This window comes from Moschus berezovskii, chromosome 4, assembly GCF_049115385.1.
Source record: "Moschus berezovskii isolate FMDL1 chromosome 4, NW_MosBer_1.0, whole genome shotgun sequence".
Lineage (NCBI taxonomy): Eukaryota > Metazoa > Chordata > Mammalia > Artiodactyla > Moschidae > Moschus > Moschus berezovskii.
The window spans coordinates 112,062,619-112,194,377 of NC_142463.1; the positions used below are offsets into that span (position 1 = coordinate 112,062,619).

The 131,759-nt window shown below is 40.9% G+C and overlaps 1 protein-coding gene across 3 annotated transcripts; it reads left to right on the forward strand.

Annotated features, from left to right (window-relative positions):
• Positions 1-30,463: 30,463 nt before the first annotated feature.
• Positions 30,464-83,349, forward strand: LOC129541327 (CD48 antigen-like). 3 transcript variants are annotated; one of them, XM_055403165.2, is made up of 7 exons: positions 30,464-30,708; positions 31,729-31,894; positions 61,201-61,572; positions 75,512-75,802; positions 78,076-78,186; positions 78,522-78,667; positions 81,101-83,347. In XM_055403165.2, the coding sequence occupies exons 2-7, from the start codon at positions 31,828-31,830 to the stop codon at positions 81,209-81,211; spliced, it is 1,098 nt and encodes a 365-aa protein (XP_055259140.2). In that variant the 5' UTR covers positions 30,464-30,708; positions 31,729-31,827; the 3' UTR covers positions 81,212-83,347. The 3 variants fall into 3 exon arrangements, with proteins under 3 accessions (XP_055259140.2, XP_055259142.2, XP_088692036.1); XM_055403167.2 differs by having other exon boundaries at positions 31,732-31,894; XM_088835910.1 differs by lacking the exon at positions 30,464-30,708 and adding an exon at positions 49,295-49,393 and having other exon boundaries at positions 31,861-31,894; positions 81,101-83,349.
• The last annotated feature ends 48,410 nt before the right edge of the window (positions 83,350-131,759 follow it).

Consider the following 131,759-nt stretch of genomic DNA (forward strand, 5'->3'; position numbering starts at 1 on the left):
AAATTCTCTTTTCCGTAAAAGCACTGAGAAAACCTGTTATTTTTATTTGTTTGTATTTATATTTTTAGTACATAAGGGTAAGGAACCTCTGGGGTTACAATCAGATAAGAAAAAAAAGCATCTAATGAAAGAGACATGATTATAGCTGATACAAAAATAAGAAATGTAGTCTCTTGATACAGCCAAATTATTGCATTAAAAATGCAAATTGAAGTTCTAGGGGTGGAGACAGGGAAGCCATTTAATAGTTTCCTTTCAGTTTATCATGAGGATGAATTTTGAAAAGACAAAAGTGATTTATGAATCTATGGAAACATCACTAGGGAAGAAAAACTAGCAATAAATTTTGTAAGTTTAATTGGAAAAAATCTGACTTGGAAAAAAGTCTTGGTTTCAACTAAGGAAAACCTGTTAACATTAGAGTACTTTTTCAAAACTCTGAAAATTAATCAGTGGCTTGCAGCAACCCAAGAGGAATATATTCAAGAAAAACAGCTTAGTCTCAGTAAGAACAGAGAGCTTTGGGGTGTTTTAACTTGCCTCAGTCCCACCCTTTACTCTGTACCTCCATTGTAGTTTTGAAAAATAACAGCCTGAATTCATGGTGAAACTAGCAGTCTAGCAGCCACTTGAAAGAGCAGAACAGGGCTGGAGCTCTTTTTAAAGGTTCTTATGCAAAGAACTGTCATTATTCGTCTCTTTGGTGGCTCCCTGGGAGACCCCATTTCCAAGGATGTCCGTATTTCACCTAATTCAGTGCTCTGCTTTTATGTGGAGGTGGGTATTTGTTGAAAGTGATACCGAGCAGGGCCCCATGTAGCTTCTGGGCACAAAGCCCTTCTGTGTCTCCTTTTCTTTGATTACAAGAAACGGCCTTCATTCAGCTTCCATGACCTTCTCTGGGAGTCCAGCAGTTATTAATTAGGGAAAGAAAAGGATGTGAGACCAGGAGGAAACAAAAGAGTAAGAGAAACAATAGTGTAGCCTTGAGACAAGGTCCTAGTTCCCCATCTACAGATACACACAAAAATATTGTTTGACATTTTACAAATTTATTTTTAATTGGGAGATAATTGCTTTCCATTGTTGTATCAGTTTTTGCCATACAACAATGTGAATCAGTCATAAGTACACATATGTCCCCACCCTTCTAAACCTCCCTCCCATTTCCACCCCATCCTACTCCTCTAGGTTGTCAGAGAACCAATTGAGCTCCCTGTGTTATACAGAAAATTCCCACTATCTATTTTACATAATAGTTTTTAGCTGTTTTGCAGATACTGAAACCCCCTCAGGATGGGAGAACTTAATGATTAATGATGTTATGCTGCCCACAAGCACGTGGACCCCAATTGGAACCTGAAAGTTGATAATGGACCCCAGTTGGAACCTGGAAGTTGATAAAGGAGACTCCTACTTGCCTCACCACCGATTCATCTGAAGAAAGTCCAAGAGCAGATCACATGCTCTTTGAACCATTACTATGAATCTTCTCACTGTCCTCTCCAAGTTGGGACACATAGATTTTAGAGGCGGGAGTATGCTATATACCACTTTTCCTGGGAAAGAAATAAAGCTATCCTCTTCTACTTCACCCAAAACTCTCTCTGAGATTTGATTCAGCACCAGTGTACAGAAAGACTGAGCTTTCGGCATCATAAACAACTACAGGAAAGTGTTCTAACTTTGTGGCAATGTGCAATGGTGGGTAATAATTGAGGCAAACAATAAGCTCACCAAAATGTTTAAAAGGGAAAAAATGGAGAATTAGATGTCCACAGGAATTTTGAGAGCTCTGACATATTCCCTGGAATCCATTAAAAGAAGTCCCTTGCATGTATAGGCCTAAGCTCTCATTTCTTCCTGATGTTGAGAATCTGCACAAACACGCTTCCCTGGTTGACATGCTGTGTGTACGTTACACACTGATGCTGGAAACAGTAATGCTATCCTGACTGCATGGTGAGATGCTACATTTTTCTGAACTTTGCCCTCTGTATTTTTCCTTAATTTTAATCTGTATTTATCCTTGTAATAAACTGTAATCTTGCGGTTTCCTTGGTGGGTCAGATGGTAAATAATCTGCCTGCAGTGCAGGAGACCTGGGTTTGATCCCTGGGTTGAGAAGATCCCCTGGAGAAGGGAATGGCTACTCACTCCAGTATTCTTGCCTGGAAAATTCCATGGACAGAGGAGGTTGGTGGGGTTGCAAAGAGCTGGACACGACTGAGAGACTAACCTAACACTTGAATATAATAGACTTCAGTGAGTCTGTGAGTCCTGAGTCCTGCTGATGAAAAAAAACCAATCTAAGAAAGAAACAGAATTTTTTTATTTCATAGAAGTATAGTTGATTCACAATGTTATGCCAATTTCTGCTGTACAGAAATGTATATATTCTTTTTCATATTCTTTTCCACTATGGTTTATCACAGGATATTGAATACAGTCCCCTGTGTGGAAAATTTTTTTCAAGCCAAATTGAGAGTTATAACCTGGGAACAGCTTCTCATAAAGCTCCAAGAACTGTCCCACCCATTAGACATCAAAACACAGTTACACGGGCTTCTGAGACAGAGGGCTGTGCGTTAAATGATACCAATAGCTTGCAAAATCCAGATCTTTAAGTACAAAGTGATGGGTCATTGTGACCACTTCTAAGATCAAGAAGCAATGTTTCTTTTAAGGAGTTTTCTTGTTGGCACTAAGAGAATGTTGCTCTTTATGACTGAAAAGGTATTTCTGCCCATGGGAAGGTTTGGTCAATGCACAATGCAGATACAAAATACACAGAAGAAGAGAGAAGGCCAAAGGGTAGAGAATATTTTTCATGTTTAAATTTTTTGTCTTGCCATAAAATATGAAATTTTCACAGTCCTTGTAACAAAGGAGTTCTGTGATCACCACAACTAAAATTAAAAATATTTTTTAAAAAGGAAAAAAAGAGTTCATGAGTCGTTCTAACAAAGCTATCAAAACTTGAGGGTGACTGGACTTGCAGCAGTTAGTGTGAGTGTTCTTAGGCGGACAGTGTCCCCTAACTTTGCAGTGAGCCTGGCTCTCACAGTTGGTGCCAGAAGAGGGACTCCATGCAACAATCTTTGCTCACTGAAACATTTGGTTTGAGAAAAATAAGAATAAGAGACCAAAGATGAGAAATCTTTGATTCCTATATGTCCTCAATTTCACCAGTAGTATGGAATTACAACTGTGTTGCAATCCAGTTATTAGAGGTTGAAGTTGTCAATTAAATTTAGAAATGATGGATCCAACTCCTGAAGAGTTAGTTTATTGAATGTATGAGAAAATTCAAAGTAGCGAGAAAAAAGCTAGATACTCAATCCACTGGTAATTGTTATCTGTAATAGCTAAAATAAAAGTTATAGAGAATGCTAAGGTGGATCCTGGTGCTGGGTCAATGTTGAAGTCCAAACACTTCAAGCCACGACTGCTAGCCTCAGGATTGTGATCTAAAAGAAATTATGCTGAAACAACAGATAATGAACAGAATTAGAGTACTTTACAAGAGAATGAGAAAGTGAATGAGAAGAGTCAAGGGAGTCATCTTAGGAGGGTGGAAATCTTCAAATGGTTTTTAAGATGTGAGATGAATAGAGCAGATTTTAATAGTGTGAAAATGTCAGTGCAGCTCTCTTGGAAGTTAGATGGACCAGTGGAACCCCCGCTGGTCCCACAATAGTTAAGGACCTCCAAAAATCTGCTTTATTCACTCTAGTTTGGAGAAATTTAAAAATCTACAGAACAGTCTTTGGGACTCTGTGGGAGAAGGTGAGGGTGGGATGATTTGGGAGAATGGCATTGAAACATGTATATTATCATATGTGAAACGAATCACCAGTCCAGGTTCGAAGCATGATACAGGATGTTTCGGGCTGGTGCATGGGGATGACCCAGAGGGAGGATATGGGGAGGAGGGAGGTGGGAGGGGGGTTCAAGAAGGGGAACACATGTACATGCGGATTCATGTCAATGTATGGCAAAACCAACCCATATAATATTGTAAAGTAATTAGCCTCCAATAAAAAAATTTTAAAAAAAGACAAAAAAAAAGTAAAAAAATCTACAGAACAGTCTTTGGGACTCTGTGGGAGAGGGTGAGGGTGGGATGATTTGGGAGAATGGCATTGAAACATGTATATTATCATATGTGAAACGAATCACCAGTCCAGGTTCGAAGCATGATACAGGATGTTCCGGGCTGGTGTACAGGGATGACCCAGAGGGAGTAATTAGCCTCCAATAAAAAAATTTTAAAAAAAGTTAAAAAAAACAAATCGAGAGAGCAAAGTTGAGAATGAGAAATTTGACCTCAAAGCACCTGAGGCAATGATCCTACTGTCTATTCAAAAGAAGAACTGACCAGAGGAGAACCATGGGCTTATGCACACGTGTTGGTAACATGATCAGGGAGTAGAGAAATGCTGTTTCTGAAACTCTGACTGGGATTGCCATTAACTGTCACTCCAAAACTGATGGACAACATCCTAATAGGGGCTACAACTCAACTGGGGGATAGAGTAATGTAACAGGTGATGAGGTTATGGTGACAGTTTGGATGAAAATTAGAATGCTTGAATAGCTACAATGAAAAAATGTTTTGACTCCTTTGCTTGGATATATTACGGGGATGAATATCATGTCTGAGTTGGAAACGATTCCCCTTTGAATACTGTAAAATAGAAGAGATATGTCCATATACCATTCAGTCAATGTTGAGAGAGCATGCTAAGTGAGAAACAATAAGATTGCCTGGGTCCACAAATCATTCATTTGAAATGGCATTGACTATCTGGTGGGCTAAAGGAGATTAGTACTTTAATACTCAATTGGTATCTAGCTAGTGACACCTTAAAAAAATGCACAATGTGAAAGCTGTGAGTTAGGTTATATTTGGGGCCAAATGAGGACTATAGGCAGGGAGATAGTATCTCACATAGGTCTGAGAAACTGCTCCAAAGATGGGGGTGGGGGGACAGGTGGGGAAGGGAGAAATCAGTATATATGTGATTTTGGTGAAGGAGGAGTACATTCAATCAAGCACATATTTTTTGCAAAAGATTTCTGCTATCATTAGGTGCAATAATCACCATGAAGGAATTTAGTGCTTTACTAGATATGAGGAAATACAAGAATTAGGCTCATAAAATCAGCTCCTGAAAATATCTAACTATCTGAAGATTTGTTCTGCCAGTTTTTCCCAGAGCACAGAGTGCCTCATTTCTGCTCTCCACTCTGAAATACCTTCAGTAGATATTGAAAGTCATCAGCCACAGCAGCACATGATTTAATTCTTGTAGAGGCAGATGGCAAGTGCTAATTTGTAGCTGACACTGTAGTGCTAACACAGACAGATTTTCTGTACAGTAGCCCTATGTTGGGAGAAGGCAATGGCAAGCCACTCCAGTACTATTGCCTAGAAAATCCCATGGATGGAGGAGCCTGGTAGGCTGCAGTCCGTGGGGTCGCTAAGGGTCGGACACGACTGAGCGACTTCACTTTCACTTTTCACTTTCACACATTGGAGAAGGAAATGGCAACCCACTCCAGTGTTCTTGCCTGGAGAATCCCAGGGATGGGGGAGCCTAGTGGGCTTCCATCTATGGGGTCACACAGAGTCGGACACGACTGAAGTGACTTAGCAGCAGCAGCAGCAGCAGCCCTATGTTGAGGAAAGACGAGGGGCTTAAGGAAAAAGTCAGTGAATAATACAAAAAAGTGACTGCTGGCTGGTAGGGTTTTGGACGAGAAATTTGAGAGGCAACTATTTGGGAGACAACAAGCTTGCTATTGGATGCTAATTAAGATTGCTCTTATGACTAAAAATTGTAAAATTATACTGAAATACTCAAAATGTCTTGAGCAATATCAGAGAAATGTTCTAAAGGAGAGGACAATGCCAAGAAGAGTTTCAAAATAAAATGGAAATGATTTATAGATGAATATGCTACTGGGGAGAGAATGGAGAATTCATAAGTAGGTGTAGTCTTTCCCCCACTGCTTAACTTTGGAAACACCTGGGAATTGCTAAATCCTATGGCCACTTGAAACACTTGGAAAGTGGCTTATGAGCAACTATTGACCAACAGAAATCTGCTTGCTTTATGAATGGCAGTTCCATGATGAATAGATGACATCTTGCTTGGAAAGACAACAGCTTGATTGAAGGAAATAAAAATAAAATGGTTCAAGTTTGATTTTTTATTGATTTAATGGAAGTGGCTAGTGGTCTAGCCATTTAATCAAGTAGAAGTATAATGGAAAACTGTTCCAATATGATATCTATACAGAATGTAGCCCCACAGAAATGACTATGGGAATATAAGGAATGAATTTTGATGCACATCAAAAGAACCCCTTTCTAGTAAGGGTGACTGAAACTGACAAGTATATATCTTGGTTCACTCACTTGAGGTAGCCACCTGGGCCCATGAAATTAGTGAATATGGGGGTACTGAAGCAATGCAGAAGTGACCTGAAACTAGGCATATTCTCTCATACCCTCCAAGTACAAAATGACAATAAGAACGTTTCAATCTACAAACAAGAAGGATATTCCTCAAGAAGTAGGTTCTTATTTATCAGTTTATACCTACCACTATATAGAGATATGCTGTAACACTGGTGTATTAGTCTGCTAAGACTACCATAACAAGATACCACAGAATGTCATTTAAACAATAGGAATTTTGACACAGTATTGGAAGCTGAAAGTCCAAGATCAAAGTGTGGCAGGTTTGGTTTTTCCTGAAACTTCTATTCTTAGTTTTCAGAAGGCCACCTTCTTTCAGTGTCCTCATGTGGTCTTTCTCCTGCACATGCATACATCATTAGTATCCCTGCTTGTTCTTATAAGGATGCCAATCATACTGGATTAGGGCCCCATGTTTATCACCTCATTTAACCTTAAATTACCTCTTTAAAGGCTGTATCTCCAAATATAATCATACTGGGGTGGCTTCAACATATGAATTTTGGGAAGACATAGTTCAGTCCATAACAACTGGCATTTAAGATTATAATATTGATATTGATGGTGAAATATATTGGCAATTTGAGTTAAAGCCTCAGTTCAGTTCAGTTCAGTTCAGTCAGTCTACTCAGGATAATTCAGATGGAAAGTCATGAGGAAGAATTGTATTTATCTAACTATCAGCTAATTTCCATGCTAAAACATTCTGCACAAATCTATCACAAGACATAGTGGTAGATTAAGGGGGAAATGAGTAAATAAATTGGAATAAAAATGTGTTCCATTACTATTTAATCTCACCTACTTGGCAGTCCTAGATTGATCCAACTCACCCCCACCTCTGTACCACATTCAAGCAGCTTGGAAGAATCATCAAACTTCCTTGACAAAGTCATTATAAATTAACACTATCTAGCCTCAACCAATCTTTAACACCACTCAGCAATCAGCTATGTGCTTAGTAGCTATTTAAAGATAATATGAATTAGTAACAGGGAGGCCTGGCGTGCTGTGATTCATGGGGTCGCGGAGAGTCGGACACGACTGAGCGACTGAACTGAACTGAACTGAACTGAACATTTATTGAGTGCTTGCCATGTGCCATGTATTGTCATAATTATTCTACATGCTTTAAATTCATTGAATCCTCAAAAACACACTGTGAGATAGCTATCATTATCCTCATTTCACAGATTAGTAATAGGAGACATAGAAAGACTAAATCATATGATCCAGTCCACACAGCTGGGAAGTATCAGAACCAGGATTCAAATCCAGGTAATTGAGTTCCACAGCCCATCTTTTTTTTTTTTTATCATACTACTAACTTTTTTTCATATCCTTCCAATCTTCCACTCTACCTTGCCACTCTTGAGTAATGAAAGAGCCTCCTATTTATCAGGAAACACAAACAGAAGTCAGAATGTGATGCCTTGGACTTCTGAGGTTGGCCAGGGGTTAAGAATTCACCTACCAATGCAGGGGATACGGGTTCAACCCCTGGTGAAGAAAGATCCCATGTGCCTTGGGGTAACTAATCCCATGTGCCACAACTACTGAGCCCATGCTCTAAAGCTCATGAGCTGCAACTACTAAAGCCCACATGCCCTAGAACCCATGCTCTGCAATAAGAGACGCTACCACAATGAGAAGCCCCCTCACAGCAGCTAGAGAGTAGCCCCTGCTCACCACAACTAGAGAAAGCCCATTTGGAGCAACAAATACAGTGCAGACAAAAATGAACAAATGAATTTTTAAAAAGTGATGCCTTCTGCAACCATGTGTTTGAAACAGCAAAGGATGAAACTTTGTTTTGTTGGCTTAGGATGTGAAAGAGATATACTTGATCTCTCTGTTGAGTGATAGAAGGACCAGCTGAGGTGCTACTTCTCAAAACTTCCACTCAGAAGTTTCAGTTACCATATTTTATACTCTTGTAAATAACTCCCCCCCGTCAAATTTTTGAACACAATAAAATACTTCTTTGGGAAAAAGAGAAAGTGATGCCTTCAAGTACCTGTCACTTAAATTTTAACTGACCCACATTTATTTACACCTGCTCCAGCTTTCTCTTCTGTCCCCACAAATGACATTGAGTTCCTAGAAGCTAAAGTTGATACTTTCACCTATGCTTTAAGCCCCTCCTTGTCCCTTTCCAGGAACTTTACTGTCTAATATACTTCCTCTTTGTGTGGCAAGTTTCACTGATGCCTCTAACTCCTTTCCAGTAGTCCTTAAACATTCTCAGTACACTTCTAAGCACTCCTTTAAATTTGCACCTCCAACTGCTGTCCTATTTCTCCCTCTCCCACATCACAACTACTTCTACAGTTGCTCCAAGGGACTCACTCCTCAGCATCCCTTCATCCTGGCTCCTTTGAGCATCACGAGGTAACCAGCAGCCACTCCAACATTTGACACCGTTGACTCTTCTTTCCTAAAGTCTCTTTTCCTTTGGTTTCCTTGATATCATACACCCTAGGCCTCCTCATACCCCTCTGCCATCCCCCTTAGGCGCCTTTGTTAGCTGCTCTTCCTCTATCTCAATGCTTTCTACAATATCAGTGCTCCCAGTGTTTTTGTCACAGACTCCCTTTAATGCATTTTCATTATCTCCCTAGGATAGATACTCTGTGGGCTCCAGATGTCATTCACATGCTGCTACTGTCCAAGTCTATATCTCCACCCCACACCCCCTGCTTAGCATCAGACCCTACATCCAACTCTCTACTAGGCATCTCCACTAGGGTTCATGTACAACATGGCCAGTGCCCCGTTCATTGTCTTCAATCTCCAAACTATTGTTAGGTTCCTACTCTCAGTCAATGACATATTCCAGAAACCTGGGCCTTTGCCTTGACTTTTTCCTCCCCTACTCCCTAGGGTAGCAAAGAGTTGCACATGACTGAGCGACTGAACTGAACTGAACTCCTTAGGGTAGTTGACCAAGTGCTTATAAGATGTCAATTCCTATGCTAAGCACCTCACATGCAGTAGTTTTATTTTATTGTCATAACCTTCAGAGGTAAGAAAACAATAATTAAATATTCACTGTTTCTAATCTTTATTGCTAAGGAAACTGAAGAAGAGTTCTCCAAGTCATTATACTTTGTCTCAGCTTCTTACCCCACTCCCGTTATTTTGAATGTCTGGAATAGTGCCTTCATCCTCATGCCTCTCTCTGGCTTCAGACCAGAGGACATGCTCTTTGTATGTCTTCTAGAGCTCTCTTGCCACTCTGTTAATATATTCCAACATATTGAGTTCCTTTTTTCTTTTTTTTACAACATAGAGCTTGATGGGAAAGGGATGAATTATTTTTTCCCATAGGAAATGAAAGCAGAAGTTCTTATTACCTCTGTAATCTGGGAATAAATGTGTTTTGCTTCATGGGAAAGGCTGGAGTAATTTTATCTAGTTTACCTGGGCCCATGGATAATATTATAAGGTTACCTTTTATTGTATGATATTTTCTCTCTTCTTTTTTCTATGACCATCATTATCCCCATATAAACAAAGCAGCCTCCTATTTGCCTAAATTACTAATTCAAACAGGACAAAAGCGTATCTCAGGTCTCACTCACTTTAAATTTTCCCAGCTTGGCCAGAAAGCTCAACCTGTAGCAGTTAGACTTCCAGAGGTTAGAGGAAACTAACTTTACTAAAGACCTAGCCTCTGAAAAGAAACATACACACATGCATGCATATATACACACCCACACATACACACAAACACGTGTACAGCCATGCTGTTGTGTGAATTGTAACTAACTCTACTCCAGAAACATGCAGATTGTAGTTTAAAGGAGGATTCTAAGGATCTGAGAACATTTTCTTCCAGATGAGTAGGAGAGCAGGGTTGTCTCTCTGAACTGTGCAGTTACTGATCTGAGCTAAGCTCCTTTCCCTACAGGGTAATGTAACACTGGCTCCTCCTTGTGTCTTCCCCGCGATAGCCTTTGCATTTGAACCACAGCAACAGATCTTCTCTGGTTCTTCAGCCTGGATCATTTACCCTGAAGTTTAGACTTGACAGCCTTTATAATAATGTGAGCCAATTCCTTAAAATAAATCTCTCTATATACAGTCTTTTGATTCTATTTCTCTGGAGAATCCTGACTAATATCAGTTCAGTTCAGTTCAGTCGCTCAGTCGTGTCCAACTCTCCGCGACCCCATGAATCACAGCACGCCAGGCCTCCCTGTCCATCACCAACTCCCGGAGTTCACTCAAACTCATGTCCACAGAGTCGGTGATGCCATCCAGCCATCTCACTCTCTGTCGTCCCCTTCTCCTCCCACCCTCAACCTTTCCCAGCATCAGAGTCTTTTCCAGTGAGTCAACTCGTCACATGAGGTGGCCAAAGTACTGCAGCTTCAGCCTTAGCATCAGTCCTTCCAATGAACACCCAGGATTGATCTCCCTTAGAATGGACTGGTTGGATCTCCTGGTGGTACAAGGGACTCTCAAGAGTCTTCTCCAACACCACAGTTCAAAAGCATCAATTCTTCAGCGATCAGCATGACATCTTTTTCTGTCTTTCTATTTTTCCCTTATCTATGTCAAGCCAGGCAGAGAACTGTGATTACAGAGTGACCAGAGCACTTCAGTCCTGCATCCAGTTGCCTGTTCCTTTAGCTGAGATGTCCTTTGACCTTGCTCTGCCCTCTTCCTGTTCCTCCTCTACCCTGTGTCTATGTTGAAAAGCTTCATGCAATTTTTAATCACCCTGTTATCCATACAGGACTTTGGTTTTCCTGACTGACAATTTTCCTGAGATCCTCTCTTACGATTATCTTTTCTTTCTAGCTTTTCTCTCATTCTCTCAGTGAATATTGTGCTTTTCTTGTTGTCACAGGGATCCACTCACTTCAGTCATTCTGCTCCAGTGGAACTCTGGCCACTGTAAGAAAAAAGAAGTTCCAGAACTGGACCCAACAGGGTGGAGAGATGTGGGGAAGGAACCATGGAGTGATGATTGGACAGTTTGCCTTATCCCTCCAGCCCCTACTGAGGTTCTTGGGACAACAATAACAGTAACAGAAATAATGTTGCTCATCAGAGCTGATTTTCCTTTTATAATGCTTTTAAAATGCTATTTAAAAAAGTAAAATGAATAGGGTATGGGTGAAAGCAGAAAAAGATCTACAAATATGGACAAGTATCTACCCAAAAGTCATGGTCCATAAATAGAAAGACTGTTCATTTGCCACACAGCCAAAAGCAGATGGGAAAGGCTTACAAACACTAGACGTGCAAACTCTGAAAAGGCATTGAACATGTGGTCAGGAAGGGAAACTGAATGGTTCCATGATAGAGAAGAGAAAATCTGATCTGGGTGTATGAGACCTGATGAGTTCCATAAATCTGTCTGTTGACGGCATTCTAATCTACCACATACCCATCCAGGGTGAAATGGGGAGATCCAGGTGACTCTACCACCTCAACTCCCTCTGCCTATCTCAATGTTCCCTTCCAGCTTCCACACTCACTGTCTTCCGTGGTACAGACCAGAATCTGGGTCCTGGATGGCTCTCCTCCAGAACCCATCAAGACTGTAAAACACCTGCTTTCCTTATTTCTTTTCCAAATATTGAACAGATGAAGCTTGTATGAAGGACCTTCTCCTTTTAACTTCCCTTTCGTACCCGATCCCTGATCCTGTCCATAAATGCTAGTTGCGCCTACCAGCATCCTTAGTTTTAGTATTATTTCTCCCTCACTAGACTATAGACAATTTGAGGGCAGAGGTGTTTGCTCTCTGCTCCATCACTTATATAACTATGTCAAGAATTATTTCCTCACAGTTTTTCATTAATTGTTGTTGGAAGATATAAAACATTTGCTCAAAATAATTTGCTCCTTCCCTGATCTCTGGACTGCTTTTGGAGCACACAGATCACTTAAAGTTGAATGTTATTGTCCCTGCAGATGATCTGCTCAGAGCTGCCCACTCAGTTCTGCTGAAGAGAAGCTTCCTGGGTGTCCTATGAATGGACTTGCTCAGTTTGCATCCAGCCACAGGAATTAAGCTGTTTTGCATCTAAGCCGTTCTACTGATCATATCTAATTTTATCTGCCATTGTGCTCATCTACCATAGGGATTCCATCCTGCTGATGTAGTGAGAAGGAAGTAGAAGTTACCATCAGTTCAGTTCAGTTCAGTCGCTCAGTCGTGTCCGACTCTCCGCGACCCCATGAATCACAGCACGCCAGGCCTCCCTGTCCATCACCAACTCCCGGAGTTCACTCAAACTCATGTCCACAGAGTCGGTGATGCCATCCAGCCATCTCATTCTCCGTCGTCCCCTTCTCCTCCCGCCCCCAACCTTTCCCAGCATCAGAGTCTTTTCCAGTGAGTCAACTCGTCGCATGAGGTGGCCAAAGTATTGCAGTTTCAGCTTTAGCATCAGTCCCTCCAATGAACATCCAGGATTGATCTCCTCTAGAATGGACTGGTTGGATCTCCTTGCAGTATAAGGGACTCTCAAGAGTCTTCTCCAACACCACAGTTCAAAAACATCGATTCTTCGGCGGTCAGCCTTCTTCACAGTCCAACTCTCACATCCATACATGACCACGGGAAAAACCATTGCCTTGACTAGACGGACCTTGGTTGGCAAAGTAATGTCTCTGCTTTTTAATATACTATCAAGGTTGGTCATAACTTTCCTTCCAAGGAGCAAGCGTCTTTTAATTTCATGGCTGCAATCAGCATAGATGCCCTTATACAACAGAAAGCAAAAGAAAAATAGATCATAAATCCCATAAAATATGATGATTCTGACAGTTTCCAGGAGTCTAATCATTCAGGGAATATCCACATATCCCCTCAAAGTTAAAAGCAATTTTGTCTTACCTTAATGCCCTGTCATGAGGAAAGAGACACCACAATTTCTAAGTCTTTTTGTATTTGTAGGTAAATGCATCATAACTGGGTATAATATGTTCTAACATTTGTTGAACTTGGGACAAGAGGACAAATGAAGATGCATACAACATATATCTATGTATGATTAAGTGTTAAATAAGATACATTTGATTCTCCCATTTTGAAATATTGTCCTGTGAGCATAATTGAGTGAGAAAATGCTAACAAATTACTCCTGAATCTGTAATCTGGAAGTTAGTGTTCATCCAACAGAACCACAATTCCTAAGAAACTGGAAACTTTCCTGGAAGGGAAAGGAGGCCTGTGACTAACACTGGACTGACATGGGCTTCCTACATGTTTTATCTAATGAAAAAGAGTTTCCTGAAGCCGATTCTTGCAACTAAGGAAACAACCATCAAGTAGGCTGTTAACAGAAATGAGAAACTTTATCAAGAAATGTAGTGCCTGTGACTGAAGGCATTCCACATTATGGCTTTGGAGACATAGAAATGACAGAGATTAAAGGAAGTCTGTAGTACCTAGCATTATAGACCATACCTGGGTTTAAAGCTGCAAATGCCTTTCTCTGCGAAGTCAATGTCTGAAAGGATTTTCACAGATGTTTGGTAATGTTGACAGTCAGAAAGACTTCATATTAGGTTTCTGACCACATATCGCTCAAGAGGAAGAAGAGGCCTCTACATGTGTGTTGACATTAGAGAGATTTACTTAGTAAGGTGATGAAAGTGATGAGGGCATTGCTCGCTAGACTACAGCATTGCAGGAGAATTTATAATGAAATCTTACAGATCAGATAAGGCCTGGACTTCACCAGATGGACGTCCAGATTGTTGTTCTTGATGGAGCAATTTGAGAAGGAAGAAGCGATATTACAAAATATTGGGTTGGATGGGAGGTGAACGACATCAATTCAGCTGGAGACCAATGGAAGTATGTTGAACCTCTAAAGCTAGATTTCTACAAAGCAACCTTCCATGTAGGGGAAGAAAGAGCTCCCATCTCTAACCACAGAAGAGGCCTCAGACCAAATTTGTAAGAAGCATTGACATACACAATATCCACTAATTAATTTATGTGTTTGTGGGATGAAGGCAAGAAGTTATCGTAGGAATGACACATGCCCTTAGTACCTAGAAGCCCTAGTATATATGGTGTTCAGTTCAGTTCAGTTGCTCAGTCGTGTCTGACTCTTTGCGATCCCATGAATCACAGCACACCAGGCCTCTCTGTCCATCACCAAGTCCCGGAGTTCACTCAAACTCATGTCCATCGAGTCAGTGATGCCATCCAGCCATCTCATTCTCTGTCGTCCCCTTCTCCTCCTGCCTCCAATCCCTCCCAGCATAAGAGTCTTTTCTAGTAAGTCAACTCTTCACATTAGTTGGCCAAAGTATTGGAGCTTCATCTTCAGCATCAGTCCTTCCAATAAACACCCAGGACTGATCTCCTTTAGAATGGACTGGTTGGATCTCCTTGCAGTCCAAGGGACTCTCAAGAGTCTTCTCCAACACCACAGTTCAAGATTTACATAATCAAAGTACTGCCTGGATCCTGGGAGGCAAAAAAATCCTACCGACTTGTTTCACCTAAATCATGAGAGGGTATTGTGCTTCAGACTGCACCAGAAGCAAACCCCACCTTGAGAGTCAAGAGATTAAGATCAAGAAATGAGAATATAGGAGGAGGGTCCTAAGATGGCAGAGGAATAGGACGGGGAAACTACTTCCCCCCCCCACAAATTCATCAAAAGAACATTTGAACGCTGAGTAAATTCCACAAAACAACTTCTGAATGCCAGCAGAGGACATCAGGCACCCAGAAAAGCAGCGCATTGTCTTCAAAAGGAGGTAGGAAAAATATAAAAGCTAAAAAAAGAGACAAAAGAGGTAGGGACGGAGATCCATCTCGGGAAGGGAGTTTTAAAAAAGAGAGAAGTTTCCAAACACCAGGAAACACTCTCACCGGCGAGTCTGTTGGCTAGCCTTGGAACCTCAGAGGGCAACATAACTGGGAGGAGGAAAAATAAACAAATAATTAAAACCCACAGATTACATGCCCAATGGTAACTCAAAGGGGACAAGTAGCACAGATGCCTGCATCCGCCACTAACAAGTGGGGGCTGGGCAGGGAGGCACTGGGCTGCATTGCTTAGAGTAAGGACCTGGCCTGAATGCCCTGAGGGCAATCTGAGGGTGCTAACTTGAGATAGCAAAGCAGACTGTGGGATAGCTACCCCACGAAAAGGTGAAAAGTCCTAACTTAAGACTCCGCCAGACCCACTCACAGAACAAAGGACTGAATAGAGCCAGCCAGCTGTGGACCACCCAGCCCATCCCCTGCTGGAGACAGGCAGGCGAGGGCAGCCAGAGCTGGAAGGGGGCAATCACAGCCTCAGAGAGGCATCCTCTACCAAACTGTAAGCAGGCTTCGTTGCTAACCAAGACTTCTTGGGATTCTGGACGGTCGACATCTGCCTAAGAAGGTGACCCGGTTGTACACCCAGAAAACCGAGAGGCAGGGATGGGGGAGGCGATAAGTCACAGCTACCGCCTTAGCCAAATACCTGGTCACCCAAGCTGCTCGGACCGGGGAAGGGCAAAAAACGCAGGCACAACCGAGTCGTCACCTTTGAGGAGTACCCGAGTACCTGAACCTGAGCGGCTTAGACCTGGGAAGTGCATACAACCCAGGGCTGGCCTCAGATAGTGTCTGGCAGAGCAACCTAGAGCCTAAGCAGTGTAGACTGGGAAAGCACACACGCCATGAGCAGGGGCAAACCCAGTGTGGCTGAGACACTGCGAGCACTCCCTACACACGCCAGTGTTATTTGTTTGCAGGGTTCCTCCCTTCCCACAGCATGGCTGAACAAGTGAGCCTAAAAATGTGCCCACCACCGCCCCCTAGTGTCAGGGTGGAAATTAGACACTGAAGAGACCAGCAAACAGAAGAAGCTAAAATAGAGGGAACTGCCCTGCAAGTGACAGGTGCAACAGATTTAAACCCTGTAGTTAGTACCGACTACATAGGAAGGGGCCTATAGATCTTGAGAAGTATAAGCTGGATCAAGGAACTATCTGAAAATGAACTGACTCCACACTGTCCACAACACCACCAGAGAAATTCCTAGATACGTTTTTACTATTATTATTCTTTAAATTAAAAAAAATACTTTAAAGTCCTCTATTTCTCCTTTTATTTTCATTTTTATAATCTACTATTACTTTGTAAAAAAAAAGAGCCTATTTTTTAAAGCAAACTTCATATATATATATTTTATAATTTTTGTGACTTTTTTTTTCTTTTTTCTTTAATATTGTATTTTAAGAATCCAACTCTAGATTTTTAATCTTTGCTTTTTGGTATTTGTTATCAATTTCGTACTTTTAAGAATCCAATCTTCAGTGCATATTTTTACTTGGGAGCGAGATTACTGACTTGACTGCTCTCTCCCCTTTTGACTCTCCTTTTTCTCCACGAGATCATCTTTATCTCCCCCCTCCCCCTTCTCTTCTCTACCCAACTCTGTGAATCTCTGTGTGTTCCAGGCTGTGGAGAACACTTAGAGAACTGATTACTGGCTGGATCTGTCTCTCTCCTTTTAATTCCCCCTCTTCTCCTCCTGGTCACCTCTATCTCCTTCCTCCCTCTTCTCTTCTCCATGTAACTCTGTGTACCTCTCCGGGTGTCTCTCACTGTAGAGAAACTTTTCATCATTAGCCTAGATGTTTCATCATCAGTGCTGTATAGATGGAGAGATCTTGAGGCTACTGTAAGAACAAGAGTGAAAACCAGAGGCAGGAGACTTAAGTCCAAATCCTGAGAAGAACAGAGAACTCCTGAATCCAGGGAATATTAATCGATAGGAGCTCATCAAACGCTTCCATACCTACACTGAAACCAAGCACCACCCAGGGGCCAACAAGTTCCAGAGCAAGACATACCATGCAGATTCTCCAGTGACACAGGAACATAGCCCTGAACTTCAAAATACAGGCTTCCCAAAGTCACTCCAAACCCATTGACATCTCATAACTCATTATTGGACATTTCATTGCACTCCAGAGAGAAGAAATACAGCTCCACCCACCAGAACACCGACACAAGCTTCCATAACCAGGGAACCTTGACAAGCCAGCCGTCCAACCCCACCCATGGTGAGGAAATGCCACAATAAAGAGAACTCCACATACTGCCAGAATATGGAAAGGCCACCCCAAGCACAGCAATATAAACAAGAAGAAAAGGCAGAGAAATACCCAGCATGTAAAGGAACAGGATAAATGCCCACCAAACCAAACAAAAGAGGAAGAGACAGGGAACCTACCTGATAAAGAATTCCAAATAATGGTAGTGAAATGATCCAAAATCTTGAAAACAAAATGGAGTTACAGATAAATAGTCTAGAGACAAGGATTGAGAAGGTGCAAGAAAGGTTTAATAAAGGAACTAGAAGAAATAAAAAAGAGTCAATATATAATGAATAATGCAATAAATGAGATAAAATACACTCTGGAGGGAACCAACAGTAGAATAACAGAGGCAGAAGATAGAACAAGTGAGGTAGAAGATAGAATGTAGAAATAAATGAAACAGAGAAGAAAAAAGAAAAACGAATAAAAAGAAATAAAGACAATCTCAGAGGCCTTGGGGACAATGTTAAATGCCCCAACGTATGAATCATAGGAGTCCCTGAAGAAGACAAAAAGAAAGACCATGAGAAAATACTTGAGGAGATAATAGTTGAAAATTTCCCTAAAATGGGGAAGGAAATAGTCACCCAAGTCCAAGAAACCCAGAAAGTCCCAAACAGGATAAACCCAAGGTTAAGCACCCCAAGACACATATTAATCAAATTAAGAAATATCAAACGCAAAGAACAAATATTAAAAGCAGCAAGGGAAAAACAACAAATAACACACAAGGGGATTCCCATAAGCATAAGAGCTGATCTTTCAATAGAAACTCTTCAGGCCAGGAGGGAATGGCAGGACATACTTAAAGTGATGAATGAAAATAACCTACAGCCCAGATTACTGTACCCAGCAAGGATCTCATTCAAATATGAAGGAGAAATCAAAAGCTTTACAGACAAGCAAAAGCTGAGAGAATTCAGCACCACCAAACCAGCTCTCCAACAAATGCTAAAGGACCTTCTCTAGACAGGAAACAGAAAAAGCGTGTATAAACTCGAGCCCAAAGCAATAAAGTAAATGGCAATGGGATCATACTTATCAATAATCACCTTAAATGTAAATGGGTTGAATGCCCCAACCAAAAGACAAAGACCGGCTGAATGGATACAAAAACAAGACCCCTATATATGTTGTCTACCTGAGACCCACCTCGAAACAAGGGACACATAAAAACTGAAAGTGAACAACTGGAAAAAGATATTCCACGGAAATAGAGGCCAAAAGAAAACAGGAGTAGCAATACTCATATCAGATAAAATAGACTTTAAAACAAAGGCTGTGAAAAGAGACAAAGAAGGACATTACATAGTGATCAAAGGATCAATCCAAGAAGAAGATATAACAATTATAAATATATATGCACCCAACATAGGAGCACCGCAATATGTAAGACAAGTACTAACAAGTATGAAAGGGGAAATTAACAATAACACAATAATAGTGGGAGACTTTAATACCCCACTCACACCTATGGATAGATCAACTAAATAGAAAATTAACAAGGAAACACAAACGTTAAATGATACAATAGACCAGTTAGACCTAATTGATATCTATAGGACATTTCACCCCAAAACAATGAATTTCACCTTTTTCTCAAGTGCACACGGATCCTTCTCCAGGATAGATCACATCCTGGGCCATAAATCTAGCCTTGGTAAATTCAAAAAAATTGAAATCATTCCAAGCACCTTTTCTGACCACTATGCAGTAAGATTATATCTCAGTTACAGGAGAAAAACTTAAAAATCCCAACATATGGACGCTGAACAACACTCTGCTGAATAACGAACTAATCACAGAAGAAATAAAAAAAGAAATCAAAATATGCATATAAACGAATGAAAATGAAAAAACAACAACCCAAAACCTGTGGAACACTGTAAAAGCAGTGCTAAGGGGAAGGTTCATAGCAATACAGGTATACCTCAAGAGGCAAGAAAGAAGTCAACTAAATAACCTAACTCTACACCCAAAGCAACTAGAAAAGGAAGACATTAAGAACCCCAGGGTTAATAGAAGGAAAGAAATCTTAAAGATTAGGGCAGAAATAAGTGCAAAAGAAACAAAAGAGACCATAGCAAAAATCAACAAAGCCAAAAGCTGGTTCTTTGAGAGGATAAATAAAATTGACCAACCATTAGCCAGACTCATCAAGAAACAAAGGGAGAAGAATCAAATCAACAAAATTAGAAATGAAAATGGAGGGATCACAACAGACAACAGAAATACAAAGGATCATAAGAGACTACTATCAGCAATTGTATGCCAATAAAATGGACAACTTGGATGAAATGGACAAATTCTTAGAAAAGTACAACTTTCCAAAACTGAACCAGGAAGAAAAGAAAATCTTAACAGACCCACCACAAGCAAGAAAATTGAAACTGTAATCAGAAATCTTCCAGCAAACAAAAGCCCAGGTCCAGACGGCTTCACAGCTGAATTCCACCAAAAATTTAGAGAAGAGCTAACACCAATCCTACTCAAACTCTTCCAGAAAATTGCAGAGGAAAGTAAACTTCCAAACTCATTCTATGAGGCCACCATCACCCTAATACCAAAACCTGACAAAAATCCCACACACAAAAAAGAAAACTACTAGACAATATCACTGATGAGTATAGATGCAAAAATCCTTAACAAATTTCTAGCAATCAGAGTCCAACAACACATTATAAAGGTCATGCATCATGACCAAGTGGGGTTTATACCAGGGATGCAAGGATTCTTCAATATCCACAAATCAATCAATGTAATACACCACATTAACAAATTGAAAAAAGCCATATGATTATCTCAATAGATGCAGAGAAAGCCTTTGGCAAAATCCAACGTCCATTTATGATAAAAACCCTCCAGAAAGCAGGAATACAAGGAACATACCTCAACATAATAAAAACTATATATGACAAACCCATAGCAAACATTATCCTCAATGGTGAAAAATTGAAAGCATTTCCCCTAAAGTCAGGAAAAAGATAAGTGTGCCCACTCTCACCACTACTATTCAACATAGTTTTGGAAGTGTTGGCCACAGCAATCAGAGCAGAAAAAGAAATAAAAGAAATTCAGATTGGAAAAGAAGAAGTAAAATTCTCACTGTTTGCAGATGACATGATCCTCTACAAAGAAAGCCCTAAAGACTCCACCAGAAAATTACTAGAGCTAATCAATTAATACAGTAAAGTTGCAGGATATAAAATTAACAAACAGAAATCCCCTTCAAGCCTATACACTAACAATGAGAAAACAGAAAGAGAAATTAAGGAAACTATTCCATTCACCATCACAATGAAAGAATAAAATACTTAGGAATAAATCTACCTAAAGAAACAAAAGATTTATATATATATAAAACTATAAAACACTGATGAAATAAATCAAAGAGGACACAAATAGATGGAGAAATATACTATGTTCATGGATTGGAAGAATCAATATAGTGAAAATGAGTATACTACTCAAAGCAATCTATAGATTCAATACAATCCCAATCAAGCTATTAACGGTATTTTCACAGAACTGGAACAAATAATCTCACAATTTGTATGGAAATACAAAAAACCTCGAATAGCCAAAGCAATCCTGAGAAAGCAGAATGAAACTGGAGGAAACAACCTGCCTGACCTCAGGCTCTACTACAAAGCTACAGTCATCAAGACAGTATGGTACTGGCACAAAGACAGAAATATAGAGCAATGGAACAAAATAGAAAGCACAGAGATAAATCCACGCACCTATGGACACCTTATCTTTGACAAAGAAGGTAAGAATATCCAATGGAGAAAAGATAATCTCTTTAACAAGTGGTGCTGGGAAAACTGGTCAACTACTTGCAAAGAACGAAACAAGAACACTTTCTAACACCATACACAAAAATAAACTCAAAATGGATTAAAGATCTAAATGTAAGACCAGAAACTAGAAAACTCTTAGAGGAGAACATAGGCAAAACACTCTCTGACATAAATCACAGCAGGATCCTCCATGACCCACCTCCCAGAATATTGGAAATAAAAGCAAAAATAAACAAATGGCACCTAATTAAACTTAAAAGCTTCTGCACAACGAAGGAAACTATTAGCAAGGTGAAAAGACAGCCTTCATAATGGGAGAAAATCATAGCAAATGAAACAACTGACAAAGAATTAATTTGAAAAATATACAAGCAACTCCTGCAGCTCAATTCCAGAAATATAAGCGACCCAATAAAAAAATGGGCTAAAGAACTAAACAGACATTTCTCCAAAGAAGACATACAGATGGCTAACAAACACATGAAAAAATGCTCAACATCCCTCATAATCAGTGAAATGCAAATCAAAACCACAATGAGATACCATTTCATGCTAGTCAGAATGGTGGCTATCCAAAAGTCTACAAGCAATAAATGCTGGAGAGGGTGTGGAGAGAAGGGAACCCTCTTACACTGTTGGTGGAAATGCAAGCTAGTACAGCCACTATGGAGAACAGTGTGGAGATTCCTTAAAAAACTGGAAATAGAACTTCCATACGACCCAGCAATCACACTGTTGGGCATACACACCGAGGAAACCAGAATTGAAAGAGACACATGTACTCCAATGTTCATTGCAGCACTGTTTATAATAGCCAGGACATGGAAGCAACCTAGATGTCCATCTGCAGACGAATGGATAAGAAAGCTGTGGTACATTTACACAATAGAGTATTACTCAGGCATTAAAAAGAATACATTTGAATCAGTTTAATCAGGTGGATGAAACTGGAGCCTATTTTACAGAGTGAAGTAAGACAGAAAGAAAAACACCAATACAGTATACTAACGCATATATATGGAATTTAGAAAGATGATAACGATAACCCTGTATACGAGATAGCAAAAGAGACACAGCTGTAGAACAGTCTTTCGACTCTGTGGGAGAGGTCAAGGGTGGGATGATTCGGGAGAATGGCATTTAAACATGTATATTATCATATGTGAAATGAATCGCCAGTCCAGGTTCCATGCATGAGACAGGATGCTCGGGGCTGGTGCACTGGGATGACCCAGAGGGATGGGATGGGGAGGGAGGTTGGAGAGAGGTTCAGGATGGGGAACATGTGTACACCCGTGGCAGATTCATGTCAATGTATGGCAAAACCAATACAATATTGTAAAGTAATAAGCCTCCAATTAAAACAAATAAATTTATATTAAAGTAACTCTAGAAGGAATAAAGGGACAGAGCAAAAGCAAAACCAATACCCAGTTGTGGATGTGACTGATGATAGAAGCAAGGTCCGGTGCTATAAAGAGCAATATTGCATAGGAACCTGGAATGTTAGGTCCATGAATCAAGGCAAATTGGAAGTGGTCAAACAGGAGATGGCAAGAGTGAACATAGACATTCTAGGAATCAGTGAATTAAAATGGACTGGAATGGGTGAATTTAACTCAGATGACCATTATACCTACTACTGTGGGCAGGAATCCCTTAGAAGAAATGGAGTAGCCATCATGGTCAACAAAAGAGTCCGAAAAGCAGTACTTGGATGCAATCTTAAAAACGACAGAATGATTTCTGTTTGTTTCCAAGGCAAACCATTCAACATTACAGTAATTCAGGTCTATGCCCCAACCAGTAACACTGAAGAAGCCGAAGTTGAACGGTTCTATGAAGACCTACAAGACCTTTTAGAACTAACACCCAAAAAAGATATCCTTTTCATTATAGGGGACTGGAATGCAAAAGTAGGAATCAGGACACACCTGGAGTAACAGGCAAGTTTGGCCTTGGAGCATGGAATGAAGCAGGGCAAAGGCTAAAAGAGTTTTGTCAAGAGAACACACAGGTCATAGCAAACACCCTCTTCCAACAACACAAGAGAAGACTCTACACATGGACATCACCAGATGGTCAACAACGAAATAGATTGATTATATTCTTTGCAGCCAAAGATGGAGAAGCTGTATACAGGCAGCAAAAACAAGACCGGGAGCTGACTGTGGCTCAGATCATGAACTCCTTCTTGCCAAATTCAGACTTAAATTGAAGAAAGTAGGGAAAACCACTAGACCATTCAGATATGACTTAAATCAAATCCCTTATGATTATACAGTGGAAGTGAGAAACAGATTTAAGGGACTAGATCTGATAGATAGAGTACCTGATGAACTATGGACGGAGGTTCATGGCATTGTACAGGAAACAGGGACCAAGACCATCCCCATGGAAAAGAAATGCAAAAAAGCAAAATGGCTGTCTGAGGAGGACTTACAAATAGCTGTGAAAAGAAGAGAGGCGAAAGGCAAAGGAGAAAAGGAAAGATCTAAGCATCTGAATGCAGAGTTCCAAAGAATAGCAAGGAGAGATAAGAAAACCTTCCTCAGTGATCAGTGCAAAGAAATAGAGGAAAACAACAGAATAGGGAAAACAAGAGATCTTTTCAAGAAAATTAGAGATTCCAAGGGAATATTTCGTGCAAAGATGGGCTCGATAAAGGACAGAAATGGTATGGACCTAACAGAAGCAGAAGATATTAAGAAGAGGTGGCAAGAATACACAGAAGAACTGTACAAAAAAATCTTCACGACCAAGATAGTCACGATAACGTGATCACTGACCTAGAGCCGGACATCTTGGAATGTGAAGTCAAGTGGGCCTTAGAAAGCATCACTATGAACAAAGCTAGTGGAGGTGATGGAATTCCAGTTGAGCTATTTCAAATCTTGAAAGATGATGCTGTGAAAGTGCGGCACTCAATATGCCAGCAAATTTGGAAAACTCAGCAGTGGCCACAGGACTGGAAAAGGTCAGTCTTCATTCCAATCCCAAAGAAAGGCAATGCCAAAGAATGCTCAAACTACCGCACAATTGCACTCATCTCACACGCTAGTAAAGTCATGCTCAAAATTCTCCAAGCCCGGCTTTAGCAATATGTGAACCCTGAACTCCCAGATGTTCAAGCAGGTTTTAGAAAAGGCAGAGGAACCAGAGATCAAATTGCCAACATCCGCTGGACCATGGAGAAAACAAGAGAGTTCCAGAAAAACATCTATTTCTGCTTCATTGACTATGCCAAAGCCTTTGACTGTGTGGATCACAGTAAACTGTGGAGAATTCTGAAAGAGATAGGAATCCCAGGCCACCTGACCTGCCTCTTGAGAAACCTGTATGCAGGTCAGAAAGCAACAGTCAGAACTGGACATGGAACAACAGACTGGTTCCAAATAGGAAAAGGAGTACGTCAAGGCTGTACATTGTCACCTTGCTTATTTAACTTATATGCAGAGTACATCATGAGGAACGCTGGGCTGGAAGAAGCACAAGCTGGAATCAAGATTGCTGGGAGAAATACCAATAATCTCAGATATGCTGATGACACTACCCTTATGGCAGAAAATGAAGAGGAACTCAAAAGCCTCTTGATGAAAGTGAAAGAGGAGAGTGAAAAGGTTGGCTTGAAGCTCAACATTCAGAAAACAAAGATCATGGCATTTGGTCCCATCACTTCATGGGAAATAGATGGAAAAACAGTGGAGACAGTGTCAGACTTTATTTTTTTGGGCTCCAAAATCACTGCAGATGCTGATTGCAGCCATGAAATTAAAAGATGCTTACTCCTTGGAAGGAAAGTTATGACTAGCCTAGATAGCATATTAAAAAGCAGAGACATTACTGTGCCAACCAAGGTCCATCTAGTCAAGGCTATGGTTTTTCCCGTGGTCATGTATGGATGTGAGAGTTGGACTGTGAAGAAAGCTGATCGCCGAAGAATCGATGCTTTTGTACTGTGGTGTTGGAGAAGACTCTTGAGAGTCCCTTGGACTGCAAGGAGATCCAACCAGTCCATTCTAAGGGAGATCAATCCTGGGTGTTCATTGGAAAGACTGATGCTAAAGGTGAAACTCCAATACTTTGGCCACCTCATGCGATGAGTTGACTCACTGGAAAAGACTCTGATGCTGGGAAAGGTTGGGGGCTGGAGGAGAAGGGGACAACCGAGGATGAGATGGCTGGATGGCATCACCGACACTGTGGACATGAGTTTGAGTGAACTCTGGGAGTTGGTGATGGACAGGGAGGCCTGGTGTGCTGTGATTCATGGGGTCACAAAGAGTCGGACACGACTGAGCGACTGAACTGAACTGAACCGAACTGAAAAACAATGAAGAAATGAGGGGAGTCAAAGTGATGAGTAGTTTTAGATCTACCGTTAAAACACTTTGTAGACAAACTACTCTGCTCTTCTTGTAAGAGAAAGCATACCCACCAAAGAACCACTCTCTTCCAGTGAGCAGGAGCATGATACCAGGCTGGTTCCTGACTCTGAACAGGCAGGAAAAGTGGCAGAAGAACTCTAAACCTGAATGCTGTCAGATTTGATCAAACAACAGTTGCATATTTCCCAGTTTGAACCAAACATTCTACTCATGCAGTGGGACTCGTTCCTGGGTTGGATAGAGAAAGCCATATTTGATTAATTCATGCACCCAAGAAAAGGGCCAGAGACATAAAAGACCAAAAAGTTACAGAATTATTGAAAGTGTTTCCACAGAAGGTTTCTTCTCTAGCCATTATAAAAAGCAGGGAGTGTGATATTACACAGGACAGAGGAACCCAGTTCCACAAGTAAATACTGTGATTTATTTTTTCTTTCTCAATTTATAGGAGAAAATTTGCAAGGGCATACAAATATTTTTCTAAGAAGTTGTAATAAGATGGAGAAAATCTTATTCACCAAAATTCCAAGGGTTGAGAAAGGCATCTTGAGGACATGAGACAGGCAATTGGAGTGTAAAGCCTGGTCACCTCACTTTAAGTGAAGAGTCCCTTGTCAGGTGAACTTGACTTTGAAAGGAGATAGACAGTAAGGGGAGTTCCAACAAGACGGTAGAGGCCATGCAGTGTAACTCCTTGTGTGACCACCTCCAGATGTTCAGTGAAGTTATTAGGCCAATAAGATGGTTCGTTCAACTGGATCATCTCAGTGAAATGCACATAGGGAAGATCTGAAATATCTGGAGGGATTGAGCAATGGAGAAAGCCCCAGGAAGGGACTATGAGGGTGTAGAGGTCAAATATTACTGAAGACCAAGGAGGGTTTTTGACCATTCTAGGCTATAAAATGAGTTTCAGAGCTTGTTTAATAAGTTGACAAATGAGTTATGCAAGTGTGCATTCTAAGAGGCACCAGAACAGACAAACTCTGTATCTTTGGGTTATTCAGTGACAAATAACAGGGTGTCATTAATTGGTAGTACATGTGAGGTTTTTATGTTGGGTAGAAAAAAAAAAAAAGGTATCTCCTTATTCAGACTGGATGATTCTGTAACACCATAAGTCAACCAAGCCTTTGGCAGGAACTGAGCTGATTTCTTCCTCTTCTCAGACATTTCTACTGCTATCAGGAGTAACCCCAAATAGAGACCCTCATTGTGAGCCAAGTATGGGAACTGAATCAACAACTTCCCAGAACATCCTAAACAATCACTTCTCTGTCTCTCTTCACCCAGACCTTATGACTCTGATTAACAAGTATCTCCCTTGGCCTTTTCTTCCTCATTGGAATTACACTCGGTCTAGAAAAAAAACTCAATTTCCCTTTCAGATGCTATGTCATAGAATTTATCTTTATTGGCTCAATAAACTTTCTACACATCTCTAGCTCTGAATACTCTTTACAAACCTAGTATTGATTTGGGTAGCTTGGATGAGGGGGTGAAGGGTGACTTAGTTGGAAGAGTATTTTGCTTAGACAAACCCCAATTTGAAAAAGTCAATAAGTTAACTTGTAAAAAGATGCTCAAATTCACCAGTTATTAGGGAAATAAAAAGTGAAAAATATACCAATTTTCATATATCAAATTGACAATCAAGCTAATAATGACCAATATTGCAAGGGTGTGGAAAAATGGGAACTCTCATACACTGCTTGTGGGAATGTAAACATGCACAGCGTTTTGGGGAAGCAATTTGGCAACATATCAGTATTGTAAATGCACATTGCATTTTGATTTTGAAGTTCTACTTCTAGGGAGCAAAGCCATATAAATGCTCAAAGAAGCATGTTTAAGGGTGTTATGGCTGAAACTGCTAGGTGCCTACCTACTCTCTATCCTTTTTGTTTCTAACTATATATTTGGTGGTAGTGATGTGTTTAGCTAAAACTTAACATTTCTCAGACCCCTTAATAATACAGGGCAAGGCAATGAGATACAAGCAGAAGTCATTGGGTGGGACTTGAGAAAAAGTCTCTTACCCTTCCCTTCTTCTCTTTTTTGCAATGTCCAGAACTTGTATATGACGGTTAGGGCTCCAACAGCCATCCTGTGACCTCAAGAATGGAAACCACACATCAAGGAACAGAAAAATATAAGGAGTCTGGGAACTTGGTGCTTCATAGAATTATCATGGCTGCTCTGTGTTGATTCTTACAGGGTTTATCTGAAAACAAGAGAAAAACAAGATTGCAATTTATTTAGGTCATCATGGCTAGATCTCTCTCACTAGCAGCCGAATGTATTTCTGACAGGCAGAAGTTTGCTGTAACACTGCTTTAAAATAGAGGGAATAATGTAAGCAGTAGAAATGCCTCTGGCTCCCACTTTCCTGAGATTTTCTAGATTGAATTACAGTCTTAGTACATGAAAATCCTGACATTGAACTCCCTTTTTTTTCTTAAAACAACTTGATCTTGGCCCCACTTTAGCACATTACTCTCAAACTTCTAGAGAAGAAAACTTGCAATGTAAATATTTTTAAATTTTTGGAAAAAAGAAGACATAAAGTAAACAAGATTCAATAACTATATAAACTGTATGTGTGCTATACTTACTAAGTCTTTTTAGTCATGTCCGACTCTTTGAAACCCTATGGACTGTAGCCTGCCAGGCTCCTCTGTCCATGGGTTTCTCCAGGCAAGAATACTGGAGTAGGTTTCCATACCCTCCTCCAGGGAATCTTTCCAACCCAGGGATCAAACCCACATCTCTTATGTCTTCTGCATTGGCAGGCGGGTTGTTTACTGCTAGTGCCATGTGGGAAACCCATATAAACTGTATCTAAAACCTCAAATTATATCAACCAAAACTGAGAGTTGAGAGAAAGAGAGGAAATATACTCAGTTCTCATTGAACACGGGAAAGGAAATAACATTCTAAGCATAGCATTGATGATAAGAGGAAAAATAGGTTCAAACTCATTTTTATTTATTTATAGAAAACTATTAACAAAATTGAAAATAGGGTGGTTATCATCAAAACCATTAAAAGGTAGGGAAGGTAAAGAAAGAGAGTCTATATGAGTAGTCTACAAACTTTTTATGGCAGGGTTGTGAAAGACAAAAGATTTTAAGCAGGCAATCCCACCATATGTATACTTATTAATTGTGAATTGCATTTTTAAAATCATACACTAGAAGTTAAAATATATTTTAAAATCTCCAAAAACATGAGATATCCATATCCATGAAATAAACAGTATTTTAATAGTTGCAGTTCATGATGGTTCATACAACCTTAGCTTATACTTCAAGACTCAATATGCATTTATAGTAAGGTTTATTATTAATGGTAGTGGAGACATATCCATATTTCATAGGGTATTCTTGAATTTTTGTGGGTATGAATTTTTTACTTCAAAAATTAAAGCAAGGACATTTAGACTATTTACATTATTATTCTATTTTAAAGCAACACTACAAAAAACATCTGTCTCATCATGACCTAAACAACTTTGAATTTTTTCCCCAATATTTTCCCTCCATCTCCAAATGTCTATATTTTACCAATATATACACTATTTCTAATTTGATGCTAAGACGTAAATTTCCTCCTCCAAGTTTCCTTTCTAGATTTATACTTGTAAATTTCCAAACAGGTTATTTGTATTTAAATTTTTGGTGAGTTTCTTGTCCAGCTTAATTCAGTCACCAAGTTTGCTTCATAATGTGCTGACAGGTTAATCAGGTGTAGGAGGGGGTCAGCTGTCTTCTTCTTCTTTCCCTTACATGTGTTTTCTCTAGTTCACACATGTCAGGAGAGCTTCTTACCTTAACCAGTCTGCTGCTCCTGCTAAGTCACTTCAGTCGTGTCTGACTCTTTGCGACCCCATGGACTGCAGCCCACCAGGCTCCCCCGTCCCTGGGATTTTCCAGTCAAGAGTACTAGAGTGGGGTGCCATTGCCTTCTCCGTTAACTACTCTATTCTGGTTAATTCAGTGATGCTCATGCCTCCTCAAGAGCAATCATCTGAAACTGACCCAGCAAATGAGAGTGCCACTCTCGACCTTGGAATTTCTCTTGAGATAATTCACTCACCTGTGACTGACAAACAGACCAAGTCAGGGTGTCAGGGTAATTCTGTTATGTGCTATGGGTGGGTTCTTCTTTCTTATTGTAAATAAAAATATTGATAGAAAATTCTTCTGTTTTATTCTTCTATTTCAGTGGATCATCTCAGGTAACACACTTTGGAGACTACTACTTTATCTAAAAAGTTAATCTTTTTTTCTCATTATGTTTTAAAATGCACAAACACACCCGGGGGGACTATAGAAGAGGGCTTATGATCAATTAAAAAAATGGACAGAGGAACTGAATAGACACTTTATAAAGAAGACATACAAATGGCCAACAGGTACATGAAAGACATTCAGCATCCCTAATCATCAGGGTAATGCAATCAAAATTACAAGAAACCATTTCACATCTGTTAGAATGGCTATTGTCAAAAAAGACAAAAGACAGTAAGTATTGGTGAGGCTATGGAGAAAAGGAAATCCTTGTCTACTGTTGTTGTTGTTTAGTTGCTAAATTGTGTCTGACTCATTTGCAACCACATATATATACTGCCAGGCTCCTCTGTCTATGGGATTCCTCAGGCAAGAATCGGAGAAGGCAATGGCAAGCCACTCCAGTACTCTTGCCTAGAAAATCCCATTGATGGAGGAGCCTGGTAGGCTGCAGTCCGTGGGGGCGCTAAGGGTCGGACACGACTGAACGACTTCACTTTCACTTTTCACTTTCACGCATTGGAGAAGGAAATGGCAACCCACTCCAGTGTTCTTGCTTGGAGAATCCCAGGGACGGGGGAGGCTGGTGGGCTGCCGTCTATGGGGTCGCAGAGTCGGACACGACTGAAGTGACTTAGTAGCAGCAGCAGGTAAGAATACTGGAGTGGGCTGCCATTTCCTTCTCTAGGGGGTCTTTCTGACCCAAGGATCAAATCTGAGTTTTCTGCATTGCAGGTGGATTTTTTTTTACCACTGAGCCACCAGGGAAGTTCTAGTCACTGTCAGTGGGGATGTAAATTGGTACAGCCTTTATGTAAATAAAATAGTATAGAACTTCCTCAAAAAATTTAAAATAGAACTGCTTTATGATCCAGCAATTCCACTTCTGGGTATATATCTGAAGGAAATGAAATCAGGATCTCAAAGACATATTTGCCCCTTCCTCCAACTCCATGTTCATTTCAGTCAAGACATGGAAACACCTAAATGCCCATTGGTGGATGAACAGATAAAGAAAATATTCTGCCGTAAAAAGAAGGAAGTTTTGCCTTTGTGAGAACTTGGCAGACCTTGAGGGCCGTAAGATAGGGGAAATAAATCAGACAGAGAAAGGCAAGTACTGTATGATCTCACTTATATGTAGGATCTGAAAAAGCTGAACTCATAGAAATAGAGAGTAGAATGGTCATTGTCTGGGCTGGCAGATGGGGAGATGTTGGTCAAAAAGTACAAACTTTAGATAATTAGGATGAATAAACTCTGGGGATCTATTGCATGGCAAGGTGACTGTAATTAACAATACTGCATTATATACTTGAAACTTGTCAAAAGAATAAATCAATCTTAAATGTTATCATCACACACACACGGTCATTACGTGAGGGGTGAGAGATGTTAACTATCCTTATTGTGGTAATTATTTTGCAATCATACATGTATCTCATGATCATGTTGTGTACTTTTAAACTTACATGTACTACATGTCAATAATATCATGATAACCTGGAAAAATAGAATGTTTATGATGGTTAGATTGATGAGGTGTGATAACAAGTGATTCTTTATTCTTCTGTACAATTTTCTATATTTTCCAAATTTTAAATAATCAACAGGGATAATTTTTATCAGGAAAAAAAACCCTCTAAATTTTACTTTCTGCTTTGACTCAGCAGGCAAGGAGAGACTCTAGTGCCGAGAGGATCAGAGAGGAGAGGGGCGGGGAGCAAGCAGAGGAGGAGCCAGAGGTCTAACACAGTCACCAGGCAGTCATGGACTCCTTATGCAGCAGCTGGCTCCCCACCCAGACACTGATTCTCCCAATCAGCCTCATTTTTGGTGAGTAACAGGACAGGTTTTGGGCTGCTCCTGGGACAGGGTGGTGAGAGGCTGAATCAGGTGTGAGGAAGACTGGTGGGCAGCTGGGGTTTGCCTGGTATCAACATCCTGTTTCTCAAGCTTCTTTGAGGGTTGAAGGGGAGGAAAGAGTGATGAGGGCCTTTCTAGAATGTCTGCAAGTTCCTCAGGATGGGAAAATCACCATCAAACCCTTACTTCAAAAGGCAGTTATTAGTCCTGCTTTGTGGGGCTGCTGCTGCTGAAATGATTAGAGCAGTGTCTCATTTTTCAGATTCTGGTTTGGCAAAACTATCTCCACAAACTCAGTCCCTTCTCTCCAGCCCCTACCACCCCCCACCCCCCAGACTTCTTCCTTCTTCTCCTTACAGCCTGAGGGAGACATGTGGGGTGAGTGAGGGACTGAGACAAGCTCCCATTGTCCCATATTCAGGGATAAATGAGCTGTGGGGACATCTGCAGAGGTGGGGGGGTAGTGGGGTCGGGGGGAGGTGGGGTAAGTGGGATCCTGACCTCTCATATGATGACCATTATGTGTGGTTACAGTTGTTTGCAACACTGCGGAGGCTGGGATAAGGCTGCAGATGCTGTCTTGTGTGTGGGTTGTGAGTTGGACCCCTGACTTTGTACCCCAACCTTTTTATGGTGCAAAGTAAGGCTGAACTCTGCAGTCAGACCCATTGGGTCACAAATTCTGGTCCTGCCCCATATTGGCCATAAAATCTTCAGCCAATGTATATACCCTGGGACAAGTGGGCTTTACCTGTCTGAGCGTCAACTTCCTTACTTGTGAAATGGATTGAATAACACCTAACTTCATGTGTCATTTGGGAAATTAAATGAAACGGAGCACATTCTGACCACTGTCTGATCTAAGGACACAGAATACTCATGTACATCACACTTTTCTATCTTGATGAAAGATTTGCAAAGAGACATTTAAAAGAAAATGTATTGTTTCACTGTTTCATAATTGATGGTTTTATCATAATCCAACTGTTTAAAAAGAGAAAAGATTTTCCTTTTGGAATCAAGGGGATTGTGGTAACGAAGAGACTGCACACTTTCCTAAACTCCTCACCCACCTCCACCTCCAGGACCATGTTTTGTCTCAGACTGCAGAGAGGCTGCATGGCTCTCACTATCCTAACCCTCCCCAACTCCCATTCACCACAGAGAACTCTGACCTCTTAATTCAGGGATAGGAGAACCTCTGCTTTTTAAAAGAAATTACTCTCCTCTCCCTATTTCTGACCCTTTCTTCCCTCCCCAACCTCTAGGAAAATGATCCCATTTACATTTTCCAGCAAGGGAACAGCTGCTTCATTAATGCCTTCCACCATCTGAATTCTTTTTCCTTTTTCTAGTCAGCAAATGCTAAAATTACCTCATTAAGGTCATGGGGTTTGTGTGACCAGTGAGCAGTTTGTTACTGCTGCTGCTTCTAAGTGGCTTCAGTCGTGTCCGACTCTGTGCAACACCATAGACAGTAGCCCACCAGGCTCCCCCGTCCAGGGGATTCTCCAGGCAAGAACACTGGAGTGGGTTGCCATTTCCTTCTCCAATGCATGAAAGTGAGTGAGCAGTTTAGGTTGCCCTGATTATTATTATTATTATTTGAGATGTAGTTACATCTAGGCTGGCCCCTCTGTGTTTCCAGAGCTCTTCCACTGTTCTGCCATTACAGCACCTCTCAATGTTCTCAGCTGTGTAGGTGGGATAGCAAGGGTTGCACAGGAAGCCATTTGCCCATCTACTCTTTGTCTGAGCACTTTTAGTTGCCAAACAACCACTGAGGGCTGGAAAGTGCAGCTGTTTTTGCCTTGCCCAAATAGGCATCAGGCGAATTATAAGTAGACTGAGACCAACGGTAACAAGGCTGTGTGTATGTAAGTCCCACTTGAGAGGGGAGGGCAGGGAGCTGGGTGGGTCCCAGGGGCTCTAGCCACAGTGTCCTTTACATTCCTTAAACAGTGACAAAATAAGAACTCTTTCCTGTAAATGCATCCTGGATTAAAGCTGATTCAGGCAGTACCCATTTCATACTTTTAAGAATTGATGTTGATTGAATTAGTGAGTTCTTGTCCTTCATTAAAAATTATAATTTCAAGACATTTAAAGGATATGACATCATATCATCATATTTAATTTCAGTTCCTTGAAAATTTGCAAAAGAAAGTTTCATGGGTGTATTTTTTCATGTGTCCTTAAGGCAGGGCACACAGGATGTTTTGGTATACATGAGATATGGAAATGACCTTATTTACATTGTTCTTACCAGCCTTTTACTCAATGTTGGACTTGGTCCTTTTCTGTATGTTCTAATGGATTCCAGAAGCTGCACTAGAAAAAGAACTGGAAATCAGGAATTGGAATCTAGGGATAGTGGCACCAACTTTTCTCTAGTCATTTTTCTCAGTTTTCTTGTAAATTGTAACTTTATCTCCCTGATCATGTAAAGAATATTTTCTGTAGTCTGAGAGAAATAACTTAATAAATTTCTTTAAATATAAGAGAGAGAGAACAAACAAAAGGCCAAATAAATAAATAAATAAATAAACCAAGAGTCAGGCAGCTTGCAACCACACAAATAAACAGATCTAAGCTTTACAGCTGTGTGGAGCTTTTGCAAAGTCTCTTCATTAAATTGCTGCTGCTGCTGCTGCTAAGCTGCTTCAGTCGTGTCTGACTCTGTGCGACCCCATAGATGGCAGCCCACCAGGCTCCTCTGTCCATGGGATTTTCCAGGCAAGAGTACTAGAGTTGGGTGCCATTGTCTTCTCCGCATTAAATCGCTGCTGCTGCTGCTGCTGCTGCGTCACTTCAGTCGTGTCCGACTCTGTGTGACCCCATAGACGGAAGCCCACTAGGCTCCCCCATCCCTGGGATTCTCCAGGCAAGAACACTGGAGTGGGTTGCCATTTCCTTCTCCAATGTGTGAAAGTGAAAAGTGAAAGTGAAGTCGCTGAGTCGTGTCTGACCCTTAGCGACCCCACGGACTGCAGCCTACCAGGCTCCTCCATCCATGGGATTTTCTAGGCAATAGTACTGGAGTGGCTTGCCATTGCCTTCTCTGGAAATTCCCTCATTCCTATCTTTTCCTGAACTCTGACTATTTGCTTTCTCTTTTGTGATTTAGTTCCCTCTTCAAAAACACCAAACATTGCTTTGCAGTGTTTTGTCTGAGAGAAAATGAAACCGATGAATCACAACCACCAGCACGATCTCGTGTCTCCAGTCTTTCAAAACACTTCCTTGAAAACCTAAGTACCCAAAAGAAGAAATTAAAAGCAGGAAATAACCGTGTATACAAAAAAAGTTATACAAAACTCTATTCTGCTAAACTTTATGCAAATATATTGAAAACTGAGATGCAGTGGTTCTAGAAAAATATAATTTACCAATACTGAGTCCAGAAGAAAAAAAAAATCTAAGCAGATAATTACCTGCTATGGAAACTCACTCCTGTGTTTCTCCTCTATTCTCATTCTGCTAGCACACTATTTTTGATGCTAGATGTAAGAGTTCTTTTCCCCAGACCAAGCAGTTTTGTCATTTACCGGTTACCACCTGGGCTTCCTACAATTGACTCAGTTATAACACTATCTCCCTGTCAGATCAGCTTGTCAGATCCCACAGATTAAAGTTTCAATCCCTTACTCTCTTCCAACTCCAGACACTTGTAACAAGTTCAGGTTAGCTGTGCTTCTGACAGACTGACTATAAATTAGAGGTTCCCATGATCTTCTTGTCAGGTTTGGTTAATTTGCTAGAGCAGTTCACAGAACAATAGGAGATCAGTTTACTTGCTAGATCACTGGTTTATTATTTAAAAATGTAACTTCTGAACAGCCAGATGAGCAAGATGGATCAGGCCAAGTATGTGGGAAGAGGTGCTGAGCTTGCAGGCCCTCTCCTGGTGTGCCACCCTCCAAGCACCTACTTGTGTCCACCAACACAGAAGCTCTCCTAGCCCCATCCTTTTGGGTTTTTATGGGCACTTCATTACACAGGCAGAAATGACTGAATCACTGGCCACTGATGATTAAACTCAGTTGCTAGCCCTTCTCCCCTGTCAGGATAACAGTGTGGGACTGAAAGTTTCAACTTGCTAACAGAGTTGGTTCCCCTGACAACCAGCTCCCATCCCAAGGAGCTTTCCAAAGTCACCTAACGAACATAAATTTCAGTTGTGGTATAAAAGGGGTTTGTTAGGAATAACAATCTCCTCCTGCCTTTAATCTTTCCCAGCATCAAGGTCTTTTCAAATGAATCAGTTCTTCATGTCAGGAGGCCAAAGTATTGGAGTTTCAGCTTCAGCATCAGTCCTTCCAATGAATATTCAGGACTGAATTTCCTTTAGGATGAACTGGTTGGATCTCCTTGCGGTTCAAGGGACTGTCAAGAATCTTCTCCAACACCACAGTACAAAAGCATCAATTCTTTGACGCTCAGCTTTCTTTATAGTCCAACTCTCAGATCCACACATGACTACTGGAAAAACCATAGCTTTGACTAGATGGACCTTTGTTGGCAAAGTAATGTCTCTGCTTTTCAATATGCTGTCTACGCTGGTCATAACTTACCCCTGGAATGCTTATGCAGGAAACTGCAAAGACTTTAGGAGCTACATTCCAGGAGCAATAGACAAAGAGCCAAATACATATGTTTTTCATATAAATCATAAAAACACATTACCTTATCTTAAAAGTAGGCTAAATTGTCTAAGACCTACTCTTTAAAAAGTAACAGGCACAGTAGCTTCACAGATTAATTATAACCAAAGTTTACAGAACAGATGATTCTACCTTCACCAGTATAATTTAATAGTATTATACTAGTTAATACAGTTAGATCTGTGTTAAATATGATTAACAAAGGCAACTTAGGTGATCAACTTTATTTGATACTTCATGAAGTGACCATTCTCCATTTCCAAGGGTCCAGAAAACTGCAAAATAGGATGAGTGGCAGAAAGCTTTTATAGGATAAAGAATAATGAATAAGGAAGAGAAAAATAGAAAATAAACAAGGAACAAGAAAATAAGTGCAGAGCCCACAGCTGATCTGGTGTTTAGGGATTGACTGACCGGATATTTCATTTTCCTGTCAAGCAGAACATTTATAAGAATATGAAAGCTATTGAAGTTTGGGTTTGCTGACATGGCACGCCAGACAGGAGTGGCTCAATCGTGGGCCTAGAAATTTATTTCAACAGTCCAGAGAAAGAAATAAGATATAAAATTTCAAAGAAGAACATTCTATTATCATAATATATAGATGATTTACTTTTTTACTTGAAAAATCCAAAAGAATCCATAGAAAAATTATTACAAATAATAGAATTTAGGAAAAGAGTTGTATACAAACTTAAATAAAGAAATAAATGAACATATTACACAATACTAATAACCAGAAAGACATGACATCAGGAAAACAAAATGCCTAATGTGTAAACATAACAAGAAATGTGTCAAAAATACACGACAAAAATATAAAATGCTATAGGAGCACACAGAATAATTACTGAACAAATAGAAAATGTGAAAATGTTAGTCACTCAGTCATGTCCCACTTTTTTGTGACCCTATGGACTGTAGCTTGCCAGGTTCCTCTGTCCATGGAATTCTCCAGGCAAGAATACTGGAGCAGGTAGCCATTCCCTTTTCCAGGGGATCTTCCTGAGCCAGGGATCAAACCCAGGCAGGCAGATTCTTTACCCTCTGAGCCACCAGGGTAGCCTGAACAAATAGAAAAACGTATCATATTACCCAATAGGAAGATTAAATTGTAAAGAAATTGGTTATCCTGAAATTAATCTGTAGATTAAATGTGATCCTAGTGAAAAAATTACCAACAAAGATTTTTCTTTTAAAATCCAGATTGTTTTATGGGAAATTATGAGGCAAGAACACTCAGAAACATTCTGAAAAATAAGCATAATTGAGGGAATAAGTCTACCAGATGTTATAACATATCGTAAAACTACAAATGTTAAAGCAGCAGAATGTCAGCACGTGAATAGACATGGTAAGTTCAGAGAAGACACAATAAATTATTTTGAGACAATTGGCTAGCCATAAGGGAAAAAACATTATATTCATACCTCATCAGTTCAGTTTAGTCGCTCAGTCATGTCCGACTCTTTGCGACCCCATGAAGCACAGCATGCCAGGCCTCCCTGGCCATCACCAACTCCCGGAGTTTACTCAAACTCATGTCCATCGAGTTGGTGATGCCATACAGCCATCTCATTCTCTGTCGTCCCCTTCTTCTCCCGCCCCCAATCCTTCCCAGCATCAGAGTCTTTTCCAATGAGTCAACTCGTCGCATGAGGTGGCCAAAGTATTGCAGTTTCAGCTTTAGCATCAGTCCTTCCAATGAACACCCAGGATTGATCCCCTTTAGAACGGACCGGTTGGATCTCCTTGCAGTCCAAGGGACTCTCAAGAGTCTTCTCCAGCACCACAGTTCAAAAGCATCAATTCTTCAGCGATCAGCTTTCTTCACAGTCCAACTCTCACATGCATACATGACCCCTGGAAAAACTATATCTTGTATCAAAATAAATTCTACAAGGACCAAAGATTTAAATATATTTGGGAATTTCTTCTGGAAATGGATGATAGTGATAGTTACACAATATTGTAAATATACTTAAGACACTGATGTATACAATTCAAATGTTTAAAATGGTAAATTTTATGTTCTGTATATTTAAAAAAAATTTAAATTGAAGAATAATTGCTTGACAGAATTTTGTTGTTTTCTGTCAAACTTCAACATGAATCAGCCATAGGTAAACATATACCCCCTCCCTTTTGAACCTCCCTCCCATCTCCCTCCTCATCCCACCCCTCTAGGTTGATGCAGAGCCCCTGTTTGAGTTTCTGGAGCCATACAGCAAATTCCCCTTGGCTATCTATTTTACATATGGTAATGTAAGTTTTCATACTACTCTTTCCATTCATCTCACCCTCTCCTCCCCTCTCCCCATGTCCATAAGTCTATTCTCTATGTCTCTTTCTTTCTCCTTTGAAGCCCTGTAACTAAATTCTTCAGTGCCATTTTTCTAGACTCCATATATATGCATTAGAATATATTTATTTTTCTCTTTCTGACTTACTTCACTGTGTATAATAGGTTCTAGGTTCATCCACCTCATTAGAAATGACTCAATGTTGTTCTTTTTTATTGCTGAGTAATATTTTTTGTGTATATGCACCACAACTTCTTTATACATTCATCTGTCAGTGGACACCTAGGTTGCTTCCATGTTCTAGCTGTTGTAAATAGTGATGCAATGAATAATGGGATACATGTGTCTTTTTCAATTTTGGTTTCCTCAGGGTATATGCCTAGGAGTGGGACTGCTGGGTCATATGGTGGTTTTATTCCAAGTTTTTAAAGGAATCTCCATACCATCTTCCATAGTGGCTGTATCAATTTACATTCCCACCAACAATGCAAGAGCATTCCCTTTTCTCCACAGCCTCTCCAGCATTTATTGTTTGTAGATTTTTGGATAACCGTCATTCTGACCAGTTTGAGGTGATGTCTCACTGTAGTTTTGATTTGCATTTCTCTAATAATGAGCGATGTTGAACATTTTTTCATGTGTTTGTCAGCCATCTGTATGTCTTCTTTGGAGAAATGTCTGTTTAGGTCTTTTCCCCACTTTTTGATAGGGTTAGTTGTTTTTCTGGCATTGAATTGTAGGAGCAGCTTATATATTTTGGAAATTAATCCTTTGTCAACTGTTTCATTTGCTATTATTTTCTCCCGTTCTGAAGGTTATCTTTTCACCTTGCTTATAGTTTCCTTTGCTGAGAAAAACTTTTAAGTTTAATCAGGTCCCACTTGTTTACTTTTGTTTTTATTTCCATTATTCTAGGAGGTGGGTCATAGAGGATCTTGCTTTGATTTATGTCAATTGTTCTGCCTATGTTTTCCCCTAAGAGTTTTATAGTTTTTGGCCTTACATTTAGGTCTTTAATCCATTTTGAGTTTATCTTTGTGTATGGTGTTAGGAAGTGTTCTAATTTCATTCTTTTACATGTACCTGTCCAGTTTTCCCAGCACCATTTATTGAAGAGGCTGTCTTTGCCCCATTGTATAGTCTTGCCTCCTTTGTTAAAAATAAGGCACCCAAAAGGTGCATGGGTTTATCTCTGGGCTTTCTATCTTGTTCCTTTGGTCTATATTTCTGTTTTTGTGCCAGTACCATACTGTCTTGAACTGTAGCTTTGTAGTATAATCTGAAGTCAGGAAGGTTGATTCCTCCAGCTCCATTCTTCTTTCTCAAGACTGCTGTGGCTATTTGGTGTATTTGTGTTTCCATATGAATTGTGAAATTTTTTGTTCTAGTTCTAGTTCTGTGAAAAATGCCGCTGGTAATTTGATAGAGATCACATTGAATCTGTAGATTGCATTTGGTAGTATAGTCATTTTCACAATATTGATTCTTCCTACCCAGGAACATGGAATATCTCTCCATATGTTTATGTCATATTTTATTTCTTTTGTTAGTGTCCTATAATTTCCCGTGTACAGTTCTTTTGTCTCCTTGGGTAAGTTTACTCCTAGATATTTAATTATTTTTGTTGCAATGGTGAATGGGATTGATTCCTTACTTTCTGTTTCTGATTTTTCATTTTTAGTATATAGAAATGCAAGTGATTTATATGTATTGATTTTGTATCCTGCAACTTGGCTAAGTTCAGTGATTAGCTCTAGTAATTTTCTGATACTATCTTTAGAGTTTTTCTATGTCATCTGCAAACAATGAGAGCTTTACTTTTTCTTTTCTGATCTGGATTCCTTTTATTTCTTTTTCTTCTCTGATTGCCATAGCTAGGACTTCCAGATATTATTACTAATTATATAATTAATATAATTAAGTGGAATAATATTGATCACATAATTAAGTGGAATAATATTATTCCGCTATTGAATAATAGTGGTGAAAGTGAACACCCTTGTCTTGCTCCTGATCCTAGAGGGAATGCTTTCAGTTTTTCACCGTTGAGAATAATGTTTGCTGTAGTCTTATCATATATGGCCTTTACTGAGGTAGGTTTCTTCTATGCCCATTTTTTGAAGAGTTTTAATCATAAATGGGTGCTAAATTTTGTCAAAGGCTTTTTCTGCATCTATTGAGATTATCATATAGATTTTAATCTTTCAATTTGCTAATATGATGTATCACACTGATTGACTTCCATATACTGAAGAATCCTTGCACACCTGGAATAAACCCAACTTGATCATGGTGTATGAACTTTTTGATGTGTTGCTGAATTCTGTTTGCTAAAATTTTGTTGAGGATTTTTGCATCTATATTCATCAGTAATATTGGCCTGTAGTTTTCTTTTCTGTGTTGTCTTTGTCTGCTTTTGGTATCAGGGTGATGGTGGCCTTGTAGAGTGAGTTTGGAAGGGTTCCTTCCTCTGCAATTTTTTGAAAGAGTCTTAGAAGGATAGGCATTAGCTCTTCTCTAAATGTTTGATAGAATTCTCCTGTGAAGCCATCTGGTCCTGGGCTTTTGTTTGGGAAATTTTTGATCACAGCTTCAATTTTAGTGCTTGTAATTGAGTTGTTAATAATTTCTATTTTTTCCTTCTTCAGTCTTGGCAGGTTGAACTTTTCTAAGAATCTGTCCATTTCTTCCAGGTTATCCATTTTATTGCCATATAGTTGTTCATAGTAGTCTCATAATCCTTTGCATTTCTTCATTGTCTGTTGTAACCTCTCCTTTTTCATTTCTAATTTTGTTGATTTGATTCTTCTCTCTTTTTTCTTGACGAGTCTGGCTAAAGATTCATCTATTTTGTTTATCTTCTCAAAGAACAAGCTTTTAGTTTTATTAATCTTTACTATTGTTTCTTTTATTTCATTTATTTCTACTTTGATCTTCGTGATTTCTTTACTTCTACAAATTTTGAGGTCTTTTATTTTTCAGTTGTTTTAAGTGTAAAGTTAGATTGTTTGATGTTTTTTCTTGTTTCTTGAAGTAGGATTATATTGCTATAAACTTCCATGTTAGAACTGCTTTTGCTGCATCCAATAGGTTTTGAGTTGCTGTGCTTTCATTGTCATTTTTTTCTAGAAATTTTTTGATTTCCCTTTTGATTTCTTCAGTAACCTGTTGGTTATTTTTAAAATGTATTTTTAACTCCATATGTTTGTGTTTCTTACAGTTTTTTCTTCTAATTGATATCTAGTCTCATGGCATTGTGGTTGGAGAAGATGTTTGAAATGATTTCAATTTTATTAAATTTACTGAGGTTTGATTTATGACCCAAGATGTGGTCTATCCTGGAGAATGTTCCATGTGCACTTGAGAAGAAGGTATATTCTGCATTTGTATGGAATGTCCTGAAGATATCAATGAGACCCATCTCATCTAATGTATGGTTTAAGACTTGTATTTCCTTATTATTTTTCTGTTTTGATGATCTACCCATTGGTGTGAGTGGCTTGTTAAAGTCTCCTACTACTATTGTATTACTGTCAGTTTCTCCTTTTATGTCTGTTGGTGTTTGTCTTATGTATTGAGGTTCTCCTATGTTGGGTGAATAGATTGCATAGATATGTACAGTTGTTTTGTCTTCCTCTTGGATTGATTCCTTGATCATTATGTACTGTTCTTCCTTATCTCTTGTAATATTCTTTATCTTACGGTCTCTTTTGTCTGATATGAGGATTGCTACTCCAGCTTTCTTTTACTTCCCATCTGCATGGAATATATTTCCCCATCCTCTCACTTTCAGTCTATATGTGTCTTGAGGTCTGAAGTGGGTTTCTTGTAGACAGAATATATATGGGTCTTGTTTTTGCATCTATTCAGCCAGTCTGTCTTTTGGTTACATTTAAAGTAATTATATACATACATATAACAATTAGGAAAATGACAATAGGAACATATATATGTTCCTATTGTCATTTTCTTAATTGTTTGGGGTTGATTTTGTAGATCTTTTTTTCTTCTGTTGTATTTCTTGACTATATAAGTCCCTTTAACATTTGTTGTGAAGTTGATTTGGTGGTACTGAATTCTCTTAACTTTTGCTTGTCTGAAAACTTTTTATTTCTCCATCAAATTTGAGTGAGATCCTTTCCAGGTACAATAATCTTGGTTGTAGATTTTTCCCTTTCAGTACTTTAAATATATCCTGCCATTCCCTTCTGGCCTGAAAAACTTCTGCTGAAAGATCAGCTGTTAAGCATATGGGATTTCCCTTGTATGTTACTTGTTGATTTTCCCTTGCCGCTTTTAATATTCTTTCTTTGTGTTTAGTCTTTGTTAGTTTGATTAGTATATATCTTGGCATGTTTCTCCTTGGGTTTATCCTGTATGGGACTTTTTTGTGCCTCTTGGACTTGATTGACTATTTCCTTTTCCATGTTGGGGAAATTTTCAACTATAAATCTCTTCAAAAATTTTCTCATGCCATTTCTTTTTCTCTTCTTCTTCTGGGACCCCTATAATTTGAATATTGGTGCATGTGATATTGTCCCAGTCGTCTCTGAGACTATCCTCAGTTCTTTTCACTCTTTTTAGTTTATTCTGCTCTTCAGAATTTATTTCCATCTTACAGCTCACTGCTTCATTCTTCTGTTTCAGATATTCTCCTATTGATTCCTTCCAGAGTATTTTTGATTTCAGTAATTGTGTTGTTTGTTTCTGTACACTTATTCTTTAATTCTTCTAAGTCTTTGTTGCTTGATTCTTGCATTTTCTCCATTTTGTTTTCAAGATTTTTTATCATCTTTACTATCATTATTCTGAATTCTTTTTTGGGTAGTTTGCCTATTTCCTCTTCATTTATTTGGGCTTCTGTGTTTCTAATTTATTTCTTCATTTGTGTAGTATTTCTCTGCCTTTTGGTTATTTTTTTTTAAACTTATTGTGTTTGAGGTCTCCTTTTCCCAGGCTTCAGTGTTGAATTCTTTCTTCCTCTTGGTTTCTGTGAGGAAACCAAAGGAAAGAGGAAAGAAAGGAAAGAAATAATAGATATGGAGTTAAATAGAGGTAGATAAAGAAGATTTATATACATTAGAGATTAACTGCAAGGGAATTAGAAGAGTAGGAAAGGCAAACAAAGGACAAATGTAGAAAAAATAATAATAGGCTTAAAAATTAAACATTAAAATTTAAAAAAGAGAAAACAATAAAAGGAAAATTCCATAGAACTTCAAAAGTCCAACATAGAGGCAGAGGTTTATAACAACAATAAAAACTGTGACTGAATATACATATATACATATACACCCATAAGCAAAATCAAAACAGTCCAACAAAAATAATGTATCATAGATTGACCTGGTGAACAAAGGAAACCAAAAATTGTATCTACCATTTAAGAACAAAACTAACTAAAGCACAAACTGGTAAACAAACTGAAGCAAAGTGCCAATTGGGGAATAAAGCAATGAAAATAAAACTAACAAATACATTGAGAGTAAAAGAAGGAAAGAATAGATATGCCAAATTAAATGGAAGTAGACAAAGAAGATTTATATACATTAAAGTGTAACTGCAAGGGGGGAGAGAACAGTAGGAAAAGCAAACAAATGAATAAATGTAGAAAAAATAATAGTAGTTTTAAAAATTAAAAATAGAAGTACAAAAAAGAGAAAAAAGAAAAGAAAAACTCCACAGAACTGCAAAATCAAAATGTAGAGGCAGAGGTTTATAACAACAATAAAAAATGTTACTGAGAAAAAAAAAGTTCAAAAGCTTAATTAGATTTCATAGTGCCAATAAAATCGACAATTACAACAAAGGGGGAAAAAAGGAAAAAAAAATCCAAAAGAATCTACAGAACAAGTCAAAACATAAGAATAATAAATGTTTTTCTTGAGTCACTGGTGTCAGAGTCCTTTCCTTCACCGGGAGTCACAGTCCACCTCACCTCCCTAGGATGCCCTCCAACACTGTGTTGACCTCTGAACCTGTTGTGGGCACAGCTCAGATTCTAATCTGGTCTTCGGCCTGTGTGCTCTTGCCCCCAACGTCCACAGCTATCAGAACTAGTGTGTTTTCTTTTGTGGGAACTCTCAATGTCCTTTTATGTATTCCATAGACATAGAGTCTGCCTAGATGATCGTGTGGATTTAATCTGCAGCTTATACAGGTGGTGGGATGGTTTGGGGTCTTCTTCTTTACCCACACTGCCCCTGGGTTTCAATTGTGGTTTTATTTCCACCTCTGCATATGGGTCATCCACTGGAGTTTTGTCCTGAGGCTGTCCTGGAGGACTTGAGCCTACCCCAGTGAGGGCCAGGTGTGGAGGTAGTGCAGTTGCTTGGGTTGCAGGGGTTCTGGCAGCACCAGGCATTCAGGGGAATTGGTGGCTAGGGCAACAAGAAACATAGTACTCTAGAAGGGTATGGCAACCAGTATTGGCCAATATGCTCCAGTATTCTTGCCTGGGGAACCCCCCAACAGAGAAGCCTGGCAGGCCATAGTCTACAGGGTCGCGAAGAGTTGGACACAACCAAAGTGTCCCTACACGCATAGACACAAAACTTTTTTGCCTGTGGCAGCTCTGCCCCACTGAGAGTTGAGCAAAAAGGTGGCTCATCTGCTTGGCTTGTAGGGACTCTGGTGGGGCCAAGTGTGCAGGGACACTGACTGCCTCCACCGCAGGAGTTATGGCCCTATTGGAGTCTGTTTTCAAGCCTCCTGTAGCTGGCGATCAGAAGACCTCTTTGGCTAGTCTTTCTCCGTAGCTCTGCCTGTTCAAGCACTTAGAGGACTCCCTTGCCTGGGGTCCTTCTCTGTTGTTTGGAGTGTCAGACACATAGAGCAGGGCCCTCGTGGCTGGGGTCCTACTCTGTAGTTCTGTGCATCAGTCTTTAAAGGAACACCTTGAGTGGGGTCTTTCTCTGTAGTTCAGTGCATCAAGCATTTGATGGTCCAGCCTCTCTATTGTTCAGCTGCCTATACTGGTGTGTGGGGTGAGAGAGGCTATGGTGGTGGCTCCACCCATTACGTGTGACTCAGCAGTATCACCTTGCTTCCACGGCTACCCGGCTTTCCTCCACAGGCATTTCCCACCACAATCTCTTCCCTCACAACTCCTCAATCTGTCTCTCCGCACTCAACAGCAGCCCTCGCCCTGGAATTGCTCCACATTCCCCAAACTTCAGCTTCCAGCCACTGCACCTTCCAGGGCACCTGCGTCCCTATCCAGGATATGTATGGCTGCAGCAAAGACTATCTGATTCTCATTCTATTTAAGCTGGCACAGATCAGTTGTTTTCCTCTCAGTCTTAAATGTTTCTCCTCTGACTCAGATAATTGCGCCAATGTGAGAATCGGATCCCTGCTTCAGTTCCCCCACCCGCCAAGGGCAGGTCCAGTCCTACTAACACCCCTGCTTTACCCCCTAGTTCCTTCATCCTACCAAGCTTTTTGTGGTTCTATATAATTTTTCCACTGGTCAGGTACTCCTATCTGCTCTCAGGTGGTGTTCGGCACGCACTTCCATGTCTGAAGGTGTATTCCTGATGTATCTGTGGAGAGAGATGAACTCCATGTCCACATGTCCTCTATCATCTTGTTCTCTATATTAAGTATATTTTTACTGCAATAAAAAACACATCAGAGATTTAAATTTAAAAATGTAACTATCATTCACTTAATACCATTGTATCATGATTAGTCAACAGAAAAATAAGAGAATTCTATATCACCAAAACTACCATTTAATAGAAAAACCTGTAATCATTTTTTAAAATCCAGATGCATATCAGAATTATCTTTGAAGTTTTTTAAAAATACAAATACAAATACAAAAATTACAAAGTATTGCTTTTTTTCTTCAGAGCTCCAGCTGTATTTCTAATGAGCAGCCATTTCTAAAACAACTGGACTATATGATGATGTTTTACTTTTATCTAGTTTGTTTCAATTTTTCTATTTCATATTCAGTGCCCCCATTTCATTTAGTTTATGTTTTCCAATTTTCCCATCTCTTCTTTTTTTTTTTTGATGTTCTGTCTCAAGTCTTTATCAAGCATAGTAGAAAAGCTTTTGTATGCATGTATATAAATAGTATATATAATATATATTGTAGAAAATTTAGGAATTTTTGACTAACTATAAAATTTATGACATTTTGATTCCACTTGTTTGACTTAGTATGAATAGAATACTAGATTTCTAATTTTAAAAACTAGATATGCAAAAAACAACAAAGGTTTACTGTATAGCTCAGGGAACTCTAGTCAATATCTTGTAATAATCTGTAATGGAAAGTAATCTGACAAATAATATGTATGTATAGTGAAAGTCACTCAGTCATGTCTGATTCCTTGCGACTCCATGAACTGTAGTCTGCCATGCTCCTCCATGGGATTCCAGGCAAGAATACTGGAGTGGGTTGCCATTCCCCTTCTCCAGGAGATCTTCCCAACCCAGGGTTCAAATTCAGATTTCCTGCATTGCAAGCAGACTGTTTACTAACTGAGCCACCAGGAAAGCTAATATATATGTGCATATGTATAACTGAATCATCTTACTGTGCACCTGAAATGTTAGAAGCCCACTATGCTTCAATAAATATATATATATAAAGAAAAAAAACACAAATGAATTTTAAAAATGAATTTGCCTGCCAACGCAGGGCATGCAAGAGGTGAGGATTCAATCTCTGGGTTGGGAAGATTCGCTAGAGTAGGAAATGGCAACTTGGTCTAGTAGTCTTGCCTGAAAAATTCCATGGACAGAGGAGCTTGGCAGGTTACATACAGTCCATGGGGCCACAGAGAGTTGGACACGATTGAGTGACTGAGCATACATTGTGTGGACTGAGAGTTTCTACTGTTTTAATAGAAAGATTTTTTCCCCCCACATTATTCCTACAACATGTTGAAAGTGCTTCAGAATTCACACAATACTAATTTTCTTATGGTTCTGGTTAAATTATATATACCAGTTTATAATAAATGGTAAAATCTGTAACTCTGTTCAAAGTTTTAAAAGATTACTTAAGAATAGTTTCTTGCATTTCTATGCCACCTTTACAGTTCTGGTTTCTCATTTCTTAATTAGTAAATTCAGCGTGCAGGTTCTATCTCAGGCTAATTTATACACTTCCGGAAGGAACGGCCTCTTAAATCCACAGAGTGTTGAGGTGGGGAACCCCCAACCACATCGGATTCATTTCACATATGATAATATACATGTTTCAATCCATTCTCCCAAATTATCCCACCCTCGCCCTTTCCCACAGAGTCTGAAAGACTGCTCCACACATCCAAGTCTCTGCTGTTGTCTCGTATACTGGGCTATCATTATCCTCTTGCTATATTCCATATATATGTGTTAATATACTGAGTAGTACTCCATTGTGTAAATGTACCAAAGCTTTCCATTCGTCTGCAGATGGCCATCTAGGTTGCTTCCATGTCCTGGCTATAATAAACTGTGCTGCAATGAACATTGGAGTACATGTGTCTCTTTCAATTCTGGTTTCCTCGGTGTGTATGCCCAGGAGTGGGATTGCTGGGTCGTATGGCAGTTCTATTTCCAGTTTTTTAAGGAATCTCCACACTGTTCTCCATAGTGGTTGTACTAGTTTGTGGAAAGAGGGTTCCCTTCTCTCCACACCCTCTCCAGAATTTATTGCTTGTAGACTTTTGGATAGTAGCAATTCTGACTGGTGTGAAATGGTATTTCATTGTGGTTTTAATTTGCATTTCTCTGATTATGAGAGAAAGATTTATTTACAAGAATTTTTAGGATTTTTTCCTATGTTGTTTATCAGGGTTGACAAGTTTAAAATTGATGCAATAGCTTAGGGGATAAATCTTCCTAGAAATAAAGGTTACATTTAGGTGAAGTAACCTTGTCTTGCATTCTTTGGAACGTGAATATAATATGTGGGAAAAAAATAATCTCATTGAAATTACTATTATAATTGCTAATAGGAAGATATAGAATAGTAACATAATACCTTAAGTCTGTTTCATTGTACTCAGACCTAAAGAATGTCTTCACTTGTCTGCCTCCAGAATTCTCTCCAATCAAACTGATGCTCAGCACTAGGATTAGGCCAATTTTAGAGGTTACCTTCTTGAGAAATCTCAGTTGCTTCCATTACTTAATTTTTTTAAAACTCCTTTGATTTTTGACAATGTTTGTACTTAATACTTTTCAATAAATCCAAATTAATTTCCCACAATATGCTAGTACATGACATTTACTTACACTTTGAAAGTGAAAGTCATTGAGTCATGTCCGACTCTGCAACTCCATGAACTATACAGTCCATGGAATTCTCCAGGCCAGAATACTGGAGTGGGTAACCATTCCCTTCTCCAGAGGATCTTCCTAACCCAGGGACTAAACCCATGTCTCCTGCATTGCAGGGGGATACTTTACCACCTGAGCCACCATTTGAATGAGACTAGTTACAGTTATCGTGCTTGATTCTGCATTCAAGCCTCCACTTATATTATTTCCTTATTGTAAGTATTCTTTGTCCTCCTTCTCATTCTGAACTCTCACCTAGCCAGTGATAGCCAAATTAACTTCCACTCTTCATTTAAATAATTTCTCCGTCTACGCCAGTCGAATTCTTTCTTCTGAGCAGCTATATCCAGATCCAGATGATTGACACAAAATAATTCTCAATGTGTTAGAAAAGCTCCCCAAAGACACGGAAATTTTGTGTCTCTCCCATTTTTTCTAGGTATTTACAAAATACTTTCTAATGATAGACAATTAGCAGAATTCATAATAATCCATTAAAATCAATTGCTATTATTATTGGTAATTGGCTGGAAATAGAAAAAGAATCTTGTGTAGGACTAGTGTTTATTAAAAACACACACTTTCTCTCTCAAACTAAAATCTCTATTTATGAGGAAAGGAAGAAATATGTTTAGTTGTCCCATCACTACCTCAATCATGTTAATAGAGAATGCTTTCAGGATATTTTTGTTCAAAACTAAATTTTTACCATTCCAGGAAAAACGAAACAATCATGGGATGATTTATTTAAGGCCAAGAGTAAGAAAGGCTTGAGTGTGACAAAGACAAGGGCAAAATCAAAAACTTCTTAAAAAAAGAAAAGATTGATAGATTTGACCCTGTGCTCAGTTGCTTCAGTCGTATCTGACTTTTTGTGACCCTATGGACTGTAGCTCTCCAGGCTTCTCTGCCCATGGGATTCTAAAGGCAAGAATAATGAAGTGGGTTGCCATGCCCTCTTCCAGGGAATCTTCTCAACCCAGGGATTGAACCTGTGTCTCTTGCTTCTCCTGAATTGCAGATAGATTCTTTATCCACTGAGCAACCTGGGAAGCCCATATGGTTAGAAAAAAATGTCACAAATTAGAGAAAATAGTATAACTTATATATTAAAAGTCAAAAAAGGAGAAAATATTAAAATGTCTTCCTTTGGAAAAAAAGAGGATCAATAAGAATTCAGGAGAATTCTATGTGATTATGAAAAAGATTAACTCAGCTATTCATGTGCTGTTATAAAATAATTACTAACCTATATCATCAAGGGAAAAAAAACACTGTTCAGAGCAGATTACATAATTTGCTATTCGTGTAAAAATGAAGGAGAATTATGTATGTGTTTTCTATACATAAAGATAGAATATCTTTGAAAAGATATAGGGAAAAGGAAAAATATATGAGAGTCTTTTCATAGTTTATCATTCTATATCTTTTAAATTTTTAGCCATGTGACTTCATTGGCTATTCAAAAGCTTAATAAAGTTGAAAAAATTAAACTTTCCTGACTCACTATAGACATAAAGACATAAATAGGATGAAAGGGAAAGAATGGGGGAAAAAATCTACATAAGTCATAGTGAAAAGAGAGCTAGGGTAACTATTCTGATTTCAGAAAAATAGATTTTAATTAAAAAATGTTATGAGACAAAAATGGGACATTTTATACCTATAAAGCATCAATTCATCGAGAAAATATAACAAATATGCATGCCAAACAACTGTCTGCAAATTAGGAAACAAATATTGACAAAACTAAAAGGAAAAATAATTTTACAAAAATAATTGGAAACTTCAATGCCTTCAGTTCAGTTCAGTTCAGTCGCTCAGTCGTGTCCGACTCTCCGCGACCCCATGAATCACAGCACGCCAGGCCTCCCTATCCATCACCAACTCCCGGAGTTCACTCAAACTCATGTCCATCGAGTCGGTGATGCCATCCAGCCACCTCATTCTCTGTCGTCCCCTTCTCCTCCCACCCCCAATCCCTCCCTGCATCAGACTCTTTTCCAGTGAGTCAACTCGTCGCATGAGGTGGCCAAATTATTGGAGTTTCAGCTTTAGCATCAGTCCTTCCAATGAACACCCAGGATTGATCTCCTTTAGAATGGACTGGTTGGATCTCTTTGCAGTCCAAGGGACTCTCAAGAGTCTTCTCCAGCACCACTGTTCAAAAGCAACAATTCTTCAGCGATCAGCTTTCTTCACAGTCCAACTCTCACATCCATACATGACCACGGGAAAAACCATAGTCTTGACTAGACGGACCTTGGTTGGCAAAGTAATGTCTCTGCTTTTTAATTTGCTATCTAGGCTGGTCACAACTTTCCTTCAAAGGAGCAAGCGTCTTTTAATTTCCTGGCTGCAATCAGCATCTGCAGTGATTTTGGAGGCCCCAAAAATAAACTCTGACACTGTTTCAACTGTTTCCCCATCTATTTCCCATGAAGTGATGGGACCAGATGCCATGATCTTTGTTTTCTGAATGTTGAGCTTCAAGCCAAACTTTTCACTCTCCTCTTTCAGTTTCATCAAGAGGCCTTTGAGATCCTCTTCAATTTCTGCCATAAGGGTGGTGTCATCTGCATATCTGAAGTTATTGATATTTCTCCCGGCAATCTTGATTCCAGCTTGTGCTTCCTCCAGCCCAGCGTTCCTCATGATGTACTCTGCATATAAGTTAAATAAGCAGGGTGACAATATACAACCTTGACATACTCCTTTTCCTATTTGGAAGCAGTCTGTTGTTCCATGTCCAGTTCTAACTGTTGCTTCCTGACCTGCATACAGGTTTCTCAACAGGCAGGTCAGGTGGTCTGGTATTCCCATCTCTTTCAGAATTTTCCATAGTTTATTGTGATCCACACAGTCAAAGGCTTTGACATAGTCAATGAATCAGAAATAGATGTTTTTCTGGAATTCTCTTGTTTTCTCCATGATCCAGTGGATGTTGGCAATTTGATCTCTTGTTCCTTTACCTTTTCTAAAACCTGCTTGAACATCTGGGAGTTCACGGCTCACATATTGCTGAAGCCTGGCTTGGAGAATTTTGAGCATGACTTTACTAGCGTGTGAGATGAGTGCAATTGTGCGGTAGTTTGAGCATTCTTTGGCATTCCGTTTCTTTGGGATTGGAATGAATACTTATCTTTTCCAGTCCTGTGGCCACTGCTGAGTTTTCCAATTTTGCTGGCATATTGAGTGCAGCACTTTCACAGCATCATCTTTCAGGATTTGAAATAGCTCAATTGGAATTCCATCACCTCCACTAGCTTTGTTCGTAGTGATGCTCTTTAAGGCCCACTTGACTTTACATTCCAAGATGTCTGGTTCCAGGTGTGTGATCACGCCTTATTTACAGATAAAACATCTAGAAAAAGATCAGTAAATCATAGAGAACTTGGGCAATATTATAAACCAACTAAATTTATAAAATACATGTATAGAACACTACCCAACAACAGAAGAATGCACATTTTTCTTAATTGCACATGTACATTCTCTAAGGTAAATCATATTAGACCATGAAATAAAAATTCATAAGTTTTAATAGTTCAAAATTATAGAAACTATCTTCTCAGACCATAATGTGTCCAAGGTAGATATCAATAACCAAAGGTAGAAATCAATAACCAAAAGAAAGCTGGAAAATTTGTAATTACATGAAAATTTAACAATATACTATTATTCAACCAATAGGCCAAAGAAGAAATCAGAAGAGAAATTAAAAAATACTTTGTGATGAATGAAAATGAAGCAAAACATACAAAAATGTATAATGAATTAAATGTAATGCTCGTTACATTACATTATGGTTGTAAATCCCTACATTAAAAAAATTAAAATATCTCAAATCAAAAATGTAAATATATATCTTATGAAACTATCAAAAGAACAAACTAAACCCAAAACCAGCAGAATAAAAGGAAATAATAATAAATATTAGTGCAGAAATAAATGAAATAGAATGTAGAAAAGTAATCAAATCAGTGAAATCAATGAAACCACAAGTTACTTTTTTGAAAAGATCAACAAAATTGAGAGAGGCAATAGTTGCACAACATTGGGAATACACAAAATGCCACTGAATCATACACTTTATAGTGTTAATTGTATGAGAATTTCACCTCAAAAAAAGACAAGTACCTAAGGGTGAGTGCATGTGTACTAAGTTGCTTCAGTCATGTCTGATTCTTTGTCACCCTATGGACTGTAGCACACCAGGCATACTGGAGTGGTTGTTATGCTCTCCTCCAGGGGATCTTCCAGACCCAGGGATTGAACCCAGGTCTCCTGCATTTTCTGCATCGGCAGGCAGGTTCTTTACCACCAGCACCACCTGGGAAACCTGTACCTAAGAGTATGCTGGTACAATTCTTAAAATATAACAGAAAGAGCAAAAAGTTTCCAAAGGGAAAATATTTTAAAGAGAAAAAAATATTCAGATTTTTCATCTGCAGACTGGAATCTTGATGATAGTGAAAAGGCATCTGTGTGCTACTCAGAGGATGGGGGGCAATCTTTACCATTCAGTCTCAATGCTGTCCTGGCTGGCTCAGCAGTAAAGAATCTGCCTGCAGTGCAGGAGACTCAGGTTCAATCCCTGGGTCGAGAAGATTCCCTTGGCGAAGGAAATGGCCACCCACTCCAGTATTCTTGCTTGAGAAATCCCATGGAGAGAGGAGCCTGCTGGGCTACAGTCCATAGCGTCACAAAAGAGTTGGATATGACTTAGTGACTAAACAAGGGAAGACATTAGCACTTAAATAAGGATGGTTTTTCCTTTGGTCATGTATGGATGTGAGAGTTGGACTGTGAAGAAAGCTGATCGCTGAAGAACTGATGCTTTGGAACTGTGGTGTTGGAGAAGACTCTTGAGAGTCCCTTGTACTGCAAGGAGATCCAACCAGTCCATTCTAAAGGAGATCAATCCTGGGTGTTCATTGGAAGGACTGATGCTAAAGCTGAAACTCCAATACTTTGGCCACCTCATGCGACGAATTGACTCACTGGAAAAGACTCTGATGCTGGGAAAGATTGGGGACGGGAGGAGAAGGGGACAACAGAGAACGAGATGGCTTGATGGCATCACCGACTCGATGGACATGAGTTTGAGTGAACTCCGGGAGTTGGTGATGGACAGGGAGGCCTGGCGTGCTGTGATTCATGGGGTCGCGGAGAGTCGGACACGACTGAGCGACTGAACTGAACTGAACTGAAGGATTCAGAGAGTATATCACTCACAGAGCCTATTTGAGAAAAATCCTCAAAAAAGTTGTCCATCAAATAAGAAGTTAATCTTAGCAGTAGGTGGGATTTTCAGGTGGTACTAGTGGTAAAGAACCGACCTGCCAATACAGGAGACATAAGAGACACGAGTTCAATCCCTGCATTGGGAAGATTCCTTGGAGGAGGAAGAATAATGGCAACCCACTCCAATATTCTTGCCTGGAGAATCCCATTGACAGAGGAGTCTGGCAGGCTACAGTCCATAGGGTCTCAAAGAGTCAGACACAACTGAAGTGACTTAGAAACCACTTGAAACAGTAGGGAAAGATAAAGAATAAACAGTGGTAAGCAAAAAACCACACAACAATTTTAATTAAACTGCATGGATGATGATAATGTAAGATCAAGAAGAGATAGAAAGAATACACAGAAAAAATGCACAAAGAAGATCTTAATAATCCAAATAACCATGATGGTGTGGTCACTTACCCAGAGCCAGACATTTTGGGGTGTTAAGTAAAGTGGGCCTTGGGAAGCACTGCTATCAATAAAGCTAGTAGAGGTGATGGAATTCCAGCAGAGCTATTTAAAATCCTAGAAGCTGATGCTATCAAAGTACTTCACTCAATATGTCAGCAAGTTTGAAAAACCCAGCAGTGGCCACAGGACTGGAAAAGGTCAATCCTCATCCCACTTCCCAAGAAGGGCAAAACTAAAGAATGTTCAAAGCACTGGACAATTACACTCATCTTCCACGCTGGTAAGGTTATGCTCAAAATCCTCCAAGCTAGGCTTCAGCATTATACCAACCAAGAAATTTCAGATGTTCAGGTTGGGTTTAGAAAAGGCAGAGGGATCAGAGATCAAATTGCCAACATCCACTTTCTTGCTTTCATAAAGAAAGCAAGAGGATTTCAGAAAAACATCTACCTCTGTTTCATTGACTACATTAAAGCCTTTGACTGTGTGGATCATAACAAATTGTGGAAAACTCTTAAAGAGAGGGAAATACCAGACCATCTTATCTCTCTCCTGTGAAACCTGTATGCATTTCAAGAAGCAACAGTTAGAACCTTGTATGGAACAACTGACTGGTTCAGGATTGAGAAAGGACTATGACAAGGCTGTTTAGTGTCACCCTGTTTCTTTAACTTACATGCATAGCACGTTATGGGAAGTGAGTTGGATGAGTTACAAGCTGGACTCAATATTGCCGGGAAAAATATCAACAATCTCAGATATGCAGATCATATCACTCTAATGGCAGAAAGTGAAGAGGAACTAAAGAGCCTCTGGATAAGGGTTGTGGAGGAGAGTGAAAAAGCCAACTTAAAACTCGGTATTAAAAAAACTAAGATCATGGCATCTGGTCTCATCACTTCATGGCAAATAGAAGGGGAAAAGGCAGAAGCAGTGACAGATTTCCTGGTTTTGGGCTCTAAAATCACTGCAGATGGTGACTGCAGCCATAAAATTAGAAGACAATTGCTTCTTGGCAGAAAAGCTATGAAAAACCTAGGCAGTGTGTTAGAAAGTGAAGACATCAATCACTTTGCCAACAAATGTCCATACAGTCAAGGCTATGGTCTTTCCAGTAGTCATGTACAGATGAGAGAATTGGACCATAAAGAAGGCAGAGCACCAAAGAATTGATGCTTTCCAACTGTGGTGCTGGAGAAAACTTTTGAGTGTCCCTTGGACAGCAAGGAGATCAAACCAGTCAATCTTAAAGGAAATCAACACTGAATACTCATTGGAAGGACTGATGCTGAAGCTCTAATACTTTGGCCACCTGATGTGAAGAGCCAACTCATTGGAAAAGACCCTGATACTGGGAAAGATTGAAGGCAGGAGGATAAAGGGATGACAGAGGATGAGATTGTTGAGTGGCATCACTGATTCAATGGAAGTGAACTTGGGCAAACTCTGGGAGATGGTGAGGGACAGGGAAGCCTGGTACGCTGTAGTCCATGGGGTCTCAAAAAGTCAGAAACGACTTGACTACTGAACAACAACATCAAAGATTCTTGAAATAAAGATGTAATATTTTCAGAGAAAATCTAATAAATGTCTAGAAACAGAACACTTAAATAAGTCAGTGAAACCTTCAAATTGGAAGAATATTGCAGGGGGAGGTATAAGAATAGTACAAGGCTGAGCAGGGGATGTGGGCTAGTGAATGTTCTGCATTTTCATTCCAGTTGTGATGGTAGTGAGCAACAGGGAATAAAGAGAAGGATGGGTATTATTTGACCATGTTAATATAATAGTGAAGAAGTTTATGTATTAAGGAGATGAGTACTTATGTATTAAGGGAATGAGAAGTACAAAGGCATTTTGGAAGTACTAAGGAATAGACAAAGAAAAAATGAAAGGAAATCTGACCTCAGCTCTCAGTAGCGCTGCCCTAGTTGTCCACCCCTCCTTCTTGAAACACTTTCCTTCTTTGGCTTTTCTGACCCTGAACTTACCTGGTCTTCCCCACTGGCTCTTCCTTCTCCACCTCTCCCAATGGACCTGAATCCTCTGGTGGTCAGTGCTATGCCCTTTCCTTCCCTAGCTATAGTCACCTAATCCCTAGGTGATTTTAGCTAATTCCACGACTGTAAGTAGCATGACTGCACTGAGGGCCACATTTCCAGCCTGGACACCTCCCCCCAGGCTTAACCCATCTATGTGGCCCATTTACCATCTGTTCTTGAAAGCTAGAGTTAACAGACTAAAGCTGAATTCTTGTGTTATGCCTACCTTCACCCCAAACCTGCTCCTCCCCAGACTTTAATGTTATTTTCAGCTCAATAAATGTCACTCCATCTACTCAGTTGTTTAAGCCAAAAACCTAGAAATCATCTTTGATTCTTCTTTTCCTTCTCTCTGACATCCAGTCCATCAGCACTCTCTATAAGTCTACCTCCAAAATTTCCTGAATCTCCCCATTTCTCCTCATTCCCTACCACCATTCTTCTCTCACTTAACCTATTGCAAAAGCCTCTGAACTGGGATCCTTTTTCCACTTTTTGCCTTCCTCTAAACCATTATGCACACAGTATGGATTCTAAAGTGATCAATAAAAATGTAAACCAAATATTTGTTGCTGTTGCTAAGTCACTTCAGTTGTGTCCGATTCTGTGTGACCCCATAGACGGAAGCCCACCAGGCTCCTCAGTCCCTGGGATCCTCCAGGCAAGAACACTGGAGTGGGTTGCCATTTCCTTCTCCAATGTGTGAAAGTGAAAAGTGAAAGTGAAGTCACTAAGTCGTGCCCGACCCTTAGCGACCCCATGGACTGCAGCCTACCAGGCTCCTCCATCCATGGAATTTTCTAGGCAAGAGTACTGGAGTGGCTTGCCATTGTCTTCTCCTGAACTACATATTACTCTGCTGAAAACCATTTCGCAGCGTTCTGTGGCAATCAAATCCATCCAAACCACCTACAAACCCTGCAAAGCCTTTCCTGCCTCAGTCTGTCTTCAGATCTCTTCTTCACTCAGTCCGCTCCAGGCACAGTCCTATGTTCATCCCACATGGAGATCACAATCTTTTGTACACTGGAAACTTTGTACATGCACTTTCTGTGCCCGGAAGAATTCATTCTGTCCTATAATCATTCAGAACTCACTTTAGATGTCACACCTTTTAAGGGGACTTTCTTAATAAAGCATCCATGCTTCACACGTCCATTAAACCACCAGTCATGCTCAAAATTCTCCAAACCAGGCTTCAGCAATATGTGAACCGTGAACTCTCAGATGTTCAAGCAGGTTTTAGAAAAGGCAGAGCCACCAGAGATCAAATTGCCAACATCCGCTGGATCATGGAGAAAGCAAGAGAGTTCCAGAAAACCATATATTTCTGCTTCATTGACTATGCCAAAGCCTTTGACTGTGTGGATCACAATAAACTGTGGAACATTCTGAAAGAGATGGGAATCCCAGACCACTTGACCTGCCTCTTGAGAAACCTGTATGCAGGTCAGGAAGCAACAGTTAGAACTGGACATGGAACAACAGACTGGTTCCAAATAGGAAAAGGAGTGTGTCAAGGCTGTATATTGTCACCCTGTTATTTAACTTATATGCAGAGTACAGCATGAGGAACGCTGGGCTGGAAGAAGCACAAGCTGGAATCAAGATTGCCAGGAGAAATATCAATAACCTCAGATAGGCAGATGACACCACCCTTATGGCAGAAAGTGAAGAGGAACTCAAAAGCCTCTTGATGAAAGTGAAAGAGGAGAGTGAAAAGGTTGGCTTGAAGCTCAACATTCAGAAAACAAAGATCATGGCATCTGGTCCCATCACTTCATGGGAAATAGATGGAAAAACAGTGGAGACAGTGTCAGATTTTATTTTTTTGGACTCCAAAATCACTGCAGATGCTGATTGCAGCCATGAAATTAAAAGACGCTTACTCCTTGGAAGGAAAGTTATGACCAACCTAGATAGTATATTAAAAAGCAGAGACATTACTTTGCCAACCAAGGTCCGTCTAGTCAAGGCTATGGTTTTTCCTGTGGTCAAGTATGGATGTGAGAGTTGGACTATGAAGAAGGCTGATCGCCAAAGAATTGATGCTTTTGAACTGTGGTGCTGGAGAAGACTCTTGAGAGTCCCTTGTATTGCAAGGAGATCCAACCAGTCCATTCTAAGGGAGATCAATCCTGGGTGTTCATTGGAAGGACTGATGCTAAAGCTAAAACTGCAATACTTTGGCCACCTCATGCGACAAGTTGATTCACTGGAAAAGACTCTGATGCTGGGAAAGGTTGGGGGTGGGAGGAGAAGGGGACGACAGAGAATGAGATGGCTGGATGGCATCACCGACTCGATGGACATGAGTTTGGGTGAACTCCGGGAGTTGGTGATGGACAGGGAGGCCTGGCATGCTGTGATTCATGGGGTCGTGAAGAGTCGGACACGACTGAGTGACTGAACTGAACTGAACTGAACTTATCACATTATCTCTAACTGTCAATCAGCATTCTTGGTTATAAGCAACAGATATCAACTGACTGTGGATGAACATAGACCCTGTTAAACAGTGAAGTAAACCAGAAAGAGAAAAATTAATGTTGATATATGGAAATATATACGCATATATAAGGAAGTAAGAAAATTGGTATTGATGAACTTACTTGCAGAGTAGGTAGAGATACAGACGTAGAGAACAGACTTATGGACACAGCAGGGGAATGAGAGGGTGGGACAATTTGAGAGAGTAGCATTGACATATATACACTTCCCTGTGTAAAATAGCAAGTGGGAAGCAGCTGTATAGCACAGGGAACTCAGCTCAGTGCTTTGTGATGACCTAGAGGACTGGGGTTGGGGGAGGTTCAAGAGGAAGGGAACATGTGTATACCTATGACTGATTCATGTTGTTGTACGGCGGGAACCAGCACAACATTGTAAAGTATTATCCTCCAATTAAAAATAAATTTAAAAAGGATTTAATCCAGTTACATTTAAAGTAATTATTGATATGTATGTTCCTATTGCCATTTTCTTAATTGTTTGGGGTTGATTTCATAGATCTTTTTCTTCTCTTGTATTTCTTGACTATATAAGTCCAAGAAATCAACTGATAGTTAAATATTCATATTAAAGGTGAGCAGGTGGGATCAGACCTTTGAGGGATCCGGGTGACCAGGCTCTGAGATGACTCATCCAGGAGCCACAACAGAACTGGTCCAGAAGAAACTGGTCTGTTACTTCTGACACAGACACAACAGCTTACATCCCATTGACTGGACACTTGACTTGCCTCAGAACTGCTGTCAAAGTTGCTTCAGGCAATCAGGTGGCTGCTTCCATGACTGTCATTGTCAATAACACATATACCATGGTCCTCCTCTCACCATGCAGGAGCTTCTGTTTGGGAGTCTGACTGGAGGAGCCCAGTTTATGTGCTGTCTCTGCTATAAAGGTGGCTGGGAAAGTATCAAGCATTTTCACACTGGGCTGTGTTTCATAAGACAGAAAAATCCATAAATACGAGAAGGGAGTTCAGATGCCAGGCAACTGTTATGAAATCTGTGCCACATCCTTTTTTAACAGCACTTACAAGTATCTGAAATCTTGTACTTTCTCCTGCTTTTTTCAGCAGTCTCCTTGACTACAATGGTAGTTCCATAATAGCAGGGATCTGGTCCCCTTGTTCACCACTGTATCTCTGGCAACCTCAGTTATGCCTACCTCATTAATTTATTGAAAGAAAGTGGACTGAGGGCCCAATGAAAAAAAATTATATCAAATAAGTAGAGTTTCAAGAAAGAGTAATCATATGTCAAATGTCACAAGATGGTCCCATAAGGCTAGGATTTACAAATTGACTAATGACATGTGGATTTGTTAATTTAAAGTAGTCATCAGTATCTCAATCAAGAGCAATTTCAGAGGAGTGGTGGCCAGAAACCAAAAAGCAATGGGTTGAGGGGAAAAAAATGACAGCATCAGAGAATGCTGAAATGATTTTCTTCTAGTGTATAGAAACAATGGGGAAATTGTATTGTTACTCATCAACTTCAATATTTTCAGTTTCTATTTCCTAGAATTAAACCAAAGGCCATATTGGGTGCAAGCTGCAAGAAAAGGAAAGAGCATGAGTCTGGAAGAGTGACAGACATGTGCTTGAATCAAAACTATCAACTTCTAGGCAAGATCAATGCCTAAGCAAGTTTACCTCTGCAGTTTTGTTTCCTTGTCTGTAAAAATGGAGATAATCTTTTTATAAGTGAAAATTAGTGTGATGTGAAGACAGCAGATATAGCATAATGTTTACTCTGCTTTTCTTCCTCCAGGCTTAGCTAGTCCTTCACCAGATTCTCAAGCTGTCAAATACCCCAGCTCTTCCTGCACATTGAAAAGGACTGTGGGAGCATCTGTCCAGCTGACACTGACCTCCTCTTTGTATCCTAACATCCGAGAGATTGAGTGGAATTGGCAACCTGAGGATCATGAGAAAACACAGCTTCTAGTGTCCTGGAAGCCTCAGACCCCTAATCCTGAATGGTATGATCTTGAAGAAATATACAAGCACAGACTCAACCTAACAGAGATGGGTTTCTTGAGCATCAGGAATCTCACCATGAAAATGAGTGGACTATATACAGCAAAAATAAAATTCCACTCAGGAAAATTGAATGAGGAAGAATTTAGACTCTGTTTATATGGTAAGGTGTGGGACTATGCCCCAAGCATGCATTCCAACAACCACTTTATTTAAAGTAAGTTAGCCTAAACTCGGGGTATTTTTTTAAAAGTCTTTTTTAAAGAAATTTTTATGTCTCTTCTGATGCCCTAAAGGTAAAACTAAATTAAAAAAAATTACATCTTAGGGAAAACTAGCTACAATTTCTTTTTGTTGTTTAAAAGTATTCATTTAGAACAAGAACAAAGAAGGGCTTAAGCTTTGTCACCTTTCAGTTAATCCACGTCTAGCAGAACCAAGGTAAGGCGTGACCACATGACCGCCCCTCCCCAGCTTGACCCTCATCCGAAATCCACCCCCTACGCTAGGGACCCACACACAGCTGGTGGAGGGAACGTACAGGATACAGGATGGGCTCCAATGCTACGTATCTCATGAGAAGCAACCAATGAAAGTTTTAAAGCAGAGTGATCATTTGAGAGGCTCCCCAGGAGTGTGACAGTGTGAAAGTAAAACTTTTAATCACTCAGTTGTGACTCTTTGGGACCCCATGGGCTGTAGCCCGCCAGGCCCTTCTCTCCATGGAGTTCTTCAGGCAAGAATACTACAGTGGGTTGCCATAGAGGCCCACTCAAAAGTATACCAAAAAAAAAAAAAAAAAAACTTTCAATAGTAAAATGCTGCAAAAATTGATTCTTAGAAATATACAGTTGTATCAGAAACGTCCTTATTGGTTCCTTCAAAAACTGATTTAAAAGTTCTTTTTTTAAAATTGGAAGCTAATTACTTTACAATATTGTAGTGGCTTTGCCATACATTGACTTGAATCCTCCAGGGGTGTACATGTGCTCCCCTACCTGAACCCCCCAGCAACCTCCCTCCCCATCCCTTCCCTCTGGGTCATTCCAGTTCACCAGACCCTAGCACCCCATCTCATGCATAGAACCAAGACTGACAATTCATTTCACATATGATAATATATATGTTTCAATGCCATTCTCCCAAATCATCCCATCCTTGCCCTCTCCAACAGAGTCCAAAAGACTATTCTATACATCTGTGTCTCTTTTACTGTGTCTCATATAGGGTTATAGTTACCATCTTTCTAAATTCCATATATATGTGCTAGTATACTGTATTGGTGTTTTTCTTTCTGGCTTACTTCACTCTGTATAATAGGCTCCAGTTTCATCCACCTCATTAGAACTTATTCAAATGTATTCTTTTTAATGGTTGAGTAATATTCCATCGTGTATATGTACCACAGCTATCTTATCCATTTGTCTGCTGATGAGCAGCTAGGTTACGTCCATGTCCTGCTTATTATAAACAGTGTTGCGATGAACTTTGGGGTACACGTGTCTCTTTCATGTCTGGTTTCCTCGGTGTGTCTGCCCAGTAGTGGGATTGCTGGGTCACATGGCAGTTCTATTTCCAGTTTTTTAAGGAATCCCCACACTGTTCTCCATAGTGGCTATACTAGTTTGCATTCCGACCAACAGTGTAAGAAGGTTCCCTTTTCTCCACACCCTCTCCAGCGTTTATTCTTGTAGACTTTTGGATACCAGCCATTCTGACTGGAGTGAGATGGTACCTCATTGTGGTTTTGATTTGCATTTTTCTGATAATGAGTGATGTTGAGCATCTTTTCATGTGTTTGTTAGGCATCTGTATGTCTTCTTTGGAGAAATGTCTGTTGAGTTCTTTAGCCCATTTTTTGATTGGGTCGTTTATTTTTCTGGAATTGAGTTGCAGGAGTTGCTTATATATTTTGGAGATTAACTCTTTGATAGTTGCTTCATTTGCTATGATTTTCTCCCATTCTGAAGGCTGTCTTTTCACCTTGCTTATAGTTTCCTTTGTTGTGCAAAAGCTTTTAAGTTTAACTAGGTCCCATTTGTTTATTTTTGCTTTTATTTCCAATACTCTGGGAGGTGGGTCATAGAGGATCCTGCTGTGATTTATGCCAGAGAGTGTTTTGCCTATGTTTTCCTCCAGGAGTTTTATAGTTTCTGGTCTTACATTTAGATCCTTAATCCATTTTGAGTTTATCTTTGTGTATGGTGTTAGAAAGTGTTCTAGCTTCATTCTTTTACAAGTGGTTGACCAGTTTTCCCAGCACCACTTGTTAAAGAGATTTTCTTTTCTCCATTGGATATTCTTACTTCCTTTTTCTTACCTCCTTTGTCCATATTTGCATGGATTTATCTCTGGGCCTTCTATTTTGTTCCATTGATCTATATTTCTGTCTTTGTGCAAGTACCATACTGTCTTGATGACTGTGGCTTTGTAGTAGAGCCTGAAGTCAGGCAGGTTGATTCCTTCAGTTTCATTCTTCTTTCTCAAGATTGCTTTGGCTATTCAAGGATTTTTTTTGGATTTCCATACAAATTGTGAAATTGTTTGTTCTAGTTCTGTGAAAAATACCGTTGGTAGCTTGATAGGAATTGCATTGACTCCACAGATTACTTTTGGTAGTATACTCATTTTCACTATATTGATTCTTCCAATCCATGAACATGGTATATTTCTCCATCTATTTGTGTCCTCTTTGATTTCTTTCACCAGTGTTTTATAGTTTTCTATATATAGGTCTTTTGTTTCTTTAAGTAGATATATTCCTAAGTATTTTATTCCTTTCTTTGCAATGGTGAATGGAATTGTTTCCTTAATTTCTCTTTCTGTTTTCTCATTGTTAATATACAGGAATGCAAGGGATTTCTGTGTGTTGATTTTATATCCTGCAACTGTACTATATTCATTGATCAATTCTAGTAATTTTCTGGTAGAGTCTTTAGGGTTTTCTGTGTAGAGGATCATGTCATCTGCAGTGAGAGTTTTACTTCTTCTTTTCCAGTTTGGATTCCTTTTATGTCTTTTTCTAGTCTGATTGCTATTGCCAAAACTTCCAAAACTATGTTGAATAGTAGTGGTGAGAGTGGGCACCCTTGTCTTGTTCCTGACTTTAGGGGAAATGATTTCAATTTTTCACCATTGAGGATAAGTTTTGCTGTGGGCTTGTCATATATAGCTTTTATTATGTTGAGGTATGTTCCTTCTATTCCTGCTTTCTGGAGGTTTTTTTTTTTTATTATTATAAATGGATGTTGGATTTTGTCAAAGGCTTTCTCTGCATCTGTTGAGATAATCATCTGGTTTTTATCTTTCAATTTGTTAATGTGGTGTATTTTGTTGTTTGATTTGTGGATATTGAAGAATCCTTACCTCTCTGGGATAAAGCCCACTTGGTCATGATGTATGATGTTTTTAATATGTTGTTGGATTCTGTTTGCTAGAATTTTGTAAAGGATTTTTCCATCTATGTTAATCCATGATATTGGCCTGTAGTTTTCTTTTTTTGTGTGTGGCATCTTTGTGTGGTTTTGGTGTTAGGGTGATGGTGGCCTCATAGAATGAGTTTGGAAGTTTACCTTCCTCTGCAATTTTCTGGAAAAATTTGTGTAGGATAGATGTTAGCTCTTCTCTAAATTTTTGGTAAAATTCAGCTGTGAAGCCGTCTGGACCTGGGCTTTTGTTTGCTGGAAGATTTCTGATTACAGTTTCAATTTCCGTGCTTGTGATGGGTCTGTTAAGATTTTCTATTTTTCCTGGTTCATTTTTGGAAAGTTGTACTTTTCTAAGGATTTGTCTATTTCTTCCAAGTTGTCCATTTTATTGCCTTAGTTGCTGATAGTTTTCTGTTATGATCCTTTGTATTTCTGTGTTGTCTGTTGTGATCTCTCTCCTTTCATTTCTAATTTTGTTGATTTGATTCTTCTCCCTTTGTTTCTTGATGAGTCTGGCTAATGGTTGGTCAATTTTATTTAACCAACTTTTGGCTTTGTTGATTTTTGCTACGGTCTTTTTTGTTTATTTTGCATTATTTCTGCCCGAATTTGTAAGATTTCTTTCCTTCTACTAACCCTGGGGTTCTTAATTTCTTTCTTTTCTAGTTGCTTTAGGTGTAAAGTTAGGTTATTTATTTGACCTTTTTCTTGTTTCTTGAGGTATGCCTGTATTGCTACGAACCTTCCCCTTAGCACTGCTTTTACAGTGTCCCACAGGTTTTGGTTTGTTACGTTTTCATTTTCATTCATTTCTATGCAGATTTTGATTGCACATTTGATTTCTTCTCTGATTAGTTTGCTTTTTTTTTTTTGCATTCCTTTTTCATGGGGATAGTCTTGGTCCCTGTCTCCTGTACAATGTCATGAACCTCCATCCAGAGTTCATCAGGCACTCTATCTATCAGATCTAGACCCTTAAATCTATTTCTTACTTCCACTGTATAATCATAAGGGATTTTATTTAGGTCACATCTGAATGGTCTAGTGGTTTTCTCTACTTTCTTCAATTTCAGTCTGAATTTGGCAATAAGGAGTTCATGATCTGAGCCACAGTCAGCTCCTGGTCTTGTTTTTGCTAACTCTATAGAGCTTCTCCATCTTTGGCTGCAAAGAATGTAATCAATCTGATTTCGGTGTTGACCATCTGGTGATGTCCATGTGTAGAGTCTTCTCTTGTGTTGTTGGAAGAGGGTGTTTGCTATGACCAGTGCGTTCTCTTGACAAAACTCTTTTAGCCTTTGCCCTGCTTCATTCCGTGCTCCAAGGCCAAATTTGCCTGTTACTCCAGGTGTTTCTTGACTTCCTACTTTTGCATTCCAGTCCCCTATAATGAAAAAGACATCTTTTTTGGGTGTTAGTGCTAAAAGGTCTTGTAGGTCTTCATAGAACCGTTCAACTTCGGCTTCTTCAGCATTACTGGTTGGGACATAGACTTGGATAACTGTAATATTGAATGGTTTGCCTTGGAAACAAACAGAAATCATTCTGTCCTTTTTAAGATTGCATCCAAGTACTGCATTTCAGACTCTTTTGTTGACCATGATGGCTACTCCATTTCTTCTAAGGGATTCCTGCCCACAGTAGTAGATATAATGGTCATCTGAGTTAAATTCACCCATTCCAGTCCATTTTAGTTCGCTGATTCCTAGAATGTCTACGTTCACTATTGTCATCACCTGTTTGACCACTTCCAATTTGCCTTGATTCATGGACCTAACATTCCAGGTTCCTATGCAATATTGCTCTTTACAGCATCGGACCTTGCCTCTATCACCAGTCATATCCACAACTGGGTATTTGTTTTGCTTTGGCTCCATCCTTTCATTGTTTCTGGAGTTATTTCTCCACTGATCTCCAGTAGCATACTGGCCACCTACCGACCTGGGGAATTCCTCAGTCAGTATCATATCATTTTGCCTTTTCATACTGTTCATGGGATTCTCAAGGCAAGTATACTGAAATGGTTTGCCATTCTCTTCTCCAGTGGACCACATGCTATCAATCTCTCCACCATGACCCGTCCATCTTCGGTGGCCCCACATGGCATGTCTTAGGTTCACTGAGTTAGACAGGGCTGTGGTCCATGTGATCAGATGAACTAGTTTTCTGACCCCATGGAAAAGGAATGCAAAAAAGCAAAATGGCTGTCTGAGGAGGCCTAACAAATAGCTGTGAAAAGAAGAGAAGCGAAAAGCAAAGGAGAAAAGGAGAAATATAAGTATCTGAATGCAGAGTTCCAAAGAATAGCAAGGAGAGATAAGAAAGCCTTCCTCAGTGATCAATGCAAAGAAGTAGAGGAAAACAACAGAATAGGAAAAACAAGAGATCTTTTCAATAAAATTAGAGATATCAAGGGAACATTTCATGCAAAGATGGGCTCGATAAAGGACAGAAATTGTATGCACCTAACAGAAGCAGAAGGTATTAAGAAGAGGTGGCAAGAATACACAGAACTGTACAAAAAAGATCTTCACGATGAATATAATCATGATGGCGTGGTCACTCACCTGGAGGCAGACATCTTGGAATGTGAAGTCAAGTGGGCCTTAGAGAGCATCACTACAAACAAAGCTAGTGGAGGTGATGGAATTCCAATTGAGCTATTTCAAATCTTGAAAGATGATGCTGTGAAAGTGCTGCACTCAATATGCCAACAAATTTGGAAAACTCAGCAGTGGCCACAGAACTGGAAAAGGTCAGTCTTCATTCCAATCCCAAAGAAAGGCAATGCCAAAGAGTGGTCAAACTACCACACAATTGAACTCATCTCACACGCTAATAAAGTCATGCTCAAAATTCTCAAAGCCAGGCTTCAGCAATATGTGAACCATGAACCTCCATATGTTCAAGCAGGTTTTAGAAAAGGCAGAGGAACCAGAGATCAAATAGCCAACATCCGGCTGATCATGGAGAAAGCAAGAGAGTTCTAGAAAAACATCTATTTCTGCTTCATTGAGTATGCCAAAGTCTTTGACTGTGTGGATCACAATACACTGGAAAATTCTGAAAGAAATAGGAATACCAGACCACCTGACTTTCCTCTTGAGAAATCTGTATGCAGGTCAGGATGCAACAGTCAGAAATGTATATGGAACAACAGACTGGTTCCAAATAGGAAAAGGAGTACGTCAAGGCTGTATATTGTCACCTTGCTTATTTAACTTGTATGCAGAGTACATCATGAAGAACACTGGGCTGGAAGAAGCACAAGCTGAAATAAAAATTGCTGGGAGAAATATCAGTAACCTCAGATATGCAGATAACACCACACTTATGACAGAAAGTGAAGAGGAACTCAAAAGCCGCTTGATGAAAGTGAAAGAGGAGAGTGAAAAGTTTGGCTTGAAGCTCAGCATTCAGAAAACGAAGATCATGGCATCTAGTCCCATCACTTCATGGGAAATAGATGGGGAAACAGTGGAAACAGTGTCAGACTTTATTTTTTTGGGCTCCAAAATTAATGCAGATGCTGATTGCAGACAGGAAATTAAAAGACGCTTACTCCTTGGAAGGAAAGTTATGACCAACCTAGATAGCATATTAAAAAGCAGAGACATTACTTTGCCAACGAAGGTCCATCTAGTCAAGGCTATGGTTTTTCCCGTGGTCATGTATGGATGTGAGAGTTGGACTGTGAAGAAAGCTGATCGCTGAAGAATTGGTGCTTTTGAACTGTGGTGTTGGAGAAGACTCTTGAAAGTTCCTTGGACCGCAAGGAGATCCAACCAGTCCATTCCAAAGGAGATCAATCCTGGGTGTTCATTGGAAGGACTGATGCTAAAGCTGAAACTCCAATACGTTGGCCACCTCATGTGACGAGTTGACTCACTGGAAAAGAGTCTGATGCTAGGAAGGATTAGGGGCAGGAGGAGACAGGGACGACAGAGAATGAGATGGCTGGATGGCATCACCAACTCGATGGACATGAGTTTGAGTGAACTGTGGGAGTTGGTGATGGACAGGGAGGCCTGGCGTGCTGTGATTCATGGGGTTGCAGAGAGTCGGACACGACTGAGTGACTGAACTGAACTGTGATTATTTAGTTATTCAGCAGCGTGTTGTTCAGCCTCCATATGTTGGCATTTTTAATAGTTTTCCTCCAGTAATTGATATCTAATCTTACTGCATTGTTGTCAGAAAAGATGCTTGGAGTGATTTCAATTTTTTTGAATTTACCAAGGCTAGATTTATGGCCCAGGATGTGATCTATCCTGGAGAAGGTTCCGGGTGCGTTCAAGAAAAAGGTGAAATTCATTGTTTTGGGGTGAAATGTCCTATAGATATCAATTAGGTCTAACTGGTCTATTGTATCATTTAAAGTTTGTGTTTCCTTGTTAATTTTCTGTTTAGTTGATCTATCCATAGGTTGAGTGGGGGTATTAAAGTCTACCACTATTATTGTCTTATTATTAATTTCCCCCTTCATACTTGGTAGCATTTGTCTTACATATCGTGGTACTCCTATGTTGGGTACATATATATTCATAATTGCTGTATCTTCTTGGATTGATCCTTTGATCACTATGTAGTGTCCTTCTTTGTCTCTTTTCACAGCCTTTATTTTAAAGTCTATTTTATCTGATATGAGTATTGTTACTCCTGCTTTCTTTTGGCCTTTATTTCCGTGGAATATCTTTTTCCAGCCCTTCACTTTCAATCTGTATGTGTCCCTTGTTTTGAGGTGGGTCTCTTTTAGACAACATATATAAGGGTCTTGTTTTTGTATCCATTCAGCCAGTCTTTGTCTTTTGGTTGGGGCATTCAACCCATTTACATTTAAGGTAATTATTGATAAGTATGATCCCGTTGCCATTTACTTTGTTGTTTTGTGTTCGAGTTTATACACCCTTTCTGTGTTTCCTGTCTAGAGAAGATCCTTTAACATTTGTTGGAGAGCTGGTTTGGTGATGCTGAATTCTCTCAGCTTTTGCTTGTGTGTAAAGCTTTTGTTTTCTCCTTCATATTTGAATGAGATCCTTGCTGGGCTGTAGGTTATTTTCTTTCATCACTTTAAGTATGTCCTGCTGTTCTCTCCTGGCCTGAAGAGTTTCTATTGAATCCCCTTGTGTGTTATTTGTTGTTTTTTCCGTTGCTGTTTTTAATAGTTGTTCTTTGTGTTTGATTTTTGTTAATTTTATTAATTTGTGTCTTGGGGTGTTTTGTCTTGGCTTCATCCTGTTTGGGACTCTCTAGGTTTCGTGGACTTGGGTGACTGTTTTCTTCCCCATTTTAAGGAAATTTTCACCTATTATCTCCTCAAGTATTTTCTCATGGTCTTTCTTTTTGTCTTCTACTGGGACTCCTAAGATTCGAATGTTGGGGCATATAGCATTGTCCCAGAGGTCTCTGAGTTTGTCCTCATTTTAATTCTTTTTCTCTTTTTTCCTCTCTGCTTCATTTATTTCTACCATTCTATCTTCTACTTCTGGAGAAGGAAATGGTATCCCACTCCAGTATTCTTGCCTGGAGAATCCCATGGATGGAGAAGACTGGTAGGCTACAGTCCACGGAGTCGCAAAGAGTCGGAGACAACTGAGTGACTGAACAGAACAGAACAGATCTTCTACTTCACTTATCCTATCCTCTGCCTCCGCTATTCTACTGTTGGTTACCTCCAGAGTGTTTTTGAAATCATTTATTACATTATTCATTATATATTGACTCTTTTTTATTTCTTCTTGGTCCTTGTTAAATATTTCTTGCATCTCAATCCTTGTCTCCAGGCTATTTTTCTGTAACTCTATTTTGTTTTTAAGATTTTGGATCATTTTCACTATCGTTATTTGAAATTCTTTATCAGGTAGTTTCCCTATCTCTTCCTCTTTTGTGTGGTTTGGTGGGCATTTATCCTCTTCCTTTACCTGCTGAGTATTTCTCTGCCTTTTCATCTTGTTTATATTGCTGTGTTTGGGGAGGCCTTTCTGTATTCTGGCAGTTTGTGGTTCCTCTTTATTGTGATGCTTCCTTGCTGTGGGTGGGGTTGGATGGGTGGCTTGTCAAGGTTTCCTGGTTAGGGAAGGTTGTGTCAGTGTTCTGGTGGGTGGAGCTGGCTTTCTTCTCTGTTCTTGGGAATTCCCAGTGGTTGGGTCTCTGTGCTTTCACTGTCAAAGGTGCTAAGGGCACAGGTTCAATCCCTGATTGGGGAAAAAGATCTGGCAAGCTGCCAAAAAGAAAAAAAAAAAACAAAAACCTTGTTCCTGAAAACAAAATATTACTCCATGCTTTAGGGAATGTTGACTTAAAAGTTCTTAAGTGACAAAAAGATTTTGGCAAAACTGAAACAACAAAACTGGGTGGAAAAAAAACACCAAGTAGGAGTTTTGAATGATTGAATTAGTTATTATGTAAATTTTTTTTAAAACTAGTTGATCTGACGTCCAGTTAGAGAGATTTTGGAACAAAGCTTTGTCCTAGACTCAAGTCAAAGATACCAGAGAAGACCCAACGCCTGCTCCCTGGAGCTCCCAGGCCAGTAAGTAGTCCAACACCTGCCCTCCTGAGCAGAGAGTACAATGGAGAAACACAGGAAAGAGTGAGAATTTGGTTCAGAGAAGGAGTATCTAACCTGCCAGAGCTCTCTGCCATCAGTTGTTTTTGCCTCCATCCTCCACCACCTCTGTTTGGGTTATCACATCAGCCTCCTGACTGGTTTCTCTTTTGCCTTCCGAATCACCTCCATGCAGCTGATATTTTGATCTTCTTTAAAATGTAGTGCTCTTCCTGTTTACCTTTTTAACACCAAACAGGCCCCATTACCATTCTGAACAGAATAAATGGCACTCAGAAAAAGAAGTCCAACTCTGCACAGGATCTGGTCCCTGGCTTCCTCTTCAGCCTTGCTTCCCAACACTTTCCTCCATGTGCCAAAGTCCGAATTTTCTACACTTCTCCTTGCCACCTGACCGTTTCCTTCTTGACATAACACTGGTGGCTCTCCCAGGGATATCCATCTCAAAAGACATTCTCTGCACACCTCACCTAGGGGAAGCCAGGGAGGAGTGGGGGGATTGGAAATCTTATAAGAAGAGGCTAGGTTGACTAGGTTGACTATCCAAGTTGGGTTTTTCTGTTGATAAGATCCAAAAAACATATTAGTTGCTCCCTGGCCCCCAGCTTCTGATTCCTGAGCTTGTCTTTCTCTCCTCCTTGGCTGATAAATTCTTTGCATAGATTTCTTAGTGACATAATACCAATAGAGTTTCATCCTATCCCTTTTGGCATCAAGAAATGGAAGTCTATTTAAATTAGTCAATAAAGAGTGTTTCTGTGATAAAAATACATAGATCTCTAGGAACAAGCTCAGTAAAGGAGTTCCTCTGGCCCTCATGCTCACGGGAACTGAAAAACTGACCGGGGCTCACTTCTGTATTCAGGAACCACGTACTCGCTCCTCTTCTTTTTCAGTGTCTCTCTCTCTCTCCTCCTTTCCTATCATCTTTCTTCTCCTGGGCCTCTCCAAGTGGAACATATTCTGATTGTCAAGGCCTGGGACTTGTGCTGTCATGTGTAACCAGGGTCAGAGTGCTTTGACTAACAAGTCATATGAAACCCACAATGGTGGAGCAAAAGAAGAGTTGCTTGAAAAAGTAGAAGTGGTACTAGCTGGCTTCCCTTTGTCTTACTTCCAACTTATCTGATAATTCACCAGTTCCCTTATTGAATCTTACAATAATACTTGCTTACTTACCACTGCTGTGGAACTAAGTACTCATCACAGCATGAGAGATCCGCCATCAGTTAATGCCAGTGTTCTAGCCTTGTTTCAAGCTGAACACATTGTTCTTCAAATACAGCCTTTCTCTCTCTCTTACCTCATGGGCTTTCAGAATTGTCATGTCCTGTAAAGGCTTTTCTCATCCCTGTTAAATGAGTATGTCCATTTTGAAGTCTTCAAGTTCTTTTCCTAATTCTTTTATGGATCATATTTCTCTCTGACTTGCACTACAATTATTTGTGTGTGGTCTGCTGTCCACTTGGAAACAGGGGCCATGCCTTACTTTTCTTGCATCTGTCTGATGTTTTATACAGGCCCCAGGAGGCATTCAAGTATTCCTTTAAACAAATAGATTTAAACAATTTTTAAAGAAAATTATAGAAATGTACCTAATTTTTCTATGATTTTTATGTTATTCAGTCTTTATTAATATTCCTTTACCTATTGAAAAGAGCTTAACAAAAGTTCATAAAAACACAAGAGTTTTCTTTCTTTGGTCATTTGGTCACACTCATCCCTGAAACCAAATACTCTTCATGACCTTTATAAGGACAGATCTTTGGCCATGTTTCTAAGACAATGGGTGTATTCAGGTTTGCTGATGCTTCTTAATAAGATTTTGATCATTAACACTTTCTTAGAAAAACATTATTTCACTTATATTTTCAAATCTATTGATACTCAGTTGTATACAGTGTTTCCTTATAAATTTTCATCCTCTCTTATCTCTAGTGGTAGTAGTGTTAGTCAGTCAGTTGTGTCCGACTCTTTGTGACTCCATGGACTGTAGCCCACCAGTCTCCTCTGTTGATGGAATTTCCAGGCAAGAATACTGCGGTGGGTAGCCATTCCCATCTCCAGGGTATCTTCCTGATCCAGGGATCAAACCTGCATTTCCTGCATTGCAGGCAGAGTCTTTACCATTTGAGCCACCAGGGAAGCCCTTCTTTTATCTGTAGTGTGTCCAATTCTCATTCTAAGTGACATTTACTTATTACTTTAAGTGTTTAGTTAGCAATATTTTTTCTTTTGATTGATCTCTTTTTTTAATCAGCTTTGATTTTGCTGATCAAATCTTTTTATTGTTTTCTATGCACGTAAGTTAGTAATATGTTTGACTTCAATTAGCATTAAGCTTGATTTTTAAAGGCTTAGGAAAATGGGGGTTTACTTTTCTCATATAACCAGGAAGTCAAGACGTAACTTTCTCTGGCATCCATGCGTCTATTCAATATTGACCCCTGAGGTGGAGTCTCACTCTATCTTTCTACTCTGCCATCATTGGCACATGGGTTTTGTTCTCATGTTTGTTGCTTTGAAACAGGATGGCTGTTTCTCTAGGTATCATTCTATTAAAAAAAATAGCAAAAAAAGAAAGACAGAGGGAACAATCTTTCCTGTGTTGAAGCTTTCTCTTTTCAGGAGTAAAGATTTTCCTATCACGCAGCAAATTTCCCTTACTTCACTGCTCAGAACAAGTGCAATTATAAGAAAGACTGAAATGGAGAATTTTGCTTTCTAGATTCTTCAATAGACAAAGTCAAGGACAGTGAGGAAAGAGGGACTGAGGGAAACAGAGTGAGTTACCTACCAGATTGGCCACCTGGCCATTAACATCTGTGTTTATCTATGTTACATCCTGTCCTCTAATCCATTTATATCTGCCATAGTAAAACCATCTATTGTAATATTAGTGGATTTGATTTATGCATTTCCAAATCATGTTGCTAGGTACATAGTAATCTAAAATATCTCTGGCCTGCTTAATGTTTTTCATCTCAGATAAAAGCAGTCTACAGTGACTGCTGCCACACCGACAATCATTTGGTTGACATCTTCCTCATCTATTATTTTTCATCTCTCTTTATGATCTTTTTGTATCATTAATATAAATAACATACAGCTGGGTTTACCTAATTTGGGTCTTGGTTTTTTAATAGGGGGATATGGGTGTTCATTGGAAGGACTGATGCTGAAGCTGAAGCTCCAATACTTTGGCCACCTCATGCGACGAGTTGACTCACTGGAAAAGAGTCTGATGCTGGGAGGGATTGGGGGTGGGAGGAGAAGGGGACGACAGAGAATGAGATGGCTGGATGGCATCACCGACTCGATGGACATGAGTTTGAGTGAACTCCGGGAGTTGGTGATGGACAGGGAGGCCTGCCGTGCTGTGATTCATGGGGTCACAAAGAGTCGGACACGACTGAGCGACTGAACTGAACTGAACTGAACTGATAATGCATTCAGATGTATTTTAATTTTTTACATGTATGGACCTATTCCAGACATCTTATTTAATGTTTCTTATCAGTTTTTTTCTTGACTTTTGTTTTATTAATACAGTTTTCTTTTATCCAAACTTCTCTAGCAGTTTGGAAATTATACAAAATTGCACTTTTATTTCACTGTTTACTAAACTTACATTTTTACTTTAACATTTGAAGATAATCAATATTTTTTAATTCTCTAAACAGAATAAGAATGTAAATATGTCTTTACAGTGTCTTCTCAGTGTTTCCCATGTTTTGTTTATTTTATATACAATAATATGTATGGTTACCATATATTGCTATATTATGTATTTACTTATAATTATATAATTATCAGATTGTTGTTGTTGTTCAGTCACTAAGTCATATCCAACTCTTTGTGACATGGTGTACTGCAGCACTCCAGGCTTCCATGATAATTTAGCTGTCTAGACCTAACTAAGCATGGAAGGTTAAGCTGTCAGTAGGCTGGGAATCAGAACCTCTTAGGCCAGGGAGAGTAGGTTCCTTCCCCAGGCCTACAGTTAGAAATCTCACACAGACGTATCACGTGCTGAGAGAGGTGATACATTCAGATTGGCCTCCAATCCTGAATCTCAGATTCTCTCTTGTCCCCTCTCACCCCAGATCCCATCCCCCACCCCCATATCCAGATTCGTTCATCATCTAAAACATCAGGCTGGTGCAACATCAGTCTAGAGTGTGAGATCCCAGGAAACACAGGGAACCTGACAGTGACCTGGCTAAGCCAGGGCCTCCTCAGGCACCTGGAGCAGAAAGGGATACCCCCCAACTCCAGGAACCTAAGCCTCAGCCTGCCTATCAGCCTTGTCAACAGTCACCTCACCTGTGTGGCTAGCAACCCTGCAGAAGAGAAGAATGCAACCTTACACCTGGAGGACATCTGTCCCTGGAGGGGTGAGTGTGATCAGCTAGGAAGGTGATGAAAATGAGACAGCAGAGACTAGGGGAGGGCAAGGCTGGTAAGTCTCAAAGAAAATGGGGGGGGGGGGACTGAGGAACATTTTAAGGCAGTTTATGTGATGCAACCAAAGCACCCCCACCTCAGTGAAGGGCCACAGTCTCATTACAGTCTTGAAACATGCAAATCCAGAAACTGGACCAATTACAGAGACTAATGTTATACCCAGAACATAAATGTGAGACTTGCATGTGTGTACCTCCTTTCCCAACATCAGTGAGCCTGGGAGGCTGAATTAGACGTCAGATCTGAGCAGGGGAGGAGAAAGATCTGAAGAGTAAAGACTGAGGAACTCAGGGCACCCTGCCCCCAACCGTGGAATGCTCCTGTCACCCAGACTCTGGCCCTTACCCTGGGTGGGTGGGACTCGCATAGCACATTCAGGCTGATAGATGCCCAGTTTTTGCTGCATTCCAGACTTGCCCTTTCAAAGGATGGTTACAACCTCTGAGTACATAAACCACAGTTCAACCCTCCTCTGACCAGTGTGAGAGCCTGTGGTCACTACAACCCATTGCTATACTTTCCCCATCAGCCTAGAGCAACACCTTGGTTACGTAGAGGGACTAAGTGAGGTGGGTTATGGGGTGTGAACCCTTACAAAGGAGCCTCAGACTGTGGCATTGTAAAGTGCCTGGGGAGAGAAGTCCCCTACTTTCCCTAGGAATATAAAGCAGGAACAACTGATGTTAGAAAGGAGGTGTAATTACTTGTTCAGCTCCTCCATCCCACCAATGCCCTCCTGACCTGACCTCCTGCCCCATCCCACCAATGCCCTCCTGACTTGACCTCCTGCCCCATCCCACCAATGCCCTCCTGACCTGACCTCCTGCCCCATCCCACCAATGCCCTCCTGACCTCATTGGGGCTCTTGTCTGAATGGTCTCTTTCATTTCCTTTCCTCACTCACTCAGATTTCAGCCCTCACATTGAGTTCCCACTGAGTGCTGATGATGGGGGAAAGGCTCAAAGAAAAATAAGATAAATCCCTGTCCTCAAGGAACTAACAGTGCAGTGGGGGCTTCACCACACACTGGCTGTGAGACTTGAACAGGTTCCTTAACTTTTATAGTTTTTCCATAATATGGATAATAATTGTATCTACTTCACAAGGCTCTTGTGAGAATGAAAAGTAGTCTGCCTAGACGTATCAGCACAGTATCAGATATCAGTAATATCATATCAGAGATATGCAGTAATCTGCAAAGAGATATCAGATATCAGTTATGTGACAGAGAACATGTCAGTAATTATCAGAAGAGAGTTCAAAGAAGGGGAAGAGTAAATTTCTAAGTATAAAAATAGAAAACAACAAAATTCTGTAAAGCAAGTATCCTTCAATTAAAAAATAAATTAATTAAAAAGCAGATGTTAAACAATAAAGTTGGAGAAAATACAAAATATATGGTTTGGGTATGAAAGGGAGGAAGAGAGGAAAGGAGAGAAGGAGGGAGGAAAGAAGGAAGGAAGGAAAAGAAAGAGGGAGGGAAAAATGGAAAGAGGGGGGAAGGAAGGAAGAAAAAGTTGAGCAACTGCTGCCTGAGTTGGGAAAGGCATCACAGATACAGGAACACATGAGATGGGCCTTGAAGGGTGAATAGGAGTTTTCTTGTAGGGTTATAGAAAAGACATCCCAAACAGAGAAAAGAACAAGCCTAAGGTCTATCCTGGGGCTTCCCTGCTGGCTCAGAGGTTAAAGTGTCTGCCTGCAATGCAGGAGACCCAGGTTTGATCCCTGGGTCAGGAAGATCCCCTGGAGAAGGAAATGGCAACCCACTCCAGTATTCTTGCCTGGAGAACCCCATGGAGGAGAGAGCCTGGTAGGCTACAGTCCATTGGGTCACAAAGAGTCGGACACTACTTCACTTTCACTTTCTTCAAGGTCTATCCTAGAGTCCTTTATTTCTTCTTCCTCTTAGAACATATTTTTCTTCTGGGAGTCTGAGGAAAGAGGCAGGTGCAGGGGATGAACACAACTAATGGAAGTCTCTGAGGGTCCTGTTCAGAGATCGGACAGAAAGTCCGGTGATGAAACATTATAGTAATAGTGGTTAATGTGTAGAGAGACTGGAAAGGAAGAAATTTGTCAGAGCTGCATCAAGGATGTACACTCAGGATACAGGCTTTGAGCCGGGGGTCCCCAACTGCTCCCCATTGCCTATCCAACAGGCCTGACTGAAGCAGATCTGACACCAACCTTTGATTCCAGGTTCTCTTCAGAGCAAATGGCTGTGGCTTGGCATCCTTCTCATGGTTCTGATGGTGAGCCTAGGGGCTGGAGTGTGGATCTGGATGAGAAAGAAGATGCAGACCAGGAGAGGCAGGTGCTGGGTAGATCATGAGGGGAGGGCTGGGATGAGGGAGATCTGGGGGAAGGGAGTGGATCAAGACACCAGGGAGGGGGGCAGGGCAGTGGGCAGGTAGAGGCTGGTTGACCTCTTCCATGAATCATTCCTGATTGAAGACTGGGGTAGAGCAATGCTGGGAACGGGAGCTACATGCATGTCCAGAAAGAAAGAGCAGAAGAAGGCAGGGACAAGACAGGAGTCTGGGACCTGATCCATGACCCAGGGAGCAGTGACTGCTCTCACTCAAGGGCTTATGAGGGGTCACCTCCAATTCCATTCATTCTCACTGAGCATCTGCTGTACATAGGTGAGTCTACTCTCCTGCCAGCGGCTGCAGGCTTCAAAGCTACTCCCCAGGCCCTTCCCACAGAGGAATCTACTAACCTTCAGACTGGTGTGACCAACAGCCTAGACTCTCCCTATGAAGAGATCGCCTTCCTGAGACACCTTAAGGTGAGTCCAAGGGAATCAAATCATACCATTTCTGCTTGTGCCCAGAGGCAGTAAGTTTGGGGAAATCCAGAGTATTCTATTCCCTATCACATTCTGCGTCCAATCCTTGTTTTGGACAATATGGTTTCTGTGCTTGGCTACCCACAGCATGCTGGGAGCTGAGGTGCCAAGTTAGGAAACCACTGATGGGGAGCATACTCCACTCATATGTCCACAGCCTCATCACATCCTCACAATACCCAAGGAGGAGGGTTGGCAGAGCAGAAAAGTGTGAATGACCAGGTGTCTGGTAGACCCCATTACCTATATAAGACCCAAGGAAGTAAAAGGAGGACACACGGGCAGGTCCAGGATTGAGAGCAGACCTGAGAAGCCGAGGAGTACCAGGAAAAGCTCGTTTCCTCTTCTTCCTCAAGTCTTCCTCTGTCCTACCTACCTGAGATCCTACCACTAATACCACATCTTTAGGTAAATGTTTTGATTCCCTCCCACTGATGAGGTGTTCCTAGGAGGGCATTTCGTGTTGGTTACTGACCCTTGGTTGGAAATTGGTGCCACGGTCACAGATGGAATGATTTCACCAGCGGGGAAGAACAGAAGACAGCAGTTACAGGAGGAAAAGAGGGCATCTAAGGGACTTCCCAGAGCAATGATTCTCAAACAGAGAACACCTGAAGGGCTCGGTAAAAATGAAGTTTTCTGGGCCCACTCCAGGAGTGTTTGATTCAGTAGGTCTAAGGCAGCCCCGAGAACTTGTATTTCTAACAAATTCCCAAGTGACACTGATCCCAAGTGATCCTGGTCCCACATGTTGAGAACCACTGGAATAAAAGGGAGAGCAGAAGAGAAGCAGGGATGCCCAGGAGTAGCCAATGGCCAGGTTTTCTCCTCTCTCATCCTTTGACTCCCCCAAAGAGGGGACAATGCTAGATGATTGAGTCACAAAGCATCAGGATCTGGTCCAGTCCCAGCAGGTTATAGTAGGGGAAAGTGAGACATAGAGGGAATACTTGGACTTATCAGAGAACCATGCAAATGAGGCAGAATAGGGGTGTCTTTGTTACCAGCCTAACCTTCCATGCACTGTCCTCAACTGCCTCAGTGCCCTCCACATTGTGACTTCCCATGGCAGTCCCTCTGGGTTATGTCCCTACCTAGCCTGGGCCTTGGGGAACTTAGGAAATTGTTCATTGTGACCCAAACCCTAATACCCCTGCAAAGAATCCCAGGAGGGTAACAATGAGTGACTTTGGGATAGAGAAACAGATGAGGCAACATCTGACCCAGCATGCTGAAGCCCCTGACACCTCGGTTTCTGCCCTTGGGGAACTCCCAGTCTGGTGGAGAAAATAAACTCCCTTCAAGGAGACAGGAAGCTAACTGCCAAAAAGAAGAGTCTGGAGAAATGGATATGAGGCTCTGACACAGATTTCTTTTATTTAATGAAGTATAGTTGACTTACAATGTTGGGTTAGTTTCTGGTGTACAGCAAAGTGATTCAGTTTTAGATAGCTAGACGTATACTTTTTCATATTCTTTTCCATTATGGTTTGTTATAGGGTATTGAATATAGTTCCCTATACTGTATAGTAGAACCTTGTCATTTATCCCATTCTATATATAGTATTTTGTGTCTACTAATCCCAAACTCCTAATTTATCCCTCCTCACCCACTCTTAGCAACCATTCATTCATTTTCTATGTCTGTGAGTCTGTTTTTGTTTCATAAAATGAGCTTGTGACACAGACTTCTTGATCAACTCTGGAAAATCACTTCCCTCCCTCTGCCTCAGTTTATTATTTTATAAAATGAGGATTACAGTAATAATAGCTTACATTTACCTGACACTTTAAAGCTTTCCACAGCAACTTTTGCAGTGAGAGCAAAGTGATTTACAAATTAAAGTTTGTCAAATATCTGTTGAGCACCTACTATGTTCCCTGAATTTAGTCTGAGCTACGAAAGTCTACCAAGCAAGAAAAGTCCTTGGTCTCATAGAAAATTCTAGGTTGAGGGGATGGAGAGTGACAAATCAATAAGCAAACCACCAAGTTCTGGGTGATGATAAGTGTTAGGAGAAAATAAAGCAGAAAAGAGAGGTGGGTAGGTAGTGTGCGATTTTAACTAAGGCTGTCAAGGGAAAACTCACCAAGAAGAGAGATCCTCAAAGAAATGAGGGGGTGAGCAAAATGGAGGTTTTGGAGTGGGGGGAGAGATATTATCTTGGGTAGAAGATGGAGCAAGTGAAAAGATCCTACAATGTTCAAGAGAGAGTTTGTGCTGAAGCTGTATTTAGGGGAGTTATCAGGCTTAAGAGCCAGAACTACCTGGTTGAAGATAAGAAGCTCATAAAGAGATGTAGTTTGACTGATTCTTCTACTTGATGCTTAGAAATTGATCAAGACCACCCTTAAACTCTGCTTGAATTGTAGAAAGACTTGGAGAAGGGCAACAGCCACTCGCATAACCCTGAGTGTAGTTCGGCCGTCCACACTATCTACGAGAAGATCCGGACAAATCCAGAACCCCAGGGTGATGCTTAGACCACGATAAAACCGGAGCATGGAGGGGGACCTTGGCAAGGTCAGCCTCATCCCTTTACCCCTTTATCCTTGCTTGGGCCTCCAAAGATCCCTCCTTAAGGTGGAGCTGGGACTAGAGCCTAGGTCTTCCTGACCAGTCTCATGAGATCACCGAGCAGCACGAGCTGCTCCCCCAAGTTTCCACCAAAATATTCTCGCATCACAGATGGTAGGTGGTGACTCTGCCAGTTAAATAACCAAGTATGAGAATCAAAGCCTTCAGCCTTCAGCCACACTTTGGACCTGTGAACCTTTTAACCCTGTTAGGGTATACTCATGGTCAGGCAGGACCTGCACAGGGGTAGTGGGGGGAAAGAGATGATTTGTATGAACAGGGAGGGACCTGGAGCCCCTGAGAAGGATGAGCCTTGGGGGGAGGACCTTCAGGGTTTCACAGTCAGCTCACCACTATGAATAGTGAAAAGAATGGCCCTTGATGATTATAAAAAAGAGGCCTGTAGATACAAGATTCAAGGTCAGTTGTATTGTAGAGGGGAGTGGTGGAAAGAGAAGTAAACTGGTTTTTTTTTTAGCTCTGTCATATACTAGAATTAATTATAGACACAGGAAATGTACTATCTAGGTTCTCAAAGTTCAATTCACATATTCTTATATTTTCATTAAATTATACATGATTGCACAAAAGTCAAAAAGCATATCTTATTGAAATAATAATTCTTCATCATTCTGTTGTTATTAAAAATAGGGTCTTGTTCCCCCTGTGTATTCTAATTTTATTAAGATAATACGTATGAATCATATATTAAGCCACATTACTCAATGTCTCTACTGTTTTTAGCAGTTTTTCATTTGATCCCTTTGAATTTAGGGATAAATAAAAATGTTACCAAGTGATTATAACTTTTGCTTCCTTCTTTCCAATGTTTATGCTTCATTCCCTTTTCTTATCAAACTGAATTGGCTAATACTTCCAAAAACCATGTTAAATAATCATGATGATAAAGAATATCCTTATATTGTTTCTAACTCTAATATAAATGCTTCTAGTGTTTCTCCATTAAGCATGATGTTGTGTTTTGGGTAAGGCATATCTGCTGTATCATGTTAAGGAAGTATGTATTTATTCTTATTTTATCTCACATATTTTATCAAGAATTTTACCAAGAATAAAGTATTAAATTTTATTGTTTCCCACTTATCACCTCTGAAGATAGCATATGGTTTTCTTTTTTATCCATTAATAATAAATTAATAGATGTCTTAGGATTGAACTATTTCATTATTAAAATAAATCTCAGTTAATGTATATTATTTTTTAATGTGATAGTGTTTGACAATATCTTTATTTAGGATTTTTGCATCCTTATTTATAAATGAACTTCTCTTGTACTTTCTTTAATGCTTTATTTGGTCATTTTGGTATTTGTGTCATGCTTATTAAAGATCCCTTTATCCTCATTTTGTGTAATAATTTAAAATTTGTTTTATAGTTAAAAAAAGATGTTTTTTAAGAAAATGTTTCTCATTACTCAGTGTTAATTTAATTTTATGTGATATGAAGATGTAAAAATATGAAACTCTATATTAATGCCTTGTGCTTATATTTTTTATATTATAAACCAAAACAATGTATATAAAATAAATAAGAACCAAGCAGCAAAACAGTGGGGAAATGATTATTCAAACATATTCAGACTGAAGCATGCAACTTTAATGTAACATGATGGGTGTTTTGGTTTTGCTGAAATTGAACAGTTGGTGGTGGTATTAAGAGGAAAAATAACTGCAGGCTCACATCACATTCTATATTCAATATTGTTTTTAACTTTATTTTTTAAATTAATTTATTTTTTATTGGAGGCAAATTATTTTACAATATTATATTGGTTGGTTTTGCCATACATTGACATGAATTCGCCCCGGGTGTACATAAGTTCTCCCTCCTGAACCCCCCCCCACCTCCCTCCTCCCTTTATCCTCCCTCTGGGTCAAAAAAAAAATGCTAGTTCACATACGTTAATGATACCTACACTTGATTAAAGTCTTTGTTTACCAGAACCTTATCTTAACCAAATCTCTGCCTAGTAACAAATGATAAATCTGCAAAATTGCTTTATTCACCTGAAAAAAATAAAAATTATTAGCATGACATTATTGAAGTCTTCATTCAATACATATCTATTTACTGTGCCACTGGAATCACAGGATGAGAATGTTCTTTATTGGGTATTTGCACCCATGATGGATATTTGCAATATTACTGCTAATGAACCTTTATGCATTTGTGCCACAAGGATGAACCCCGTAACTCTCCTCACAAGTCAGACACGTCCCTGACAGCTACCTAGCAGGAACTTTTGACTGTGATGTGCTTGTTGGAGAGGTGCTGAGGGGAAGAAGGGAGCCAATTTGTCAAATGCCAATTTAGTGAATGATCAAGTCATCAACAAGTCATCAAATTAATCAAATCTATCCATTTACCAGAAATATATTTTTTAGCTATGTGTAAAACTTAAAGCAATTCATAGTGAAAGTGAAAGGAGCTCAGTCGTGTCTGACTCTTTGCAACACCATGGACTATATGATCCATGGAGTTCTCCAGGCCAGAATACTGGAGTGGGTAGCCTTTCCCTTCTCCAGGGGATCTTCCCAACCCAGGGATCGAACCCAGGTCTCCTGCATTACAGGTGGATTCTTCCCTGAGCTACAAGGGGAGCGGTTTAACAGCTTTTGAAGATTTCTGTGATTTTAGCTGGCAGGTTTCATTATTTCTTCCTAAGAGCACTTAAAGCAATGTTCCATGTCTCTCTAACCAGCTCCCTGCTGGAGACAGAAAGATAAGTCAGTTCACAAGACAGCTTGAGAGGAGAGATTGTGGGGCAGAGAGATGAGACTGACAGGCAGAGGGACAGGGAGACTGATGCCAGGGAGGCAAATCTGAAGCCAGATCCCTGGGGTCTTTTCTCCCCAAAATTCTCATGGGCTCTGGTAATATATCTGATTCAAATAATAAATTTTTATTAAAAATTAATAGAAACAAATATTTTATAAATTTATCAAATTCATCAACTTGTTCATCCTGTGATTTACCCACTTAGAAAATGGATTTTTCTATAAACTATCTTTCAGCAAACTGGTTTTAGCTGAATTAACCTTGGGGCAAATGTACGTGAGCCCTACAGCTTAATGGACAAGAAATTAGGCTTTGGGGCCCAGGTGCCTGCATCACACCCTCACACCACTTACCAGCTGCATACATATTCTTGCGCAAGGCTTTGACCTCCCAGTGCCTCCATTTCCTCAGCTGTGAGAGGGGCCTTGTCAGGTCTTCCCTCATAGAGCTGTCGCAGAGTCACTGAGTAAACAGACTCACAGCACTCGGAGTGGTGCCAGTATCAATAGTACAGGCTATTATTGTTACTCTGCCCCACCTCAGGGCCAGTTCTCCCACCTGTCTCCTCCATGTGAACCATGCCCCAGGTGGTCTGTGCCTTTATCTGGTCCCCCATGAAGATTCTTTAACACAAAAGCAAATGCAGCCCTGAAAATGCCTTTGATATAAGGTGGGCACCTGTAAGATCCAAATCAGTTCAGTTCAGTCTCTCAGTCATGTCCAACTCTCCGCGACCCCATGAATCACAGCACGCCAGGCCTCCCTATCCATCACCAACCCCCAGAGTTCACTCAAACTCATGTCCACAGAGTCGGTGATGCCATCCAGCCATCTCATTCTCTGTCATCCCCTTCTCCTCCTGCCCCCAACCTTTCCTAGCATCAGAGTCTTCTCCAGTGAGTCAACTCGTCGCATGAGGTGGCCAAAGTATTGCAGTTTCAGCTTTAGCATCAGTACTTCCAATGAACACCCAGGACTGATCTCCTTTAGAATGGACTGGTTGGATCTCCTTGCGGTACAAGGGACTCTCAAGAGTCTTCTCCAACACCACAGTTCAAAAGCATCAATTCTTCGGCGATCAGCTTTCTTCATAGTCCAACTCTCACATCCATACATGACCACGGGAAAAACCATAGCCTTGACTAGACAGACCTTGGTTGGCAAAGTAATGTCTCTGCTTTTTAATATACTATCAAGGTTGGTCATAACTTTCCTTCCAAGGAGTAAGCGTCTTTTAATTTCATGGCTGCAATCAGCATCCACAGTGATTTTGGAGCCCCCCAAAATAAAGTCTGACACTGTCTCCACTGTTTTTCCATCTATTTCCCATGAAGTGATGGGACCAAATGCCATGATCTTTGTTTTCTGAATGTTGAGCTTCAAGCCAACCTTTTGACTCTCCTCTTTCACTTTCATCAAGAGGCCTTTGAGTTCCTCTTCACTTTCTGCCATAAGGGTGGTGTCACCTGCATACCTGAGGTTATTGATATTTCTCCCGGCAATCTTGATTCCAGCTTGTGCTTCTTCCAGCCCAGCGTTCCTCATGATGTACTCTGCATATTAGATAAATAAGCAAGGTGACAATATACAGCCTTGACGTACTCCTTTTCCTATTTGGAACCAGTCTGTTGTTCCATGTACAGTTCATACATACTAATTATCAGATTATTAAACTCTCAGATTATTATTGAAATGAAAGCAAGAAATATAAACATTCTAACAGGGCGTTTGCAGGATCCCAACACACCAGCTTGAGAAATGCGATTCCAGGAGCAAAAGAAAAAGATGGGAAAGGCAGCAGACACAGTGCAGAGGGGTGAGGAGACAGAAAGCCCATGAACCACAAGGATGCCATGTCACACAGCCGGCCCAGTCTGATGGGGAGGAGGGGAAGGGAACAATCACACAGGCACTCCTCGTGAAACAGGAAGACCCCACCCAGAGGAGACTGTTTCTCTGTGGTTTTCATAGAACTGGAGCAAGTGGAGCAGGCAGGGTTCTCCAACTCCCATTGCCCAGAGCCCATGCTCTCCCCCCACCTTCACCAGGCAGCTGTGAGACCAAACAAAGAACACAAGCCATTACATATAGATCTCTAACTCATGTGTTCAGACTTCAGAGTTCTGACAGAAAGCAGGGTCAAAGGAGTTCAAATGCACAGGTTTGCTGAGGCAAACAGCAGAATAAGCAGAAAGACTTCAATCAAAGATGAAAAAGCAGAAAACAAACAAAAAAACCTAACAAGAGACCTACACAAATATTTAGTCCTCCAAAATAAAGGAAAGAAACAACAGTTTGCAAAAAAAGATTGATGAAACCACAGGTAAAAGATGAACTAATAGAATATGAAGGGAGTTGGGGTGAGGCAGCTAAGAAAATATTTGAGGAGAAAATTCTTTTGAAGAATTTAGAAATACAAAGAATAGCATCAACATGACAGAAAATTCCATCAGTGATGTGAAAGACAGATTGAGAAAATAATACAGAAAACAGGAGGGGAGCAATTAGAGCAAAATGGACTGACCATGGGAATCGGCCATGTAGATACCGAGTTTCCCAAGGAAGACACAGAAGGAGTGGAGAAATAAAGTGTTTCCCTTCCTCCCCCAGAGCCTCCCCCTTTCTTACTAACAGAGCCCTGACTGACCCTACTGCAAGATGAGATATCTGGCATATGGGGTGTAGGTGCGGATATCCCCATGGTCTCGTGGCAGATGAAAGTGAAAGTCACTCAGTCATGTCTCATTCTTTTCAACCCCATGGACTATATAGTCCAAGGCTACTGGAGTGGGTAACCTTTCCCTTCTCCAGGGGATCTTTCCGACCCAGGGATTGAACCCAGGTCTCCTACATTGCAGGCAAATTCTTTACTACTTGAGCTACCAGGGAAGCCTCATGGTGGGTAGGTGACCCTATTCTGGCCAATGATAGGTAAGAAAAGTTTTCTGGGAGCTTCTGAAAATGACTTCCATTCTGATTAGAGGAAGGACGGAGAGGAGAAACTCCTACCCCAAGCTGCCCACTGGTTTTTGCCTCTGACTGTGGCTGTGTGACAGTGAGGAGCTTGAAACTGTTGGAGCCATTTCAGAGCAGAAGGAAGTTTGGGAGATGCAGAGGCTGAGCCACAGCACTTCTCTGGGCTTAGGAGTTACCAAGGGAGCAGCGAGAGTGATACCACAGATGTGGGGAAAGAGCTGTTTGAAGATGGGTGAAAGGGAACAGTTTTGAAGTTTGCATTTGCTAAACTACAGAGCATAAAGGAGTGGTTGCAGATGGTGTTGGACATGTAGACTGAAATTAGGTTTTGGACTTCTTATTTAAGATGTTCGTGAAGCAGGTAAATGCATATGTGTTCTCTTCTTCCCGGGGAACTATAAAACTATGGTAAAAGTATTTTGTTTAAGTGTATCAGTCACATCAAAGAGAAACAGGGAGGCAACCATTCAGCAGACCAGAGATGCCTGGAATCTCAGAGACAAGGAGAATGGTTGCCTAGTAAGGCAGAGTCAGACCTGGGGCCAGTTACATCAGAATCTCTGGGGTTGTGCCCAGGGGGCAGGATTTTGTTAATGACTCAGATGAGACCAGTGTGCAGCCAAGTTTGAGAACCACTGACCTAGAACACACATGCAGGGACACAGCAGAGCATGGAGCTGTCTGCCCAGAGGAACCACAAGGATTCAAGCTCAGAGGGCCGGGTAGGAAGGAGGGTGGGGTGAGAATGGGGCTGAAATGGAACCAACATACTGGGAGGTCTGGGCATGAAACAGTCAACACTTGAACCCTCCCCCAGCCAATGACCGTGACCCCAGGCATTTCTTTCGCAGACATTAACAAAGGAAAGCTCTTCTAAAGCAAAAACAAACCCTCAAAATCCTGAATGCACAGTCTGGAGAGAAATCAGCAACTTGTGTGGGTACTGCTGCTGCTGCTGTGTGCTGGGCCTCAGGAAATCCTTCTCATTCTGACATTTAGGGTTTTCTCAGCATAAACACCAGTCCCCTGCCCCCCATCCTAAGGTGGCACCTGACTGCCCACAGAGCTGCCTGGCTGCATTTCAAACATAACAGGAAAACCTCTCTGGTGGGTGAGGGACCCCCAAAGGTGGGTGATGGGAGATCCTCTGCTTAAGTAATTGAGATGGGCCCCTGTGCCTGTGACCATGAGGTGGGAGCCCATCCCTGGGCTGAATTCTAAAGGATTAAGGATGGGAGAAGTCTGACCCCTGGATACACGGGACACTGCTTCACCTTTTCCTGCTGAATCTACACGACAGACATTTCTCCCAGTGTCCAGCCCATCAGGGGCATCTGGGAGCTAAACCACCATCAACGCCCCACTACCTGTCTAGTTACTTTCCAGTGCAAAAGCACTTTCACCTGTGAGAGCCAGATAAGTACTGTTGTGATTACCTTCCCATTTTTCAGATGAGGAAACTGAGGCTCCAGAGAGGTTAAATGGTGAACCCCAAGGTGTGGAAAGTCAGTCCATGGCAGAGTCTGGCCTAAGACCAAGTCCCTGCTCTTTCAGACCACTGGTCTTTCCAGAACCAAGTTCCTCTTGGTGCAGTGACTCTCCCACTCGAGATGGTTTCAAACCTTGAGAAGCCACATGAAAGGGAAGGAGGCCAGGACTGTCCCAGGGCAGCCTCTCACCGTCTTCACTCACCACAGATAGAGTAACTAAGGCCCATTGCTGCATCTCAACCATCTCTGAGATCAAGATGACCTTTGGTCAACCACAACCACTTCCCCCTGCATTTAGTGAGTCACAAATAGGCCTTAATCTCCTACCACAACCCAGATCTGCAAAGCCTGCTGGCCTGAGAAGCCTCAGCTGGTTGGTCTCCCAGCAGGGCCCAGGGACCCTCAGCATGTGTGAGCTGCAGGCTGGTGGACCTGCCCTACTCCCTGGGGCAGTGAACTCTCCTCCTAGAGTCTCATGGTCCAGTTTTCACAGGGTCTTTCCAGCTTAGTCTTAACATCCATCTCATCAGTCATACAACTACATTACCTTTTAAACCTGGAGAATCCCCCAGGAGAGGGACTGCTCCCACCCCCATCTTGTGCCCAGCTCCTGGGAGGGCTCCAGCACAACCTCAGTTTGTAGGTGACTCTTATTTGAATCACATCAGTTGCGCCTCTTTCTTCTGGGCTTCGTATATCACAAGTTTTCCTTTTTTGTTCTTGGCTGGACAAGTTCTCAGCATCTGTCTTCCACCCAGCAGGATTTGGACCAAGCACAACATCCAGCACAAAGTTCTACCTACACCAAAGGCTCAGGACAACTGCCCCACATAGAAGAAGCAGATCCCTACTCACAGCCCTGAAAATGTCCTCACAGAGGGGAGGGAGAGCCCCAGCAGGAGCAGGTAACTAGGAAAAACCTCCCCATTTTAGGGGTCAATCCACATGGCCCCCTGAGACCCTGCCCCGTCCTACCCCAGTGGGTGTCCTGTTGACTCTCCCTGGTCCCATCCCTCCTGGGAGAATGCTGGGATATCACGCATGTTCTTAAGGAAGACAGACAGCTTTCAGCTAAGCTGCACCCATGACCGATTTCAAGTCAGCAAATGTTTACTGAGCACCTCTGTAAGGAGCACAACACCAGGGCCCTCCTTCCCTGTCCAGTCACCATCTGCTGCAGTCACCGAGTCCCGAAGTAAGCATCACGCGTGCTCCGTCCCTCCACAGTTCACCCCACAGCCCCCAGTCCCCTGAAGGCGCCCCACCTCTTTAGGACCCAGGCAATGTCCCTCACGGGTTGGGCCCAAAGACACAGTCTGCATCCACCATCTTGCTTCCAGTGGAGACACAGCTTATGCATGTTTTATACTCAGTTATTTGCTCTCAGCAACAATAAGGAAGAGAGAAGAGAATAGCAATTTCAATTGTGCAGCAATTCCACACTAGGAGAATCTACTCCCTTCTCAAACTGAAGACTTGGCGTGAAGTTGTAAATCCATTTCTTGTGGGTCCAGTGGTCCATCTCTCGGCTCCCACCCATCTTCCCCTGCAGCAGGGCTGTGCCAGGAACTGTTTAACAGCTGGCTCTTCAGGAGGAGAAGGCCCTGGTCTCTAGCATTTGCCAATCCCAGTGGTGTGGATATTCCTCTCTGTGGCTCATTCCAAACCACCAGCATGCTGACGCGGAGCACAGACTTGGGGAAAGATGCATAAAGCCAGCTTTCACAAGCCACCTCCTGGTGTTTCTAGCACATCGCTGTCTTGGGGGAATCTAACATTTCAATCTGCAGACACATATTCATGTACCATTGACCAGAAACACAAACAACTGTTTACCAGGAGGAAAGGGCAGCCTCCTCCAAGGCAGGAGGACGACTTCCCCAGGGTGGTCCATGGGTCTGCACCGCAGCAGCACCTTAGGGGTCCACAGGAGTGGTCTTCATTCTACTTTATTCCACCCTAAAACCTAACTCTCCCCTTCAATAATCAAAATGAAGGCCTAAACAACCCTCAACCAGCCTTCTCCTTCACTAGACACTCTGGCCCAGGCTCAAGTGGAGTACCCCTCCTCGTCACCCTGCCCACCAGACTGTATATCCTGAGAGCACAGAACGACTTTGTCTTTGAGAGCCCAGCGTGCTGGGAGGCAGGACTTTACAGACAGACACACACTGATTCCATTCCTGCTGATACCACAGGCTGGATAATCATGGGCAGATCCTCAAAGTCCTCCTCTATAAAATGAGATAATACCTATTTCCAGAGTTTTTGGGATAACTAAGTAAATACGGTGAAAACCACCCAGCACCGGGCACCCCCACAGACATCCCTCCGCCTATCCTCCCAGGGGAGGCGGCCTGAACCATAGCCAGGCAATTTCGCCACCTGGTGGCTGGTCTCAGAATTGCCCCAAAGGCCCACAGCTGTTCTGTATTTGAGGGCTAGTTTGGTTCCAAATAGGAAAAGGAGTATGTCAAGGCTGTATATTGTCACCCTGCTTATTTAACCTATATGCAGAGTACATCATGAGGAATGCTGGGCTGGAAGAAGCACAAGCTGGAATCAAGATTGCTGGGAGAAATACCAATAACCTCAGATACGCAGATGACACCACCCTTATGGCAGAAAGTGAAAAGGAACTAAAAAACCTCTTGATGAAAGTGAAAGAGAAGGGTGAAAAAGTTGGCTTGAAGCTCAACATTCAGAAAACGAAGATCATGGCATCTGGTCCCATCACTTCATGGGAAACAGATGGGGAAACAGTGGAAACAGTGTCAGACTTTATTTTTTTGGGCTCCAAAATCACTGCAGATGCTGATTGCAGCCACGAAATTAAAAGATGCTTACTCCTTGGAAGGAAAGTTATGACCAACCTAGAAAGCATATTAAAGAGCAGAGACATTACTTTGCCAACAAAGGTCCGTCTAGTCAAGGCTATGGTTTTTCCCGTGGTCATGTATGGATGTGAGAGTTGGACTGTGAAGAAAGCTGAGCGCCGTAAGAATTGATGCTTTTGAACTGTGGTGTTGGAGAAGACTCTTGAGAGTCCCTTGTACTGCAAGGAGATCCAACCAGTCCATTCTAAAGGAGATCAGTCTTGGGTGTTCATTGGAAGGACTGATGCTGAAGCTGAAACTACAATACTTTGGCCACCTCATGCGAAGAGTTGACTCACTGGAAAAGACTGATGCTGGGAAAGGTTGGGGCGGGAGGAGAAGGGGACGACGGAGAATGAGATGGCTGGATGGCATCACCGACTCTGTGGACATGAGTTTGAGTGAACTCCGGGAGTTGGTGATGGACAGGGAGGCCTGGCGTGCTGTGATTCATGGGGTCGCGGAGAGTCGGACACGACTGAGCGACTGAACTGAACTGAACTGAACTGTAGTTCCCTGTGCTATACAATAGGTTCTTATTGTTGCCTAAATTCGGCCTCTGTTGATTGGCGCCAAATAGAAACATGGAGACAGAGTTTTGGGTGAAGTGGAAAAGAATAGCTTTATTTACTTTTGCAGGCAAATGGGGCCACAGGATCTAATACCCCAAAGACCGTGTGACCTACCTTGGAAGGGGTAATGAGGAGTTTTATAGTGTTCAAGGAGCAGGGCATGATCAGCTCCTGGACAGTTCTTGGATTGGTTGGCATTAAGACGAAATGTTAAGCAGCATCAACCTTCTGGTTTCAACTCTAGGGTCTATGTTTTTGGGGTCAGCAGTTTTCATCTGGAGGGAGTCTGCTTCCTGTGAAAAAAACAACTTTGAAATGTGTGTCAGGCCTTTATCTATATCTTTCGGGGAACTGGGAGTTTAGTGATTCTGTTATGTGGAAGTTCAGTTCAATTCAGTCGCTCAGTCATGTCTAACTCTTTACGACCCCATAAATCGCAGCACGCCAGGCCTCCCTGTCCATCACCAACTCCCGGAGTTCACTCAAACTCATGTCCATCGAGTCAGTGATGCCATCCAGCCATCTCATCCTCTGTCATCACCTTCTCCTCCTGCCCCCAATCCCTCCCAGCATCAGAGTCTTTTCCAATGAGTCAACTCTTCGCATGAGGTGGCCAAAGTATTGGAGTTTCAGCTTCAGCATCAGTCCTTCCAATGAACACCCAGGACTGATCTCCTTTAAGATGGACTGGTTGGATCTCCTTGGAGTCCAAGGGACTCTAAAGAGTCTTCTCCAACACCACAGTCCAAAAGCATCAATTCTTTGGTGCTCAGCTTTCTTTATAGTCCAATTCTCACATCCTTACATGACTGCTGGAAAAACCATAGCCTTGAGTAGATGGACCTTTATTGGCAAAGTAATCTCTGCTTTTTAATATGCTTTCTAGGTTGGTCATAGCTTTTCTTCCAAGGAGCAAGCATCTTTTAATTTCATGGCTGCAGGCACCATCTGCAATGCTTTTGGAGCCACAAAAAATAAAGTCTGACACTTTTTCCACTGTTTCCCCATCTATTTGCCATGAAGTGATGGGACAAGTTGCCATGATCTTAGTTTTTTGAATGTTGAGTTTTAAGACAACTTTTTCACTCTCAAGAGACTTTTTTGTTCTTCTTCAATTTCTGCCATGACAGTGGTGTCACTTGCATATCTAAATTTGTTGATATTTTTCCAGGCAATCTTGATTCCAGCATGTGTTTCATCCAGCCCAGTGTTTCTCATGATGTATTGTGCATATAAGTTAAATAAGCAAAAGAGTTGTAATCTAAATTGTCACCAGTTCCTTAGCCCAACTATTCTTTGTTTTTGTGACTGGATGTCACATCTTCACATTTCCCAATCATTAACTCTCGAGTCAGCATTTTACTTTAAAAGACTGGGACAAAATGGCCTGTACACAGTTTCATTATTAGTTATCTATTTCATGTAGAGTAATGTGTATATATTAATCCCAACCTCCTACTTTATCCCCCCATTTCCCCTTTGGTAATCATAGTTTGTTTTTTATATTTCTGTATTGTAAATATTACATTTGTATTTTATTTTTTAGATTCCACTTCCAAACAACATCATATAATATTTGTCTTTGGCTTACTTCACTCAGTATGATAATCTCTAAGTCCACTCATGTTGCTGCAAATGGCATTATTTCATACTTTTTTATGACTGAGTAGTATTCCATTGTATACACATACACTACACCTTCTTTCTGTATTTATTTCTCCACTGATCTCCAGTAGCATATTGGGAACCTACTGACCCAAGGATTTCCTCTCTCAGTATTCTATCATTTTGCCTTTTCATACTGTTCATGGGATTCTTCTCAAGGCAAGAATACTGAAGTGGTTTGCCATTCCCTTTTCCAGTGGACCACATTCTGTCAGACCGCTCCACCATGACCTGCCAGTCTTGGGTGTCCCCACATGGCATGGCTTATTTTCACTGAGTTAGACAAGGCTGTGGTCCGTGTGACCAAGTCGACTATTTTTCTGTGATTATGATTTCAGTGTGTCTGCCCTCTGATGCCCTCTCACAATACCTACAATCTTACTTGGGTTTCTCTTACCTTGGTTGTGGGGTATCTCTTCATGGCTGCTCCAGCAAAGCGTAGCCACTGCTCCTTACCTTGGACGAGGGGTATCTCCTCACAGCCGCCCCTCCTGACCTTGAACGTGGAATAGCTCCTCTAGACCCTCCTGCGCCCGCACAGTCACCGCCACTTGGACTTGGGGCAGCTCCTCTCAGCCGCTGCCCCTGACCTCGGGCTTGGGGTAGCTCCTCTTTGCCACCGCTCCTGACCTCGGATGTGGGGTTGTTCCTCTTGGCTACTGGAGATCAGTGGAGAAATAAATCCAGAAAGGATGAAGGGATGGAGCCAAAGCAAAAACAATACCCAGGTGTGGATGTGACTGGTGATAGAAGCAAGGTCCAATGCTGTAAAGAGCAATATTGCATATGAACCTGGAATGTTAGGTCCATGAATCAAGGCAAATTGGAAGTGGCCAAACAGGAGATGGCAAGAGTGAACACAGACATTCTAGGAATCAGTGAACTAAAATGGACTGGAATGGTTGAATATAACTCAGATGACCATTATATCTACTACTGTGAGCAGGAATCCCTTAGAAGAAATGGAGTAGCCATCATGGTCAACAAAAGAAATGCAGTCCTTGGATGCAATCTCAAAAACGACAGAATGATCTGTTTGTTTCCAAGGCAAACCATTCAATATCACAGTAATCCAAGCCTATGCCCCAAACAGTAACACTGAAGAGGCCAAAGTTAAACGGTTATATGAAGACCTACAAGACATTTTAGCACTAACACCCCAAAAAGATGTCTTTTTCATTATAGGGGACTGGAATGCAAAAGTAGGAAGTCAAGAAACACCTGGAGTAACAGGCAAATTTGGCCTTGAAGTACAGAATGAAGCAGGGCAAAGGCTAACAGAGTTTTGCCAAGAGAACACACTGGTAATAGCAAACACCCTCTTCCAACAACACAAGAGAAGACTCTACACATGGACATTACTAGATGGTCAACACCAAAATCAGATTGATTATATTCTTTGCAGCCAAAGACGGAGAAGCTCTATACAGTTAGCAGAACAAGAACAGGAGCTGGCCGTGGCTCAGATAATGAACCTCTTATTGCCAAATTCAAACTTAAATTGAAGAAAGTAGGGAAAACCAATAGACTATTCAGATATGACCTAAATCAAATCCTTTATGATTATACAGTGGAAGTGAGAAATAGATTTAAGGGACTAGATCTGATAGAGTGCCTGATGAACTCTGGACAGAGGTTCGTGACATTGTACAGGAGACAGGGATCAAAAATATCCCCATGGAAAAGAAATGCAAAAAAGCAAAATGGCTGTAAGGGAGGCCTTACAAATAGCTGTGAAAAGAAGAGAAGTGAAAAGCAAAGGAGAAAAGGAAAGATGTAAGCATCTGAATGCAGAGTTCCAAAGAATAGCAAAGAGAGATAAGAAAGCCTTCTTCAGCGATCAATGTAAAGAAATAGAGGAATGAACAGAATAGGAAAGACTAGAGATCTCTTCAAGAAAATTAGAGATACCAAGGGAACATTTCATGCAAAGATGGGCTCGATAAAGGACAGAAATGGTATGGACCTACAGAAGTAGAAGATATTAAGAAGAGGCAGCAAGAATACACAGAAGAACTGTACAAAAAAGCTCTTCACGACCAAGATAATCAAGATGATATGATCACTCACCTAGAGCCAGACATCTTGGAATGTGAAGTCAAGTGGGCCTTAGAAAGCATCACTACAAACAAAGCTACTGGAGGTGATGGAATTCCAGTTGAACTATTTCAAATCCTGAAAGATGATGCTGTGAAAGTGCTGCACTCAATATGCCAGCAAATTTGGAAAACTCAGCAGTGGCCACAGGACTGGAAAAGGTCAGTTTTCATTCCAATCCCAAAGAAAGGGAATGCCAAAAAATGCTCAAACTATCTCACAGTTGCAGTCATCTCACACGCTAGTAAAGTCATGCTCAAAATTCTCCAAGCCAGGCTTCAGCAATACGTGAACCATGAACTTCCAGATATTCAAGCTGGTTTTAGAAAAGGCAGAGGAACAACAGATCAAATTTCCAACATATGCAGGATCATGGAAAAAGCAAGAGAATTCCAGAAAAATATATATTTCTGCTTTATTGGTTATGCCAAAGCCTTTGAATGTGTGGATCACAATAAACTGTGGAAAATTCTGAAAGAGATGGGAATCCCAGACCACCTGACCTGCCTCTTGAGAAACCTATATGCAGGTCAGGAAGCAACAGTTAGGACTGGACATGGAACAACAGACTGGTTCCAAATAGGAAAAGGAGTACATCAAGGCTGTATATTGTCACCCAGCTTATTTAACTTCTATGCAGAGTACAGCATGAGGAACGCTGGGCTGGAAGAAGCACAAGCTGGAATCAAGATTGCTGGGAGAAATATCAATAACCTCAGATATGCAGGTGACACCACCCTTATGGCAGAAAGTGAAGAGGAACTCAAAAGCCCCTTGATGAAGGTGAAAAAGAAGGGTGAAAAATTTGGCTTGAAGCTCAACATTTAGAAAACGAAGATCATAGCATCTGCTTCCATCACTTCATGGGGAATAGATGGAGAAACAATGGAAATAGTGTCAGACTTCATTTTTTTGGGCTCCAAAACCACTGCGGATGCTGATTGCAGCCATGAAATTAAAAGACGCTTACTCCTTGGAAGGAATGTTATGATCAACCTATATCAGTTCAGTTCAGTTCAGTCGCTCAGTCGTGTCCGACTCTCCGTGACCCCATGAATCACAGCACGCCAGGCCTCCCTGTCCATCACCAACTCCCGGAGTTCACTCAAACTCACGTCCACAGAGTCGGTAATGTCATCCAGCCATCTCATTCTCGGTTGTCCCCTTCTCCTCCCGTCCCCAACCTTTCCCAGCATCAGAGCCTTTCCAGTGAGTCAACTCGTCGCATGAGGTGGCCAAAGTATTGCAGTTTCAGCTTTAGCATCAGTCCCTCCAATGAACACCCAGGATCGATCTCCCTTAGAATGGACTGGTTGGATCTCCGGAATGTGGCCCACTGGAGAAGGGAATGGCAAACCACTTCAGTATACTTGCCTTGAGAACCCCATGAACAGTATCAAAGGGCAAAATGATAGGATACTGAATGAGGAATTTCCTAGGTCGGTAGGTGCCCAGTATGCTACTGGAGATCAGTGGAGAAGTAACTCTAGAAGGAATAAAGGGATGGAGCAAAAGCAAAACCAATACCCAGTTGTGGATGTGACCGATGATAGAAGCAAGGTCCGGTGCTGTAAAGAGCAATATTGCATAGGAACCTGGAATGTTAGGTCCATGAATCAAGGCAAATTGGAAGTGGTCAAACAGGAGATGGCAAGAGTGAACATAGACATTCTAGGAATCAGTGAATTAAAAAGGACTGGAATGGGTGAATTTAACTCAGATGACCATTATATCTACTACTGTGGGCAGGAATCCCTTAGAAGAAATGGAGTAGCCATCATGGTCAACAAAAGAGTCCAAAATGCAGTCCTTGGATGCAATCTCAAAAACGACAGAATGATCTCTGTTTGTTTCCAAGGCAAACCATTCAATATTACAGTAATCCAGGCCTATGCCCCAACCAGTAACGCTGAAGAAGCCGAAGTTGAACAGTTCTATGAAGACCTACAAGACCTCTTAGAACTAACACCCAAAAAAGATGTCCTTTTCATTATAGGGGACTGGAATGCAAAAGTAGGAAGTCAAGAAACACCTGGAGTAACAGGCAAATTTGGCCTTGGAGCACGGAATGAAGCAGGGCAAAGGCTAAAAGAGTTTTGTCAAGAGAACGCACTGGTCATAGCAAACACCCTCTTCCAACAACACAAGAGAAGACTCTACACATGGACATCACCAGATGGTCAACACCGAAATCAGATTGATTATATTCTTTGCAGCCAAAGATGGAGAAGCTCTATAGAGTTAGCAAAAACAAGACCAGGAGCTGACTGTGGCTCAGATCATGAACTCCTTATTGTCAAATTCAGACTGAAATTGAAGAAAGTAGGGAAAACCACTAGACCATTCAGGTATGACCTAAATCAAATCCCTTATGATTATACAGTGGAAGTGAGGAATAGATTTAAGGGACTAGATCTGATAGATAGAGTGCCTGATGAACTCTGGAAGGAGGTTCGTGACATTGTACAGGAAACAGGGACCAAGACCATCCCCATGGAAAAGAAATGTAAAAAAGGAAAATGGCTGTCTGAGGAGGCCTTACAAATAGCTGTGAAAAGAAGAAAAGCGAAAAGCAAAGGAGAAAAGGAAAGATATAAGCATCTGAATGGAGAGTTCCAAAGAATAGCAAGGAGAGATAAGAAAGCCTTCCTCAGTGATCAACATATATCGCATATTAAAAAACAGAGACATTACTTTGCCAACAAAGGTCCCTCTAGTCAAGGCTATGGTTTTTCCAGTGGTCATGTATGGATGTGAGAGGTGGACTGTGAAGAAACCTGATCGCTCTAGAATTGATGCTTTTGAAGTGTGGTGTTGGAGAAGACTCTTGAGAGTCCCTTTGACTGCAAGGAGATCCAACTAGTCCATTCTAAAGATCAGTCCTGGGTGTTTATTGGAAGGACTGGATGCTAAAGCTGAAACTCCAATACTTTGGCCACCTCATGTGAAGAGTTGACTCACTGGAAAAGACTCTGATGCTGGGAGGGATTGGGAGCAGGAGGAGAAGGGGACGACAGAGAATGAGATGGCTGGATGGCTTTACCGACTTGATGGACATGAGTTTGAGTGAACTCCGGGAGTTTGTGATGGACAGGGAGGCCTGGCATGCTGTGATACTTGGGGTCTCAGAGTCGGACATGACTGAGTGACTGAACTGAACTGAGCACCTTCTTTATCCATTCCTCTGTTGGTTGACATTTAGGTTGCTTTCGTGTCTTAACTATTGCTGCAGTGAAGATTGGAATGCATTATCTTTTCAAATTATAGTTTTTGCCAGATATATACCCAGGAGTGGGATTGCATATGATAGCTCTATTTTTAGTTTTTTTAAGGACCCCCCTTCCTGTTCTCTATAGTGGCAGTAGCAATTCACAGTTCCCACCAACAAAGTAGGAGGGTTCCCGTTTCTCCACACCCTCTCCAGCATTTATTGCTTGTAGATTTTTAAATGATGGCCACCATCATCTGACTGATATGAGGTGATACCTCATTGTAGTTTTCATTTGCAGTTCTCTAATAATTAGCAGTGGTAAGCATCTTTTCATGTGCATCTTGGCCATCTGTATGTCTTCTTTGGAGAAATATCTGTTTAGATCTTCTGACCCATTTTTGTTGTTGCTGCATTGTTTGTGTTTTTGATATTAGGCTGTATAAGCTGTTTTTATGTTTTGGAGATTAATCCCTTGTCAGTTGTATCATTTGCAACAATATTTCAATAATACTTGGATTTTTTGTGCTACACTCATGCTGACAAAATTATGTCAAAGATGATATACAGAACGAAATGACAAGTTTTTTATTTGTTATAAAAGACTCCTCAGTCTGGGGACAGGTGTCACACCAGGGACCTGAGACATCCCTGTCACATTAACAAGGTCTTTCCCCAACAGCAAGGAGGCTTGCTGGGCACAGACCCTGTGATGGTCAGTGTGGGGACTCCTTTCTGACCCAACTAGAAGCATGTTGCTGGCGGGTGGATTATTGTGACCTTAGTTCCAAGGACACACAGTGACCAACATTTTTTAAGTGCTGACTGGTGTCCTTGAGGTTATAAATCCTCCCTGAGTGCCTCCTCCCAGTGCCACATCTTATTTACTTATTATGTCTGAAAATCTTCTCATTTACTTATTACCTGAGTGCTCTGGACAAATATCTGCACTTATCTGAGCCTGTGAGCTGTCACAGAACCGGGGATGTGTTCTGTTTCAGGAGTCTCTGGGTTTAGTAAGTGAAGCCCTTTGGATGTGCCCAGTGAGGCCACAAATGCTCAACAAACACATCTGTTCTCCAAAATCCATTTTCCAGGAGATGCTTCTCTTATGAATACTTGGCTTTACCACTGGACCAGGTTTCCAGGAGTGCCTATTCATGGAACCACATTTTCCTAATTTTCATTTTTAAAAGTAAGACTGTTCTTGGGGATAGAAAATAACTGAGGGTAGATACCAAGTTTTTCACAAGCTCATTTCTACATTTTAAATTTGAACCACAGAAACTTGTTTACAATGAAATAAAAATGCATCAGTAGATACGCATCAGTAACTCACTTTCTCTCAAAAACCCTGGATTTTTCATTCACCAGAAAGAAAAGACATTAAATCAAAGCAAATGGATAAAGAAAATAATTATACAGACATACCTTGGAGATAATGTGGGCTGGGTGCCAGACCACTGCAACAAAGCGAACATCACTATAAACAAGTCACACAGTATTTTTTGTTTCCCAGTGCATATAAAAGTTATACTTACACTATACTGTAGCTATTAAAGGTTCAATAGCATTGTATCTTTAAAAACCATGTACATATATTAATTTAAAAATAATTCTAGGAAGGAAGGAACAAGATGGCAGAGGAATAGGACGGGGAGACCAATCTCTCCCCCACAAATTCATCAAAAGAACATTTGAACACAGAGTAAAGTCCACAAAACAACTTCTGAATGCTGGCAGAGGACATCAGGCACCCAGAAAAGCAGCCCATTGTCTTCGAAAGGAGGTAGGAAAAAACATAAAAGATAAAAAGAGAGACAAAAGAGGTAAGGATGGAGCTCCATCCCGGGAAGGGAGGCTTTAAAAAGAGAGAAGTTTCCAAACACCAGGAAACATTCTCACTGAAGAGTCTGTGGCGAGCCTTGGAACCTCAGACGGCCACATAACCGGGAGGAAAAAGAAAGAAATAATTAAAACCCAGAGATTACCCGCCAAATGGTAACTCCCAGCGGAGAAGCAGTGCAGACGCCTCCATAGGCCATTAGCAAGCAGGGGCTGGGCAGGGAGAAGCCGGCTGAACTGCTTAGAGAGAAGACTGGGCTTGAATACCGTGAGAAAAACCTGAGAGAACTAACTGGAGATAGCAAAGCAGACTGGGATAGCTTCCCCACGAAAAGGCGGAAAGCTCTAACCTAAGACTCCACCAGCCCCGCTCACAGAACAAAGGGCTGAGCAGAGCGAGCTGGCTGCAGTCGGCCCATCCCCCATCCCCCGCCGAGACTGGCAGGGAGGTCAGCCAGAGCCGGAGGGGGCAATCGCGGCCCCAGAAAGGCATCCGACACCAACTGCAGGCAGGCTTGTTGCTAATCAAGACTTCTTGGGCTCGGGCCGGTCGATATCCACCTGAGAAGGGGTGCCAGTTGTACACCCAGAAAATCAAGTGGCAGGGACTGGGGAGGCAATAAGTCACAGCGACTGCGCTCGCCAAACACCTGGTCACCTGAGCTGCTCAGACCGACCGGGGAAGGCACAAAACGCAGACCCAGCCAAGTCTGCGCCTTTGTGGAGTACCCAAGAAACTGAACTTGAGCCGCTCAGACCTGGGAAGTGCATACAACCCAGTGCTGGCCTCGGACAGTTCCCGGCAGAGCAACCTAGAGCCTGTGCAGTGTAGACTGGGACAACACATGCTCTGTGAGCCGTGGCAAACCCAGTGTGGCCGAGATGCTGCAAGCACTCCCCACAGATGCCAGAGATATTTGTCTGCAGTGTTCCTCCCTTCCCAGAACAGGACTGAACAATTGAGCCTTAAAAAGTGTCCACCCGCCCACTAGTGTCAGGGAGGAAAATAGACACTGAAGAAACCAGCAAACAGAAGCTAAAACAGAGGGAACCACCTTGGAAATGACAGATAGAGAAGTCTAGAGACTACTCCAAGAATAAGACCAAAAACCAGAGGCAAGAGGCTTAACCCCGAATCCTGAGAACACCAGAGAACTCCTGACTCCAGGGAACATTAATCGATAGGAGCTCATCAAACGTCTCCATACCTACACTAAAACCAAGCACCACCCAAGGGTCAACAAGTTCCAGAGCAAGACATACTACACAAATTCTCCAGCAACACAGGAAAATAGCCCTGAGCTTCAATATACAGGCTGCCCAAAGTCACTCCAAACCCACTGACATCTCATAACTCATTACTGGACACTTCACTGTACTCCAGAGAGAAGAAATCCAGCTCCACCCACCAGAACACCGACACAAGATTCCCTAACCAGGGAACCTTGACAAGTCACCCGTCCAACCCCACACACAGTGAGGAAACTACATAATAAAGAGAACTCCACAAACGGCCAGAAGAGGGAAAGGCCACCCCAAGCAAAGCAATATAAGCAAGATGAAGAGGCAGAGAAATACCCAGCAAGTAAAGGAACAAGATAAATGCCCACCAACACAAACAAAAGAGGAAGATATAGGGAATCTACCTGATAAAGAATTTCAAATTTTGATGGTGAAAATGATGCAAAATCTTGAAAGCAAAATGGAGTTACAGATAAATAACCTGGAGTAAAGGACTGAGAAGATGGAAGAAAGGCTTAATAAGGACTTAGAGGAAATAAAAAAAGAGTCAATATACAATGAATAATGCAATAGATGAGATCAGAAACACTCTGGAGGGAACAAACAGTAGAATAACAGAGGCAGAAGACAGGATAAGCAAGCTAAAAGATAGAACTGTAGAAATAAATGAAACAGAGAGGAAAAAAGAAAAACGGATTAAAAGAAATGAGGACAATATTAGAGACCTCTGGGACAGTGTTAAACGCTCCAACATTCGAATCATAGGAGTCCCAGAAGAAGAAGACAAAAAGAAAGACCATGAGAGAATAATTGAGGAGATAATAGTTGAAAACTTCCCTAAAATGGGGAAAGAAATAATCACCCAAGTCCAAAAAACTCAGAGAGTCCCCAACAGGATAAACCCAAGGCGAAATACTCCAAGACACATATTAATCAAATTAACAAAGATCAAACACAAAGAACAAATATTAAAAGCAGCAAGGGAAAAGCAGCAAATAACACACAAGGGGATTCCCATAAGGATAACAGCTGATCTTTCAACAGAAACTCTTCAGGCCAGGAGGGAATGGCAAGACATACTTAAAGTGATGAAAGAAAATAACCTACAGCCCAGATTACTGTACCCAGCAAGGATCTCATTCAAATATGAAGGAGAAATAAAAAAGTTTACAGACAAGCAAAAGCTGAGAGAATTCAGCATCACCAAACCAGCTCTCCAACAAATGCTAAAGGACCTTCTCTAGACAGGAAACACAGAAAAGGTGTATAAACTCAAACCCAAAGCAATAAAGAAAATGGCAACGGGATTGTACTTATCAATAATTACCTTAAACGTAAATGGGTTGAATGCCCCAACCAAAAGACAAAGGCTGGCTGAATGGATACAAAAACAAGACCCCATATATGGTGTCTACAAGAGACCCACCTCAAAACGAGGGAAACATACAGACTGAAAGTGAAGGGCTGGAAAAACATATTCCATGCAAATAGAGACCAAAAGAAAGCAGGAGTAGCAATACTCATGTCAGATAAAATAGACTTTAAAACAAAGGCTGTGAAAAGAGACAAAGAAGGAAACTACATAATGATCAAAGGATCAATCCAAAGAGAAGATATAACAATTATAAATATTTATGCACCCAACATAGGAGCACCGCGATATGTAAGACAATTACTAACAAGTATGAAAGGGGAAATTAACAACAATGCAATAATAGTGGGAGATTTTAATACCCCATTTACATCTATGGATAGATCAACTAAACATAAAATTAACAAGGAAACACAGACTTTAAATGACACAATAGACCAGTTAGACCTAATAGATATCTATAAGACATTTCACCCCAAAACAATGAATTTCAGCTTTTTCTCAAGCGCACACGGAACCATTTCCAGGATAGATCACATCCTGGGCCATAAATCTAGCCTTGGTAAATTCAAAAAAATTGAAATCATTCCAAGCATCTTTTCTGACCACAATGCAGTAAGATTCTGGGAGAAAAACTATTAAAAATGCCAACATATGGAGGCTGAACAACACGCTGCTGAATAACCAGCAAATCATAGAAGAAATCAAAAGAGAAATCAAAATATGCATAGAAATGAATGAAAATGAACACACAACAACCCAAAACCTCTGGGACACTGTAAAAGCAGTGCTAAGGGGGAAGTTCATAGCAATACAGGCACACCTCAAGAAACAAGAAAAAAGTCAACTAAATAACCTAACTCTACAACTAAAGAAATAGAAAAGGAAGAAATGAATAACCCCAGGGTTAGTAGAAGGAAAGAAATCGTAAAAATTAGGGCAGAGATAAATGAAAAAGAAACAAAAGAGACCATAGCAAAAATCAACAAAGCCAAAAGCTGGTTCTTTGAGAAGGTAAATAAAATTGACAAACCACTAGCCAGACTCATCAAGAAACAAAGGGAGAAGAACCAAATCAACAAAATTAGAAATGAAAATGGAGAGATCACAACTGACAACACAGAAATACAAAGGATTATTAGAGAATACTATCAGCAATTATATGGCAATAAGATGAATAACCTGGAAGAAATGGACAAATTCCTAGAAAAGTACAGCTTTCCAAAACTAAACCAGGAAGAAATAGAAAATCTGAACAGACCCATCACAAGCACAGAACTAGAGGCTGTAATCAGAAATCTTTCAGCAAACAGAAGCCCAGGTCCAGACGGCTTCACAGCTGAATTCTACCAAAAATATAGAGAAGAGCTAACACCTATTCTACTCAAACTCTTCCAGAAAATTGCTGAGGGAGGGAAACATCCAAACTCATTCTATGAGGCCACCATCACCCTAATCCCAAAACCTGGTAAAGATCCCACAAAAAAAGAAAACTACAGGCCAATATCACTGATGAACATAGATGCAAAAATCCTTAACAAAATTCTAGCAATCAGAATCCAACAACACATTAAGAAGATCATACATCATAACCAAGTGGGCTTTATCCCAGGAATGCAAGGATTCTTCAGTTCAGTTCAGTTCAGTTCAGTCGCTCAGTCATGTCCGACTCTCCACGACCCCATGAATCACAGCACGCCAGGCCTCCCTGTCCATCACCAACTCCCGGAGTTCACTCAAACTCGTGTCCACAGAGTCGGTGATGCCATCCAGCCATCTCATTCTCCATCGTCCCCTTCTCCTCCCGCCCCCAACCTTTCCCAGCATCAGAGTCTTTTCCAGTGAGTCAACTCGTCGCATGAGGTGGCCAAAGTATTGCACTTTCAGCTTTAGCATCAGTCCCTCCAATGGACATCTAGGATTGATCTCCTTTAGAATGGACTGGTTGGATCTCCTTGCAGTAGAAGGGACTCTCAAGAGTCTTCTCCAACACCACAGTTCAAAAGCATCGATTCTTCGGCAATCAGCTTTCTTCACAGTCCAACTCTCACATCCATACATGACCACGGGAGAAACCATTGCCTTGACTAGACGCAAATCAATCAAGGTAATACACCACATTAACAAACTGAAAAATAAAAATCATATAATTATCTCAATAGATGCAGAGAAAGCCTTTGACAAAACTCAACATCCATTTATGATAAAAAAAAAAAACCCTCCAGAAAGTGGGAATAGAAGGGACATACCTCAACATAATAAAAGCTATATATGACAAACCCATAGCAAACATTATCCTCAATGGTGAAAAACTGAAAGCATTTCCCCTAAAGTCAGGAACAAGACAAGGGTGCCCACTTTCACCACTACTCTTCAACATAGTTCTGGAAGTCTTGCCTACAGCAATCAGAGCAGAAAAAGACATAAAATGAATACAAATTGGAAAAGAAGAAGTAAAACTTTCACTGTTCGCTGATGACATGATCCTCTACACAGAAAACCCTAAAGACTACCAGAAAACTACTAGAGCTAATCAATGAATACAGTAAAGTTGCAGGATATAAAATCAACACACAGAAATCACTTGCATTCCTATACACTAATAATGAGAAAACAGAAAAATTAAGGAAACTATTCCATTCACTGTTGCAACGAAAAGAATTAAATACTTAAGAATATATCTACCTAAGGAAACAAAAGACTTGTACATAGAAAACTATAAAACACTAGTGAAAGTAATCAAAGAGGACACTAATAGATGGAGAAATATACCGTGTTCATGGATTGGAAGAATAAATATTGCAAAAATGAGTATCTTACCCAAAGTAATTTATACATTCAATGCAATCCCTATCAAGCTACCAACGATATTTTTCACAGAGCTAGAACAAATAATCTCACAATTTGTATGGAAATACAAAAAACCTCGAATAGCCAAAGCAATCTTGAGGAAGAAGAATGGAACTAGCGGAATAAACCTACCGGACTTCAGGCTCTACTACAAAGCCACAGTCATCAAGAGAGTATGGTACTGGCATAAAGACAGAAATATAGATCAATGGAACAAAATAGAAAGCCCAGAGATAAATCCAAACACCTATGGACACCTTATCTTTGACAAAGGAGGCAAGAATATAAAATGGAGAAAAGACAGTCTCTTTAACAAGTGGTGCTGGGAAAACTGGTCAGCCACTTGTAAAAGAATGAAACTAGAACACTTCCTAACACCATACACCAAAACAAACTCAAAATGGTTTAGAGAGCTAAATGTAAGATCAGAAACTATAAAACTCCTAGAGGAGAACGTAGGCAAAACACTCTCTGACATAAATCACAGCAGGATCCTCCAAGACCCACCTCCCAGAATCTTGGAAATAAAAGCAAAATAAACAAATGGGACCTAATTAAAATCAAAAGCTTCTGCACAGCAAAGGAAACTATAAGCAAGGTGAAAAGACAGCCTTCAGAATGGGAGAAAATAATAGCAAATGAAGCAAATGATAAAGGATTAATCTCCAAAATATACAAGGAGCTCCTGCAGCTCAATTTCAGAAAAATAAATGACCCAATCAAAAAATGGGCCAAAGAACTAAACAGACATTTTTCCAAAGAAGACATACAGATGGCTAACAAACACATGAAAAAATGCTCAACATCCTTCATAATCAGAGAAATGCAAATCAAAACCACAATGAGATACCATTTCACACCAGTCAGAATGGCTGTTCTCCAAAAGTCTACATGCAATAAATGCTGGAGAGGGTGTGGAGAGAAGGGAACCCTCTTACACTGTTGGTGGGAATGCAAACTAGTACAGCCACTATGGAGAACAGCATGGAGGATCCTCAAAAAACTGAAAATAGAACTGCCATATGATCCAGCATCACCGACTCGATGGACATGAGTTTGAGTGAACTCTGGGAGTTGGTGATGGACAGGGAGGCCTGGCGTGCTGTGATTCTTGGGGTCACAAAGAGTCAGACACGACTGAGTGACTGAGCTGAACTGAACTGATGATCCAGAAATCACACTCCTGGGCATACACACCAAGGAAACCAGAATTGAAAGAGACACATGTACTCCAAAGTTCATTGCAGCACTGTTTATAGTAGCCAGGACATGGAAGCAACCTAGATGTCCATCTGCAGACGAATGGATAAGAAAGCTTTGGTACATATTCACAATGGAGTATTACTCAGCCATTAAAAATAATGCATTTGAACCAGTTCTAATGAGGTGGATGAAACTGGAGCCTATTATACAGAGTGAAGCAAGCCAGAAAGAAAAACACCAATACAATATACTAATGCATATATATATGGGCTTCCCTGGTGGCTCAGAGGTTAAAGCGTCTGCCTCCAATGTGGGAGACCCGGGTTCGATCCCTGGGTCGGGAAGATTCTCTGGAGAAGAAAATGGTAACCCACTCCAGTATTCTTGCCTGGAGAATCCCATGGACGGAGAAGCCTGGTAGGCTACAGTCCACGGGGTCGCAAAGAGTCAGACACGACTGAGCGACTGAACAGAACGGAACGCATATATATGGAATTTAGAAAGATGCAAATGATAACCCTGTATCAGTTCAGTTCAGTTCAGTCGCTCAGTCGTGTCCGACTCTCCGCGACCCCATGAATCACAGCACGCCAGGCCTCCCTGTCCATCACCAACTCCCGGAGTACACTCAAACTCATGTCCACAGAGTCGGTGATGCCATCCAGCCATCTCATTCTCCGTCGTCCCCTTCTCCTCCCGCCCCCAACCTTTCCCAGCATCAGAGTCTTTTCCAGTGAGTCAACTCGGCGCATGAGGTGGCCAAAGTATTGCAGTTTCAGCTTTAGCATCAGTCCCTCCAATGAACATCCAGGATTGATCTCCTTTAGAATGGACTGGTTGGATCTCCTTGCAGTATAAGGGACTCTCAAGAGTCTTCTCCAACACCACAGTTCAAAAGCATCGATTCTTCGGCGATCAGCTTTCTTCACAGTCCAACTCTCACATCCATACATGACCACGGGAAAAACCATTGCCTTGACTAGACGGACCTTGGTCGGCAAAGTAATGTCTCTGCTTTTTAATATACTATCAAGGTTGGTCATAACTTTCCTTCCAAGGAGCAAGCGTCTTTTAATTTCATGGCTGCAATCAGCATCTGCAGTGATTTTGGAGCCCAAAAAAACAAAGTCTGACACTGTTTCCACTGTTTTTCCATCTATTTCCCATGAAGTGATGGGACCAGATGCCATGATCTTTGTTTTCTGAATGTTGAGCTTCAAGCCAACCTTTTCACTCTCCTCTTTCACTTTCATCAAGAGGCTTTTGAGTTCCTCTTCACTTTCTGCCATAAGGGTGGTGTCATCTGCATATCTGAGGTTATTGATATTTCTCCCAGCAATCTTGATTCCAGCTTGTGCTTCTTCCAGCCCAGCGTTCCTCATGATGTACTCTGCATATAAGTTAAATAAGCAAGGTGACAATATACAACCTTGACGCACTCCTTTTCCTATCTGGAACCAGTCTGTTGTTCCATGACCGGTTCTAACTGTTGCTTCCTGACCTGCATACAGGTTTCTCAAGAGGCAGGTCAGGTGGTCTGGGATTCCCATCTCTTTCAGAATGTTCCACAGTTTATTGTGATCCACACAGTCAAAGGCTTTGGCATAGTCAATGAAGCAGAAATAGATGTTTTTCTGAAACTCTCTTGCTTTCTCCATGATCCAGCGGATGTTGGCAATTTGATCTCTGGTGCCTCTGCCTTTTCTAAAACCTGCTTGAACATCTGGGAGTTCACGGTTTACATACTGCTGAAGCCTGGCTTGGAGAATTTTGAGCATGACTTTACTAGCGTGTGAGATGAGTGCAATTGTGCGGTAGTTTGAGCATTCTTTGGCATTGCCTTTCTTTGGGATTGGAATGAAGACTGACCTTTTCCAGTCCTGTGGCCACTGCTGAGTTTTCCAAATCTGCTGGCATATTGAGTGCAGCACTTTCACAGCATCATCTTTCAAGACTTGAAATAGCTCAACTGGAATTCCATCACCACCACTAGCTTTGTTCGTAGTGATGCTTTCTAAGGCCCACTTGACTTCACATTCCAAGATGTCTGGCTCTAGGTCAGTGATCACATTATCGTGACTATCTTGGTCGTGAAGATCTTTTTTGTACAGTTCTTCTGTGTATTCCTGCCACCTCTTCTTAATATCTTCTGCTTCTGTTAGGTCCATACCATTTCTGTCCTTTATCGAGCCCATCTTTGCATGAAAAGTTCCCTTGGAATCTCTAATTTTCTTGAAGAGGTCTCTTGTTTTTCCTATTCTGTTGTTTTCCTCTATTTCTTTGCATTGATCACTGAGGAAGGCTTTCTTATCTCTCCTTGCTATTCTTTGGAACTCTGCATTCAGATGCTTATATCTTTCCTTTTCTCCTTTGCTTTTCGCCTCTCTTCTTTTCACAGCTATTTGTAAGGCCTCCTCCGACAGCCATTTCGCTCTTTTGCATTTCTTTTCCATGGGGATGGTCTTGGTCCCTGTCTCCTGTACAATGTCACGAACCTCCGTCCAGAGTTCATCAGGCACTCTATCAATCAGATCTAGTCCCTTAAATCTATTTCTCACTTCCACTGCATAATCATAAGGGATTTGATTGAGGTCATATCTGAATGGTCTAGTGGTTTTCCCTACTTTCTTCAATTTAAGTCTGAACTTCGCAATAAGGAGTTCATGATCTGAGCCACAGTCAGCTCCTGGTCTTGTTTTCGCTAACTGTATACAGCTTCTCCATCTTTGGTTGCAAAGAATATAATCAATCTGATTTCGGTGTTGACCATCTGGTGATGTCCATGTGTAGAGTCTTCTCTTGTGTTGTTGGAAGAGGGTGTTTGCTATGACCAGTGCATTCTCTTGACAAAACTCTATTAGCCTTTGCCCTGCTTCATTCCATGCTCCAAGGCCAAATTTCCCTGTTACTCCAGGTGTTTCTTGACTTCCTACTTTTGCATTCCAGTCCCCTATAATGAAAAGGACATCTTTTTTGGGTGTTAGTTCTAAAAGGTCTTGTAGGTCTTCATAGAACCGATTAACTTCGGCTTCTTCAGCATTACTGGTTGGGGCATAGGCCTGGATTACTGTAATATTGAATGGTTTGCCTTGGAAACGAACAGAAATCATCCTGTCATTTTTAAGATTGCATCCAAGTACTGCATTTCGGACTCTTTTGTTTACCATGATGGCTACTCCATTTCTTCTAAGGGATTCCTGCCCACAGTAGTAGATATAATGGTCATCCGAGTTAAATTCACCCATTCCAGTCCATTTTAGTTCACTGATTCCTAGAATGTCGACATTCACTCTTGCCATCTCCTGTTTGACCACTTCCAATTTGCCTTGATTCATGGACCTAACATTCCAGGTTCCTATGCAATATTGCTCTTTACAGCACCGGACCTTGTTTCTATCATTGGTCACATCCACAACTGGGTATTGGTTTTGCTTTTGCTCCATCCCTTTATTCCTTCTATAGTTATTTCTCCACTGAGCTCCAGTAGCATACTGGGCACCTACCGACCTGGGGAATTCCTCATTCAGTATCCTATCATTTTGCCCTTTGTTACTGTTCACGGGGTTCTCAAGGCAAGTATACTGAAGTGGTTTGCCATTCCCTTCTCCAGGGGACCACATTCGGCTGTGGTCCATGTGATTAGATCAGCTAGTTTCCTGTGATTATGATTTCAGTTTGTCTGCCCTCTGGTGCCCCCTAGCAATACCTACCGTCTTATTTCGGTTTCTCTTACCTTGGTCGTGGAAAATCTCTTCACAGCCGCTCCAGCAAAGTGCAGCTGCTGAACCTTACCTTGGACGAGGGGTATCTCCTCAAGGCCCCCCCTCCTGACCTTGAACGCGGAGTAGCTCCTCTCGGCCCTCCTGCGCCCGCGCAGCCACCGCCTGTTGGACGTGGGGTAGCTCCTCTCGGCCGCCGGCCCTGGCCTCAGGCGTGGGGTAGCTCCTCACGGCCGCACCTCTTTGCGTGGCTCGTTGCGCCCGGGCCCGGCGTCTCTCGCGTCGCGTCTGCGCCACCGGGGCCGGCGTCTCTCGCGTCGCGTCTGCGCCGCCGGGGCCGGCGTCTCTCGCGTCGCGTCTGCGCCGCCGGGGCCGGCGTCTCTCGCGTCGCGTCTGTATAGGAGACAGCAAAAGAGACACAGATGTATAGAACAGTCTTTGGGATTTTGTGGGAGAGGGTGAGGGTGGGATGGTTTGGGAGAAAGGCATTGAAACGTGTATATTATCATATGTGAAATGAATCGCCAGTTCAGGGTCGATGCATGTTACAAGATGCTTGGGACTATTATGCAGGGATGACCCAGAGGGAGGATAGGGGGAGGAGGGAGGTGGGAGGGGAAACTCATGTACACCCGGGGCGGATTCATGTCAATGTATTGCAAAACCAACCAATATAATATTGTAAAATAATTAGCCTCTAATAAAAATTTTAAAAAAATAGATAAATAAAAATAATTCTATTGGGAAAACAACTCTGATAGATTTTATTAATGCAGGATTGCCACAAATCTTCAGTTTGTAAAAAACACAATATTTGTAAAATGCAATGAAGTGAAATGCAATAAATAAAATGAGATGCATCTATATATTTGTGGTCATAATACTGGAACAAGCAGGTAACAAAACAAGGAATGCAATTATTTCACACATGCATTAGAAAAAAAGGAGGTAACTGAATAAATGTTCACTTCTAGTATTGCAATCTCTGGTATGGAGTTTTAAATGCATGCATGCCTCCCACTGACCTCACCATCTGAAAGAACAATCGGAGATAAAACAGACTAATAATGAGGCAGAGGCCCCTGCATACCACTCACTTAGAGAAAAAAGTCTTGTTCTTACTGCCACCTTTATATGAGATGCCAACCCCATTAAAATGTGAATGCTTTCTTCCCCACTGGCCTTCAGAGTCCATGAAACCCCACAAATGATGTTGATATATACTGCCAGACTCCTCAAAGTCTGTCCAGATGGATGAAGGAAGAACCTCTCTTGCCAGGATGACTCTCCCACGGACTAACTCGATCCATCTGCTTTTATCTTCCTCTGATTTTCATCAAGACCTGGATGGACAGCTAGCCTCTGCATATTTCATTAATGTAAAAATGCCGCTGTCCTGTCCACTCTTTTTTCCCATAAGTCTTCTGCTTAGCAACATGTCGGGGAGAGGGGCAGCTCACTTATCTTCCTTCTCTACAGGGCTGGCAGATCTAAGAGGATCCTTTATCAGAATCTGAGCAATAGAGCAGCCCCCACCTCCTGCCAACCTGGGAAAAATATTTACCACTAATTTCTCTGCCTTAGTGTCACTACATTTTGGGCCTTGGAATATTTTTTGACTCATTTGCTATTGCTGTCCACACATACAGGATAAAATCTGCTGTTCTAACAAAACTTCTTTTCAGGTGCTAAAAAGGCTTTGTATGCCTCAGACATTTGCTCTATGCGTGTTCCTTCCTATGTACAAGGCTCTGAGGCTAAGCTCTGATATGCAATATTAATTCTCAAAGTCTATGAGGAAAGTGTGACCATTATATCCACTTTACAGATGAACAGTGAGGCTGAGAGAAGCAGAATGACAAACCCAGATCAGCCTCTTTCCAAAGCATATGCTCTTATTCTATACTTCAAATACAATCATGCTTTAAAAACTGAGATATGCATTTTACACTTAAAAAGCACAATTCAATGATTTTTGAGTATATTTTTAGATAAGTACAGTCACTGAGAGTCAATTTTAGAATACTCTCATCACCTCAAAAAGAAACTTCATACCCTTTAGCTATCATTTGTTTTCCCTTCTTTTCCCTGCTCTCTCCAGACCCTAAGCAACTGCTCATCTATCTTCTGTCTCTGTAGAGTTCCCCACTCTGGACTTTCATATGACAGGAATCCTACAATATATGGTCATTTGTGATCTGGTTTCTTTCACATAATGTAACGTTTCAAGTTCATCCATATCATGTCATGTGTCAGTATTTCATTCTTTTTATGACTAATATTCCATTGTATGGATATACAACATTTTGGGTTTGTTCATTTTGTCTGAGCAAAAACTAAACTTTTATTATGTGTAAGCAACTATTATTGAGGTATTTCTGTTATAAACAGCCAAAATAATTTTTAACAGATACATTCATACCATCTGCTGTTCCATTTGAGACGATGGCTAAGAACATAACAAGGCAATTAAAAGTGGAAGATATTTTATGGAACTCTCTTGGTTGACATCAGTAGATTAAACAAGACAGTGCGAAGGAAGATTTGGGTCTGAGAACCATGTTCAGCCACAAGGCTGCCCCAGAGCCCTTGGCAGAGGGCTGAGCAAGGTGGATCAGAGATTGTGGCACTCAATCTTCAAGACACATTCTTTGTGTTTCCGGTCTTCACAAATGCACATAGGAAACCCTGCAACTGGTCACCACAAAGAAGTAAAGGACACAGATTCTAGGGCCATGGGAAACGGGGAGAGAGGGCCAAGGAAAGCCCTTTCTTCCTGAGCACAAGCTCAGGAGGATTTAGGGGAAAGTATAGCAAAAACCCCTTGTGATGTCAAACCCACTTTCTGCACCTAAAGGAAGAGACTCTTACCTGCTATAGAAAGTGCAAGCAATTCCCTTTTTAATAGAAGATGCACTGGTTGGATTGAACTTCCTTCACTTCCAATGCTGAAACCCATAATTTCTGAAACTGAATTTTCTGCTAGAATTTAAACCTGGTTTTTGTTGAATACTCAGTGGAAGTGAAGCAGAAATTTTCCTTTATGTGTTTGTAACCTATTAAGTAAATTTAAAATGTACATTATAAATCATAACTCTCTTGAGAATAATATGGCAAATTTACTTTCTCTTAAGACCCATGTTAAAATTTGTCTTGGGGGTGGTCCTAAGATGGCAGAGGAATAGGACAGGGAAATCACTGTCTCCCCCACAAATTCATCAAAAGAACATTTGAACGCTGAGCAAATTCCACAAAACAACTTCTGAATGCTGGCAGAGGACATCAGGCACCTAGAAAGGCAGCCAATTGTCTTCGAAAGGAGGTAGGACAGAATATAAAAGATAAAAGGAGAGACAAAAGAGGTAGGGACGGATCCGTCCCAGGAAGGGAGTTTTAAAAGAGAAGTTTCCAAACACAGGAAACACTCTCACCGGTGGGTCTGTGGGGAATCTTGGAATCTCAGAGGGCAACATAACCGGGCAGAAAAACAAATAAGTAAATAAATAAAACACACATTACGTGCCTAAGGGCAACTCCCAGGGCTTGCAGCAGCCACCAGCAAGTGGGGGCTGAACAGGGAGGCACACGCTACATTGCTTAGGGTAAGGACCGGGCCAGAATGCCCTGAGGGCAATCTGAGGGAACTAACTTGAGATAGCAACCCAAACTATGGGATAGCCAGAGAGAGAGAGGGAACTTTTCTGCCAAAAGCCCTAAACTGAGGCACTGCCAGGCCCACTCACAGAACAGTTCAGTTCAGTTCAGTTCAGTCGCTCAGTCATGTCTGACTCTTCACGACCCCATGAATGACAGCACTCCAGGCCTCCCTGTCCATCACAAACTCCCAGAGTTCACTCAAACTCATGTCCGTCGAGTTGGTGATGCCATCCATCCATCTCATTCTCTGTCGTCCCTGTTTCCTCCTGCCCCCAATCCCTCCCAGTATCAGTCTTTTCCAGTGAGTCAGGCAACGAGTTGACTCACAGAACAAGGACTTAGCAAATACCAGAGGAGAGCTAGCAGGCTGCAGACCGGCCCATCCCCCACCAGAGAAAAGCAGGTGGGGGGCAACCAGAGCCAGAAGGGGGCAATTGTGGCCCCAGAGAGGCATCCTATACCAAACTGCAAATAGGCTCCATTTCTAACCAAGAGTTCTTGGGATTCTGGACGGTTGACAACCCCCTGGGGGTCACAGCCAGAGATCAGTTCCCCAGAAGAGACACACAGCACACCTGAGAAGGCGAGCCAGTTGTATACCCAGAAAACCGAGCGTCTGGGAAGGGGGAGGTGACAAGACGCACCGCCCACCTGGGAGTGACTGTGCTTGCCAAGCACCTGGTCACCTGAGCTGCTTGACCTGGGAAGGGCACAAAACGCATGCCAAACTGAGTCTGCGCCTTTGGGGAGTACTCAAGAACCTGAGAGAAGGCAATGGCAAGCCACTCCAGTACTCTTGCCTAGAAAATCCCATGGATGGAGGAGCCTGGTAGGCTGAAGTCCATGGGGTCGCTAAGGGTTGGACACGACTGAGCGACTTCACTTCCACTTTCCACTTTCACACATTGGAGAAGGAAATGGCAACCCACTCCAGTGTTCTTGCCTGGAGAATCCCAGGGACAGGGGAGCCTGGTGGGCTTCCGTCTATGGGGTCACACAGAGTCAGACACGACTGAAGTGACTTAGCAGCAGCAGCAGCAAGAACCTGAACCTGAGCAGCTTAGACCTGGAAAGTGCATGAAACCCAGGGCCCACCACAGACAGTTTCCGGCAGAGCAACCTGGAGCCTGAGCAGCGTAGACCAGGAAAAGCACACACACCGTGAGCAGATGGAAACCCAGTGCAGCTGGAACACTGCAAGCACTCCCCACACACGCCAGTGATATTTGTTTGCAGTGTTCCTCCCTCCCCAAAGCATGACTGAATAAGTGAGCCTAAAAATAGTGACGACCTTCACCCTCTTGTGTCAGGGCAGAAATTAAACACTAAAGAGGAAAGCAAACAGAAGAAGCTAAAATAAAGAGACGGAACTGCTTTGAAAGGGACAGGTGCAACAGATTAAAACCCTGTAGTTATCATCGACTACATAGGAAGCGGCCTATAGATCTTGAGTAGTATAAGCTGGATCAAGGAACTATCTGTAACTGAACTGACCCCACACTGTCCGCAACAACTCCAGAGAAATTCTTAGATATATGTTTACTATTATCATTTATTTATTTATTTTTTGTTATCAATGCTTTATTGTTGAAAACAAAATCAAAATTCTCTGGCACATAAAACAATTATTTCTACAAAAGGAAAGCCTACAAAACTTGATAATTTATACAAATAACAGTTTCTCAAAATAATAAAATTTTAATTTAGTAAACTTGTCTTGTGCTCTATAGTTTTAGCACTGTCTGCAATAACCCACCATAAATCCCTGAGTGGAGACATTTTTTTTGACCATATTCTGTAGACCTTCCCCAACCCTCCCCCCAAGTTGGTCAGTAACTAAGTCTAGCCCTGTAGTGAAAGGTGTCAGGGACATTTAGTTATTAATGATCCATGCACTTTATGACACAGGTCCAATTATTATGCTACTTGGGAACTGGGTCAACGTGAAGTGCCTCTACTGTGCAATCAGTGAAACTATCAAGAACCAAGTGTGTGAAGGGAAGAACAATAACAATTTAAAGACACAAAATGTTAAGACGAGGAAGCCATCATACGTCAATAACTATTTAAATAAATAAAAATGTTAGACATTGAATTCACCTCTATATCCTTATATTAAATTCCTTTTTTTTCTTTTTTCTTTGCAATTGCCAATGCAATAGAAGATGAAAAATATACCTCAACCCATGCTTTTGGTTTGACCATGGGTTTGTTGTTGTTAAACATTAAATATCATTCTGAAAACACAGTGATTTAGTTATAATTTAACTTTTGGCCCTTCAATGAAATGCCTAGCAATAAAAGGTTACATATTTGGAGGGCCTTCTTTTAATGCCATTAACAAATCTCTCTCACTACATTATCTTTCTCACCAAAACACTAATGCCATAGAAGCACTACTTTAAATTCTTTACCCCACCATATTCAGATATGCAGCAAAACATACAAAATATGAAGAAACATATTATGATCTATTTCCACATATAGCTCCCCTTAAATGGGGATGCTGACCATATACACGTGGAATATGAAAGGACAAGAAACAAAGCTAACTTTAAGTTGCAAAGAACTGGCTTAATGAATCAGGTTTTGTTATTTTGCTATGGCAGAATAATAAATAAATAAATATGTAGTGTACTGTATAGCTACCTTCTTTAGGAAGAAGTGCAGAGTGGATTGCTGTTTTTACAAAGTTAATTTTTAGTAACAAAGTTTGACTGCAAGACATCATCACACAGTCCAATATCATTTATTTAATTAAATTTAAAAAAAATTTTAAGTCCTCTATTACTCCTTTAATTTTCATTTTCATAATTTACTATTCAGTTCAGTTCAGTTCAGTCGCTCAGTCTTTTCCGACTCTGTGACTGCATGAATCACAGCACGCCAGGCCTCCCTGTCCATAACCAACTCCCTGAGTTCACTCAAACTCATGTCCATCGAGTTGGTGATGCCATCCAGCCATCTCATTCTCTGTCGTCCCCTTCTCCTCCCACTCCCAATCCTTCCTAGCATCAGAGTCTTTTCCAGTGAGTCAACTCGTCGCATGAGGTGGCCAAAGTATTGGAGTTTCAGCTTTAGCATCAGTCCTTCCAATGAACACCCAGGATTGATCTCCTTTAGAATGGACTGGTTGGATCTCCTTTCAGTCCAAGGGACTCTCAAGAGTCTTCTCCAGCACCACAGTTCAAAAGCATCAATTCTTTGGCGATCAGCTTTCTTCACAGTCCAACTCTCACATCCACACATGACCTCGGGAAAAACCATAGCCTTGACTAGATGGACCTTTGTTGGCAAAGTAATGTCTCTGCTTTTTAATATGCTGTCTAGGTTGGTCATAACTTTCCTTCCAAGGAGTAAGCGTCTTTTAATTTCCTGGCTGCAATCAGCATCTGTAGTGATTTTGGAGCCCAAAACCCATACCTTACCAAAAAAAAAAGGCCCGATTTTTAAGGCAAACTTCATATATATTTTATAATTTTTGTGACTTCGTTTTATTTTTTTTAATATTGCATTTTTGAGAATCTAACCTGTACTCTAGACTTTTAATCTTTTCTTTTTGGTATTTTTTATGAATTTTGTACCTTTAAGAATCCAGTCTTCAGTACCCATTTTTACTTGGGTGTCTGAATACTGGCTTGATTGCTCTCTCCCCTTTTGACTCTCCTTTGTTTCCACCAGGTCACCTCTATCTCCCTCCCCTCCCCTTTCTCTCCTCTACCCAACTCTGTGAATCTCTGTGTGTTTTCTGGGCTGTGGAGAACACTTAGGAAACTGATTACTGGCTGGATATGTCTCTCTGTTTTTGATTTCCCCTCTTCTCCTCCTGGCCACCTCTGTCTCCCTCCTCCCTCTTCTCTTCTTTGTGTAACTCCGTGAATGTCTCTGAAGGGTCCAGACTGTGGAGAGCATGTAGGGAATTGATTACTGGCTAGCTTCCTCTCTCCCCTTTTAATTCCCCCTCTTCTCCTCCTGGTCACCTCTGTCTCTTTCCTCCCTATTCTCTTCTTTGTGTAACTCTGTGAACTTCTCCGGGTGTCCCTCACTGTGGAGAAACTTCACATCATTAACCTAGATGTTTTATCATTGTTGCTGTATAGATGGTGAAGTCTTGAGGCTACTGTAAGAATAAGAATGAAATCCAGAGGCAGGAGGCTTAAGTTCAAAACCTGAGAACACCAGAGAACTCCTGACTCCAGGGAATATTCATCGATAAGAGCTCATCTAAAAGCCTCCATACCTACACTGAAACCAAGCATAACCCAGAGCCAACAAGTTCCAGACCAATACATACCAGGCAAATTCTCCAGCAACATAGGAACATAGCCCTGAGCTTCAATATGCAGGCTGCCCAAAGTCACACCAAACTCATAGACATCTCAAACCTCAATACTGGACCACCCGAAACACAGCAATATAAACAAGATGAAAAGGCAGAAAAATACTCAGGCAGTAAAGGAACAGGATAAATGCCAACCAAACCAAACAAAAGAGGAAGAGATAGGGAATCTACCTGAAAAAGAATTCAGAATAATGATAGTGAAAATGATCTGAAATATTGAAAATAAAATGAAGTTACAGATAACCTGGAAACAAGGATTGAGAAGATGCAAGAAATGTTTAACAAGGACCTAGAAGAAATAAAAATGAGTCAATATATAATGAATAATGCAATAAATGAGATTTGAAAAAAACACTCTGGAGGGAACCAAGAGTAGAATAACGGAGGCAGAGGATAGGATAAGTGAGGTAGAAGATAGAATGGTAGAAATAAATGAAACAGAGAGGAAAAAGAGAAAAAAGAATTGAGGACAACCTCAGAGACCTCTGGGACAAAGTTAAACACCCAACATTCGAATCATAGGAGTCCCAGAAGAAGAAGACAAAAGAAAGACCATGAGAAAATACTAGAGGAAATAATAGTTGAAAACTTCCCTAAAATGAGGAAGGAAATAGTCACCCAACTACAAAAAACCCAGAGAGTCCCAAACAGGATAAACCCTAGACGAAACACCCCAAGATACATATTAATCAAATTAACAAAATCAAACACAAAGAACAAATATTAAAAGCAGCAAGGGAAAAGCAACAAATAACACACAAGGGGATTCCCATAAGGATAACAGTTGATCTTTCAATAGAGTCTCTTCAGGCCAGAAAGGAATGGCAGGATACATTTAAAGTGATGAAAGAGAAAAACCTACAGCCCAGATTACTGTACCCAGTAAGGATTCCATTAAAATATGAAGGAGAAATCAAAAGCTTTACAGACAAGCAAAAGCTGAGAGAATTCAGCGCCACCAAACCAGCTCTCCGACAAATGTTAAAGGATCTTCTCCAGACAGGAAACAAAGAAAAGGTGTATAAACTCGAACCCAAAACAACAATGTAAATGGCAATGGGATCATACTTATCAATAATTACCTTAAATGTAAATGGGTTGAATGCCCCAACCAAAAGACAAAGACTGGCTGAATGGATACAAAAACAAGACCCCTATATATGTTGTCTACCTGAGACCCACCTCGAAATGAGGGACACATACAGATTGAAAGAAAAGGACTAGAAAAAGATATTCCACGGAAATAAAGGCCAAAAGAAAGAAGGAGTAGCAACACTCATATCAGATAAAATAGACTTTAAAATAAAGTCTGTGAAAAGAGACAAAGAAGGACACTACATAATGATCAAAGGATCAATCCAAGAACAAGATATAACAGTTATAAGTGCATCCAACATAGGAGCACCACAATATGTAAGGCAAATGCTAGCAAGTTTGAAAGAGGAAATTAACAATAAGACACTAATACTGGCAGGCTTTAATACACCACTCACAACCATGGATAGATCAACTAAATAGAAAATTAACAAGGAAACACAAACTTTAAATGATACAATAGACCAGTTAGACCTAACTGATATCTATAGGATATTTCACCCCAAAACAATGAATTTCACCTTTTTCTCAAGTGCACATGGAACCTTCTCCAGGATAAATCACATCCTGGGCCATAAATCTAGCCTTGGTAAATTCAAAAAAAAAATGAAATCATTCCAAGCATCTTTTCTGACCACAATTCAGTAAGATTAGATCTCAATTACAGGAGAAAAGCTATTAAAAGTTCCAACATATGGAGGCTGAACAACACGCTGCTGAATAACCAACAAAACACAGAAGAAATCAAAAAAGAAATAAAAATTTGCATAGAAATGATTGAAAATGGAAACACAACAACCCAAAACCAATGGGATACTGTAAAAGCAGTGCTAAGGGGAAGGTTCATAGCGATACCGGCTTACCTCAAGAAACAAGAAAAAAGTCAACTAAATAACCTAACTCTACACCTAAAGCAACTAGAAAAGGAAGAAATGAAGAGCTCCAGGATTAGTAGAAGGAAAGAAATTTTAAAAATTAGGGCAGAAATAAATGCAAACGAAACAAAAAAGACCATAACAAAAATCAACAAAGCCAGAAGCTGGTTCTTTAAGAAGATAAATAAAATTGACACACCATTAGCCAGCCTTATCAAGAAACAAACGGAGAAGAATCAAATTAACAAAATTAGAAGTAAAAATGGAAAGATCACAACAGACAACACAGAAACACAAAGGATCATAAGAGACTACTATCAACAGCTATATGCCAATAAAATGGACAACTTGGAAGAAATTGACAAATTCTTAGAAAGGTACAACTTTCCAAAACTGAACCAGGAAGAAATAGAAAATCTTAACAGACCCATCACAAGCACAGAAGTTGAAACTGTAATCAGAAATCTTCCAAGAAAAAAAAGCCCAGGACCAGATGGCTTCACAGCTGAATTCTACCAAAAATTTAGAGAAGACCTAACACCTATCCTACTCAAACTCTTTCAGAATATTGCAGAGGAAGGTAAACTTCCAAACTCATTCTATGAGGCAACTATCACTGTAATATCAAAACAAGACAAAGATGCCACACAAAAAAAGAAAACTACAGACCAATATCACTGATGAACACAGATGAAATATCCTTAACAAAATTCTAGCAAACAGAATCCAACAACGTATTAAAAAGATCATACATCATGACCAAGTGGGCTTTATCCCAGGGATTCAAGGATTCTTCAATATCCACAAATCAATCAATGTAATACACCACATTAACAAATTGAAAGACAAAAACCATATGATTATCTCAATAGATGCAGAGAAACCCTTTGACAAAATTGAACATCCATTTATTATAAAAAAAAAAAAAACCCTCCAGAAAGCAGGAATAGAAGGAACATACCTCAACATAATAAAAGTTATACATGACAAACCAACATCAAACATTATCCTCAATGGTGAAAAATTGAAAGCATTACCCCTAAAGTTAGGAACAAGAAAAGGGTGCCCACTCTCACCACTACTATTCAACATAGTTTTGGAAGTTTTGGCCACAGCAATCAGAGCAGAAAAAGAAATAAAGGGGAATCCAGATTGGAAAAGAAGAAGTAAAATTTTCACTGTTTGTAGATGACATGATCCTCTACATAGAAAACCCTAAAGACTCCACCAGAAAATTACTAGAGCTAATCAGTGAAAATATTAAAGTTGCAGGATATAAAACTAACACACAAAAATCCCTTGCATTCCTATACACTAACAATGAGAAAAGAGAAAGAGAAATTAAGGAAACAATTCCATTCACCATTACAACAAAAAGAATAAAACACTTAGGAATATATCTACCTAAAGAAACAAAAGACCTGTGTATCAGTTCAGTCCAGTCGCTCAGTCGTGTCCGACTCTCCGCGACCCCATGAATCACAGCACGCCAGGCCTCCCTGTCCATCACCAACCCCCGGAGTTCACTCAAGCTCATGTCCACAGAGTCGGTGATGCCATCCAGCCATCTCATTCTCCGTCGTCCCCTTCTCCTCCCGCCCACAACCTTTCCTAGCATCAGAGTCTTTTCCAGTGAGTCAACTCGTCACATGAGGTGGCCAAAGTACTGGAGTTTCAGCTTTAACATCAGGCCTTCCAATGAACACCCAGGATTGATCTCCTCTAGAATGGACTGGTTGGATCTCCTTGCAGTCCAAGGGACTCTCAAGAGTCTTCTCCAGCACCACAGTTCAAAAGCATCGATTCTTCGGCGATCAGCTTTCTTCACAGTCCAACTCTCACATCCATACATGACCACGGGAAAAAATATAGCCTTGACTAGACAGACCTTTGCTGGCAAAGTAATGTCTCTGCTTTTTAATGTACTATCTAGGTTGGTCATAACTTTCCTTCCAAGGAGCAAGCATCTTTTAATTTCATGGCTCCAATCAGCATCTGCAGTGATTTTGGAGCCCAAAAAAGTAAAGTCTGACACTGTTTCCACTGTTTCCCCACCTATTTCCCATGAAGTGATGGGACCAGATGCCATGATCTTCGTTTTCTGAATGTTGAGCTTCAAGCCAACATTTTCACTCTCCTCTTTCACTTTCATCAAGAGGCCTTTGAGTTCCTCTTCACTTTCTGCCATAAGTGTGGTGTCATCTGCATATCTGAGGTTATTGATATTTCTCCCGGCAATCTTGATTCCAGCTTGTGCTTCTTCCAGCCCAGTGTTCCTCATGATGTACTCTGCATATAAGTTAAATAAGCAGGGTGGCAAGATTAAACTATAAAACACTGATGAAACAAATCAAAGATGACACAAATAGATGGAGAAATATACCATATTCATGGATCAGAAGAATCAATATAATGAAAATGAGTATACTACCAAAGCAATCTATAAATTCAATGCAATCCCTATCAAGCTACCAACAGTATTTTTCACAGAACTAAAACAAATAATTTCACAATTTGTATGGAAATACAAAAATCCTCAGATAGCCAAAGCATCTTGCGGAAAAAGAATGGAACTGGAGAAATCAGCCTGCCGGACTTCAGGCTCTACTGCAAAGCTACAGTCATCAAGACAGTATGGTACTGGCACAAAGACAGACATGTACATCAATGGAACAAAATAGAAAGCCCAGAGATAAATCCACGCACCTATAGACACCTCATCTTTGACGAAGGAGGCAAGAATATTCAGTGGAGAAAAGACAATCTCTTTAGCAAGTGGTGCTGGGAAAGCTGGTCAACTACCTGTAAAAGAATGAAACCAGAACACTTTCTAACACCATACACAAAAATAAACTCAAAATATATTAAAGATCTAAACCTGAGATCAGAAAATGTTAAACTCTTAGATGAGAACATAGGCAAAACACTGTCCGACATAAATCACAGCAGGATCCTCCATGACCCACCTCCCAGAATCTTGGAAATAAAAGCAAAAGCAAACAAATGGGACCTAATTAAAATTAAAAGCTTCTACACAACAAAGGAAACTATAAGCAAGGTGATAAGACAGCCTTTGGAATGGGAGAAAATAATAGCAAAAAAAGCAACTGACAAAGAATTAATCTCAAAAATATACAAGCAGCTCCTGAAGCTCAATTCCAGAAAAATAAACGACCCAATCAAAAAATAGGCCAAAAAACAAAACAGACATTTTTCCAAAGAAGACATAAAGATGGCTAACAAACACGTGAAAAGGAGCTCAACATCACTTATGATCAGAGAAATGTAAATCAAAACCACAATGAGGTACCATTTCACACCAGTCAGAATGGCTGCTCTCCAAAAGTCTACATGCAATAAATGCTGGAGAGGGTGTGGAAAAAAGGGAACCCTCTTACACTGTTGGTGGGAATGCAAACTAGTACAGCCACTCTGGAGAACAATAGGGAGATTCCTTAAAAAACTGGAAATAGAACTGCCATATGACCCAGAAATCCAACTGCTGGGCCTACACACCAAGGAAACCAAAATTGATAGAGACACGTGTACCCCAATGTTCATTGAAGCACTATTTATAATAGCCAGGACAAGGAAGCAACCTAGATGTCCATCAGCAGATAAATGGATAAGAAAGCTGTGGTACATATACATGATGGAATATTACTCAGCCATTAAAAAGAATATGTTTGAATCAGTTCTAATGAGGTGGATGAAACTAGAGCCTCTCATACAGAGTGAAGTAAGCCAGAAAGAAAAACATCAATACAGTTTAATGCACGTATATGGAATTTAGAAAGATGGTAACCATAATCCTATATGTGAGACAGCAAAAGAGACACAGATGTAAAGAACAGTCTTTTGGACTCTGTGGGTGAGGGCGAGGATGGGATGATTTGGGAGAATGGCATTGAAACATGTATATTATCATATGTGAAACGAAATGCCAGTCCCGGTTCAATGCATGATGCAAGATGCTTGGGCTGGGGCACTGGGATGACCCTGAGGGATGGGATGGGGAGGGAGGTGGGAGGGGGATTCAGGATGGGGAACACATGTACACCCTTTGCCGATTCATGTCAATGTATGGCAAGACCACTACAATATTGTAAAGTAATAGTTCAGTTCAGTTCAGTTCAGTCGTTCAGTCGTATCCGACTCTTTGCGACCCCATGAATCACAGCACCACATGAAGCCTTCAATTAAAATGAATAAATATTTTTTTTAAAAAATAAAAAATAAAATTTTCTTATCACTGCATTCTTCTTCAGTTTATATTTTCTTTCCTTCCTTTATGTTACTGTGAATCCCTGTCTCTTCTGTTTACCACTGTACCTCCAGCAACTATTAATATAATATTTTGCTGGGAAAGGGCTAGAAATGTCCTCTTGGTCAGTTTGACATCGGCCGAAGGAGTCCATATGCTTCCTCAAGAAATAAAATTTTTAATGTCTTTTGATAAGACTAATGGCTACATGCAAATTATTTGGAAGAGATTATTTAAAGTGTTTACTGGCAGGAATTACACATTCAAGAGTAGTAAGCTTAATTGATTAAGAGATTTCTTTTTCAAAAAAGAAGATTTCTTTTTCAGATGATGTGGTAACTTTAAGAAAGTGTATTCATTGAGAATATACTTTAAAAAATATATTTGAATGATTGATTTCCTCTATAACCCCTCCGTAAAGAAGCTGCTTTGTTCCAGCTGAAATGAAGCCATCACTCAAGGACTATGAAAGGCATCATGGAAGTGTCTTTAAAGAACTCAGACAGAGAGACCTGTCCTTGACCACGCTGGATGCACTACCCCTCCTAGGGTATGTAGAGTCACAAACAGAGGGGTCCACCTCCTCATTCTTCATTTGTTGTTGTTTAGTTGCTCAGTCATGTCTGACTCTGAAACCGTATGGATTGTAGCCCACCAGGCTCCTTTCTCATGGGATTTCCCAGGAAAGAATATTGGAATGGGTTGTCATTTCCTTCTCCAGGTGATCTTCCTGGTCTGAGGATTGAACTCACATCTCCTGCTTGGCAGGCAGATTCTTTACTACTGAGCCACCTGGGAAGCCCCATTCTTCATTTAGACTGGTTATATTTGCTGTATTGAATTGTTTATGTTGCCTTGCACTCCCCCACAAGAGGCCTCCAGAGTTTCTAGGACTTAGAGATGGTGGGTAGCAGTGACAAAGTGTGTGTGTCTGTGTGTGTGTGAGAGAGAAAGTGTGTGTGTGTGTCATTTTGTTTATCCATTTATCCACTGTTTGATATTTGAGTTGTTTCTACCTTTTAGTTATTATGAATAATGTTGCTATAAACATTCGTGTGGGGTTCCCTGGTGGCTCAGTCAGTAAAGAATCCACCTGCAATGAGGGAGACCTGGGTTTGATCCCTAGATTGGGAAGATCCCCTGGAAGAGGGAATGACAACCCACTCCAGTATTCTTGCCTGGAGAATCCCCATGGGCCGAAAAGCCTGGTGGGCTAGAGTCCACGGGGTCTCAAAGAGTCAGACACGTCTGAGCGACTTCACTCACTCACTCAGTCACATAACCAGAAGTAAAATTGCTGGGTTATAGGGTAATTATGTTTTAATCATAGAAATCATTTAAGGATCAGCTAGAATGCATTTTGGGCTTCCCTGATGGCTCATCAGGTAAAGAATCTGCCTGCAGTGCTGGAGACACAGGAGAAGTGGGTTTGGTTATTGGTTTGGGAAGATCCCCTGGAGTTAGAAAATGGAAACCCACTCAAGCATTCTTGCCTGAAAAATCCCACGGACAGAGGAGCCTGGCGGGCTATTGTCCAAAGGGTTGCAAAGAGTCGGACACGACTGAGCAGCTAAGCACAGCTTGGTGTGAGGTAAGGGTCTAACATCATTCTTTTGCACCAAACTATCCAATTTTTGAGCACTATTTGTTGGAAAGATTTTTCATTGAATAGTCGTGGTACCCTTGTTAAAATTAGTTGATCATGTTGGTTTTGTTAAAATAAATTGGACTCTCAATTTATTTCATTGATCTATATGTCTGTCCTTGTACCAGTATCATGTTACCTTTGTTATTGTTGTTTTTTTTTTAATAACTTTTGAAATCTGTAAGTGTGAGTTCTCCTACTCCTATTTTTCAGGATTATTTTGGCTATCTTACTTTCCTTAGAAAAGTGTATTAACCTTGCATGCTCTGACCTTGCTGAACTCATTTATTAGTTATAATAGTTTTTAAGTGGATTATTTAAGATTTTCTATGTAGAAAATCATGTTATTAGCAGATTGTGATAGTTTTACTTCTTTATTTATGATGGCTTATATTCCCTTGCTTAATTGATCTAACTAGAACCTCTAGGCGGAGAAGGCAATGACAACCCATTCCAGTATGCTTGCCTGGACAATCCCATGGGCGGAGGAGCCTGGTAGGCTGCAGTCCATAGGGTCATGAAGAGTTGGACACGACTGAGCGACTTCACTATTCCTTTTCACTTTCATGCATTGGAGAAGAAAATGGCAACCCACTCCAGTATTCTTGCCTGGAGAATCCCAGGGATGGGGGAGCCTGGTGGGCTACCGTCTATGGGGTTGCACAGAGTTGGACACGACTGAAGCAACTTAGCAGCAGCAGCAGCAGCAGAACCTCTAGGACAATGTTGAATAGAAGTGGTGAGAGTAGATATCCTTGTCTTGTTCTTACCTTAGGGGGAAATCATCCAGGCTTTCATCATTCAGTATGATGTTCAGTTCAGTTCAGTCGCTCAGTCCTGTCCGACTCTTTGCAACCCCATGAATCACAGCACGCCAGGCCTCCGTGTCCATCACCAACTCCCGCAGTTCACTCAAACTCATGTCCATCGAGTTGGTGATGCCATCCAGCCATCTCATTCTCTGTCGTCCCCTTCTCCTCCCGCCCCCAATCCTTCCCAGCATCAGAGTCTTTTCCAGTGAGTCAACTCATCACATGAGGTGGCCAAAGTATTGGAGTTTCAGCTTTAGCATCAGTCCTTCCAATGAACACCCAGGATCGATATCCTTTAGAATGGGCTGGTTGGATCTCCTTGCAGTCCAAGGGACTCTCAAGAGTCTTCCCTAGCACCACAGTTCAAAATGTTAGATGTAGAATTTTCATTGATGTGCTTCATCAGATCAAGGAATTTCTATCTATTCTTTGTTTTTTGGCTGAATTTACTATAAAAGTCTTTGTAAAAGACTTTTTCTGAATTTATTAAAATAACCACTCTAGAGTCCAGTGATTTTTGTACTTTAGACTGATACTAGTTTCAGTCTGTTGTATTCATGTATTACTATGATATTATGATTTGTAATAAGAAGTACATATTTAATCTTCATCCCCATTCTAGACACAAAGCTCCTAAAACCCTTGGAATTTCCTAAGTTTGGAGAGCTTAGAAGGTGTCTTATGTTAATGGGATGAGTTTTAGAAAGCACCTAAGTATGGGACTGGTTTCCAGGGGAACAAACCATGTGATTAGAGCATTGAGACTTTCAATCCCACCTCCCAACATTGCAGGGAGTGGGGGGAAGAGGGGCTGGAGATTGAATCAGTTGCCAACTACCAATTATTTAACCAATTATGACTATGTGATGAAGTTTCCAGTAAAAGCTAAATGAAATAAAACTTGTTCAGAGAGTTTATGGGTTGATGAACACAGAAATCAGGGTAAGTGGCATGCCCAGCAAGATCATGGAAACTCCATGCATCTTTCCCACAAACTTTGTCCTATTTATCTCTTCCATCTGGCTGATCCTGAATTATGGCTTTTTGCAGTGAACTGGTAACCTACTAAGTAAAATGTTTCTCTGCATTTTGTGAGATACTCTAGCAAATTAATTGAATCTAAGGAGGGGATCATGGGATCTTTTGATTTAAGCCAGTTGGTCAGAAGCAAAGTGACAACTTGAACTTGCATTTGGAGAGTCTGCACCCACAGTCAATGTCCCATGAGGTCCTGAGTTCTAGCCATTGGATAGAGGGCTTACAAATGTCCCACATCCCCCAAGACACTGGTGCTAGGCTGCTTGAAACCCCAGAAAACTCATAAATTTCTTGCACTAAATGCAGGCTCTTACTTCCTATCCCCTTACTGTCAAGGCTGCTTTCACCCCTTGCCTTGTAAGAAAGGGAAATGACCTGGGATCTGAGTCTTTCCTCTGAAGCACAGCTCCTATCTCTGTGTTAAGCAAATTATTGAGGTCTGGCCACTCCTTTATAAGTGATGATGAGAAAGCCAGGGTCACGTCCTCTTCTTCTTGGCCAACTTCTCTAAGTTTCCACAATAAAGCCTGCTCCCTATCCTATAGGAATTTTCAAGGACTTTTCCCCTGAAACCTGATATACAATAGTGGCAATCACAAAAGACCCACTTTGCAAAAGGGCACAAGACCCTGGAAACTCAGCAGTGGGTTCACAACAGTGATTTTCTTAAAGGATAGAAAACGAAAGGCACCAGGACTATTTCTTCAGGTTCTACTCTGTCCACCTTTGACCCTCTCCAGCAGGCAGCTTCCCTGCTTCCCCACTATCCCTATGCTTCAACCCTGAACATTCATCTATTTCCATTTTCCAGATTTTTTTCTCTTGCCTCCACTTCTTTGAAAAAGATGTCCAAAAAGCCTGAGTATTTTCTTCCTTTTTCCTCTGCAATACAGATTAAACCATTACTACTTAATGATTTAATTAAATCACGCAAATTTAATTGCGACCTTAAATCACTACTACTATTGCTGAAATGAAGGATATAGTGAAGAATGAAGAGTGGGAGACAGAGGGGTGGGTTCTGCCTAGGTTAGCTTTTTCTTGTTCCTACAACATCATAAGGAATTCTCGGAGGGTGGGAGCTATGTGAACAGCAGAAGATAAAATGCTGAGACTGCTCTGTTGCTGGTGGCCGGGGCGGCAGAATTCAGTTTCAGGATGCTGATAAGAATTAGTGGTAGCAGGAGAGGAAGCAGATCAGTACTGAGGGTGGGAGCAGACAGAATCCTGTTTTGGTATGCAGTTAGATCCAAGTTATAGCAGGAAGGTAAGAATGAAACTGTATTAAGTCCACACCACGTACACATTGTGTACACACATTGTGCTAGGAGCTTGTATACATTCTTCCATGTACTCCTATAACCTGGAATAATGTTATAGTTTGGTAATGTAATGTTTAATGTAATGTCTAGTTCTGTTCATAACTACCTGGTCTGCACAGATACATGCACCTGGCTTCAAGGGACATGAGAAAAAGGCTCTTTTAATGTTGGATGAAGCCAGAGAGGAGAGAACACAAACTCTGTGCACTCACTTTTGTGAACCCTCCAAAAAGGGGAAGTAATTCACCATGTTCATGGATGCCTACTGAGGTGGTCAAACTCTGGAGTAAAGCAAGGAAGTGTTTATCTCTAGGGATGGGAACCTTGTGATTTGTAGGGGACACAGGGATTCCTGGGGTGTAGGGGTGCTCTATCTAGTGACCCATGGTGCTTATGTGGATGTTTCTTTATAATTCTTTAAGCTATACATTAATTGTTATGTTCTTCCAGTATTGTTTTTCACAACTAAAAAGGTCTTTAACAAAGAATACTGTGAACAGCTTTGGAGCATAAAATGTTTCCAATGTTTGGTTTTTTCCCTTAGGATTTATTCCCAGATAAGGGCAATAGAGCAGATGGCATGAACATTTTATAGTTCCTGATACACATTACATTTGCATTTCTACCACTACAAGTAAGTTTACACATGTGCCCAAATGACTATTAAGTGCTTGTATTTTTCCTTTTTGAACTATTTATACATATCTTTGAAAATTATTCACTAGAGAAATTCAATCATGTTTAGGATGCTTACTGCTGGAAGTTTGAAGGCAGAGAGGTGTCCATGGAGATGAAGCTACTAAAGACACCAAGTGGGGAGGGTTTAACTGGTTGGAGCAGCTGGTGTCCTTTCCCCAGGCTGCAGATGCACAGCTGTCAGAACCCTTTCTGTTTGGCTCCACCCGTGGGAGAAATCTTATTCATCCTTCAGAAGCAGGAGACCAGGCTTCTAACTTGTTTCTGACCTGCCTGGACACTGCCCGGATTCTGTGCCTGCCTGCAAGCACAGCAAGTCAGGTGGCACTTTAGATAAGAAAGGGAGTGGTCTTGGAATTCTTTAGCCCCTGGAGGTCTGAACAACCCCGCGGAGTCTAACAAAGTCCTATGGTTCACAATGTGAAGCAAACAGCATTGTAAAAAGATTAAGGTAAAACCAGAGCTACATTTTTGCTTGCAAACTGATAATGGGATCTGTTTGCAGCCTGGGATTATAAATTGAGCCCCCGAAACTGCAATTTGTAGTCTTGCCCATTGGATGGATGCATCACCTGGGACCTTTTCCCAATTGGGACTCCAGATTGTTGCTAATGAGGGACTTCCTAGAGCTAAGTCTGCACACTGGTTGGCCCAATTTTGTGATGTATATGCTGTTACTTTTCTCTATTGTTTCTATTTCTCTTCTTTCATTGACTGCGTATTGAAATTAAATCCATTAATCGTCTGTTATATATTGAAATTGTTTATCGTGTGTGACAAGCAGTTTGTTTTCT

Bases quoted from the DNA above. Each gene is read 5' to 3' on its own strand.
- LOC129541327 (XM_055403165.2), top strand. From the start codon at position 31,828: ATGGACTCCTTATGCAGCAGCTGGCTCCCCACCCAGACACTGATTCTC. The intron at 78,187-78,521 runs GCAGGTGCTGGG...TGCTGTACATAG, and splicing joins GAAGATGCAGACCAGGAGAG to GTGAGTCTACTCTCCTGCCA. The intron at 78,668-81,100 runs GTGAGTCCAAGG...CTTGAATTGTAG, and splicing joins CCTTCCTGAGACACCTTAAG to AAAGACTTGGAGAAGGGCAA.